Source organism: Phoca vitulina, unplaced genomic scaffold (assembly GCF_004348235.1).
Source record: "Phoca vitulina isolate PV1807 unplaced genomic scaffold, GSC_HSeal_1.0 scaffold15, whole genome shotgun sequence".
Lineage (NCBI taxonomy): Eukaryota > Metazoa > Chordata > Mammalia > Carnivora > Phocidae > Phoca > Phoca vitulina.
Genome location: NW_022589718.1, coordinates 1,057,649 through 1,201,827, shown reverse-complemented (window position 1 = coordinate 1,201,827; position 144,179 = coordinate 1,057,649). Strand labels below are relative to the sequence as shown.

The window sequence follows — 144,179 nt, the reverse complement described above, 5'->3', positions numbered from 1 at the left end:
TTCACTTTCCAGTTATTGCTGCATACACATTTCTGTATCTGTATCTGCATGAACGGTCCTTTGATTCTGGATATTTGCTTGGTTATAACAGCACTTCTTACACCTTTGAACTATATTCCTTTTGTGTGGCACCGGATTTCTTTATAAGCCTCAGTTACTACAGTTAAGATGTCATAAGCATATGAAGGAGAATAAGACAGAATTAATGACAAAAATGAGAAGGATGAAGTATCCAGATTTTACAATACAATAGTAATGGAAGAAAAAGAAGAAGAAATCCAGCTGTATCAAATTACTGACATTGATCAAACCACAGGCACCGTAACTGATAATGATTGCATGTGCTCCTAATGAGCAGCACAGCACATTTGCATATTTACATGCCGTAATCAGTTACTCACATTCCAGTTATTATTGCTGCAGGATGCATTATCCCGCAGTTTACTGGCTTGAGATCATTTCCATGTCCTGACAGACTCCGTGGGTCGGGGATTCAGAAACGACGCAGTGGGGATGGCTTGTCCTGTTCCAGCATGTTTGGGGCCCCACCTAGGAAGGCTGGAAGGCTGGGGCTGACAGCTAGGGGCTCAAGTCATCTGCATGCTCACTCACTCCCAGATGTGGCAGCCGGGCTGTGATGACAGGAGGACCAGGACTGCTAACTGGGCTGCATGGCTAACTGGATTGCACTGCTTCTCCCAGCAGCGTGGCGACCTCAGGGTAGTTTCACTTCTTACGTGGCAGTCTGGGCTCCCAGAGAAAGTGTTCCAGCAAAGTGGAAACCATATCACTTCACTGTGCTCTCTTAGGCGAAACACTCACAGACCCACTCAGATTCAAGGCGGCAAGGTAGGGGAGCAGAGACCAAATAACTTGGGGGTCATGACTTACTTGAGAAAAAATACTTAGGGAACACTCCCTAAATAGGTTAAATATTATCTATTTTTATAGGTTCTCTAAGTTTAAAAAAATTCCTTCTATTAAACCATCACCTGAAAACGGCACACCTAATAGACCACATTATTCTGCTTTCCTATGGAGTTGTTTTTTTAGACAGAGAACGCACATGTGCACGCAAGCAAGGGGAGAGGGGCAGAGGGAGAGGGAGAGGGAGAATCTTAAGTTGGCTCCACGCTCAGCGTGAAGCCCAGGGTGGGACTCGATCTCACGACCCTGAGATCATGACCTGAGCTGAAATCAAGAATTGGATGCTTAACCGACTGAGCCACTCAGGTGCCCCCACTGTGGAATTGTTCCTTTGCTTTAGTAGTACATTATTAGTTTTTTAATTTTATTTTATTATGTATGTTAGTCACCATATAATACATCATTAGTTTTTGATGTAGTGATCCACGATTCATTGTTTTCGTATAACACCCAGTGCTCCACGCAGTACGTGCCCTCCTTAATACCCATCACTGGGCTAACCCATCCCCCTCCCCCCCTCCGCTGTAAAACCCTCAGATTGCTTCTCAGAGTCCATAGTCTCTCGTGGTTCATCTCTCCCTCCGATTTCCCCCCCTTCATTTTTCCCTTCCTTCTCCTAATGTCCTCCATGCTATTTCTTATGTTCCAACAATAAGTGAAATCATATGATAATTGACTTTCTCTGCTTGACTTCTTTCACTTAGCATAATCTCCTCCAGTCCCATCCGTGTTGATGTAAAAGTTGGGTATTCATCCTTGCTGATGGCTGAGTAATATTCCATTGTATATATGGACCCCATCTTCTTTATCCATTCATCTGTTGAAGGGCATCTCAGCTCTTTCCACAGTTTGGCTATTGCGGACATTGCTGCTATGAACATTGGGGTGTGTATGGCCCTTCTTTTCACCACATCTGTGTCTTTGGGGTAAATACCCAGTAGTGCAATTCCTGGGTCATAGGGTAGCTCTATTTTTAATTTTTTGAGGCACCTCCACACTGTTTTCCAAAGTGGCTGTATCAACTTGCATTCCCACCAATAGTGTAAGAAGGTTCCCCTTTCTCCACAACCTCTCCAACATTTGTTGTTTCTTGCCTTGTCAATTTTTGCCCTTCTAACTGGTGTAAGGTGGTATCTCAATGTGGTTTTGATTTGAATTTCCCTGACGGCTGATGATGATGAACATTTTTTCATGTGTCTGTTAGCCATTTGTATGTCTTCTTCAGAGAAGTGTCTGTTCATGTCTCCTGCCCATTTTTTGACTTGATTATTTGTTTTTTGGGTGTTGAGTTTGAGAAGTTCTTTATAGATCTTGGATACCAGCCCTTTATCTGTAGTGTCATTTGCAAATATCTTCTCCCATTCTGTGGATTACCTCTTTGTTTTGTTGACTGTTTCCTTTGCTATGCAGAAGCTTTTTATCTTGATGAAGTCCCAAAAGTTCATTTTTGCTTTTGTTTCACTAGCCTTTGGAGATGTATCTTGAAAGAAGTTGCTGTGGCCGATGTCAAAGAGGTTACTGCCTATGTTCTTCTCTAGGATTTTGATGGATTCCTGTCTCACACTGAGGTCTTTCATCCATTTTGAGTTTATCTTTGTGTATGGTGTTAGAGAATAGTCGAGTCTCATTCTTCTGCATGTGGCTTTCCAATTTTCCCAGCACCATTTATTGAAGAGACTGTCTTTTTTCCATTGCATATTCTTTCCTGCATTGTCGAAGATTATTTGACCTTAGAGTTGAGTGTCCATATCTGGGCTCTCTATTCTGTTCCATTGGTCTATATGTCTGTTTTCGGGCCAGTACCATGCTGTCTTGGTGATCACTGCTTTGTAATATAGCTTGAAATCCAGCAATGTGATGCCCCCAGCTTTGTTTTTCTCTTTCAACATTTCCTTGGAGATTCGGGGTCTTTTCTGATTCCATACAAATTTTAGGATTGTTTGTTCCAGCACTTTGAAAAATGTCATTGGAATTTTGATCGGGATGGCATTGAAGGTATAGATTGCTCTGGGTAGCATAGACATTTTAACAATGTTTATTCTTCCGATCCATGAGCATGGAATGTTTTTCATCTTTTTGTGTCTTCTTCAATTTCTTGCATGAGTGTTCTGTAGTTCCTAGAGTATAGATCCTTTACCTCTTTGGTTAGGTTTATTTTGAGGTATCTTATGGTTTTTGATGCTATTGTAAATGGAATCATTTCTCTAATTTCTCTTTCTACAGTTGCATTGTTAGTGTATAAGAAAGCAACTGATCTCTGTGCATTGATTTTGTATCCTGCCACATTACTGAATTGCTGGATGAGTTCTAGTAATTTGGGGGTGGAGTCTTTTGGGTTTTCCACATAAAGTATCATGTCATCTGCAAAAAGAGAGAGTTTGACTTCTTCTTTGCCAGTTTGAATACCTTTTATTTCTTTTTGTTTTCTGATTGCTGTTGCTGTTGTTAGGACTTCTAGTACTATGTTGAACAATAGTGGTGAGAGTGGGCATCCTTGACGTGTTCCTGATCTTAAGGCAAAGGCTCTCAGCTTTTACCCACTGAGGATGATATTCGCTGTGGGTTTTTCATAGATGGGTTTTATGAACTTGAGGAGTTTTCCCTCTATCCTTACACTCTGAAAAGTTTTAATCAGGAAAGGATGCTGTATTTTGTCAAATGTTTTTTCTGCATCAATTGAGAGGACCATATGGTTCTTCTCTCTCCTCTTATTAATGTGTTCTATCACACTGATTGATTTGCAAATGTTGAACCACCCTTGCATCCCGGGGATAAATCCCACTTGGTCGTGGTGGATCCTTTTAATGTATTGTTGGATCCTATTAGCTAGGATTTTGTTCAGGATTTTGGAATCCATATTCATCAGGGATATCGGTCTGAAATTCTCCTTTTTGATGGGGTCTTTGCCTGGTTTGGGGATTAAGGTAATGATGGCCTCATAGAACGAGTCTGGAAGCTTTCCTTCTGTTTCTATTTTTTGAAACAGTTTCAGGAGAATAGATATTATTTCTTCTTTGAATGTTTGGTAGAATTCCCCAGAGAATCCATCAGGCCCTGGACTCTAGTTTTTGGGAGGTTTTCGATCACTGCTTCAATCTCGGTACTGGTTATTGGCCTATTCACGTTGTCAGTTTCTTCCTGTTCCAGTCTTGGGCATTTATAGGCTTTCAGGAAGGCATCCATTTCATCCAGGTTGCTCAGTATATCATTCTTAAAGCGTCTGTCCAACAAGAAGATCTAACAATTGTAAATATCTACGCCCCCAACATGGGAGCAGCCATCTACATAAGCCAACTGTTAACCAAAACAAAGAGTCATATTGATAACAATACATTAATTGTAGGAGACCTCAATACTCCACTCTCAGCAGTGGACAGATCATCTAAGCAGAAAATCAACAAAGAAACAAGAGCTTTGAATGACACACTGGACCAGATGGACCTCATAGATATATACAGAACATTCCACCCTAAAACAATAGAATACTCATTCTTCTCGAGCGCACATGGAACTTTCTCCAGAATAGACCACATACTGGGTCACAAATCAGGTCTCAACCGATACCAAAAGACTGAGATTATTCCCTGCATATTCTCAGACCATTAAGGCTTTAAAACTGGAACTCAATCACAAGAAAAAATTTGGCAGAAATTCAAACACTTGGAAGCACAGACCACTCTGCGCAAGAATGTTTGGGTCAACCAGGAAATCAAAGAAGAACTTAATTCATGGAAACCAATGAGAATGAAAACACATTGGTCCAAAACCTATGGGATACTGCAAAGGCAGTCCTAAGGGGGAAATACATAGCCATCCAAACCTCACTCAAAAAAATAGAAAAATCCCGAATTCAGCAGCTAACTCTACACCTTAAAGAACTAGAGAAAAAGCAACAAACGATGCCTAACTCACGCATTAGAAGATGAGTAATTAAGATATGAGCAGAGATCAATGAATTAGAAACCGGAAACACAGTAGATCAGATCAATGAAATTAGAAGCTGGTTCTTTGAAAGAATAAGATCGATAAACCACTGGCCAGATTTATCCAAGAGAAAGGAGAAAGGACCCAAATTAATAAAATTATGAATGAAAGGGGAGAGATCATGACTAACACCAAGGAAATAGAAACAATTATTAAAAATTATTATCAATAACTATATGCCAGTAAACTGAGCAATCTGGGTGAAATGGATGGCTTCCTGGAAACCCGTTATTAGTTTTATGGTGTTTTTAAAGTTGCTGTAGGAATTTCGTAGAGGCAATAGCTCTCCTAATCCTAGGATTATAATTGTGTTTCTTCTAGTTTTTTGTTATTTCGTGGGCACAGTGAATCATGTATTATTTAGTGCCTGTGTTGTATAGTTGGGGAAACTGAAGCTTTGAGAACTGACCTTATCCAAAGTCATAGAGAAAGTTAATGGTTGAATGGACTTAAAATTCAGGTCTGTCTCTCTCCTGGGCCAGATTATCTCTGTAGAACTTTCCCTGGCTTTGTTATCAAGTGTCACTTTATGACTTGCTACCTCACAGGGGTCTCACATGACCAAAATGTAGCTTGGTATTCTGAGCAGATCATTATATTAAAAAGGATGTTTCTCTTGGGTTGACATACCTCATAGTTCCCAATAGTCGGTATTAAAGTTATCTCTTGGTGTGCTTTTCACCCCAAAAGGAAAACTCTCTCATTATGTGTTGATTTTACTCTCTCATTATGTGTGACCATCCCTTGAAGACCAGGTTGAGGTGTGTGTCCATGTCTGAGCGTGTGTCTGTAGGGATGTGGAGGAAAGTGCAATTGAAGCTAATCTCAAGGGAGGGGGGGTTTCTTCAAAACATTATACCAGTTAGAATATACTTTTTTACCGTTTAAGATTCGGATTGTTATATTTTTGTTACAGCGGTTGTCCAAAAAGTATAAGAAAATCCACAAACAAATAGCCACACAAAACCCACAAATCTATGTTGGTGGCGAACAGGAAGTCCTCCTGAGCATGACTCACAAGGCCATCGTGATTTGGAACCTGCCTGATCCTTGAGCTTCCTCTCTTGCCGTGTTCTTCACCGGGCCCCTCTCTCAGCCTTACTGAACTTGAGGGCTTTTCTGAATGTACCATATCCTTCCCCCATCCTGCTGTACACTATTGTATATGCTGGTCAGGCTGCCCGCAGAGTCCTCGAGCAGCCCGTGCTGAGTCCGTCCCCTACACAGTCCTCCTCCTCCACACCGCTCAGATACTTGCCTCTCTAGGAGGCTGTCCCCGAGTCTCCCCAACAGAAGTAGCACCCTTAGCCCTAAACACAGTGCTACAGCTGCTCGTGTCTGTTTTTGTGCTCTCCAGGGCAGATCCATGTTTTATTATCTCTGTGTACTCTAGTCTATTATCAGTAATGGCAAGTGCTTTTTGAGGGATTGTTAAATGAATGAGTGACTGGATTAATGGGTTCACAGAAGCATATCCCATTATTTACTATCATCTTAGCTTTACTTACTGTCCTTGTGGCCCTGGAATGTTTGCAGGAAATGATACATTATGCAGATTTCATTTAAAATATTGCCGAGGTTTGGGCCAGAGCTCCAAACTTTGTATTATGAAGTAGATGTTCAAAGACCAAAAAAAAAAAAAAAAATGATTGGGGTTTAAAAGTGTGCTTTTCATGCTGGTTCTCCAGGTTGGTGTGGGGATCGATTCCTCTTCCTTTTTGTGACCATCCTAGAAGCATCAGGGATAGTGGATCCATCCTTGTTATAGGATGTGTTTAGTGAACCTTTGGTCATAGCTCTAGTCCCATCAGAAACTCCATTGACTGGGACCGTCATTATTTATTACAATAACTAATTCTTCATTTTTACTCTCTAACTTTTGTACTGGTTTGGGGTACACCAGTGGTTCCCAAAAGCTAGTCCTCAGACCCAATTTAACATGTCTGGTGTAGGGCCGAAGAGTCTGTCTTTTCTAAAGCTTACCAGTTTCTACTGGCATGGATGAATACAAGTCAATTAATGTCTGTTATGGTAGAAAATTGTGACCTATATTCTAGGTCTTCTGATTCTTTTCTTGCTCTTCAGCTTGGGGTGGTTTATATGTAGTTCAGAAGTTCCACAGAAATATACATATTTTCCCCCAGATGGCCAGTGATTTGCTCTTATAGCCTATTTGTAAAGCTAAGATGAATTTTTACCACTAATTAGATGAGTTAGTCAAATAAAATAAATGCTTATGTAAGATCCAACTAATGATTTTACTTGAAGCACAAAGCAGTTGTTGTTGATGCTTTGAACATACACTGTGATTCAATTTTGAGACTAAAAAGTAGGAACCCTGTGTCATTAAATATCTTATTTAAAGTGGCACAAAGTGAGCAGTGAAGCCAGAGTTAGGCCGTGAGTCTCTGGCCTAGATGTTGGCCAAGCACAGAAGCCGTCAACAAAGCCAGGAGACTGCGTGTGTCTGGCAGAGGGAAGGAGGCTGTTCTAATTATGTCAGTGTTGGGGGGGGGGGGTGTAGGTGTGATAGGGTGCAGGGTCTTGCTAACCAGTAAGGTGATGAGGGGATGGTATAGTCAGACAAAAGCTCATGATATCTGATAAAGGGCTATGGGATCAATGGTTTGAAAATTCCAGTTGAGACTATGCATTAGAAACGGAGTTCTCAAGCAACAGCTAAAAATAAAATCCTATTGCAATATTGCTCAAAATTTTCCTGACTTAAGTATTATATATGCTACTTTGCGTATTACCAGGCTTTTTACCAGAGTATTCAAGAATCCTCATATCTCTGGATCCATAATGATGAGTGACTGGATTCAGCTTCTAAACACGTCGAATGCCAGTGTAGCATAGCAAGAGGAAGGCCTGCCCCAGGGCCCGGACCTCTCTGACCAAGAGCAGGAATGCATTAAATGGCTAATGGAGCAAAGTAGGATGACATGATAATTATAGTAGTAATAACAGTTATTAGGGTTATTGCTATTGCTGACATCACTGAGTACTTCCCATGTACCAGGCATGTACTAATTTATTTAATCTTTACAACAGTCCTATGAAGAAGTAAATATTATTATTAATCCCATTTCTTAAAGATGAGGAAATTGGTGTCCGTGAATGAATTGATAATATATTAATCTTCAGAGATGAGTTTTAAGCCTGACTTTCCTGATATACTGTGGAAAGTTAACGATTAGCTTTCTGAAGTGATCTTTGTTGATGTTTTTCTGTCCTTGAAAGTCAATCTTGAAAAGAAAGGAAGAGCAGAGAAGAAAGAATTATAAACATCCTTTTGATGGTAAAGTTACCTTCGAAGAGATTTACCATGACATGCTCTGAAATGCAGTCATTATGCCCATCATCTGCGAGGATACCACTTGTAACCTTGAACATGTTCCTTATTTAACTGCTATGAGGGCCTCAATTCACCTGTCTGTAAAAGGAAATGGGTAACTAGCTCACCTCGTTGGAAGACTTTTTTAGGCCTAAGATGAAGTTTCTGAGTGTGCTTTGAGAAGGAGACACCTGCAGTGTGTCCTCTGTTTTGGCCGTACGTTGCTCAAGTCATTTCACACAGACAAGCTCAGCGGTTGGCCAGAGACAATAACAAGGTCACACATTCCCTGCCCTTTGACCTTTTAACTCCTGCTCATTGCTGCTACCTGGATCTGAAATGATCTTTCCACAGCATCCTGGATGTACCGTCCCATGGTGTGTTGAAAGGAAGTTCTGCAGCTGTTTGGAAATGGGCCCTGACAGTGGCCGCTTTGACTGTCCCCCCCCCACAATGTTTGTTCTGGAATCCCTGCAGAACTCCCCACTATCTTAGTGCCCCACTGCTGTGTCGAGCCCCTTAAACTCCCTTTACCCCAGGTAGGTGTCTAGACTGTCATTTTTTGCCACTGGTTTCTTAAAGTTATGGAAAGCGATGGATCTACCACGTCTTCATAAGAAGCCCACAGTCCTTGAAGAATAAGAGCTCAGGGCGAAAACGAGATCTGTGTAGTTGGGGGTCTCGAGCGGCACATTGTGTGGTCTGGCTGACACAAGGGCAGGGAGGGAGCGAAAGTGCACAGGCTGGTTTCCAGGGCAGTGTGGGCCTTGTCATCTCCTGTAAGAGCCCTGCTTCTTCATTAAACTTACACATCGTCAGAAATCCATTTTCCCCCAGGACTTGTATCCTTTGACCTGCCTTTCCTTAGGCTTTACTCCTCCTTCTCTAGCCTGGACCCCATAGTGTATTCCTTCAGCCACTTGCTTCCCAGCGCCCTGATTTCCTTGCCCTGCAGAGCCTGGCCCTAGATCAGTCACTCACTGTCTTTTCCCCTCCTTCGCCTGTTCTTCATGCTGCAGGAGAAAAGCCCCTGAAGTTCCATACATGCTGATATCAGTACAAATTTATGATCTCCAGCCCAGCTGCATTCTCTGGCCATCCTCCCAAGCCCTCAGCACCCCTCGCAAAGCCTGTATCCATCCTTAATCCTCTTGTCCTCAGCCTGACCTTCCTCCCACTTCACCGAGGAATTCACGATATTCGTTCTCGTGGGTTCCTTTGGCTCCTTGCCCCAATCCTGCACCACCTGCACCCTTGCTGTCCTACTTCTGCCCTGTTTGGGAGAATAGGTGATGCTGCTCTGTCCAAAACCGTGTCTTTTCTGGGTCATGGTTCCCCCCAACCTCTCACTTTGTCATTCCATCCGTGCATCCTCATTGCCTGGTTCTATTTGTTCCTTCCTCTCAACATATGAAAGCTTGTTTCTTTTTCCTATTTTTTTTAAAGATTTATTTATTTATTTATTTGAGAGAGCGAGGGAGAGCCCATGAGCAGGAGGGAGAGAATCTCAAGCAGACTCTGCGCTGAGCACGGAGCCTGACATGGGGCTCGATCTCATGACCTTGAGATCATGACCTGAGCTGAAACCAAGAGTTGGATGCTTAACCAACTGCACCACCCAGGTGCCCCTTTCCTATTTTTTAAAAAATATTTTTTTTATTTATTTGAGAGAAACAGAGATAATGAGAGAGAGCATGAGTGGAAAGGAGGGGGAGAAGCAGACTCCCCGCTGAGTAGGGAGCCCGATGCGGGGCTCGGTCCCAAGACCCCGGGGTTAATGACTGAGCCAAAGGCAGACGCTTAACCAACTGAGCCACCCAGGTGCCCCCCTGTTTTTTTTTTTAAGAAACACTGTCAACTCTAAGTTCCTCTGGCTGCTACTCTGTTGCATTCATTCCCTTCTAACCAAGCACCTTCCTTCCCACCCTCCTGCCCTACTCTGTGTGAGGGGTATGCATTAGGGTTGCAGAAACAGTTGTGGTTTCCATGGAGCTTACCTTCTAGTGGTGGGAACAGTATGGAATAGGCGGGTCAGTAGACACATTCACATAGTGTGCGGTGCAAACACTCAAACGGGTAATGGGAAAGCGGTGGCAGAGTGATGGGACCGGGGAGTTGGGGAGCAAGACCACAGAAGGCCTCTTTGAGGAGGTGGCTTTGGGCTGAGACTTGTGGCAAGAAGGATCCAGCCATGCCTGGCCCCGGGGGGGAAAGCATCCCAGGCAGACAGGAGAGAAAAGGCAACGGTCCTGAGGCAGCAGCCGTCACTTGACAACTTCAAAGAGATGAAAGGAAAATACTCAACTCCCTCAACTTGGTGCTGCCGCTTCAGCTCTCATCACCCTTCACGTCTGGCCTGCAGCCCTGACACTTCTCTGAAACCCTCATTGGTCAGGTCACCAGTGATCTCCTGCTTGCCCTCCAGGGGGCCAGTTTTGTCCTTGCACTTAACCCTGATGTAACAGCTGGCATGGCTGCTGTCCCTCGCTCACTGGCGGGCTCCTGCCTTCTGCGTCCTGCTCTCATTGCTCCTGGCCTCTCAGCCTCCTTTGCTGATCCACACACACGGCTCCTGCAGGGTTGGGACACCCCAGGCCAGCATCCTGGGCTCCCTCTTCTGTCCTTACAGACTTCCTGGCTGCTCTGACCCCCTGCACGCTGGGGACACCTACCTCTGTGTGTCAACGGGAGGCCTGTCTGCTGAGCTTCCGTCCTCCTCCTACAGCGCTGGAAATCAGCACATCCGGGGCTCCACTCACAACCCCTTTCTCACCTGTAACTGGAGTCACACCACGTTTCTCCCTCTCCCCCACACACTACGTTTGTCCCATTTCTTGAGTTCTTTCTGCTTCTCATCCTCCCACTGGCACTAGCACTGTTTAGGCCTTTGTCCTTTCTTGCTGAAGCATTTTGGTTCCCTCCTCATGGCAATCTGAGCTCAATGCCTGTGGTCCCTCCACGCTCCCGCTGCTGTAAGGGGTCTCCCGGCTCCTCTGTGAACAAACCCACCGTACTCCCCTGAGCTCCGGGCCAGCATGGCGTGCCCCACCTGACTCTCCAGCTTCGTCCCCCGTCTCTGTCCCATATGTAGCTTTTGCACCCCAGCTTCCCTGAAGTGCCTCAAGTTTTCGTTTTTTCAGTATCATAGCTTATGTTGCTGTCTCTCCCCAGAATGCCCTCTCTGATTTTGCAGTCTTGGCAAACACCCACTCAGTCTTCAGTTCTGGTGAAATATCTTCTAACAAACTGTTCATACCCGCCCTAGGTAGAAGACACCCTCCTTTCTGTTCCCTTCCAGCTTAGGCAGACTCTCTTAGGGGCTTATCATGCATTTATGCCTGTGTTGCTTACCTATCTACCTTTCTCTCTGAGAGCACAGTGATTTTATGTTCATTTTTATATTTCTAATATAAAACACAATCCGCAGTAAATAATAAGAAAAATCAGTGAGGATGAGAGTAACCATGTCACGTGAATATGAAGTGTGTCGGGCTGGCGGGTCCCTGGTGAGGATCCCCGCCCACTGCTGTGCTGGAATCACAACATGCCCTCACTTCCTGTTTATTGTGAAGTACCTGATAGCCTTCATGAAGTGATAGGTGGGTTGTAGTTTTGTGGGGGAGAAAATGCCTCTGAAAAGAAAGTCAGCTGTTAGTAGTAGTGATGAAGTAAGGACGAGCTCTAAGTATGGTGAGGTTCTTAGAAATTTCTGGTAGATTAAGGTGATGAAGTTGTCTGCATGGCTTCGTAACAAGAACAGATACACACAAAATGCAATAAATAGAAGTAGGAAAAGGCAATTCATGAATTGCTTCGGCAAGGACACCGGTCAGTGCAACCATTTCTTATCAAACAAAAGAAACACATTTGGTGAAGGTTGAAAACAGTGATAACCTTGCGTCAGGACACGTCTAGAAGCTGCTATGGGCTGATGCACCGTGATGAGTGGAAAGCAAGGTGTGTACAGACAGTTCCCTACCCTGGCAGTTGAGGAAAAGCCTGAAAGTGGTTACTTTTTATTGTTTTTTTATGGGGAGAATTGCTTACGTGTAGTACCTGAGCATTTGAAGATTCGTGGCAGTCTCAGGACCTCCTCTTTCCCAAATGTCAAATGTCTACCATTTTCCCTGAGAAAACAGAGCTGACAACAGATGGCACTGTAATAATGTCTCATTTATCTCACAGGGTCTGGGAATGAGATATTCCTTCTGAACAGGATTTTCTAACCGAAAACCACTAAAGCACCAAAATAGTTAAAAATTACTATTGGGAGTAAAATGTTTCTCAGGTGTTTCTCTTCTTGAGCAGAGTAAGGAGGCTATGCTCTTACAGTGACATCTTCAAAGGCGATTTACATGGGAGTGTTTTTATATTCAGTGTCTCAGACATTTAAAAAAAGCCAATCATGTTCTGTCTCTCCCCCTGCTGTCAGAAGGCCACTATGTACCTCTGCCAGCATCTCTGCCTGTTCTAGATTTCTCTTTTCCCATATAGTCTTTCTTTTGTGGTTAGAAATATTTTTTCATGAAAAAATTTACTACTTTGAATACATTGTAGACTATGAATTTAGGGGACTGTTATTTAATAACTGTTGCAATTGTGTGTCAGCATAAAAGAAAAGTTCTAAGGGTGGATGTGAAGATTATCTGTGGGTAAATGAGCCCAACTGGTTTTTACAACAGACTTTCTATTGTTTATTCTGACTTCTGTTTTTCATGCTTCTGCATCTTTGCCCTGCTCTGAGCTGTTCCTGTTGTGTATGAAAGTGACCTCTAGGGAGTAAACCCTTGCACAGGGTATGTTCCAGTCAGTCATTAAAGAGTCTGGTGAACACGGGCAGATTGCAACTGCCCTGTGACTTAGTGTGTTCACCTGTAAAATGACAAGGCTGTACTAGATGATCTCCAAAGTCCGTAGAGGCTGAAAGAATAGTTCAGCAAAGCAAAGTTTAAAATCTCGGCAGACCAGAGTGTCCGGAGGATTGAGTGGCCACTTTGGGTTGAGAACATCGTGGGGATCTTCCCAGAGGATGAGGTCAGCTTTAAAAAGGACAGACGGTAGACTGGTGGGGAAGCGTGTCTTGAGAAAGCTCAAGGCCTCTTCAGAGGAGACCAGTTATTGTGGTAAAATATACATAACATAAAATTTACCATTCTATTTTTTAAGTGTACAATTGAGTGACACTAAGCATATTCACACTGTTGTGTAACCATCACACTACCCATTTCTAGAACTTTTTCATCATGTCGGACCGAAACTCTGTGCCCATTAAATACTAACTCCCCATTCCCTGCTTCCCCAACTCCAGGTAACCACATCTGGGATCAGCAGTCCACTTTCTGTCTCTAGGAATTCGACTAGTCCAGACACCTCATATAAGTGCAACCATACAGTATTTGTCCTTTTGTGTCTGGCTTATTTCATGTGGCACATGTCTTTAAGTTTCATTCCTGTTGTGGCATGTGTCAGAATTTCCTTCCTTTCTAAGGCTGAGTAGTAGTCCATTTATGCATCTACCATGTCTCATCCATTCATCTTTTGATGTTGCCATCTCTTGGTATTGTAAACACTGCGGGTATGAACATGTACGTACAAGTATCTGTTCGAGACTCTGTTTTCATTTCTTTTGGGTACACACCCAGAAGTGGGTGGATCATGTGATAACTCTATGTTTAACTTTTTGAAGAACTGCCAAACTGTTTTCCATAGTGGCCGTACCATTTTACATTCCCACCAGCATTGCAGGAGGGTTCCAGTTTCTCCAAGGAGGAAGAGTAGTTGTATATGTGCATTATGAACTAGTTTGACTGGAGCCCATCTTTCTCATGAGGCAGTGGCAAGACCTACAATTAGGACAGTAGATTGAGGCCATAGTATGGAGGGTCTTGAAGGCCTGGCCATGGTATTAGTACTTTATTCTCTAGACTGTAAGAAGCTGGTGAGGGAAGAGCAGGATTAGAATGGTGCTGTAGGAAGGTGAAGGGCCAAAGGATATCCTTTGCAGGATGGATTGGGCCCTGGAAGTGGGACGTGGGTTGGCAGAGAATTGTAGTTATCCTGCTGAGAGACCTGAACTAAGCTCCGTGTGGGAAGGTAGGAAAGGCAGGGATGACAGCGGAGACACTTCTGGGATCAGCAGGCAGCATTGACCGCAACCTGTGGACACTCATATTGAGGGAGGGTAAGTAAGAGTGTGAGGGTAAGGAGTGGTACCTCCTTGGCATCCGGCATCTGTCATGACAACGTAGTCAGGTCCTACGTTGATGACAAGATGTAGAGAGGGGGCTTATGTCTGGTTAGTTCCTTGCCTGCTGAAGGAACAGACATTTGCAGCAGACCATGGAGCTATATCTTGGATGCCTGGGGGTGTCCCCACCTAGTGTGTCATTCTACATGCAGCCTGGCCCCCTTGAGTAGCATAAGATGAGCACTAGGATATTTGCTCAGGAAGCGGAAACACCAAACTCAAAGTAAACTTAGTGTCAATGGAAAGAGGGCAGTTAGGGTATCTAACCCAAAATCTAAGCTAGCTCCAAAGTTTTTATTTTGATCTTTAATTTACATAATGCCTAAAAATGATGCTATCCTACGCAAAGCCGGTTTGCTTTGCATTTGCTGGTGTGCATGCCAGCTCATTGGCTGAAAGGCCATTTCTGTCTCAGAATCCTTCTGCCTGCCCCCTTTCTCTCAGGCTCTTTGTGTTTCCACCACTGAAGATTTCCAGGAGGCACGGGGATCCACTGAGGTGTCGTCCTTTGTGTTCCAAGCAGACCGAGAGTGCCAGTGTGCAGGTGTGGGAGGGCGTGCCTGCGGGTGTGGTGGGTGGATGGCTGGGTCTGGGTTTTAGTGGACACAGGTTGCAAGAGAGTTTTAAATAACTTATTTGAAATGGACTTAAGAGATCTAAATCAGATTTGTAAGACATAATTAATTTAATTAGTTTGAGTATGGGGAAATATGCTAAAAAGTTGATGCAATAACTGTTTTGAGGCATGGGATGTGGAAGACAGTGAGAAAGCAGCTGAAACTGTGGTGTGCACGCTCGGCCTGGGTGCGCTGGCGTCCACAGGAAGCGGTGCCACGCCTGGGGGCCACGGCCACAGCTGCTCTCTGTCGGGAGGCAGCTCCTCTGACGTGCCTATGAGGATCACTGTCGTGAGAATTCTCACATTCCCGGGCTTCTCTCTAAGTAGATGCCCATCTCTTCAGATGGGTTCGTGTATCTCCCTACCTGTATTTTCAAATCTGTGGATTCAGATTTTTAAAAGTTAATGATTCTTATCCTGGTGCCGAGAAAGAAAATGACTCCGTTAAAAAGCCCTCTTCAACCCACGTACATTTTTATCTGCACATTAAGCTGTCAGCAGCCTTTCCCACGTGGACTGCTGTGTGGAGAAGGTGTGCTTGCTGACACCAGATACCAGGAGCTTGACGAGGCGCAGCCACCGACCCCTGGCGGGCCCCTCCCAGCTGTGCGGCCTCTGTTACCGAAAGCAACCCCTTTCTCACTCGCCCAGCCTTATTTTAACCCTGGAAGTTAGTGTTTTCCCCAGCTGCTGCGGACAGCGCTAGAGGTGGCGGAGGGCTTGTTTCCTCAGCGAGTACTGATTGCCCGAAAGAATGAACAGACTTTGAAGGGAACCACTTCACATTTTCAAAGAAGTCCTTTGAGCTTCCTAAGACATGAACCTTCTTCTTTCTTCCATGAATGGCCTCTGCAGGGACTCTAAATTCTGTTCCAGCGTAAGCTCAGCAAAACCTCTCTCGCTTCCGTGGCTCTGAGGGCCATTGAGCAGTATACCCTGTTACCCAAGGAATCGATGGAGGCATCAGAAGGGCACTCAGGCCTTGTCACTGTGTGCCCAGGTCCTTCAGTCACCCGTGCTGGCTGCCAGCGGATTGCGCAGCTTGATTCTCAAGGCAGGCCCTTGGGACAGCTGTGAGAAATGAGACTACCTGAAAATCTGCGGGACCAGACTCCTCTCTGGGGCTCCTGAAGGAGATCCAATCTTTGAAAAGGATCAAAGAGGCGGTAAAGCAGGCTGTGAGCATGAAAAGCCCCTGTACGGCAGAGAGTGGAGCAGAGACCTGGCCGTGTTTGTGAAGAAGACCTGTAGTGCTCACAAAAGCAGAGGGAGTGAGGAAGAAAAGGAGGGCGGTGTGTCAGAGGCCTGAGAACTGTAACTCCTGTGGGCAGGCACTTCCCTGGAGACGCACTTTTGAAGCTACTCCAAGACTGGGAGGTGCATGCCAGCTAAGGTGGGGATTGGGAGGAGGGATGAGAGCTGCAACAGAAAACATGGCAAGTCAGAGGTAAAAGATGAAGGAGCTTGTCTGGCAATTTGTTGGATTCTTACAGGAGTTTTTTTCTGACTGTAGAAAAAAACACCCACAATACCAGTGATGTCGGGAAGGCAGTGGAACCTAAGCATCGGGAATCGTTTGCTTGATAGAAAAATTCTGTCGGGTCAGGCTCATCTTGAGAGTTGACGGGTGGCGACTGTGGCATTTCAGTACCAGTGACGTGGGGTAGAGCACAGTTTGGGGGGCCTTAAGTAGATATCCCAGGTAGTCTGGCTCGGGAGCACTGAGCTGTGCTGCTTCTCAGAGGTAGGAGGGATGATATGGAATTAAATAAGATGTGTGCCTGCCACTGTGCTGGGTATTTTATGTGTTGTGCACTTTAACGCTTCCAGAAGCTTCCAGAGGGCCACTCTGAAGTGCTCCGAATAGATCGCTATGGTCAGTCCATCTGAAATGGTGTAATTTCTAAGAGATAATTTGAACATTCTTTTACAATTAAATAAATAGAATAACTATAGTATTTATCTAATCATATTGCGGAAAGAGTGGATAATAGCAGAAAAGAAAAAAAAAACACACAACCCCACTCCACATCACAGCCGATCTTATTTTGGCATGTTTCCTTACTGTCCTTTTTTGAATGCCTCTGTATAGTACAAATACAGTTTTGTATCCAACATTACGAATTTCTTTCTGTGTTTATAGGAAGTCTTCAAAACTATGATTTTTAAATTGATGGTATTTTGATTTCTTTGGGGATTTTAAATATGGGAGCATTTTGGGTATTCTAATACTTATTACATGTAGAGATTTAATCTTAATTTAATGTTTAAAAGGCATTTTGTGCTAGATCTCAGCTATAAAAAAATATACTCAGCAGCCAGCGTCAATTTTTAACACTCTCTTTGTGTCTCCGTTGACAGGGATCTACCGCACAGAAAAGGATAAAGGCACTCTGTATGAGCTCACGTTCAAAGGGGAGCAGAAGCACGAATTCAGACGACTCGTCTTGTTTCGACCGTTTGGCCCGATCATGAAAGTAAAACAAGAAAAGCTCAACATGGCCAACACGCTCATCAACATCATTGTGCCACTGGCGAAGCGGGTGGACAAGTTCCGGCAGTTCATGCAGAATTTCAGGTTTGTTTGTACATGTTTACCTTCCTCTGTGTGGCATGTGTTAAAATGCTGATATTATTTCCTGTCATCTCCCTCCTTTCTCCAGCCAAGTACAAAGGCCCCTTTCTCTTCTTGTTCAACTGTTCTCTTCATGTAAAGTTTATCATTTGCATTTGCCTTTCCCTAAAGCAATTAGAACACTGTCAGACAAGCAGATTTACCATCAGAAGGGGAAATTCTGAGGGGTGGCTTTTCATCAGGACCTGCAGAGATGGCCTAATGCCTGCTGTGTCCAGGTCTAGCTTGAGTTTAGGCTCAGGTTTGGGGACAGCACAGGCCACGCTGTCTCATCAACGGTGTTAGGCTTCTCTCAGACTCTCGAAGGCCAGGGCCACCATGGCCCATTGACTTGGCTGGAGAATGTGCACCCTGAGCTGCGGGAGGCCTTCGTTGGTTGTCCTGCTCCTGAAGTGGCTGGGATGGATTGAATCAGAATCCATTTTTTATTCTAACCTACATCTCCTCAGAGACTAAATTTAGAATTATACCAAGAAGTTTCCAAGCACTCGCTTTTATAGCTACTCAGGAAGACTAAGTAGCGTTTCGTTTTCAGATGCAGTCATGTAGTTTTTACATATGTGTCTTGAAGCTCTTTACTGTGCAGTGTTGGCTCTTGTAAGCTATCATGGCTAACATTCATATATTGGTTCACCTAAATTAGCTCACTTACCTAGCCAGCTTACTGTAAAGATAAAAGTTATATGTGTCTAATTATAAATCTTGGAAGATCAAATTTATTTTTATTTTTAAAAATTTTTAAAGATTTTATTTATTTGTTTATTTGAGAGAGGGAGTGAGCACAAGTGTGGGGGAGGGGCAACAGCAGAGAGAGAAGCAGACTCCCCGCTGAGCAAGGAGTCCAATGCGGGGCTCAATCCCAGAACCCTGGGATCATGACCTGAGCTGAAGGTGGACACTTAACTGACTGAGCCACCCAGGCTCCCCTCAAACTTATTTTTATTTTTATTTATTTATTTTTTTTAGAGAGAGTGAGTCGGGGGAGGGGCAGAGGGAGAGGGAGAGAGAATCTTAAGCAGGCTCCATGGAGCCCAACGTGGGGCTCCATCTCACGACCCTGAGATCTATTCAAGAGTCTGACGCTTAACCGAGTGAGCCACCCAGGTGCCCCTCAAACTTACTTCTAATCTTTTATCACTAAATTCACATTATAAAAAGCCAGTAATGCTCAGTATAAGGGTGTGGTTGATACTTCTCAAAATTCTAGATAATGAATGCAGTCTTTTTAAAATTTTTACATTTGAAGGCTAACCTTTATCTAAATAAATTTTAGGGTCAGAATCCAATAGTCTTAAAAGAGGCCTTTGGAGGTCACCTGGTCTAATCCTCCCTTAGTTCAGAATCCCTCCAGAGCATCCCTGACATTCGTTCTCTGCAACGTGTGTGTGTGTGTGTGTGTGTGTGTACCTGAGCATGCGTGTGTGTGTGTGTGTGTGTGTGTGTGTACATGAGCATGCGTGCCAGGTAACAAACTGCCTCCTTCACTAGGCAGGCTGCTCTGTTTTTGAGCAGCTCCAGATAGGAAGCTTGCTATTATTTGGACCTGCAGTCTGCCTCCCTGTGATTTCAACCCAGTGGGTCTAGTTCTACCCTCTGAGGAAATGACTGAACAAATCCATTTCCTCTTAGACATCAGAGCCTTTCACATCTTTAAAGACAGCTGTCACAATGCCCATTGTCTTTCTTTTCCAGGTTCAGCAGTTGTGCCTTCAGTTGTGACACCATGCAGAGGAGGGTGGGCTGATCTTGTCATCTGCTCCCAATCTGTAGAGACCCTGTGGGCACCGTCCCCTGAGCGTTGGCCGTGTCCCCTGGCTCCGGTAGTTAAGTGTCTATGGAGCTTTGGCTTCTGGCAGCCTTCCTTTGGTGTTTCTGTGTCCCCTGCCTTCTCTTTGGGATGTCAGAGGGCTGCTGGTTGATTCAGCAGGATTTCCCGAGGACTAAACCTGTGGTTGGCACTAGGCATGAAGTCAAATCATTGCTTCGGTTCTAGGACTCGTTTTCGGTAAATTTCTGTGGCCCGGAAGCTGCCTAGAGTGCACCGGATGAAGGGCCCTGAGATTTGCGTCAGGCCGGCGTGAAGGCCCGCCGCGGGGCGTGCTGGGCGCGGCGGCGTAGTGGTCACGCTAAAGCAGCGTCCGCTTGGTTCTCTGTGTAGGTCCCGGGCCCGGAGCCCCAGGATTCTCTTGGTTTTACAGGACCGGCTGTTGCCTTAGTGTCGTGAGGATTGCAAATATTTAACCATAGGACTAAAACTAGAAGGGAAATATTGTTGAAACAGGTAAAATGACCAGCTTGCCAGTCTCCAAAATTGAGATAGTGAAATGAAATGTAATTCTAGTTCCTGTTTTAAAAACAAATAAAATGCCCGCTGTGGCACAGAGGCAGGAGAGGAGGTGGGCGGGAAGGCTTACGACTTGGGTAGGATATTTGGAAGGCCTGTGTGTGCCAGACACGCGACCAGACGTCGGGGTAAGGAGGTGAGTTCCAGAGGTGGTGCCTACATTCCCGTGGCCTAGAAGCCACGCGAACGGAGCTCGGAGCTGCCGCAGAAACAGAGACAAGGGGCAGTGGGTGGCAAGAAAGGCTTCCCAGCACAGAGGAAGCCGAGTGGGGAGTTTGCTCTGTACTCTAGGGGTTTCTGAGTGTGTTGGGTCTCTGAAAACAATGAGATAAGAAAGGGTACTCAAACCTGAGAGTATTTAATTCTGTGTCAGAACTTAGTATAGGTGGCATTTCAAATCAGCCAGCAGAGAATGGATTGTTCAGTGTATGGCTTTAAGACAACTAATCAAACATAGCAGAAAATATTTAATTCTTACTGCGTACCAAAACTCTAGAGTAAACGCTGGTCAGTTAAATATTTAAATAGAATTAATACAAACATTAAAGTATTGGGAAAAAATATAAGGAGCTATTTATTAAATATTTGACGTTATCTTTATGAAATCCTTTTTGTCATAAGATTAGCAGATATTAACTCTTGCTGGAACTGAAGATGGCATTATGAGTGACTTTTGTTTTCTTCTTTTGAATTCTGTTTTGTAAATTTTTATGTAGTTACCATATGTTTTGTGTTTTTTTAAAAAATTCAACGAAAGATTTTTTTTGGCTGTTATAATTTAAACATGGATTTTTAGTTTGTAAAAGTGATATATAGCTATTATAAGATATTTAAATAATATAGAACACAAGGAATGAATTATTTAAAAATCCACCCCTCCCAAATTAACAATTTTTAACATTAATTGAACTCTATTGTAGGTACTTTTCTTTGAATATATGCAGATAGAAGAATAACTTGCTAGCTAGAAATAATTTAATACCTGAGATATACTATATATTCTGTTTTTAATTAAATAATTACTTTTTGCCTGACTCAATTTATAGAAGCGAATCCAAAGTATAAATTCAAAATCTGAAGTATAATCTGAAGAAATTGCTGATCTTTAATAAAATGTTTCTCCGCTGTAAGAGGTATTATTAGCTCTGAAGAGATCCCTCTAAAATTATCTTTTTTTTTAGAGAGAGAGAGAGAGTGGGGGAAAGGGCAGAGGAAGAGTGAGAGAGAGAATCTTAAGCAGGCTCCACGCCCTTCATGGAGCCCCATGCGGGTATTGAGCTCACGACCCTGAGATCATGAACTGAGCCTAAGCCAAGAGTTGGACGCTTAACCAACTGAGCCACCCAGGCGCTGCTGAGATCCCTCTAAAATTTAAAAAAGAAAAAAAAAAGATTTTGCACAACAGAAAAGATTGGAATCATTATGTATTTTTTGCTGCATATTCTCAATTTAGACTGGAATGACTGAAAAATCACCTAAAGAGGAGGAAATCAGCACAGTCATACTTCCTCCCTCTCCTACATCCCCTCTTCCAGTGCCCTGGCCGTCTTATTATTTTTACCTTATCAGGGGTTGCAGCCTTTGTGTTCTGTTTTGTAGCCACAGAGCCTGTGTGTAAGTGGATTTCGTGGACCCATCAGCAGCCCTCTGACAACAGTGGCTTCAGTCCTGAGGTCTTGGTTGGCTAGATTTCATGGGTGAGATTTTTTTTCAAGAAGTGTCCTATGTGCTAAGAGTGGAATGTCTACTTATGGTCATTTTAATTTAAGGATAACTTGGTTGGGCTTAAAATTCTTAGGACACAGTTTCTTTCTTCGGAAGTTTGTAGACATTCTTCTGGCATCTGATGATCCCACGGAGAAATGTTAGGACAACTTTATTTCGCTTCACCTGAGAAAGACTTACTTTTGCCTGAGTGCCTGAAGAATTCCTTCTTGAATCTTGAATCATAATAGCTTCATCAGGATATGTCTCATCGCAGTGTCTTGTTCTCGCTCAGATTTTCCTGTACTTAATCGAGTTTTCTTTTTTGTTTTGTGGATTCTTTCATGTCAGGAAAATTTTTCGGTGTTTTAATTTTGTATTAGCTTCTATTTCTTAATGCTAGTCTTTTAGCTGCTTTCACATGAGGCTTTCCTCGAGATGAGCAATTTGATTTTCAGATGCATCTATTCTGTCCTTTGCTATGCTTAATTTATTACTTTTGTGTGTTTGGGCTGCCACCTTATTTTCTCAGCACAGAATGTGCCTTTTAATCTGTTGTTTTTATCATTTCTTCTTTGAACTTTATTGAATTCACATTTTTTTTAAGAAAGTGAAATGTGTAAGATATTTTCTTCTGTTTGAATTGTATTTTCTTTCAGACTAGGTTTTTCATTTACTTTTTGAATGCTGTTGGCTTTCTTGTTTCTCTCTTTTTTTTCTTCCTTTAATTTTGATACTTTTCTTGAAACATAGTTGCTGTGAGGTGGCCCTTCATCTTCCTTCTGCCTGGCATACAGAGGGCCACACAGACTGTTTGCTCTGACCTTGTAGGGTGGGTTCTCCTTTGCTACCTCCCCGTCTTGATGGAGAACTATTTGTGTCCCACTCCTGGCTATATTCTGAGGGCAGGGTATTTATTGTTCTATTCACTTTATTTGTAGTCTCCAAGAACAGAGAAAACTCAATGGAGGCTTTGTGCGGCCTTTGTTGGAGGTTCCCTATTCCCGTGGCTCTTCTGTGCCCTGGAATGGATATGAGCTGTGCTGGGCTCACTCTGCCTAGTGGTGGGTGGGTCTTTGTCCTCAGGGGAGGATGACTTGGCTCTGAGAATGGGCCCTCAGGAAAGGGCTGAGGCCTGGAACATCAGCCCCATGAGTTTCCTTCTCATCTCCACCTGTTGTCTTCAGCAGCTCTCCCCACCACCCAAATCAAAAAGAGGAAGGAAGATAAGGTTTGGGCCTTCTGTTTAATGATTGGCGCTGTGTGTTTGTGTGTGTGTGTGTGTTGTGGAGGGTATATATAAGATGTTTCATCTGACTATCAGCTTTTCCCATCCCTTCTTTTTCTGCTCTTAAGAAGGATCTTGACTGTGATCATCTTTTTTTCCTTTGCTTCTGCCCACTCCACCTTTTTTGCAGGGGTTAGTTTACAAAGTGTAATGAAGAGAGTCCTAACGTCCTCCTCTACTTTCCATGTGAGGTGGAGAGACCATGTATTCCACTGTGGCTCTTCCTTCACGGAGATCCTGAATTGGGATTTGGGCCCCGTCTCTCCCCAGACCAGCTGTTGCCCTCGGCCACCTTCTCCCTGCCTGGGCTGCCTCCCCAGCTCTTCTGGAGGGAGTAGATGGAGCCAGGAGCCAGGAGCCACATGAGGGGAAAATCAAATCTTCTGTTTCTCCCACTGTCTTCTTGTCTTCCATGTGAAGATTTACATCCTGTTCATTGGTCATTTATTAGTAGTAAGACTTGCCATTTGCCACTATTTTTGGTATAGGGTTTGCAATGATCAGTGTGAGATTAATGTATTTAAAACATTATCTTTCCAGTGCATGTCTTTTAAAATGTAGACACCCTTTGTTCTGACACCATTTGAATGAGGAATCTTTTACAAGTTGCTTTATGTATCTGGCTTTAGTATCTTCTGTAAAATCAAAGTACTGGTCCAGAATGGCTCCCCTTGTAGCTCTGACACTGGTTATTACCGATAGATTTAGGGTTTTGTTTTGTTTTTCACTTCAGCATCAGTTTGCTAACTATTCACCTAGAAAAGAGCCAAATGACTAAGAATTATAACAAAGATGCCTTCTTGGACAGAAGAAATAGATGTAGAACCCAAAATTCCCCCAGAGAGAATGGCCCCTAGGGAGGACTGGGTCTGAGAAATCAGCATACTTGGGGTGAAAGCCAGGCATGGGGTACAATCTGCAAGGAACCAAAGACCAAGTTTTCATGTTCTAGAACCATGTCGGGGGTGGGCCCTTGGGACAAAAATGATTCCTGGGTACATGGAATATATGGACTAAGATATTTATTCTCATTTTATTCTCATTATTATTTGAGTCATGTCAACTAATCCTAAAAATTATTTGTGTTTACAAAAAATACCGATTTAATAAAACCATTTTTATAAAGGTCATTAACAAAGACTGATTAACAATGCGGAATGGAAGATGGGTGTGCCTGGAACCCGGAACCAAGGGAAACAGTTGCAGATTGTCAAAAATGCCAGCTCTGAGCTTTCTGTCAGACAAAGGGACAAGGGGGAAACTAAGGCTGGTTTACTTCCGCCCTCAGTAGTTAATGAAGAGAAGGCTGCTATTTGTTGGGGGCAAAAAGCTTTCTCCTAGTACTAGACCCTAACGGCCTTTATTGAAGCGGCAGTAAGCATTAAATGAGAGCTATTCCTGGGATTTACAAGACATTACAAAGCTAAAGCTTCAGTATTACTGTCTCTGTGAGTAGGAATACAGCTGGCAGGAGCACCATGGACCGCTCTGATCTGGCTACTGGGGGCCGCTTTGTGGCGCCATTGTTGTTCATGGAGATGAGATGGCTTTGTACTATGGCAGCCCGGTTCTCTGTTGCTGTCATTGTAGTCCTGGCCTGTGGAGGATCTTCACAGGCTCCGGGTGCTGTTTCCTCTCCCATGAATGCTCCACATGACTCCCTTGGGGTTTGGGGGACTACATCATTAAGGACCCCTTTACCTGTGGCCAGAAATAGAGGGAGTGTATCCAGGAGAACTTGCTTCACATCTAGCCCTGTTTTTATGTTTCCCTTTGCCCAACAGCGTATTAACTTAAACCTACCTCCTCCTGCTTTTCTTCTTTTTTTTAATCACCTGATTTGCCTTTGAAACTATTCTCATATTTGCTTCTTGGCTCTTTAGTTTCCCTTGGCTTCTGGGTTATAGGTCTCAAGCTCATCAGTTATGTCAAGGTATAGTTTGTGATAGCAGGAAGAAACTCATAATAACAAAGCTATGGATTGTCTTTGTATCCTTTCTCTGAGCCTCTCCCAGAAAAAAAAGGGATTTTTAAGCAAATGATTTTTTTATGATTTCTAAAAATCTTTCCCAGTTCATTTCAAGTTTGCTTGATTTTTATTTTGACTACTTCCAGCTGGTCTGAGAACCTTTTTTCACGTTGCTATGATTCTCCTCAGACTTTGGTGGTTAATTTTGTTTTAATGTTCTTTCTTTCCTTCTTCTGACTCTTCTCTCATCCCTCTCAAAGCATTTATGATATTTTCAGTATCAGGGACATCTTTTACTTAAAATTTCTTTAGTCATATTTTAATCCCTTTTCTGCCTAGAACTGTGAAGATGTTTCTGGAGATTTCTGGATCTTTAAAAAACAATGACTATAGACTCTCCAGACCAAAATGAGCCTTGAGGGTAGGGCTAACTAACCTGGTGTAATTTAGAGTATAATAGAAAGGCTTCAGGTCATCATCACATTGCGGATTGTTGTTGAGATAGGCCCCTGATCTTCTTGGTTTTTCAGAAGGAAAACTAATGTAGTTTCCATTACAGTATTATCCTTCCTCCCACTCATGCCCCTCTGCCTCTCCCACGGGCCCGTTCTCTATTCATGCACCGGTGTTGCACCTAGGAAAGTTTTAGGGTTCGTATGTTTGAGAAACACTAATTTACATCATTCACCTTATTTGGAGAAAAGTTTCTATTTTGGGACCTAATAGAAGTTGTTTCTTATTTCATTTGAGCCACAGAATATGTGAAAACATCTACCCAAGATCAGTTGGAAACGATTCCATTTGCTCTTCTGAAATGGGCAACCAGGAGAGTGGGTCCTGATTGCTTGGTTGAGAGTCAAAAATCAGGCTCATTTCTTTAACACTGATCAGACTACTCAAAAAATGGAATCCAGGAATTGTATATTAATTAACTTGGGGCGAGGGAAGGGGAGGGGACCCACCAAACCAAAAGAAGAATGTTATTTTTTTAAAGCCCAATTTCAGGAGGCCCCAGTCACTCTCTTCCCTCTTCAGGGTAGTACCTAGTCCTTTTTTCCAATGCCTTTTGGCTAAGCAGTTTCTTCCTGTTGGCAGTGCAGACCATAGGTAGCATTTGGAGACTCATGAGCTGTTACGTATTTATTACCTCATTTGCACGGGACATAATTAAAGGTAAATCAGATTTTCTTCTCATACCTGATATATTTGAGTAGAAAATTGACTTAGAAAAGAGTAGTGATATAATTTCCTTGCAGCTATGCCTCCTGAGCCAAGAAAACACTTTCTCTGCTCCTCTCTACCTGCGTGGAGCCTGTCAGGGCTCAGCTTAAATACTCCCTCTTCCTTGAGACCCCTTCTTCATCCCTCAAAAGAAAGTAATCACACCCTTCTCAGTCTCTTGGCTCACTACACCTCCAAACCGTTGCTGCAGATAGTCCATCCTGCCTTATGCTCTTTAGCTGTCCATTCCTTCCAATACACTATAAGGTCACTGAGGCAGGTAGGGTGACCAGTTGTACCAGTTTGCTTGGGACTGAGGCATTTGTCAGGACATGGAGAATCCCAGGCAAACCTGGGTGGTTGGTCCCCCTACAAGGCACCATAAAATGTTACATTTTAAAATCTTATTCCAATGAGAATAGAGCATTGCACCACAAAGTTACTCAGTAAATATTTTTGAATCCATGTTTCCATAGGCCATTTAGCCTGAATTATAAAAATAACTACCCCTAATTATATATAAACACAATTTTCCTTCTCTCTGTCACCTTCTGTGGTAAGAGGTCCAGCTTCTTGTGCCCTCCCAGTCTGTCTAGGAATCCTCAGGGATGTTTCGCATATGCTCAAATACAAGTTCAGCTTCCACTGACTGCTCAGGCATCAGCTGCGTGATGCCAACGCACTGCTTCTGACAACAGCCAAAGTTGTTGGCACTTGCTAATGCCACGGAGGCTGCTGGTGCAGCCACCACTGTGCCAACACTGCCACATTAATTCCCCAAAAGTCCTGGCTGGAGCTCCCGACACTCCCTCATAATCGTATTTTCTGTAAAGAGAGCCTTTCAGCATTTCCTGCAGCTCCATCTCTCTCTAGGGCTTACCCGTGAGTCCACAGGAACCAGCTGGAGAGCAGGACAAACCCTGGGGACGTACTCTGTTTTCACAGTCATGCACCCCTCTGATAACTCCAGTATTCTGCTGAACCTGATTCTTCCTTAAGATAGTGGTTCTGACCAGGGGGGCTATTTTGCACCCTCTACCCTGGCACATTCGGTAAAATCTGGAGACTTTTTTGGTTGTCACAACTGAGCTGGGGGTTGTGGGTGCTACTGATGTCCAGTAGGTAGAGGCCAGAGATGCTGCTAGACCTCCTGCTATGCACAGGACAGCTCTTTCCACAACAGGGAATTCTCTGGTCCAAAATGTCGATGGTGTGAAGTTGAGAAACCCTACTTTAGGATGCGTTTTCTCCCTAGGAGTACAGCACTTCCTCCAAATAGGCCTTGGGTTCCCCTGTCCCCTATTCCACCAGATTGCACAGTCATATCTGACTGGTCCCATCAGGAACGCAAGTGAACAGTCCTTCCCCATGGCCAGTTTACATTTGGAGTTTGGTTGAGGCTTCTTCCATCCTCCTCCTGGCCACACAAACCCATTCCACTTTGTGGCAGAGTCCTAGATAGGTAAGACCAAAGCTGTGAGATTTCAAAAGTACATCATTCGTCCTGCTCAGGTAACCTGAGGTATACAAATACCAGGCTGGTCCTTAGGAAAGCTGGATTGCGTGCCTGGCTGCCTCCATAGCTTGGGCAGGTCACTGGAACTCCTTTCCTTATCTCTGTACTGAGAGTGTAAATGATGGTCAAGTAGTTCTTTACACAGTGCAGTCGTTCAGATGAGTAACAGAACTCAAAGACCGTGATGTGCCTTCAGCCTCTTGAGAAATAAAAATACAGCTGTAAAAGTGACTGTGAAACATGTTTTCTGACTGAAAATATATCTTAATTAGTCCCTGTACTCTGTGGCACAATATCCTCAGGGAGAAGGAACTGTTGTTTTCCAGAAAAAAATGTCTTGAAAAGACAAGGTCTTTGTGGACTGCCTTTTGTTTTGTTGATGGTTTCCTTTGCTGTACAAAAGTTTTTTATTTTGGTGTAGTCCCAGTAGTTTTTTTTGTTTTTTTGTTTTTATTTATTTGTTTGACAGAGAGCACAAGTAGGCAGAGTGGTAGACAGAGGGAGAAGGAGAAGCAGACTCCCTGCTGAGCAGGGAGCCCGATGTGGGGCTCGATCCCAGGACTCTGGGATCATGACCTGAGCCGAAGGCAGACGCTTAACGACTGAGCCACCCAGGTGCCCCGGTGTAGTCCCAGTAGTTTAATTTTGCTTTTGTTTCCCTTGCCTCAGGAGACATATCTAGAAAAATGTTTCTACGGCCAGTGTCAAAGAAATTATCGCCTATGTTTTCTTCTAGGAGTTTTATGGTTTCAGGTCTCACATTTAGGTCTTTTCATCCATTTTGAGTTTATTTTCATATATGGTTTGAGAAAGTGGTCCAGTTTCATTCTTCTGCGTGTGGCTGTCCAGTTGTCCCAACACCATTTGTTGAAGAGACTGTCTTTTTTTCCATTGGATATTCTTTCCTACTTTGTTGAAGATTAGTCATGGGTTTATTTCTGGCCTGAATTATGTTTCATTGATCTATATGTCTGTTTTTGTGCCAGGACCGTATAGTTCTGATTACTACAGCTTTGTAGTATATCTTGAAATCTGGTATTGTTATACCTCCAGCTTTGTTCTTCTTTCTCGAGATTGCTTTGGCTATTTGTGGTTCCATACATATTTTAATATTATTTGTGCTAGTGCTGTGGAAAATGCTGCTGGTGTTTTGGTAGGGATTGCATTAAATATATAGATTGCTTTGGGTAGTATGGACATTTTAAGAATACCGGTTCTTCCAATCTATAAGCACAGAATAGCTCCATTTGTTTGTGTCATCTTCAGTTTATTTCATCAGTGTTTTATAGTCTTGGGAGTACAGTTCTTTCACCATCTTGATTAAGTTATTCCTAGGTATTTAATTATTTTTGACACAATTGTAAATGGGATTGTTAATTTCTCTTTCTGCTACTTCATAATATTAGTGTATAAAACACAACAGATTTCCGTATATTAACTTTGTATCCTGTGACTTTACTGAATTCATTTATTAGAAGATATTTGCCAAAGACATATTTGATAAGGGGTTAATATCCAAAATATGTAAGGAACTTATACAACTCAACACCAAAAATAATAATAATAATAATCTGACCAAAAAAATGGGCAGAGGATCTGAAGAGACATTTCTTCCAAAGAAGACATCCGGACGGCCAACAGACACATGAAAAGATGCTCAGCATCACTCATCATTAGGGAAATGCAAATCAAAAGCACAATGAGGTAATCACCTTACACCTGTCAGAATGGCTAGAATAAAAAACACAAGAAACAACAAGTACTGGTGAGGATGTGGAGAAAAGGAGTCCTCGTGCGTTGGTGGGAAAAGGAGACCTCGTGTGTTGGTGGGAATGCAAACTGGTGCAGCCACTGTGGAAACAGTATGGAGGTTCCTCCAAAAGTTAAAAATAGAATTAACTATATGACCCAGTAATTCCACTTCTGGGTATTTACCCAAAGAAAATGAAAGCAATAATTCGAAAAGATATATGCACCCTTATGTTTATTGCAGCATTATTTATGATAGCCAAATCATGGAAGCAACCAAATGTCCATCCATAGATGAGTGGATAAAGAAGATGTGGTATATATACAATGGAATATCACTCAGCCATTAAAAAAGAATGAGATCTTGCCATTTGCAACAACATGGATGGACCTGGAGATTATAATGCTGAGTAAAATAAGTCAGAGAAAGACAAATACCATATGATTTCACTCATATGTGAAAGAAACAAAACAAATGAACAAGTAAAGAAAAATGAGACAAGCAAAAGAACCCCAGTGGACTCTTAAATACAGAGAACAAACTGGTGGTTGCCAGAGGGGAGGTTGAGGGAGATAGGGGAAATAGGTGAAGGGGATTAAGAGTACACTTATCGGGGCACCTGGGTGGCTCAGTCGGTTAAGTGTCTGAGTTTGGCTCAGGTCATGATCCCAGAGTCCCAAGATTGAGCCGGAATCAGGCTCCCTGCTCAGCGGGGAGTCTGCTTCTCCCTCTGCCCCTAACCCCACTCGTGCTTGCGCTTTCTCTCTTTCTCTCACTGTCTGTCTCTCTCAAATAAATAAAATCTTTTTTAAAAAAGTACTCTTATGATGAACACTGAGTATTGTACAGAATTGTTGAATCACTATATATTGTGTACTTGAAATTAATACAACAGTGTATGTTAATTATATGTCAATTGAAAAATAAGAAAAAAAAGACAAGGTCTTCGTGAAGAAGAAACAATTTTGAGGCTTCTAGATTGAGATAGAAGAAAGACCATGTAGGATTGTGGAGCTCATATAATACAAAGCATCCATGTGAAATGAAGAGCTTTCCTGAAGGATACTTAGGAAGTTGAGGTGCCCTGAGATTCATTCCATGCACTTTGCTACAGCCCTACCATGGCTGTTACAGAGAGGTGCTCTCGGGGCACCTCAGTTAGCTTGAAGGATCCAGGCACAAATAATCACACCAAAACACAGACATCTCCATGTATGTAGTCACCCACATACACACTCTTCTCCCGCACACATTGTTCCAGGGGATGGAGTCTAGTAAGACTTGTTTGGAAAAATATAAAAATTACAAGATCGTTCCGACAGATTGATGATGGTGTTTCCATAGTTCTGCTCATTCCCTCATGGAGTGTTTGTTTATTGCGTCATAAGTAGTTTTAGTTATGATAGTAGATCGAGAACTTCTCAAGGGCAAGACTGTTGAGGTCCCGGGTAGAGCATCTGGCATATAGGATGTTGCTTGCGTGGTTTTTGTTTGTTGAAGGAAGGAAGGAAGAAATGAGTACGAGGAGTGGAGCTGTGGAGGAGCACCGCAGAACCCAGTCTGCTTTGCCTTTTTGGGAAGCCTCAGCTGGTGAATGAAGAGTGAAGGTCCAAGGGATCTCTGTTTTAGTCCTTGAAAGCAGAAAGTGCTTCAAATGGATTTTAAAATGCCATCAAAGATGTTACTAGAAAAACAAGAATGCTTTTTATCCAGGCTCAGCGGGTAACCCTCTCCTGATTCTGGGATACATTTTTTCCAGCTACACATGCAATTTTAAAGCACCATTTTTTGGGTGCTTGGCGCTGTGTGCACTTTTATCCTACCCTGGCAAAGGAAGTTAAAGCTTTGTCTGGCAGGTTTGCAAAAGAGCTCTTTTATGGACAGAGAATTTTGTTGTCAGTAGATTCCGTCTGCGGGGCCTGGGCCTGTGAGGGAGCTCTTGGTTTGAAGCACGTTGTCACATGCTGCGCTTCTTGTTCCTGGTCTCTTGTCTGTGTCTGAGAGCTCTGCCATCAGACTGGGTTTCAGAGGCAGCTCTTAACTTTCTTCCATGGGAAAGAAACAGATTCTTGGAACCAAGCCTGTGACCAGGATGAGCCTTGCATGCCTCTAGCCTCAGGTCAATATCATCTTCCCTGATAGTTCTTCCATCTGGAATTCTCTTCTTCCTCCTTCTTCCTCTCCCCTATCCATCCTTCAGGCCTTGACCAGTCCAGCTGATAGGATTTGCTGTGCTTTCTGAATTCTGTGTACTTGTTATCTGTGCCACAAGGTGTCATGATTTTATTTGAGCTCATTTTATTTCCCAAGTTTTTGAGCACAGGAACTGAATCTCCTACATTTTTGGATTTCTCCCAGCAACCCCAGCTAGGCAGTCACTCCTTTTTGATGGCATTATAAAAAGCATTGAATAAATTGGCCTCTGCAGTTAGAGCTCAGGGACTTCTGGAAAGCTGTGATGTGTTGTTTGGGAGGTTAAGGAAAGTAGCGAATAGAGAGACAAAAGGAGTAAAAAAGGAAGGACATGCAAAATGTCAAAATATCACAAAATATCATCCCACCAGTAGAACCTTTCATTAACTTGCTTCCAGAAAACTGTTTAAACTGTGCACACACACACATATGTATACACATACGTGTATGCATAAACACATATGTATATGCACATGTATTTACATACACACATATGTTCATATACACATAGCTATACAGAATTTATGCACATATTACACGTGTATGTGTGGCAAACCCTCAGCAGAGTATCTTACCAGATTAGCTTAGGTGTTAACCATTTAGAGCACAGGACATGGACAAATAAATCAGCTTTGGTGGAGAAAGTGGGTCTGGACCAGTCCAGAGCCGGAGGCCTGACCTGTAGAGGACTGTTGGGGCCTTAGAGTGTGAGGTGCCAGGCACCTGGGATAATCGGTCATGGAGAGGAGAAATGGGGAAGCAGTGAAGGTGATTGTGGGAAGGGTGAGATACCCTAACTGTGCTTCTGCCTTGTCATTCCCTTCGGGTGTTAAGAAGGGTTTTTGGAGCTCTACATGAAAGAAGGTCTTTTTGCCTTTGTTCATTCAGTCTTTAAGACTATTTGTGTTTGGCACACACAGGAAAAGTCAGAGACAAGGATTCTAGTCCCACCCTCTCTGGACTTCAGCTTTCTTATCCGTAAAATGGAATTTATGTCTTCTGTCCTTTATAGACTCTTTCTGGCAAAGAGGGGGATGGACCCAGTGCCCTTTCCATGACACTAGGTGGCCCCAGGGGCTAAGCCTGTGGTAGATTGGACCTGTGGCCTCGTGCATCTGAGTTTTCATTCACTACATCTGCTCGTTTACATTTCATTATTTTCTTGGGAAGATAAATACAAACACAGGTAATTGTGATGGCCAACCAGAAATGTCCTGGTGTCCCATCTCTGCTTTTTTTGGCAGTTCACTCAGTTTACTAAAAAAATCTTTTGCACTGGGGCTCCTGGGCAGCTCAGTTGGTTAAGTGTTCAGCTCAGGTCATGATCTCGGGGTCCTGGAATGGAGCCCTGCATCGGGCTCCCTGCAGGGCAGGGAGTCTGCTTCTCCCTCACCTTCTGCTCCTCCCTCCTGCTCAATGCTCTCTCTTTCTCTCTCTCTAAAAAAAAAAAAAGAAAGAAAAAGAAAACGTTTTGCTCTTTACAAAATAGGTATATGTTTGGACCTTGCCTGTTACAGTGAAAACGACCAGACACACATGTGTTTTGTTTTCTAGGGAGATGTGCATCCAACAGGATGGGAGAATTCATCTCACCGTTGTTTACTTTGGGAAGGAAGAAATGAATGAGGTCAAAGGAATACTTGAAAATACTTCCAAGTAAGTACGACGAGGAGACGTAATAAGGAGTCATAGTATCTGACCTCAGGAGTCTATATCTGAGGCTGGAACTTCTGCTTCGGTTTTATTTTCCTTAACACTCTGGGTCAACTGGGAGATGGACTGGTTGCTGGCTGTGCTAGGGGGAATTGTGCACCCTCTTCCCTGGGAGACCACCCCACCTGACACCAGTCCTCACTGCACAGGGTATGGCCTTGGCAGTTGAGATGAAGTGCCCTGAGCTGCAAGGATCGGGCGGGGGGGGGGGGGAGGTTGGCCACAGGCCTCTTTGGGCTTCTGCATGAGAGGGTGTAGTCAGCACTGCCGATTTGGGGACTTGGCGTCACGGAGTAGGAATTAGGGGCCGCACAGCTGCGCAGTGAGCTCCAGCTAAGTGATGTCCGTCCTGGGGTTTCCTCCACTTAGCAAATGGTCTTACCCTTTTGACTTTGATTCATTATGCATTTTGAAAGATTAGGGGGAAGCTAGAAGTGATGGCTAGGACAGGATCCTGGATGAAACCTATTCAGTTGGACAGAAATGATTTAACCGAAAACCTTAGACTGAGGGTTGTATGTGTATACTTCATTGATCAGTTGTATGGGGGAATAAATGAAAGCAGCGCAGATGGGTTTTCTTCCCTCCCCAAATAAATAAACAAGTATTAATTTAATAAATACCTGGGGCATCTTCTACTAGTGAGGAAGCCGGAATGGTGCCCCCACACCGTGCTCTGGTTTTCCAGGGAGGTTTGCAGGGCTTCGCTTGAGTAATCAGGTGGGTAGTTTCTCCTTAGTGAAGCTTGGAGGGGGGTCAGTAGTACTCAGTGGCAGAAATAGCCTCAAAAGGTCCATATGGTCTAAATATAAACAGGGCCCCCTGTTTTGAATTTCTGGTAAATGGTAATAGGATGACAGTCAAAGGATAAGATTACAAGATTGATTGCTCCTTTTGTACTTATGTTCACACTTTGTTACTAAGTTGGTATTAATGGGCACAAGATCAGAATGCTTATTACAATTACTCAAACGTTCTAAAGCAGTCCACTGATCTTATTTCTGTAAAAAAAGGAAAAGTTGTATTGAAATGCAGGCATCCTCATTTCTTTACATATTATTTATATCTGCTTTTGTGCTGCAGCAGAGTTGTGTAGTTGTGACAGAAACTGTATGACTGGGGCGCCTGGGTGGCTCAGTCGTTAAGCGTCTGCCTTCGGCTCAGGTCATGATCCCAGGGTCCTGGGATCAAGCCCCTCATCGGGCTCCCTGCTCCGTGGGACACCTGCTTCTCTCTCTCCCGCTCCCCCTGCTTGTGTTCCCTCTCTCGCTGTGTCTCTCTCTGTCAAATAAATAAAATCTTAAAAAAAAAAAAAAAAAGAAACTGTATGACTTGCAAAGCCCGAATTCTCTACCGTCTGGTCCTTTACAGAAAAGGTTTGCTGACCTCTGTTCTAAAGCAATACGGAATTCGGAGTTTAAAACTAGTAACAGCTTAAAAGCTAGGCCCCTGTCGAAGGGAGATCAAAGAGAATAGAATAATTGAATATCTTAAATGTAAGTGAAATAGAAACCTCTCAACTCCAATGCATTGCAATATCCTTTTCGTCTTTGCTTAGGAACGAGGCCTGGGAATTATTAGAGTTCATGTCCTCTGCCCGGTGGATAGGTTTCATCATCTCTGGAAGTATCCATTCATGGGCATGGATCTCTTTTTTAAGTTTCCCAGATGATTCTAACATGCAGCCAGGATTGAGAGTCATTGTCTGAGAAAGTGGTAGTCCACCCCAGGGGCTCAGGCATGAGAGGCCTCGATTACAGCCAGCTGCCCCATTCTGAGGTGTTTTTGAGTAGTTATCCAGGTGACTCTGAAGTGTAGTCAGGACTGAGAAATTTAGTCCTATTGGATCTGGCACCTTCTGAGCACTTTAAAGGACATTTGCTGATGGATACATATAACCAACTTGACATGAGTCTGATGGATAAGTGGAAGGCCAGTTTCAATGTTGTTATGAGAAATATCCATTTGACTGGAAGGCTTAAGGACTCTTACTATCAAGGCATTCTTCTCTGTATCAAATTACCTGGCGAGCTGAATTCTCAAGCAGAAGTTTGCTTGGTGAGCAAAGAATGAATAGAATCTGAACAAGAAAAGTAGAATCATTTCAGTGGTAAGAATGGTTTACTTAAAATTTTGGAAAATTTCCAGAGATCAATCTACCCATAACCAAGAACTTTGTGTCAGAGACTGAGCCGATCGATGCTTTAACGCAGTGCTACAGAAACTCTGGTGAAATGAATTGGAACCCCATTTTTCTGTGTCAACGCTCTCATTCTGCTAACTGGGGATATCTGCAGTGCTAAGGTCTCTGATGCCTTGGGGGTGTCCTCCGCCCTCCCTGGTGTTGCTCTGATCAGACCACCTCCTGTAGGAATGCCCCACCCTCTGCAGCCAAGCCTGGGCTGACTGAACACAGCAGCACTGCCGCTCCACCTTCCAGATCAGTCTTCCTAATCACCTACTGCCCTAGGCTCTTGCCTTGATGACTTCCTGTCCCCGACCACCCTGGGGGGCGTGGTTTGCCCCTTCGTCCTCCCTCCCATTATCATCTTCTACTTGGTGATCTCTTGTCCTCCTCCTTTCTACGTACTCAGACCGCCACCCTTTCGTCCCCACACCCCCACCTGACCTCCAGTCCTCTCTCTGAACTCAGACTGTACTCCCTGCTGGCATCCTTCTGCTTGGCACTCGGCATATGATTTGACTATATGACCAGCACTGCCGATTTCGGGATTTATAAGCCAATTTATAAGCTGCTTAGTAAGCAAGTAGTACCATATCACATGGCTCTTTTTATCTCCAACTTAGGGTCTTACTCAGAAAACGTCCAGTGTTTGTTCCTGAAGAGAAGGGCACCTGGGTGGTGCAGTCGGTTAAGCATCCAACTCTTGGTTTTGGCTCAGGTCATGATCTCAGGGTCCTGGGATTGAGCCCCACACTGGGCTCCATGCTCAGCGTGGAGTCTGCTTAAGATTCTCTTTCTCCGTCCCCTCTGGCCTTCCCACTCATGCTGTCTCTCTCTCTCTCTCTCTAAAATAAATAAAATCTTTAAAAAAAGAGGAGGATAATTCCACATACACAGTATATTTATGCTCCTAGTAATCCATATGAACACTTATATAATAAGCCCTATTTAAATGTCATTTTTATCATTCTTTTAAGGTGGTAAAACTTTTGTTCAAATGCATCTTATCTTTGACTAATAATAATAACTATTCTTATTTACATGAATTATCTTATTTATTATTCACAGCAACCTTATGAGATAGATGCTATTATTAGCCCCATTCATAGATGAAGGAACTGAGGCTTGGAGACTTTGTTGCTCAGGCTGCTGTCCCTAGCACAGGGGCAAGCCAAGATCTGAACCTCAGCTGTGAACTTGAGATACTCCAGGTCTTAACATGGCACATTTCCTCTTCAGTGTACTCCCTTCTGAAACTCATAATTGTCAGTTGAAAGTAATAAGATTTGAAATCAGCCTAAGTGATATTTATTTCATTTAGGGTACCAGCATTGTGATTAATCTGTTCGAAATGCAGCTAAATGTATATATGTTAAGAATAGCTTTTTAAAATCTAGTTTGGCTCATGTGGAGTGTTTTCCTCTCTCTGTCTCTAGATTTACGTTTACTCAGTTGAGCTTTACATTTCAGTTGATGGCTATAGATTAGTGTTTTGGAAACTACAATTTGTGATTCATTAGAGGGTTGTGTAATAGCTTTAGTGGGTTATGTCCAGTGTTTTTAAAAACATTGAAATAGAATAGGCTAGAAGATATCAGAGTGCATCACAAGTAGTAAGGGTAAATGCTGTTTTGTAAAACTTGAGTGTGTGTTTGTGTCTACTATGTCATGATGTATAATATATTCCTTTGTATGGGTGGCAGTCAAAATATTTAGAAACCACTGCCATGGATAAAAGTACAAATCAGTTCTTGGTATCTGATTCTTATTCTATAGTTTTCCATACTAAGTTGCAGTTAATCTCAGATTAAAGCCTCACTTGGTGATTCTCAAATATAAATGTGCTTGGGAATAACCTGGGGTGCTTTTTTTAAAAAATATATTTCTTTATTTGAGAGGGACAGAGCGAGAGAGAGCACAAGCGGGAAGGAGGGGGAGAAGCAGACTCCCCGCTGAGCAGGGAGCCTGATGTGGGACTTGATCCCAGGACCCTGGGATCATGACCTGAGCCGAAGGCAGATGCTTAACCGACTGAGCCACCCAGGCACCCCCTGGGGTGCTTTTTAAAATGCAGATTCCTGGGATTCAGGTCTAGAAATTCTGAGTCAGTAGGCCTGAGATGTAGAAGCTTGGTAACCAACACTTAGAATGAGTCCCGCATGTGATGGTGATGTGGGTGGTCCATAGCCCACAGTGAGAAATGCTGACCTAAGTAGACATTTGCTTGGAGCTATGTATTAGGAAATTTTTAAAAATTGTAACAGGTAGGCAGATTGGCATGAGTTAACATTTACTATATTGCAACTTCATCTTTGTCCAATCATAAGGACACAAAGGCATCTTTCAGAGGTATTACCTCTGAGCTCAAAGTACTAGAGATGAGACACTACCCTGTCATTGCAAGTATGTGACCTAAGAGAGGGGTTTTTCTGTATGTCTTATTGGGGACCTGCCTTTGTTGGTTTTTGTGTCATCATTTCATGCCTCTTTGAAAGGATTTTTTTTTTTTAAGATTTTATTTATTTATTTGAGAGAGACAGAGAGAGAGAGAGCACAAGCAGGGGGAGGGGCAGAGGGAAAGAGAGAAGCAGACTCACCACGGGGCTCAACCCCAGGACCCTGGGATCATGACCTGAGCCAAAGGCAGATGCTTAACCAACTGAGCCACCCAGGTGCCCCTGAAAGGATTTGCTTGACATGTACCCTCAGGAAGATTTTATCAGGACATCCCAGAAGAAAATTGGGGAGGAAGGTTTTATTCTGGTTTGTTTTATTTCAATTTATTTCTTAAATTAGAACAAAATTGTTGCTTTGTTTTACTTTTTTTCTTAAGCAATTTTTAGATACTGTCTCTTCGCTAAAATCAAAAAAGCAACACAGCAAATCCCTCCCAAGAAGGTAAGAAATCTTGGACCCTGGGAGGCACCTCACAGATTAAGGCAGCATCTCAGGCCTGTGGCCATCCCACCTGGCATTTGCAGGAGGGGCTAAATATGATTCTGCTTGATGGAGATTCCACTCTTTGTGGAGATGTGCCTGTATTCAGTATTCTAAATTGTTCTTTGGGGAATTTGAACATAACATATAGATTATAGTATTGTAATAATGTTAAACTTCCAGAGTGTGATTATTATATTATTATAATGTTACATAGGAGAGTGCCCTGGTTCTTGGGAGATACTTCTCTTTAAGGGTAAAGCTGACATGATGTGTGCAACTAACTCTCAAAGGGTTCCAAGCAAGCAGGCAGCCAGGCAGGCAGAACGTTAACACTTGGTAAATCTAAGTGAAAGATATGTGGAAACTTATACTATTCTTACATTTCTGAAGGTTTGACATTTTTCCAGATAAAGATATTGGGGGGCGCCTGGGTGGCTCAGTTGGTTAAGCGACTGCCTTCGGCTCAGGTCATGATTCTGGAGTCCCGGGATCGAGTCCCACATCAGGCTCCCTGCTGAGCAGGGAGTCTGCTTCTCCCTCTGACCCTCCTCCCTCTCATGCTCTCTGTCTCTCATTAAAAAAAAAAAAAAAAGATATTGGGAAAATATATTATGAAAAAAATTAAATGATATTATTTATATAATGGAATATAATTCAACAGTTAAAGGTAATGTCAGCAAAAATGGTAAAATAAAGACCTCTGCAAATACTCTTAATAAAGCAATGAGAAAACGGCTAAAAATGGTTAGAATCAACTTTTTAAGAACTCTGGAAATAAAGCTGGCAATAACCTAGAAAATGTTTATCCAAGAAAAATGACTGAATTTTTGTGCAGCTTTAACCTGGCTTATTCCCACCTTCTCCTTAGCTCTTCAGTAGCCTTGAAATCCAGTAGCCCACAAGCACAGCAAGAACCACAGCCTGGCAGCCACCAGGGGCCACCGTGGGCCAGGAGCTCCTTTAAAATATTCCCAGAAAAATGTCATGATTTGATCTGTCTGGGGTTTTCTGGAAGACTCCACTCAGAAGGTTGTCTTTATTTAACTGACTCAGAGCTCTCCCAGTGGAAAAAGCCTTTCCTCCAAAAAACAATTATAGGAAGTCTGTAACTTTGTGGCCGCCTGAGGTGGTAGATAAGAGTTCGGGCAAACAACAAACTAACTAAAATGCTTAAAAGGTGAGGCTGAGGAGTGAGATCTCCACTGGGTTTTTGAAAAGTTCGAATACATTCCTGGGGATCTAGAAGACCATGCTCACATCTGGGGCTATGCTCATTACTTAGGAAAGACGTGAGCAGGCCCTAACTTTTCACCTCTGGCTGACCTTGAGGCTTTGTGCAGGAAGCAAGTAAAAGCTAAGGTAAGCAGTCAACTGCCTGGTTGAGTGTTGATGGCAGGCCCCAACGTGTACACAAAACCCCTTGGGAAAGATTTGGAGACTTATTGGTTCTAGACACTTAAATCTCTGTCTAATCGTTAGCTTACCACTAAGTTGTCATACTCAACACAGAATATAGATTTTACAGAATTAGTTCAAGAAAGTCACTAAACAAACAACAACAACAAAGAGCACCAATAATAAACCCTGGGGGTGGGGGGTGAGGTTGATTCTCATTTCCAGGATTGCCACATTATATTAATTAAAATGTTAAGTTTTAAACAAAAAGTTATGAGATATGCAAAGAAACAGAAAGTATGGCTCATGCACAGGAAAAAAAAATCAATCATTAGAAATTGTCCCTGACAGGGGCGCCTGGGCAGCTGAATTGGTTAAGTCATGATCCTGAGTCACAGGATCGAGCCCTGCATTGAGCTTTCTGCTCAGTGGGAAGTCTGCTTCTCCCTCTCTCTCTGCTCCTCCCCCCCACTCGTGCTCTCTCTCTCTCTAGCTCACTCTCAAATAAGTAAATAAAATCTTTAAAAAATATTGTCCCTGAGGAAGCCCAGGTAGTGGACTTACTAGACGAAGACTTTAAATCAGCTGTATTAAATGTGTTTGAAGATTAAAAGAAACCATGGGTTTTTTTGTTTGGGTTTTTTAAAGATTTTATTTATTTATTTGACAGAGACACAGCGAGAGAGGGAACACAAGCAGGGGGAGTGGGAGAGGGAGAAGCAGGCTTCCTGCCGAGGAGGGAGCCCGATGCGGGGCTCAATCCCAGGATCCTGGGATCATGACCTGAGCTGAAGGCAGATGCCCAATTACTGAGCCACCCAGGCGCCCCTAAAAGAAACCATGTTTAAAGAACTAATGAAAAGTATGAGAACCAAGTCTTGCCAAATAGAACCATGTCTTACCAAATAGAAACAGAAGTTATAAGAAAAGAACCAAATAGAAATTCTGGGGTTGAAAAGTACAGTAACTAAAATGAAAAATTCACTAGGGTGTGCTGAACATCTGGTTTGAACAGGCAGAGGAAAAAATCTGTGAACTTTAAGGTAGGTCAATTGATGTGATGAGGTGTAAGAAACAAAAATAAAGAAAAATGAAGAAAATGAACAAACCTCAGAGACTTGTAGGATACCATCAAGCGTGCCAATGTAGACATAGTGGGAGTTCTAGAGGAGAGGAGAGAAAGAAAGGGGCAGAAAAAATTATTTGAAGAAATAATGGCCCCAAACTTCCCAAATTTGATGAAAAACCTGAATCTAAAAAGCTCAACAAACTCCAAACAGGAAAATTCAAAGAAATCCACAGTAAACATATGATAATCAAATAGTTGAAAGACAAAGACAGAGAAAGAATCTTGTGAGTGGTAAGAGCAAAGCACTCATTGGGTCCAAGGGATTCTTAATAAGTTCGGTAGCTGATTTCTCATCAGAAACAATGGAGGCCAGAAAGTGGGATGGCTTATTCAAAGTGCTGGAAGAAGAACACTAAACCAAGAATTCTATATTCAGCAAAACCATCCATCAGAAATGAAGGGGAAATTAAGACATCCCCAGATAAACAAGAACTGAGAGATGTCATAACTAGCATGCCTGCCCCACAAGAATTATGAAAAGAAGTCCATAAGGCTGAAATGAAAGGACACTAGACAAACTCAAATTCTTGTGAAGAAACCAACAGCTGAAGTAAAAGTAACCATTTCCCTATTTATAGGGAAATATAAAATACAGTATAAATGTATTTTTTGTTTATAACTCTCTTTTTCTCTTATCTGAAAAAATAACTGCATAAAACAAGGTTCATAAATCTGTATTGGTAGACACAGTGCATAAAGATATCATTTTAATATGATAACAACACAAAGGAGGGGAGAGGGAATGGAGGACCAAATTTTGTACGCTGTCGAAATTATTTCTTCAAAAAGAACTAGAAAATCTGACTAGACCTATAACAAGTAAATGGATTGAAATAGTAATCAGAAAACTTCCCCTAAAGAAAAGGCCAGGCTCAAATGGCTTCCCTGCTGATTTCTACCAGTCATTAAAGACGAATTAATACCAATGCTTCACAAACTTTCAAAATTTAGAAGAGGAGGGAATACTTCCCAACTCATTCTGTGAGGGCAGTATTATCCTGATACCTTAACCAGGTAAAGACTAAGAAAAGAAAACTACAGACCAATATCCCTTATAAATACAGATGCAGAGATCCTCAACAAAATACTAGCAAACTGTATCCAGCAACATATAAAAAGGATTTTACACCATGACTAAGTGAAACTTATCCTAGGAGTGCAGGGTTGACAACATACAAGAATCAATCAATGTAATACACAAAACTGCATGACCATCTCTATACACACAGAAAAAACATTTGAAAAAAATGGGGATTTACTTTATTCTGGATATTTCAGATAAGTGGAATCATATAATATGTGACCTTTTGTGTCTGGCTTCTTAACTTACAGTGATGATTTCAAGGTTCATCCACACTGTAGCATGTAACAGTAATTCACTACTTTTTATTTTATTGTTTTTGATGCTACTGTAAATGGGATTACTTTCTTAATTTCTCTTTCATTGTATATAGAAACACAACTGATTTTATATGTTATTTTGTATTCTGAAACTTTTACTGAATTTATTAGTTCTAACAGATTTTTGGTGAAGTCTTTAGGGTTTTCTATATATAAGATCATGCTATCCACAGACAGAGGTAATTTTACTTCTTTCTTTCTGATTTTGTCATATATGGCCTTAATTATGTTGAGGTACATTCCTTCTATACCTGATTTGTTAAGGGTTTTTATCATGAAAGGATGTTGAATTTTGTCAAATGTTTTTTCTGTATCTTTTGAAATGATCATATGGTTTTCATCCTTCATTCTGTTAATGTGGTGTATCATGTTTATTAATTTGTAGGTGTTGAACCATCCTTGCATCCCAGGGATGAATCCCACTTGCTCATGGTGTATGCTCCTTTTAATGTATTGAATTTGGTTTGCCAATATTTTGTTGAGGATTTTTGCATCTCTGTTCATCAAGGAGATTGGCCTGTAATTTTCTTTTCTTGTAGTGTCCTTATGTGGCCTCAGTATCAGAGTAATGCTGGTCTTGTAAAATGAGTTTAGAACTATTCCTTCCTCTTCAATAGTTTGGAAGAGTTTGAGAAGGATTGGTATTAACTCATCTTTAGATGTTTGGTAGAATTTACTCATGAAGCCATCTGGTCCTGAAGCTTTTTATTTGTGGGAGATGTTTGATTATGGATTCAATGTCCTTGCTCATTATTGGTCTGTTCAGATTTTCTATTACTTTATGATTCAGTCTTGGGAAGTTGTATGTTTCTAGGAATTTATCCATTTCTTCTAAGTTATCTAATTTGTTGGCATATAATTGTTCACAGTAATCTCATGAGATTTTGTATTTCTGTTTTATTAGTTGTAATGTCTCCTCTTTTGTTTAGGATTTTATTAATTTGAGTAACATCTCTTAAATCTCTCTTAGGTAGTCTAGCTAAAGTTTTGTCCATTTTGTTTATTGTTTCAAAAGAAACTTGCTGAAACAGAGTTGTATAAGCTGGCTTGTATAAGCTCAGAATCTAGAAAATTCTAAATTATTTAAGGTACCTACTATGAAAAGCTGCTTGAGAATATGTTTAATTTTAAATTCTTGACCATATTCAAGTGTTTTCAGTAAGTAGAACTCATAAGCAATTTCAATATTTAGAGCTGTTAGATTTAAAATTTTAAATTATAATGTGGGTTTTTATGTAAATTTTTAAAGTATTTTTTTAAATGAAGGGTTATTGTGGGAAGTGCCACATTAAGGGAATTTCCTTGTAATGGTGGAAAGAAGTCTGTATGAGAATAAATCACAGTAGACAACAAGATCTTTTATCATTTTCAATCCGGCAATTCTGGGAAATGCAAGTCAATTAGAGAAATTAAATCTCCAGTAGAAACAGTAGCTTTCTGAGGTCATTATAATGTCTAGCACAATAACTGTTTATAACTTGGAGGAGTCCCTGTGCACCAGCCTTACTATATATAAGAGGGAATTGAATGAGAAACTTGAGAGTTTCATCAGTCAATAATACAATTCAAGAAGAAAAGAAGAAGAATAGTGAGCAATCATGGGGCCTTTTGGAACTACATATTCTGGAGTCATAGTAGGAAATTGCATAGTATCAAATGTAGGGCCCTCATTCTGCCATGAAAAAGGCCTGTTTTCCTTACCAGGCCATTACTTTAGGCGTGCCACTAAATGTTACATTTCTTGGTATGGATAAATTAAATATTTCAAACCAAATTGTATCTCCTTTTTCTCAGCTCTCATTTTTTCTGTTATTTCATATTTGTCATCTTTCTAAAAGCATGGGTTTATGCCTGTCCTTAGGAGTCTGTTGGTTGGAGACTCTTGCTGATGATATATGGGGGGTTCCCCAGTACCCACCTGAGGGAAGAAGGAGGAATCCTGGGCAGTGCCCCCCAACAGTGAAGGTCTGAGATACACCTCAGCTTTTCCTGTGGATTTACCCCTCGATTCATCCGATGCTTATTGATCGATCATCCACTTCCCTGTGTGTGCCGTCCACTGCAAAGTGCCAGATCATCTCTGCAGATTAAGAAAAGGGGGGGCAATCCCTGCCCACCCAGGATTTACAGCTTGCGAGGTCATCCAGTACAAGTCTGTACAGGCAAAGGCACAAGAATGCACCGGGCACGGGAGGACAGAGGGAGGACTGGGCAAAGTGCTTAGGAGCCCAAAGAGGCCACTTCAGTTTGTAGCAAGACCTAAGAGGTGGTGGCACTTGACTAGGGCTGTGAAGCCTGGATTGGATGGAGAAAGTACATTCCAGGAGGGGCCCTGGTGCAGAGGCAGGAGGCACATGGCACACCAGCCATGATCATCTTCTGGATGGTCACTGTGGGGTGGGGGGCCATGCGCAGAGGACAAAACAGGGTCTTTGCCTGTGCACCTCTGTGGCCTGCATTTTTGGGTTACAGCCTCATGGCTGTGTTGGGCGCATTCCCAAACCGACCACCAGACCCCTTGGGGTGAATCAGAGTTTTGTGTTGCAGTGTGTCCTTGCTTTTGCATGGCCTCACTGCCCCTTCATCCTCTGTTTTATACATGGTGGAGCAGCACTGCTCCGGCCTAGTGAGTGAGTCCCCCTGCCCAAGCAGTGAGCGGCATTTCTGAGTGAAGACAGGGGACGTGTTGAGGGAGGGGCCAGGCGATCCTGCAGAAGCCAGTTTCTCGTCATCCTGTTGTGGGCTATGCTCCAGAGCTGATGCTGATGAGTTTGAGATGAGAGGAAGGTATCCACTGTCGGGCCCAGATGTTTGACAGTGTATTAATCTCTCTGTTCTGGAAAAGAGAGAAAGTAAAGTTGTTCCAATTCTTTTTCTGGTGTTTCCAGCTCAGCCCCCTTTCTTAGTAGAAAATACTTGTTAATTATTTGAGGCCCTTCCTGACAGCAGAGAGGAGAGCATGGGGCTCCTCCAGATACTGGTCAGTTATAAAAAGTGCTTGGGTTGAGTGATCGGGAGGGAACACAGTACTATTATCCTTCTGCGGATAGACTCACAGCTGAGCGCGGTGACCTGGCAGCCAAGCCGGGAACCACAGATGGATGGCGAAGTTAGCCCTGGGCCTTCTCCAACACCCATGACTGGCTAATGGTGCCTCCCAGGCCAGCCACTGCCCTGTCCCCACCCTGCCTCTGTGCGCCCTCACGTCCAGCTCCCTGCATCAGCCATCACATGTGTATGCTGGGAGGCCGGCAGGAAGCACGCGTGTCTCCCACTGGCCAGCATTGGTCATGGTGGATGAGCTGGGCGTGGCGGGGTTCTCTGCAGGGGTTGGGGAGATGGGGAAGCAGAGGCTACTGGTGCCACGTGCGTGTGGGCCCCCGTCGGGCAGCGGGGCTGCTGCACAGACGGGACAGAGCTGAGTGCTACAGCCTGCAGCTTTCTCACGGCCTGTGGGCGCGCTGAGAGCGGCTTGGCAGTTTCAGATTGGGGAGCGCCACGGGTAGAATGTGAACCGTCTCATCCTTGTAGAGGGCGTAACCGAAGAGAAAGGAAACGGATTGCCTTTTACATTAGGGTCAAATGCAGGGTCCCTTGGCATCCACTTTCCTGAATTCTCTTCCTCTAGAGGCAACACATTGAAGCCTAGAAATGGATGTTTTAAGACTTGTTTAAAAAGTTCTTCCAAATTAAGATCATCTCAAACACTAGGCACGGTGTTCTCCTCACCCCTTTTCCTGGTGGTTCTGAGTGACAGACAAGCCCAGACCCCCATCTTCCTCTCTCCCCGTGCCCTTTGCTGCAGCAGAGCAGTTCAGGCCAGGGTTTGGGGAATTTAGGGACAGAACAAACTAGATTAACTTACATATTGGGTAAGGGTACACATCAAATTACCACTCTCCCCTCTAAGTTTATAATACTCAACTGTCTCAGTGGTCAACCACCTACAGTCTTGTCATATCTTTAATGCTTGTTTCCTCAGTTTCTAGGGCTGCTTTGTGTTCTTAAGTATTCAACATGGCTTAACTTTTGTAAACATTTGATATATATACACAAAGGACCATACGTAGGCTGTTCCAGGAGGAAAACTGGACAGTTCCTTTAACATAGCATATCCAGGAACTGCATTCCTCTTCCTTTGGTGAAAGTTGCTTGCTGTTGGTAGATCTCCAATGGTAGATCCTGGAAAACCTCTTGGAGGAGGCACCTGAATTATGAGTCAGTTACAGCCTAAAGAAGGAAGGCCTTCCTGCTCTGCCAACTAGCTAACCTATATCCCTGCATTCTGGGGGGGGGTCCCAAGAGTATGGGCCTTGAGACAAATTAAGAAAGAGACCCAGTACTGGCTGTTAGAGAAAGATGAGCCCCAGGATGTGGGTAAGTCCTGTGAGACCTGGCAGGAGGCTCCCTTAGATGAAGAGGGAAAAATCCAGGTGCCTCTCAAGGGTGAAACCTTCCTGAAAACTGCCCAAACAGGTCAGGCAGAAGTGCGGTGAGCTTGACCTGCCGGGGCGGGGCTGTGGAAGCCTCCAGGAGATGTGAACACGACTGCGGGGGCCGCTCTCCACCTGCACGTGCATCTGTGCATGAGGGAGGTAGCCCTGTCCTCACCAGGGGCCAGGCCAAGTGCTGAGGAGGCTCTGAAACATGACTTCAGTGCTCCTCACAGAAAATACGACCTGCGGCTACCTCCCCAGAGAGTGCGAGAGCAGGAGGATCCCACCACATGCAGAACCGTGCTGAACTGGATGCAGCATCCCAGAAAAACAGAATTTGAGAATGGCAAGGGCCCATTGGGCTCCACCAGATTTGCAATGAGGAACCAGAGACAAGAGAAGCAAAATGAGTTTCCCTAAATAGATGAGGGACAGTGCTGGGATGAAAGCCATTCGTCTACTGACACGCTTTTCCACACACGTCTGTTGAGCACCGAGTGGGGGCGGGCGTGGCTCTAGGCCCCGGATCCAGGTTTGCTGCCGCAGACATCAGGGTTCTTCTAGTCACCAGGCCTCCTGCCTTGATCGAAATCTGAAAGGCTTGTCTGGCACTGGACTCAGACAAGCTTGGGCCCACAGATTCCCAGGATAAAAAACCCAGCTCAGGCACAGGTTTGAAAGAAGATGTTACGTCAAGGAAGGGGGAGCAGAACTAGTTCTGCTCGGCTGGTTAAATGACCGGGTACAGGCACAACCTCGCGTTTGAAAAGTTTCTGACTCTGTTTTTGTGTTGACCTTCACCCAAGAGACTTACTCGGAATATTGACTTTGAAATGGAAATGGGTTTTTATACTTGTTTTGAATACATCAAGATTAGAGAGGCCTTAGGAATGGGGAGTGGGTGAGGGGAGAGCCCAGGCTGTGGGAGGAGAGGAACCATTATGAAAAGATGGGTGGCGTGAGTGGGAAGAGGGGGATTTGCCAAAGGCTAGGCCCCCCGCTGCACAGGCAGGGTTAGGAGCTGAAATAGGACTCGGAGTCGTTCTCTAGTTCTGTCTGGCCGAAGACAACGCCTGTCCCTCTAGGTACAACATGAATTCCTGGAACTTCTGCTCAAGACATGCCCCATTTCAGAAGTTTCTGCTGTCCCTGGGAAAGAAGAGCCAAATGAAGAAACGTGTTGCTTGGCTTTACCACCACAGGCCTGGGCATCCTTGCCTGGGCTGAGGACAGCGAGAGCTGATGCTTACAGACCGCTTTATGCTCTTGGCAGCGTTGATCTAACTACTAACTCTGGGAGGTAGTTAAGGAAGGTGTTTTTATTCCCATTTTGCAGATGAGGCAACTGCGCTTCCGGGAGAGTAATGGGCTGGCCTAGATCACAGAGTTAATCTATAGGAGAGCCAGGTCTGGCATAGCCTTCGTGATCTGAGTCCAAGTCTGTCATTTTCCTACCGTGCTCTCTTGCTTTACTTGAAGGTGGGGAAGGAGTCCAGGTTTCAATCTGTTTTGGGATAGACATACATCAAGACTGTCGTGCCTGGTCTCCAGTCGCATACAGATGAGAAGACACTAGGCGGGGCCATTCCAGTGTGATTTTATTTCTTTGGCCCAGTGGTTTCATTCAGGTGGCTTGGAAGGCACGGAGCTTGTCCTGGGTTCTGTTCACCTAGTCTCCACTGGTTCAAGTTTCTCTATCACAGAGAATATCCATTAGCTATAACAGTACAGTTTTCACTGTGGGGAAATTGCTAGAGAAAGAAGAAATAAGTTGATGTTAAAACTTCACTGAGTGTTCTTGGTACCTTTAATATCAGTTCGTTTCCAGTGAGTCTGGGTCATTCTGTATCTTCTTGGTAGTTTCAGTGCCCTCATGGTTACAAAAACTATGGGCCCTGGTCTTGTGTTTTCCAAGGGATTCTGTCTGCCTGGGTGCATGAGCACATGAGTGACTGTATCCAGTCTTCCCTTTTAGAGCTGCCAACTTCAGGAACTTTACCTTCATCCAACTGAATGGAGAGTTTTCTCGGGGAAAAGGACTTGATGTTGGAGCCCGCTTCTGGAAAGGAAGCAACGTCCTTCTCTTTTTCTGTGATGTCGATATCTACTTCACCTCTGAATTCCTCAATACGTGCAGGCTGAACACACAGCCAGGTAAGGGTCTCTGGAGTTGGCTCTTCCCTTTCTCTCCCCCATGGTGGTGGTCAGCTCTGTCACAGTTACACTCATTCCTTCACAGTTTCCCTCTGATGTCCTGCTTCTGCGCTGGCCTGATTTTACTCCCATGACAAAAAAAAAAAGGAAAATCATCTGGTTTGATTTCTCCTTTGATGTCAGTGTGGGCCAGTCAGCCACCATAATTCTGGGGCTCTTCGTCCTACGTTCCAGTCTGTAACCCCTTTCCCATTTTCAGCTGGGACGTCAGCCCTAGTGAACATCCATGGGAGAAAGTGTGGGAGGACAGGGGCTGGTAAGCTGTCTGAAACTAAAGGGAAAGGAGTGGCTGTGGGCGTGTACTAAGGGAGGAAGGGCTCGGAGCAGAAAGAACCCACAACAGGAAAGTGATTTTCATAGAGTTTGACTCGAACCAAGGCTGATATTCAGCTGATAACTACTGTTAAAATACAGAAGCTCTTCCATGTAAGCTGGTAAAGAGCAAGTACCCTGGGGTCTCTAAATCCACTCCTGCTGCCTGAAGTCACCCTGGCCCCTCTAGCCATCCTTTGGACTCCCACAAGGCGCATGGTGGGCATCAGAACTCTCTCTCACGCCCGCCAGAGCCACCCACCGACTGTCAGTATTTTGAATACCACTTCTGTGCTAGGAGGTCAGAGATTAATTAGAGAGTCTGTCCATGTGGTCTGGGTGCACAGAACTTCTAAGATCTGTTTTAGGGCTGAGTGATAAGGAAAACTGGATGCAAATACCTGGGCTATTTCCGAGGGCTGAATATAAGTGAACCAGCCTAATAGTTTTGTCTGTTGCTTTAAGTGAGGGTTTGTTTCCTGGTTTGCAGGGAAGAAGGTATTTTATCCGGTCCTTTTCAGTCAGTACAATCCCGGCATAATATACGGCCATCACGAGGCGGTGCCTCCCTTAGAACAGCAGCTGGTGAGTAATCGCGCCGCAGGTGCCTTCGCGTGGCTCTGTTTCATGTCTTTCATTACCAGGGGCACCTGACCATGAGTAAAGGTGAGTGGAAATCTCTGGATTGATTCCCATAGTAATTTTTAAGTTTGGCAGACGTTCTGGCCCTTGCTCCCAGTGCCTTGTCCATTAAAAGTGCTTGCAATATTTAAAAGTGGAAAATAAATAGAACAGTACCTTACAGAAAGGTAATTTCACACCTTCATAGTTTTCTTATATGGTTTTTGGAAACTAGGATTATTGCATTGTGGATGCAGCACATTTTCTCTTTGTTATTACAAAGGCTCCCAGGTAAGGTGACAGATGGCAAACAGAAGCCAGAAAGGGGTGGCTCACCCCAGCTCACACGGTGAGTGAGTCAGTGGGGGACCAGATCCAGTGCCCGTCCCATCACGCCGCCATTCCCACATATCACAGTCCCTCTGGGACATGGTCACCAGCAAGGTGGCTCTTAAAGGAACGTTGGAGGGGCTCCTCTGCTAAGATCGTGGGTTCACAGGTCATGGAGAGTGGAACCACACAGCCACCAAAGATCTCCGTACGCTGAGTGGTTTTGGTGGTGGTGGCGGCGGCGGCAATGAGCCCATTTAACAGAGAAGCAGTGCGGGCAACAGGAGGATGAGGTAAAGCCAGGAGAGGGTCTCTGTAATGCGTGTAGGCTTGCCCTTCGGAGATGAAATTCCCCATTATTGTTGTCACCCCCAACTTGGACTCTGACCTTTTCCTGCAAAGAGATCAGCTGGGTGTGTCTAAAGCTGCGTTCTAGCTCAGGCTGAATATCAGGAGACAGCTGACCTGGGGCTGTCTGTGCTTCATTGCCTTGAGAGTCTCTGTCTTGAGGCAACGCCGTGTCTCTTCCCACTGAGTACGTCTTAGGGTGGAGAAGGGAAAGCTGCTGTGTGAACATGAAGATGGGAAGGAACCAACTCTCTCTCTCTTGCTTCTGTGCAATGGGAGAGTAAATTGATTTTCATTGAAAACATGTGTTCTTTGAAATTTGTTTGGAGGACTGATTCTGTCTTTAAGCTTCCAGAAGTAGCAAAACCTGTTCTTTCTGGCCCCATCCTCCAGTAAACCTCTGGCAGCTGATACAGTGATCTTTTCCAGAAGGTTTCAGCTTGGGCTCCGTGAGGTTGGATGAGGTTTACTCCTCCCCCATCCCCGCATGGTTTCCCTTGGGGCCCATGCCACACGATATGGTAATAATATAGTTCTGTCTTCCCCCAGTGAAATTCCAACACCACAGATGCACTGAATATCTGTTTATGTAACTGTATGTTTCTGTGTGCTGTATGTGTCAACACGGTAAGAGTTTTTCATTCTCCAAGAATCAGTTTTTACCTACTTTAGGGTGATACCGCTTCTGTTGAGACACAAACCTTCTTGTTTCCTTTCCATGAGTTCTAAGCTTCCACTAGGGTTTGAGGGGGAAATGGGATACAGGATTTATTTTCTTTCAACCAATCAGAATATAAATTCCTTTGGTTTTAAATAAAGTACTTCTTTACATTTGACATCAAATGTGATTAATGTTTCAACTACAAACTCATAAAGATCTTATTTGCTTGCAAGGAATTCTTTTTATTCCACACTTTAAAAGTTTTATCCTTTTATTACCATTCCTGCAGAGAAGCAGGTGCAAAGGGAAACTAGAAGTTTCCCTAAACCAGTTTCTCAGATCCCCAGAATTAATGGTCAAGCAGAAGCAGAACTTAGATCGCTGTGTCCATAGCTAGAGCCTCAGAATTCTCCTGCAACTGGGGACATTTACTTCCAAATATACCTTAGAGCTTTTCTAGAGCATGTCAGTCTGCTATGTTAGGGTTCAGTATTCGTGATGATTCAGTCCAGAGAAAGACAGCAGTTGTCTCTGAGACACAGGAGGTTCTCCATCCACAAAAGGAAAGTGTTGATTATGTTTGTTATTGGATGAGCCATTTCTGGAGCCCTTGCTGCCTGCAGAGAACTCGACTGGACATTCTAGAGGAGTCAGAGGAACTGAAAGAGTTTCATATGCTTGGGAGTGATTGGGGAGGAGGTCACTTTACTCTCTTGTTTTTGTAGACTTGCCCAGGATCACACAACCAGCTGGTAGGAGAACTCAGGCCCAAAGCAGGATTTCCTTACCCTAGGGCAGTGGAAGCAGATTGGCTTAGGATCTAGATGAGGGCTGAAATATAAAGGAAATGATCTGACAAAATTCCAAAGGAGAACATCAAGCTACAGAAATTAGTTTAATGGAGACAGAATGTGTAGGTGCTGAGAAGGTATAAAATAAAAAGAGATGGTTAGGGATGGTAAGTTAGGAGAAACTTCCTAGCAAGGGTTCATTTTGGCTCTGTCCTGAAAGATCTGAGATCTGTAGATATTCTTGAGAGCCACCCCTGGCTCAAGGTGGAGGGAGAACACAGGTCCAGAAGGGAGCTATGACAAAAAGTACTCACAGATGCAGACACAAGACAAGTGTTCCAGCAGCCCTGCGAATGTGACCTCATTAGTCCCGTGCGGGTCATTGCTTGTCAGGCTGTGGCCACTGCTGTTTGATAACACTTTGTCTTCAGACTAAAGCCGGAAGCCACATTCCTGATGTGTGTGTGTTTGTGTGTGTGTGTGCGTGTGCGCGCGGACTACTCGTTTCTTTACTTTTGAGTACAGTCCATTAATAATTAGAAGTATGTGAAATCATGGGATTTTATGCTAACATTCAGTTTCTTGACTTGTAAACCTGAGATAAACCTTGCTGACGCTTTAATCTAGAAACAGCTCAGAGAGAAAGGAATGACTCTGATTTAAATAATTATTAACTTTAGATATTCCACTTTCCTAGTTCAAGCCTTGTTCATGCTGGGGCCACTCCTGCCTCCTCCGTCTATAGACCCTTTCCCTCCCCTATCATCCGGTCTTTCCTTCACCCTCTGCCAGAGATACATTTCCAAAACACAGATTAATCCCATTTTAAATCATCTTTCTGGCCTAAAGCCAGTGGTGTGCTAGTAAATGTGAAACAACCCACTCTCTGAGGAAGGAGGGGTAGAAAAAGCCCGGATTCATCGTGTTTGCCATTTTCCATGCCGTCAGTACCCCCACCGTGGCCTGGGGAGGCCCCAGAGTGACGTCACTGGATGCACAATCCTGGTGAGCTGGGTGGGACGGGCTCCGGCACAGCACCGCAGCCTTGATGCCTTGTTGGGGTTTATCTGCTCCCCACGCTGACTCTGACACTGGTGACTGAGGAAATGGCTGCAAACACCAGCACCTGGCGCGTGGTCCCCACTCGACAGACACCCCAGTCTGCCGCTCTGCCAGGCGAGCATACCTGCCCCGCCTCTCCGTGTGCTGACCTTCCCCCTCGGGGCCCTCTCCTCGCCGGGAGATGCCCTTGCTGCCTGACACCTCAGTCCGCCCTGCATCCCACCCATCATTTAAATCCAGCAACTCTGTGCTACTCTGTCCAGTGTGTAAATGGTGTACTGACTCCCGTCCTCACCCTCTCTGATTCTATACCCTGCCTGTCTCCCCCCTTCCAAGAAGTATTTTACGACTAATCTGCATTTCAGTTTAAATGTCTAAAGCTTGCTGACTGGGCACAGTCCATCCTTTTAGTCTGTTTCTATATATTCGGGAAGCAGGCACTCACTGAGTACCAAGAGCAGTATTAACAGATGCCATCCGCAGCTTACCGGAAGCCAGCATGGTGCCCGCTTTATTTCGTGGAATAGCCAGTAAGGTGAAGAGGCATTATTATGCTCGTTTCACAGATGAAAACTTGAAGCTCAGAGGCATAAGTCACTGCTCAGATTGCTAAGTGAGTGAGAGGGTTGGGAACTCGAGGCCTGCCCTGTGTGATGGGGTCGGGGCTGAGGATGCTGAGTGGCAACGACAGGTTCTTTGGCCTCAGAGTGCTTCAAAAGACACTTTATTCTTTTTAAGCAGATACCAATAAAAGAAGACTTGTGGGAAAATGTGGGTTAGTACAAAGCTTGCAGGAGGTGGCCTTTGAGTCCATTCTTAGACCAATTCTGTGAAAGCTTGTATTTCTCAAGAAATGGAAATGGTCCCAGCAATCCTAGTGTTGGTCTGGGCTCAGCCACAAGTGGCTGAGTTAGCTTGGCCAAGTCCTTCTGCCTCCACACTCTAAGGCACGTGCATGCCCCACACAGCCTCCCTCCGGGCCTCGATAATAAGGGATGTACTGTGCGGGGGCAGGGGGCACCCAACGCAGCCACCAAAGCCCTTGAAGCTCAGGGTGTCTGCCGCTCCCAGGCGGGACTGGCTCCGTAATTGGTGCGGCCCAGTGCACGATGAAAGTGCAGGGCGCTGGCTCAGGAATTTTTAAGAATTCCAAGAGCATTAAAGCAGGCAGGACTCCCTCTGAGCGTGGGGCCTGTGGGCTGCACGGGGTATGTACCACTGGCATTTCTCATGAATGTGAGCCTGGACAAACACAACCTCAGTGCTTGGGAGGCTCTCTTTGAATTAGAGGAAATACTCTCCCTGAGTATTTGTTATTTATTTTATTTCAGGGCCCAGATTGCTTCGCGGGCACTTGTCCAAGTCCGCACCATTAAACCAACAGGCGCTGACTGCCTCCCAGCTCCCCGTGCAGCTGCAGGGCGCCGCCTTCCCACATCTCTGGGGAGAGACGCTGATTTGTGCTTTGTGCTCTGGTCCCGATAGAAAAGAATCACCCTGTCACATGAATCGCCCGTAGAGCTGCGGGTCTGGAAACTTCCTGTGGGAGAGCGGGCTTGACAACTCCCCTTTGTGGTGTGTTCATGCCCTGCAGTGCTCTGCCGAGATCTAAGGTGGGGAGAGAGAGGGGGCTGCAGAGAGTTGAGAGGAGGCCAGCCCTCGAGAGACATTTTTTTAAGTGAGGATAGCACTTGAAAACAGATCGGAGAAATTCAGGACAGAAGATGTTTTTCTTTTAACATACAATCTTTATCTGAAGGTTTCTTCCTCCTCTGTTGTAGTAAACATCATTGGTGTATATCTTTTCAAAGCTTGAACAGAGCAGTGGAGCTTCTCATGCCTGGAGCGGAGGCTCTAAGCAAGAGAGCCCTCTGCTCAGAGCCCAGGAAGGTGAAAACGTTTTTGTCTGTGCGTCCAAAGCCACACGATGCTGAGTTTTCCCACTGGAATTCCTAGGCCTTCGCTGAGCCGCTCAAGAATTCCCTGCTTGAACCATGTCTGTTTCCAGTGGCATGGAGCCCTCTTTGCCCTAGGAGTGCTCCTCATTCTCTCATTAGAGAAGCATTTATTGAGCACCTGCTGTGTGCTGGACAGTGATCTGGGGGCTGTGAATGATCCCAAGGCCCTGGGCTTACGTTCACCACTGGTGGTAGGTAAAGACAGAAAAGAGAGGAACAAATGCATCAACAGGATAATTTCAGAGAGCTCTTAAGTGTTACAGAGAAAATAAACCAGGTGACAGGTTAGAGAGTGACGTGGTGACGGGGGTGGAGGTGTGTGCTGACGCTGGCTGGGAGGGTCAGTATGACTGCTTTAGGCAAGTGGCATTGGAGCAGAGCCCAGTGGTGAGCAGGGAAAAGGTGACCCAGGTCAGGGATCTGCAAGTGTCCAGCCTGAGAGACCTGTGAGCCTGGTATGTTCGAGGGGCAGAATAGAAGGAGATTCTGCATGGGGGGATGAGATGGATGAGGCAGGCAGGGGTCGGGTCACATAGGACCTTTGCAGGCTAGAGGTTTTCTCTGGGTTTTATTCTAATTGCATTAGCGAGAATTGTAATTAAAGCCCCTGCAGGGTTTTAAATTGGAACGTGCTGTGATCTGATGTGCGCTCGAGAGCGCTCACTCCCAGTGAGGCTGCCGGTCGAGGGCACGGTGCCAGTGACTCGGCCCAGCTGAGGGTGGTAGAGCCCGTCAGAAATGAACCCCCTCTCACCCTGATGTTCTATGCCATGGGTAGGGTATGATCAAACCCGTTTCCACCAAGGGCTCAATCTCAAGGAGCATTTCAGATAGTGGCTTTTTCTGGCTTGCCAACTTGAAAGCCGACATTAATAAGTGTTTATAGAATGCATTCCCCAGGGCGCCTGGGTGGCTCAGTGGTTAAGCGGCTGCCTTCAGCTCAGGTCATGATCCCAGGGTCCTGGGATCCAGTCCCACATCGGGCTCCCTGCTCAGCAGAGAGCCTGCCTTCTCCCTCTGCTTCTGCCTGCCTCTCTGCCTACTTGTGCTCTCTCTCTATCTCTGTCAAATAAATAAATAAAATCTTAAAAAAAAAGAAAAAAAGAATGCGTTCCCCAGCTCATAAATCAGTTTGTGTCTGTCCCACTGTCCCCAGGTGAGGGTCACTCTACCTTGTTCAGCCTTGTCGGGCACTGCATCCACAGCCCAGGTCTGGGGTGACCACCTCTTGCAATCCTTCTTGTCTTTCCTCCCCAGTGCTGGCCCATTGTGCTTCCTGTTTGGAGCATTTTTGTTTAGATTCCATATAGACCTCAGCCAAATGCTTGACGTTTGGTTACTGGCCCTTCTCTTTGACTCCATTTTTATCCAGAAGCTTAGAGGACTTGTCTGTTTGTGTCCTGGCCAGCAGAAAGATACTAAGCCAGGAGCTGCAACAGAAACCATGTACCTGGTATGAAACAAACTGTTCTTTTTAAAAAATGACTCAGAGATTTTCCCAAACTTTCCTTTCCTGCAAAATCTTTCCAGTTGATACTAATGAAATTGCCTTGTCACTTGGGAAATATTGTATAACAGGCTTTTGTTCCGAAGAAGAATTGGAGCACATCTGCTGGGACCACACTAACTGACAAAACCTCTCTAGGTCCTTATTCTCCCTCAGCAGCCCTGACGTGCGCGTGTTCACTCGGTGCAGGCCCTGTCTATGTGGAGGTTGTAGTGAAGTTAAGATGGTTTCATGGATTACAGAGCAAAAGAATTTTTAAGTTCACAGTCCTTCCATGAGCCATATATGAAATATAACCGAGGCTGTGATGGAGATAACTTGGAACTTCGGGGAGGTGGGAGAGCAGTAAGGTTAGATGTTTGGATGGTAGAGCTGGAAGAGACCTTAGTGGAGATTTAGCTCAACCTCCTCTATTTTATTTTATTTTATTTATTTATTTTTAAAAGATTTTATTTATTTATTTGAAAGAGAGAGAAATAACGAGAGAGAGCAAGAGCGGGGGGAAGGGCAGAGGAAGAAGCAGGCTCCCCGCTGAGCAGGGAGCCCGATGTGGGACTCGATCCCAGGACCCCGGGATCATGACCCGAGCCAAAGGCAGATGCTTAACCGACAGAGCCACCCAGGTGCCCCTTATTTTTTTTTATTTGGGGGGGAAGGGCAGAAGGAGAGAGAGAATCTTAAGCAGACTCCATGCCCAGCGTGAAGCCCCATGTGGGACTTAATCCCAGGACCCCAAGATCATGACCTGAGGTGAAATCAGGAGTCGGATGCTTAACCGACTGAGCCACCCAGGCACCCCTCAGCCTCCTCACTTATAGGAAAGGAAGTAGAGGCTCAAAGAAGAGTGAAGGACCTGCCTGAGGCAGAAAAGCCAACGAGTGGTCAAGCTGGGAGGAGACCCTGGTGCATTCCCCCCTGCTGCACACGGTCTCTGATGAGCAGCAAAGGGAGCCAGACTTCGCAGGCAGAAAATGCAGAAATCCCAGTGGAGGGGGACCTGCTTCGGCCTCCCTTTCCCTTCCCCGGGAGGTGACTTTCTCCACTAAACACCTCTGTTAACCTCAAGAATGAGGAAGAACTGTTAAGGTCTCAAAACAATCCCCAAAATTACCTCAGCCAAAAAATTAAACAAATGTTTTAGAAAGTCTTGCTGCTTTAGCAAATGCATTGGAAATTTACTTGCAGAGTGAGAGACTGAGCAGGACCAGGTCTCGCTTTTGGAAGACAGTCGCTGCTTAGACGGCCTCTCGGCAGCCCTGCAGCCTGGCACCACCGCAGATGCTTTTGGGCACAGTTCGGTTTTAAAATAGCTTGAAGGTGAATGGACAGAGTCTTTCTTCAGAACCTGGACTCTTGGTGCCCTTTACCTCGGCCAGTGAGAGTTAGCAGAGCTGAAGTAACACACTGCCTTCTCGGGTTTTCTTTTTATTCCCCGAGGGAGTCCTGTGTGTGCCCTGTGCCAGAGCAGCTGAATTCCGAGTTGTTCTCTCTCCCTTTTCTCCACTTCCTGAGCCCTCTGCTGGCTCCCCGCCCGGCTGTGTGAGGGGCCAAGGCCTCGGATTCTCTCTGGTGCTGGTGTCGGGCCAGACACGTAGGTGGCTTTTCCATGGCGCTGCTCAAAAACTTGCTCTCCTGGTTTGTTTTTGAGTGTGTGTGTGTGTGTGTGTGTGTGTGTTTTCATGCCTACACCCTAGAAACATTCCAACCAGACGTGCCAAAACTCACAAGGCCCATTTTGGAACTGGTGCGTTCAGTGTATTCCTACCCGGCGGAGAGGACTCAAATCCAGCTGCGTTTCCCACACGGTCGTGCTGGCTCCTTATCAGTGGGGGGCCGGGCTCCCCATGTAGCAGTGCTTACATGCATGTGGGAATACGCTCTACTTCTATCCAAATGACAGTGCTTTCCCTGCAGGTCATAAAGAAGGAGACTGGATTTTGGAGAGACTTTGGATTTGGGATGACCTGTCAGTACCGGTCGGACTTCATCAATATAGGTAAGTGGAGGGACTGGGTGCCAGCCTGAACCTCTCCTTCCGCCCGGAGGCCCCGAGCAGCCCAGGGTCCCAGGAGTCGGCAAAGGTGGTGCTGTTTCCTAAGAAGAGGCCGTTCCTCTTGTCAGGGACTTGGGGGCTGGACCAGGACAAGGCTTGGGGGTGCGTGACACACAAGCCCTTCTAATCCCCACCAGACCCTCTGGGTCACCCCAGTTGCGGCACACAATCTGAGGGAAAAGGCAGTTGTTGCAGAAAGGCAGCTTCGAAGCAAGTCTCCACCCCCCCCCCCCCCCCCACCGTGTCTCCTTCTGACCTAGTTCTGGCTCTGGTCCCTCTCCTGCAGAACATTCTGGGCCTCCACAGTAGCGGGATCCACTGAAGAAAAATAAGGACAACATGGGGAATTTTGGAAAATCACATACTGGAAAAGATTCAGATTTCTCTCTGCTGAACCTTTGAAAATTCCAGATACTACTTCAAGCTCCGACTGAGTGTATAGTTCACTGTCAGTACACACACACACACACACACACACACACACACACACACACGTTCCCAGAGCACTGAGAGGAAAGGCCCTTAGGTTGCTGTTGAAAAGACCAAGGGCAAAGGGACCACACAGCAAGTGAGGGATGTAGGAAGAGAACAGAGCATTTCCTTTCCCCCTTGGAAATACCACCCCTCTTCCCACAGTAGTACCTACTCATGTGCCTCGAAACAGAACAAAATTACGGATTATACTTGACTAGGATCTGAATGAACAAGGCAGAAACTTTGATCTTGGGTTCAGGGGCTCAGAGTGGATCCTGGCTTGGAGTCAGGGAAGCCCTGCCCTCACAGAGCATGGAGACTTGCATCCCCCCCTAATCTTTCTTTCTAAAGCAGGTTTCCATTTCGAGAAACTGTGTTTCCTTGCTCTATGTACAGGGAAAGATTATTTTGTGATGGTGTATGTTTATCAAATTTGAATTTATAATAAATTGGATTTTCCTAAGGATGGGGCAGGGCTGCAGTTGAAACATGGGGGGATGGTAGGCTGGCAAGGGTGCTCTTCCTCCGTGAGCCATTGATGTGACCTCAGAATCTCTGGGTCACATCTGGACCCTGGTCATTCTTTGCCATCTTGTATTTATTTGTAGGCATCTTACTTTTGCTCCGTCTATTTACTAAGTTGTAATGATACCGATGATAATAAATCAGTTACAGCTAAGCAAGCGCTGCCCCTTAGATGACTATCTCATTTGGTTATAACATCTAGTTCACTTCAGGATAAAGGAACCACAACTCGAGAGGTGACGTGGCCGAACCAAGACTCAAATTCCAGACCCCCGACTCGATATTGTACACCTGCCCACCATGGGGTGGGGGTGGGAGGCACAGATCACTTGCATACAGAGCCCAGCCGTGGCCAGGCTGCCATTTTCCCTGTGCGTGAGCCCCCCCTTCCTGGCCCAGTGACGGCCTTGATCAGAGCAGTGCAGTGTGGGGGCTCCGTGGGGGCTCTGGTGGAAGGTGTTGAGGATGACTTCTTGTAGGAGTTAAATAAAGCTCCTAGGTGAGAAAGGAACAATGACAAAAAGGGGCAAGTCTTCTCTGGTTCTGTTCGGCTCACGGTGGGCTTTAGGTCAAGAAAAGACGTGGGGCATCTCAGTTTACAAGGTGAGCCTTGAGGGGCCCATTACTCACTTTGAAGGAGTCCACCGTGGAGCACGGTGAGACCAGTCCCTTAAACATGACTCACGTCACCGGCCTGGGGCAGCCACACAACCTTCGGGACGATTTCAGTCCATGAAAGGCAGAGTGTTTTGTGGGACGTAATTTTGTTCACGCTGGGATCCTGTTGCTCTGTCAGGCAGCAAGCCCCTGCTTCCCTCGGCTTGAATGACAGGAGGCCACGTTCGAACAGATTCAAGAGTTTTCATCCTGGGGGCTCAGGCTGCTTGTTCGCTTTGCTGCTAGCTCTTGAAGGCAGGCGGGTGCTGGGAAGGCATGCTCCTTGCGGTCTTGGGATCTCCAGGAGTTGGTGCCGGCTGCCCCTGCCGCGGCGTCCTCTGTTCAGGATTCCTGACTTCTCTTTCCCGGATGGACACGCGCCTCGTTCGGAGGGGCAGTGAAGCGTCTCCCCTGGATGTTGCTTCTCTGCGTGCGAAGTGCTGTGCTGGTGCAGGTGCAGAAAGCCAGTCTAGACTGGGAGGGGGCTGCGCGGCTTGGTTCAGCACTGTGTTCTCTCCCGACAGGTGGCTTTGATTTGGACATCCGAGGCTGGGGCGGAGAGGACGTGCACCTCTATCGCAAGTATCTGCACAGCAACCTCATCGTGGTGCGGACGCCTGTGCGGGGGCTCTTCCACCTCTGGCACGAGAAGCACTGTGTGGACGAGCTGACCCCCGAGCAGTACAAGATGTGCATGCAGTCGAAGGCCATGAATGAGGCGTCCCACGGGCAGCTGGGGATGCTGGTCTTCAGGCACGAGATAGAGGCTCACCTTCGCAAACAGAAACAGAAGACAAGCAGCAAAAAAACATGAACTCCCGGGGCTAGATCTGGGGAGACCTTTTATTTTTTCCCTTTTGTGATTACCGAACACGTGGCTGTGACGAGGAAAAGATTTCCCTAAAGGGCAAAAAAAGAATTCAACTGATTAGTAAAAGAGAGGAGCGGGGAGAGCCTCTGATTTCTCTCTGCCTATTTGGCTGGACACAACAGGAATTAAAATCTCCCACTTTGCCTGCAAAAGTAGCCCAAATGCATCCCGAGCGGTGTCTGACAAAGGCAGAATGATTGTGAGGTTATAAGCCCGATGGTGTGGAGGTTTTCATTGTGTTTACAGCAAAGTGAGAGCTGTTATCTTTTGTGCTTATTGAAATAGTCACGAAATAAGACCAGTTTTATAAAAAGTTCTTTGGGATGAGAGGCAAGCCCATGTCTCCCCATAGGAATGATTACATGGTAGGGCTCTAGAGCCTGGGAGTGCTCGTGAGATTTGGAGATACACTCACGGCGATCCTTGTGAGTATATTTAAGCAAAACCAAATGGACTCAAAAAGAAAAAAAAAAAGAACTATTGTATCATTTCCATCCAAGATTAACCAAAATAATCTGCTCATCTTTTTTATTATAGTTTTAACCATCCCCATTTCTTAATTTTATTTAAAAATGCACTTTTTTTTTTGCTTATGAGTTATATTCTGCTTATTTAATTACCAATTTGCAAGCCTTACTAAGAGAGCACAAGTTAGCATACGTTTTTTATATCTTTTAAGAAGATACTTGCAGGTGTATTATGAGAACTTTTTGTTCAGATCGAGCCCTATATCCAAGGACACGCCAAATGCTGATCCCGTCAGACACTGAATGTCAGACCTTTGGTCATGTGGAAGGCATGGTGTGGGGCTACTGATACATCGAGACATAGAGATACTTTATCGGAAGAGTATTTCCCAAGAGGAGCAACTGAACACTGGAGGGAAAGAAAGATATACTTTTTACCTTAACAGAAAAGGAAACTCATTCAGACTGGTAATATCTTGATTTATTCAAAAGTCAGAAAACATATTTTCTCCTCAGGAGAACTGGGGACCACTTTCTTACCTGTTTAAATAAACCAAAGTATACTGTGTGAACCAAACTATTTTTTTTCAAAGTAGGGTGCTCTTCCTGGCTGCTGGCTTTTATGAAAAGAAATGCAGAAAAATGTATTTTGTGAACGATCACTCCATCTGCCAGAGTCAAGTGGGATGGAAGATTTTGCTACACGTTCACCCACCCCAATCTAGGGGAAAGTAACTTTAACTATTTTTTAAATGAAACAGTTCTACTTAGTCGCCAAAATGCTTCTGAAAATCGCATTTTATTACAGTTTCCAACTATTTAAAAAAAAATACAGTTAACATTGAGTGGTTTCTACATTCATGTGAAAATTATTTATTTATTAGCCAGCACCAGATGCATGAGCTAATTATCTGTGATTCCTTGCCTTCTGTTTGCCCACAGTCAGCTCATTGTTTAAAAGCCTCAAGAACATTTAAGCTGTTGGTGTGTAAAAAAAAAAAAAAAAATGCATTGTATTGATTGGTACTGGTAGTTCATAAAATTTAATTAAAACACAGGACATGAATGGAAGGTGGCATTGGACAGCTAATAAAATATGATTTGTGGATATGATTTCTTCTTGGAGCAAGAATGCCATGTCTTTAGTTTTAGGAAAACATTTTTTATGTGTAGAGACCGGGGTTTCTGCTACAGACATTTTGGGCTAGATCGGTCTTTGTTGCGTGTGGTGGGGGGGGGCGGGGGGCTGTCCTGTGCATTGTAGGATATTTAGCAGCACCTCTGGCCTTCACCCACTGGATCCCAGGAGCATCTCTCACCTGGGTTGACAACCAAAATGTCTCCAGTCATTGCCAAATGTCCCCTGGAGGGAGGGCACGAAAGCACCGTCCTGTTGAGGACCATTGATCTAGACGGAGAGAACCACAAGGGAAAACCTGGCTGTTAAGACATTTCACTTATCCTTTTCAGTTAGAAGAAACTGAGAAATGATTTCTAAGGTCCGTTTCTAACTGGGTTTCGTATTTCCACATGCAGTGGTGATACGAGAGACTCGGAGCACACGTGGCCTCCCCTGCAGCAGTTCTGACGGCTTGTGGGACTTGGCCACATACTCCGGGTCGGAGGACGCACTCCCAACGAGGCCGGCAGCAGGGGGCAGGTGCTGTGAGCATGCAGTTCGGCAGGTCTAGGCGTCCTGCAGACCGTGGGGTCCCGGCTGCACTCTGTGGGCCAACCAGCATATCCCAGGCGCCTGAGGCAGTGACAAAGACTTGAGTTTCAGCAGTTGGTTAAGAATTGCTGAGAGTAGCTGAAGAGGAAAGGAAACAGCGTTAAGATTAAACTATTCCTCTCTTTTTAGAGTTTAGGTAAAGCAGTTTTATCAAGAAGGAAGAGCCCTCTTCAAGCACATGTAAGAGGGGATTTGTCTTTGCTTGGGCTGCTGGACCCAAAACCCCTAGACTGGGTGGCTTCAACAGCAAGGGGATGATTCAGGTCGGGAAGGCTGAGGATTCCAGGATCAATCCAATGTCTGGTGAGGACCCATCTCACCATATCCTCACAGGGTGGAGACCAGGCAGAGGGGTAGCTCTCTTCCTGTCTCAAGGGGACACTAATCCCGTCATGGAGGCTCCCCACCTCGTGACCTAATTACCTCCCAAAGACCTCACTTCCAAATACCATCACATGAGGGCTTCAACATCTGAATTTTGTGGGGGCACAAACATTCAGTCCTTATCAGGACCTGTCCTATCCTATATACAGACGAAGGGTTGGTGAAGACCCCACTGAAATGTGACAATGAGGGGCTTGGAATTTAACCTCAGCAGAGGAAAGCAGCAATGAACTCTGGCTTGAAGGACCCAGGCACATGACGTCTTCTAAAGGAAGGATACTGCCAAGGAAGCACTGAGTCCTGGGCTTGTCTGAGGTCCCTTCCGGCTCTGCATCCCCCCTCTGTTCTTACGGCATGTAAGTCACCTGGTAACTAGCCCAGCCATCCCCTTGGAGCCGTGGTCTCTGATACAGACCTGGGTCTTCTCTGAGTCGTGGTGAGCTGATGCAGGCTGGGAGAGCTGCTTGTTTGCACCTTTCCCCCTCCTCACTCAGTACTGGCAGGACAGTAGCTTGAAGTTGACCAAGATAGGAGGATTTACACCGTGGGAACGGGCAGTTGGCCGAAGCTACCTACCAGGACTCCCCCTGCCCGCCCGCTCCACCACCACGCCCCGTCCCAGCTGGTGGTTAACTGCTGACCAGCACACCAGTGCCTCCAAGTGACGCACCTGTTCTCCCTGTCATCCACTTTATAGCACCTCTTTTGTGTCATCGGTGTGGCCAGCTGGCTTCCCTCCACACATCAATGATGAGAGAATCAGGCCTAGGACTTTGCAACAGGTAAACGGAACTTCACACAGCCCTACTTTGAAGATTTTGTCCGACTCAAGTAGGCATCGTACACAATTCTGAAAAGTAAGCAAACAGCTTCCCAGAACCTAATCTTAATACATTCTGTTTCAGGGAAAACTAATGTCATCTACTTGTACCTAATTTTATCAGCGGTCAGTGCGGGGCGGTAGTTAATAGCAAGGCTTTCCCAGCCAGAGTGCCTGGGCTCAAATTCCAGCTCTTTGACTGGCAGCCTGTGTGATCTTAAGCCAGGCACTCGGCCTCTCTGTATCCCCGTCTCCTCATTCAGGGCCATGATCCCTATCCAGCTGAATTCCTGAGACCAGACGAAATCCAGGTCTCCTACTCCTCCGCCATCAGAAGCTTGTTTTTTCCATTCAGGGCCATGAATGCAGTCACATCTACCACGTCCTGGAGATGGAGTTTTGGAATGGTGGTGAGAACCTCAGAGCCGACAGCCAAGCCGTCTTTGGTGCAAAAAAGGTGCTTTTATTAAAGCACGGGGACAGGACCCGTGGGCAGAAAGAGCCGCGGCCCCAGGATTTGTGAGGAGCAACTGGTTATATACTTTGGGGTTGGGGGGGTAAAGATTAGGGAAATTCCAATAAAACCTAATGACGTACTTATGTTGGCTAACTGAATTTAAATTAAGTAAAATTTAAAAAAAACAAAGGCTCACAGGCTGCCAGAGGCCTTGCTTGTCAAGCTAAGGTTGCTTTTCCCTCTAGCAAGGCATTAACTTCGAGACGGCTGGGAGTTTGCAGAGGAATGTTACGCTCTGCCAGCCTCAGGTATTTGTCAGTGGGCCGCAGGTTATAAGGACATTTCATTCTATTTGTTTCCCGCAACATTAGGACCCGTCGGGCTTGCAGCGGGTATCACAGACAGCTATCGCTACGCAACACCAGGTCCGCGTTCCCAGCCGCCGACGCTCCGCAGCACAGCCAGCACCTGTGGGGCCGGCATGGGGTGCACGTTAGAGGTCGTGGACCCACCACATGGGCACCGTCGTCCTCTACTTCTGTCATTCTGAAAACAAGTTCAGTCCATCTGAAGAAGGGTAACTAGGAATGTAACATATAACGGATCATTTCGTCCTTAAGTTCCACGCTCGGTAATCTGGTGTCGATGACCCCCTAGGCGGCTGAGGAGCGTCCGAGGTCTCCCAGGTCAGGTGCAGAGCCGGGCGCCGTCTGTACAGACGCCACCGAGCTAAAGCAGGTAATCCCCTCCCAGGTGCGGAAACCGTAAGGAGCTCGCTCAGAGGCCCGGGTCGGAAAGTGGCTGGCTTCAGGCTCACCCGTTACCACCCTGTCCTACCGCCAGCCCCAGAGGGCTTGAAGGTCAGGGGGAGGGGGTAGAGAAGGGAGCTTTGGCCTCCAGCGAGTCCAGAGTCTGTTCTCTTGTGCCTCAATTTCCCACCGTTGCTCTGCTCTTCAGCCCACCCGAGAATCCCTTGCCGGTGAAAAAAAACCCTGTGATCCGGGAACACAGAAGGCACAGAGCTGCCTCCCTCTAGCGGCTCTGTAATCCCCTGCGGCTGGGGGCTCTGAAGCCCTGGAAGCCGCCTTCCGGGACCTCTGTGTGGCCTCTGTATGCCCAAGGCCTTGGACTTAAAGGCTGCCTTGAATGGGACGGGAGAGCAGGTGGGAATACTCGCCTTTTGAAAAAGATTTGACGTTGTTTCTGAGAATTGCTGATCAGAGATAATGCCCCTGGGCGGTCCGTGAGCCGGTGGGTGTATTTTACTCCCAACACCCATCAAATAACTGGCAGCTTTGTGTGATCCATATTCTGATTAGCTTTATATTTGAAATTCAAAGCTGTTTCTCCTGGCAGAACTCAGTGCTTGTGCTGCGACAGCCAAAAACCATGGGGACCATGCCAGCGGGTGGGGGCGCGGAGGTTGGGTGGCGGTTTTTTCCAACACACAGAAAATGTTCTCTTGATCCTTTGCACGTGCCCCGGGCCTGAGTCTGCCTCCACGGCTCTTCCAGGGGAGTCTGTCTCCAAGGAGAGAAGCCGTCTCTGCCTGTCATCCAGTTACCCCGAGGCTCAGGGAGGGCCAGGCCACCCTCGGCGACCTCTGCCCAAGACCCACCAAGTGTCCTTTGGTGGCTGACTGCGCAGCCAGCCTGCCCACTCCAGGCGGCACCCAGGCGGGGCACTTACTCCTCATCCACCTGAGGGTCAGGGCTTCAGCTCGCTACTCCCTCCTCGTCAGCTGTTAACACCCCCTGCCCCCCCGTTTCTAACCCCACCCCAATCTGCTCCCAGAGCACCCCCCCACCAACCCCAGTGTTGAAAGAACTGCAACTATTAAATTTTTTTTTAGGAGGTCATCCTCACCTGGCCTGCTACGATGTGAAACCTCATTTGAAACAGTTAAGAAAAATAAATTAAAAAAAATGGAAAACAAACAGCAAAACCCTCAAGTTACATTCAAAGAAAGGCAGAAGGGAGAATGTATTTAACTACTTGTTCTTTTTTCCAGTCATGAGCCTCAGAGAGCCGTGTAAAAGTCACCCGTACAGTGTGTGGGGCTGTGAGCAGCAGCAGAGTGGTGTGTCCAGAGTCCACCACCCGGAGCACCGGCAAGAGAGAGGGTGAAGCAAGCGCATGCGGTTTGGTTGTGGAGGCGCGGTGTGGTGGAGGGTTACCGGGACCTGGACTCAGCTGGAAGGAAGACTTCGTGAAGGAACATCCTTTCAGCTAAAGGAAAACAAAAGTTGATTTAGACTGACCAGGGTGGCAGGGGCTTCCCCCCAATCCCCGGCAGTCTGGGTTACCACTGGTTCTGCCTGACCTATTTGGGAGACAAAGCAGAGATAATCCCAGAGGGATCTGGGGTTGTGGTAAATCTTCTGGTCAAAAAGGCAGGCAAATTCTTGGGGATTTGTGATCAGGAATTCCCGAACAACTGAATCAATTTGTCGATGACCAATTTTGGGTAAAGGCTGGCCCCTGCTAACTTCGGGGTTGTCAAAATTCAACATTAAGAGCATGCCCTCGGGGCACCTGGGTGGCTCAGTCGTTAAGCATCTGCCTTCAGCTCAGGTCATGATCTCAGGGTCCTGGGATCGAGCCCCGCATCGGGCTCCCTGCTCAGCCAGGAGCCTGCTTCTCCCTCTCCCACTCACTCCTGCTTGTGTTTCCTCTCTAGCTGTCTTTCTCTGTCAAATAAATAAAATCTTTTTTTAAAAAAAAAAAGAGGGGCACCTGGGTGGCTCAGTCGTTAGGCGTCTGCCTTCGGCTCAGGTCATGATCCCAGGGTCCTGGGATTGAGCCCCGCATCGGGCTCCCTGCTCTGCGGGAGGCCTGCTTCTCCCTCTCCCACTCCCCCTGCTTGTGTTCCCTCTCTCGCTGTGTCTCTCTCTGTCAAATAAATAAATAAAACCTTTAAAAAAAAAAGAGCATGCCCTCTATCTGCCATTTCTAATCCAGACTAAGATAGCCATCTCTCTGCAAGCCATTTCAATTGGCTAATTTATTGTGTGATTCCCTATTATATCCCTCACTCTAAAAGCTTCCCTTTCCCCCTGAAAATTCATCCCAGAAAGCAAATGGGCCATTGGTATACACAGCCCATGGGTTATATAAGCTGAGTTCATAACAGAGGAGCATGGAGTGCATAAATCCCGGCTTTGTTGGACCCGAGAGACTTTACATACTTCTTCTTTTCTAAGCCTCAGAATCCAGTGGGTGACTTGAGTCACTCCTGTTTGAGAGCTGAAGCTCAGACAGGCTTACTATTGTTTTTCTTTTAAAATTCCACACAGCTAGGGGGCACCTGAGTGGCTCGGTTAAACGTCTGCCTTTGGCTCAGGTCACGATCCCAGGGTCTTGGGATTGAGCCCCGCCTCGGGAAACCCTGTTCAGTGGGGTGTCTTCTTCTCCCTCTCCCTCTGACTGGTGCTCTCTCTCTCTCTCTCAAATGAATAAATAAATAATCTTAAAAAAGAAAAAAAAAGCCCACACTGCTGGTTAGTGATGTAGCCAGGATCCAAACCCAAACCTGCTAGACTTTCTACTGCACTGAGCTCACTCATGACCAATGTGTTTTTACCACACAGTAGAAAGAGCACTTTTGCCCTGTAAGGCTCCTGAGCATTTTCAACCGGGACAGCAGTAGGAAGCGTGAGGATCCGGCAGAGGCCAGAAGGAAGCATAGCAAGTACACAGGAAATAGAATGCCCGCGTCCACAGTGGACGCAGTGAGAGCAGAATTCACGCTGTGTGTCTGTGTGCGAGTCTGTGATGCGGAAAGGAAGGAGATGAGAAGCTCTCGGAAATACAGCAGGAAAGCAGGGAGAGAGGAAAACGATGAGATTACAAAAATGGAAAGCAGAGGGGAGACCTGGAAGTAAGATTTGTGGCCACTCCTGAGGAAGGGAAAGTGCAAGTCGAACGGATGTCTTCTTTAAAAGATGTAACTGTAGAAACTTGCCTTCTGAAAGAAAGACCAATGGGATGCAGTCTGAACATATTTACCATGTTCTCGGCAAGAAGGGAAGCCCAGAGGCCCCGTGGAGACACAGCCACACCCCCCCTGTAACATCTTTGTGTCTCCTGTGTGTCAAATGGCAGGCGTCCCGAGGATTCTGCTGTGAGGCCCGTCACACGTGCTGAACTCCAGGCCTCTGCGGGAAGTGGCCACTGCAGAACTTTTGGCCATGAATTCTTTCCTTTTTTTAATCTAAAAGCATATTTTGTGCCACATGAGCACATGCCATTAGTTTATACTTAAAAGGACGGTTCATTCCAAAGTGTAGCTAAGATAGGCAATTTTGATAGAAATGCCCCTAAGATATTTTAAGTGACCTGTCCATGCCCCATTTTTACTTTTTCTCCTTTTTCTTGATCCTTTTTCTTCTTAACTCTCCCTGTGTTTTTCCTTTTCTTGGCAGAAGTTTTGGGCCCACTAATACTTCTTGGCGTTGCTTAGCTCTGCTGGTGACACTGAGGAACAAAGTAACTTCTGTGTGCATCCTCCAAAAGAGGGGTAGAGTAGGAGACCAGAACCAGGGTCCTTATGGGTGACCTGATTGGGGGTTAATGATTGTGAGGGTCTGGCAGGAGGGGGGTGGCAGCCAGAGAGTCTGGGATGACTGTAAGAGGAGATTCTAGAATCTTATTGAGGGAGTTGAGAAAGAAAAGAATCAACGTGGGCAGTGAGAGGCATTTGTGCACAGTCCCAAAGAGGAAGGCAGATTGGAGTGCTTGGGGCTGGAACCTGGACAGTAACAGGAGAGGAACACCTTAGACCAAGAAACCGTAGGCAGCCCAGGGGGCTGGGCTTGTTGAGGCAACCTACAAGGGTTTGGATGTCCTCGCCTTAGGCCATAACTAGGGTCAGACATAGGGGGACTGCATCTAATAGCTGAGCTACGATGAGAATTCAGGCTTCCTCAGCCCCATTTGTTTTTTTTTTTTTTTAAATCTTTATTTATTTATTTGACAGACAAAGAGAGACAGCAAGAGATGGAATACAAGCAGGGGGAGTGGGAGAGGGAGAAGCAAGCTCGTTGCTCAGCAGGGAGCCCGATGCGGGGCTCGATCCCAGGACCCTGGGATCAGGACCTGAGCCGAAGGCAGACGCTTAATGACTGAGCCACCCAGGTGCCCCAACCCCACTTGGTTTTAATCACTTTCTGAATTCTGTACCATTCTCCCTCCCTAAGAATTTCAAGTAGCACTGCTGGCCATCATATCATCAAACAATGGACAGTTTATTCCTCTGAATATTAATAACCAACAGGATAAAACGTACAGAACTCAGATCTGCTCCCCCTTGTACTATTAGGTTAATTCAGTCAGGTCATTTCCCGTTTACTAAGTCATCCCACAGTAGGATGTTACTTAGTGTCATTATATCTGGATATGACTGTACTTATTTCCTCCAAAATAATTTTAGACAGAGGGTGATGCTGGAATCATATGTCTTCATAACGATTAGTGACTACAGGGTACTTTTCTATTCATTACAGAACCATAAGATTTCAGAACTGGATGAAATTAATAAAAATCAGCTAGTAAAAGCACCTTCTTTTAATTAAAATAGAACTACCATATGACCCAGCAATTCTACTTCTGGGTATTTATCCAAAGAAAACAGAAATACCAATTTGAAAAGATACATGCACGCCTAGGTTCGCTGCAGCATTATTTACAGTAGCCAAGATAATGGAAGCAACCTCGGTGTCCATCAACAGATGAATGGATAAAAAGAGGTGGTATATATATATATATATATATATATATATATATATATATATACACAATGGAATATTACTCGGCCATAAAAAAGAATGAGATCTTGCCATTTGCAACACGGATGGACCTTGATGGTGTTATGCAAAGTGAAATAAGTCAGAGAGAGACAAATACCCTATGGTTTCACTTATATGTGCAATCTAAACAACAAACAAACCAAGCCAAACTCATAGATACAGAGAACAGATTGGTGGTTGCCATAGGGAAGGAGGGTTGGGGTGGTGGGCAAAGTGGGTGAAGGGGGTCAAGAGGTACAGACTTGCAGTTATAAAATAAATAAGTCATGGGGATGTACAGCATGGTGACTGTAGTGGATAATGCTAGAGTGCATATTTAAAAGTTGCTCTTAGCAACTTAGTAGATCTTAAAAGTTATCAGAAGAAAAAAAATTTCATAACTTTTTAAGGTGATGGATGACAGACTTATAGTGGTGATCATTTCACAGTCAAACATTTCACATGTCAAATCGTTATGTTGTACACCTGAAACTAATTTAATGTTAAATGTCAAGTACACCTCAACTAAAAAAATACCTTTTTTTATTAGAAGTGAAAATTGAAGTTCAGAGAGCTAATGGTGGGAAGATATGGGTCCTGTGTGGTCTTTGCAATTCTAAAATGTCATGGCTGTTGAATCACAGTTAGAAATGACAGCTAAAGACAGGTCCTCTTGGACAAATGTCTCATTGACAGTTGTCGTTCAGACTATAGAAACACGTGGGACATTTCAGGTAACACTTCACAGTGATCTGTGTTTAAAAACTTTCTCATGAGAGCACACACATGCACCCATACACACTCACACATACACACACGTACCCCACCCTCTTCTCTGGTTACATTTTATAGGGTCTGTGAGTGTGTTACACAACCAACAACCTCATGAATAAACTGCCACAATGTCTGCTCCTTTGAAAAACTGCTGAGGCAGGGATAGGCCTGGAGTACAAGCCAGCCTCCATCTTCCCAGAGGACGACTCTCTGGCCCAGAGCACCCGTGGTCACTGCCCAGAGGCATCCCCCTCGCTGGGCCGGCCCGAGAGTTGCTGGCGGGGGCGGGGGGAGGGGTGCGGATGCAGTGGGCATAAGATTCCTGCCTGAGCAAACCTGCATCCCAGAATGGAACAGAGCCGGCGGGGAGCTCCCTCTCCTCTCCCCTCTTCCTTCCTTCTCAGGAGCACAGGCCACGTAGCCACAAATGGGACACAACACCCATCAGGTTCTGTCATGACACGAACTTCTGTGTGAGTTTGCGAGGGCGGCTGTAACAGATGACCACAAACTCAGTGGCTTAAGACAACAGAAATTTATTCTCTTACAGATCTGGAGATCTGTAAGCTTCGCTCACTCCCCTACCATCCGAGTATTTCCTGACACGGTAAGCCTCTCCTCCTTAGTTTTAACTCCTCATTCAATTTACATTCCCAAGTTTTGTTTTTCTATGTCTCTTCCTTACATCCTGGTTCCAACATGCATAATAAATGAAGTGTGTTTGCAGCGTTGGTTCAACCACCAGTGAAGCCTTTTCCGCCAGTTCCCCAAAGCCAACATGGAACTTAAACACAAACACAATCCTGAGACATTGTGAAATGATGCAAAGAGGGAGTGTAGAGGTCATAAAATAGTTGACAGGAGCTACTGGTTTTTGAAGTACGCCTTAATTCCTAAAAGGTTTCAATTTCTTCTGTGTTCATTTTATATACATCATTACGGTTGTATCCTTCATGTAGTTGCTGGAATTGGGGATCATCTCCCTTTACTTTTGGAGTGAATAGGATGCAGAGGTAATTTTCTCTGTTAAGAGAACGCCAGCATTTGTGCAGAAGAGAGGTTTCCACGGGGCTCCAAGGACACTCGCCCGTTGATCAGTGTTGGCTCTGCTGCGGGCTAACTTTGGCTTCTCACATAAAGGTCTATTTCAGCAGCGTTTACCCAGAGGAAAGCCCAGCTGGAAGGGGCAGGATGACACGATGGAGGCTGTCACTCAAAGAGCTCCAGGTAGTCGGGCGGCTCGTCCTGCTGACCGCAGGGGTAGAGAAGGAGCTCTTTCCCCAGGGAAGTTATGGGTTCCTCCTGTGAATCAGAAGGCAGAGATCAGGCTGGGCTGTGGGTGGGCAGGTTGTTAAGACAGTAGAAATAAGAACGTCATGCCCTTCCCTGCCTCCTCAGAGTACATAACTTCTTGTTTGCCCTTGATTTACGTGAAGCTTTATTGGTTTATGGCAATCTTAAAAGAGATTTTCTCATCTGCAAATTGCCATATATTCTTTTTCCCTCCCGGGCTTGAGTTCTCACTAAGAGTGGTCTCAGATGCGATCAGTGTGTGCACAGACTTTGAGCATCTCCTCCATTCTCTGCCCCAGCGCCTTCTCCCTGAGTATCTGAGGAGGAACTAGGTTCACTGATAAAGGAAATGCAATTAAGAATCCTGATTATCCGGAAGAATTATCAAAGACTAATCCCCCCGTTACTCATCTCAATCCTTCTTCTTGTAACTGCCTTTCATTGCTAAAGCTGCTGCAGGACAACCATTCACAGAGCAGATTCAGCCTGGACACCAGTTCACCTTGTGATAGTCCACCAGCGCTGCCAGGGTGGTGTGCCGCAGCCGGTCCACGCCCAGGAAGCTGTAGGAGTCCGTAGAGGCATCTATGAGGAAATGCTTACAGCCATCCTCAGACAGATAGGACAGGGCATAGCCTTTGATCCTTTCACTGACACGGATCAGAAAACTGCCCGGCACGCATGTGCTCAGAAGTTCATTTGCTCTCTTTAATGTCAGAATCCCTGCAGGAAAGAAAAGCAGGTATTTCAGCCAAATCATTTCCAGAACTGTCTTCAGTTATATAGCTGCGTGGATAAAGTTTAGTAAAAAGTAAGAGCAACTTCCAGTCCATTTTGGACTTCTTCAGAATGCAGTACGGTATCACTCATCTGGCATTCGGTCACCGGGCAAGCGGGGTAGGTGACAACAGCCAATGGATAATATAAATGAGAGCGTCAGTGTTTAACCTTCAGAATACGTTTCCACCTGTGCACCCAGTTATAACACCACAGGTGTTAGGTGGCTTCTGAGTCTGGTAGGACCCTTTACAGGCGTCCTGGAAGCGTTCGATCTGGGAGGGGACTGGAAGGTGTCCTCCTCGGTTTATTGATGAGGACTCTGTGTCCTGGAGCATGTTCCTACATGGTCTTAAACAGTGGTTCTCCACCAGGACAATGTCTGGAAATCTCTGAGAGACATTTCTGGTTGTCAGGGGCAGAGGATCCTATGGGTATCCAGTGCATAGGGGCCAGGGATGCTGCTAAACAGCCTACAGTGCGTAGGATAGCTTCGACTACAAAGAATCATCCAGCCCCAATATCAGTAGTGCTGAGCTGAGGAGCCTGGTCTAGGAGTCAGCGAGTTAGTAACAGAACCAGGAGGGACCCAGGTTTATTAAGTCTTTCTACTGTAGTTACTCCTAAATGATGCTTCAGTGGCATTTAAAGGAATAAAAGTATATACACATATGTATATGTGGATATACATATGCTCATATATTTGTATTTTTCTATATGTTTGTCTTCACATATATTCAAAATAAAGCTTCATTTATATGAAGTTTTATATGTATATATACTTTAGAGGCCTCATGAATTCATACTAATTCAGACCAGCCTTTTCCCCAACTAGTCCAAACTCATGAAGTTTGACTCATATTCCCAATTTCCCTTCTTATTCCTATTGTAGTTCATCAGATGAATCAGTGATGTTGTGAGACATATGGAGAGTGCACAAACACATCTTGGAGAGATGGTGAAGTCATTCACCTAATCAGCGGGCTCGGATTTGGGAGGAGGAGCGGCATTCTCCCAGTGACCCCTTTCACCTCGGCAGATAGAAGGTCTTACTTCTGTTCCACGGTTAGCTCCATAGTGATACTCTGTATCTTACTATTAGGGAACCTCCCAAAAAAACCCTCCTGGTGAAAAGGCAATGGATGGATTATTATAGCCCGTTAGTCTTGTTATTAGTAAAGTTAATTGAGAATTGAACCCTAATTATCCAGAGTATGACATCAAATGAAAGCATCGCTGCTTTCTGGGGCGCCTGGGTGGTGCAGTCGGTTGAGCGTCTCATTCTTGATTTCAGCTCAGGTCGTGATCTCAGGGTCATGAGATCGAGCCCCACATTGGACTCTGTGCTTAGTGTGGAATCTGCTTAAGATTCTCTCTCCCTCTCCCTCTGCCCCTACCCCCTGCTCTCACACCTGTGCTCTCTCTCAAATAAATAAATCTTTTTTTTAAAAGCATCTCTATTTTCTTTTTTGTAAGTAGACCTTTAATAAGGGGGGGATTAAAAAATCACCCGTTCCCTCCTAGCCAAGACCAACCAACTAGCCCTCTGTCTTCTCTTCTCCCATGTACCTTTCAGGAGGCCCCAGAGCCTGCACTTCAGAGTCACAGTGCTCAACCCCTGTGAGGCTCAACCCCAGTGAAACATCAGGATAAGAACTGGGGGTGTTGCAAAGGCTTGGCAGATCCCCCCACTCACAGATAGGAAATATCCCTGAAACGGAAGAGTCATGGCCTCTCTTCTAGGGCCTCCAGCTCTACAGCATCGAGGCCCAGCAAGGTTACTGATGCCTGCGCATTATCTCCATCACCTCCGGTTACCTTTCTGCCCTTTCCTTGATGAGACCCGAGCCAATGGAAACTGCAGGCACCACTGACAGTGAGCGAGGCTCTTGGGTCAGCTGCAGCACTGTCCACTTCAGGTGCTCAAATGATGCCCCTGTAAGCTCCAACAGATACGGACTGCTGCTTCTGTTGGTCTAGTCTACCTTTTTAAACACACCTGATCCTACTGATAAATTACAGATGACAACCATAATCTGAAACAAGGCAACAGGTAACCAGCCTACCCAGGGACTAAACATGACTGAAGTTTCAAGACTCTGTATTTGATTGTCTATGAAACCAGGGATATTTTTCACTGACACTGAAACTACCCTTCAGAGGTGAGTGAAGGAGAAGCAGCATTCTGGAAAAAAGATTTCTCTCTCCTTCCAGACTTACCAACAACCTAACTCTGAAACTCCAAGTTACTTCAACAGATGGGGTAGATGTTATAATTTATAACATCAGCATGTTATCCAGATGGATTTAGGTTCCTAAAATGAAAGCTATTCTGGAAAATTATAACTGAACCTGGGTTAAGTTAGGTTAAATTCCTTCTAAAATCAGGTCAGATAGTAGCTGTAAACCAAACTTCCCGAAAGCCTCTCAAACTGTAATTATTACCCATTACACACAGATCTTGGCACTGTGTAATCTTCAGAGACACCAGAACCCAATAAAATGATTTTGTGGCAAATCATAACGGAGACTCGAACACAATGGTTCTGAAGGCAGGTTCAGAAGTGAAGTGCTGTGGAGACCACGCTTTGTTCTTTTTGCTTTACAACAGGATTATCATTCCTGAAGAGCACACTCTTTTGGCTCATCTGATGATACTTGTCCATGTACAATTTGTCACGATTCCATCAAAGGAAGAGAGGCCTGGCTATGATTGCTGCCAAGCAGTGAGCTCTGTCTGCCTGCAAAGAGAGTCCTTGACTGCAAAGGCCAAATCCAGTATCTGGTATTAATCGCTGTGAGCTTGGGCAATCTCCTTACCCTGGTGCATGACTCTAAGAATTCTGAAGCAGTGGCCTTCATCCAGCTCCCTAAGGGCAGTGACGCCTCCAGGCAACCTCCCTCTGACCAGCTCTCTTCACACATACTCTAAGCCTATGTGAGTTCACAACAGGATTTCTGTGCTAGTGATGAGGGGTAAATAAAAAGCTTTCTTTTACTTCATCCATTTTTGAAATGAGCCAGATCCTCCCCCAGCCCCGCTCTATTTTAAGCTGAATCCGGGCAGGAGTGCCAGAACTACTACAGTCCAGAAGGAAGCAGATGTCACTGCACGAGGTCTTACTGGACTGCTTCTGGCTCTTGAAGAGCCTGGGGCAGAGCTGGCTACAACCCCTGAGAGCCTGACCACCCAGTCTGGAGGTTCACAACAGCAGGAGTTGAGAGGGAGCAGAGAGAAATGTCCCACTCCTTTCTCTGCACGAGGCCAGGGCACGCTCCAGGACAGTGCTATCCAACAGAATTTTCTGTGGCAATGGAAATGCCTGGGCTGGCCATGTGGAGGCCATTAGCCACATGTGGCTATTGAGGACCTGAAATGTAGCTAGTGTTACTGAGGGACTCAACCTTTAGTTTTATTTAATTTTAATTAATTTTGGTGTAAAGAGCCACATATGTGGAGTGGCTACCATATTGGCCAACAACACAGCTTTAAACTCCACTGGAGTGAAAGGAGAGCTCCATGACAGGCCCAGAAGGACTATTTTGTTGCACAAAAGACCCTAAGACACTTGAAATAACTCAGAAACCCTAGCATGGCCCTCACTGGAAATCCAAGTGGCAGCAACAACCCTACAGAAGGAGGGCAGGTCAGTGGGATGCCCTCCACAGCTTCCTTCTGGAAAATGCCTATTCATTCTCCAAGATGCAACTCAATAGCATGAAGCTTTCTGAGCAGTAAGTCAAGGTTCCTCTGCACCTGCTGAGCACCTGTTCCCACCTCCCCCTGAGACGTCTCCCCTAGCTCCCCCTCCATCCTGGCATGTACCATCCACAGCTCCATCGGAGTACTCACAGCACATTCTACTGTCTCTCCCTGCCCCACGTCCTTGTGATCTCGTAGAGAGCACACCACATCTTACTTATTTTCACACTCTCGGCACCTGCCACTTACAAGATGCCCAGAAAAGGTCTGACGAGTAATTCTGTCTTATAATCAGTCCAGAAACTTTCTTCTCTGGGACACTTCTGTGCAGCCATTGCCTCTAGTCCGAGCATTGTTATGTATAGGGACAAGGGATGCACCACTAACTTTGTTTATATGTGTACATCTGTATGGCCTATGTCCAGAATCTGGAAAATATGTGTTTAAAAACCAAATGAAAGGTAACCAAATAATAGTAGCATATGGAGTTCTTAATGTTTGCCTGGCACTCCTCAAACAGTGCCTTACTTCATTTAATCCTCAGAGCAGCCTGACAAGCAGGTACCATTCCTACTCTCAAATCTCAGATGAGCAAAACCTGCATCAGAGAGAGTTCATAATGTGCTTCAGGTCACTTAGGCAGGCCAGGAAAAGCACTGGTCTTGAACCTAGGCAGTCTGACCCCAGAGTCCAGGCTCTCACCAGGTCAACCAGAATACTACCCCTGTGCTAGCATTTTGCATTGCTCAGCGTGCCTCCATTTGCTATTTCATTTAATTCCCAAACAACTCAACATAAACAGAACTGGTATTATTACCATCACCATACAGATGGGAAAACTGAAGAATAGGTATATGCCCAAGGTTATAGGATTAGTTAGTGATGGTTTCAGGTCTCTTGTCTCTCACTCAAATATTTTGTTTTTTAACCCCCATTGGGCTCATGAAATTTTCCTGAAATTGGCTGAAAATAAACCATGAATATTTATTTCACAAAGAGGTGTTCATTTCCAACCTGGGCAACACAGAGCAGGGAGGTGAGGGGGGGTGGGTCGGGGGGAGAATCCCGAAGCAGAGTCCCAGTTCAGCATGGAGCCTGATGCAGGGCTTGATCCCAGGACCCCGATATCATGACCTGAGCCAAAATCAAGAGTTGGACGCTCAACTGACTGAGCCACCCAGGCACCCCTGACCCAGGCAACATAAAGAAGATGCATTTGTCAGTGATGACTTAAGTACAGTCATCTGGATGTAGAATTGATGCATCAGTGACCTCTGCCACCTCCCCTAAGCTCAGGATTCCTGTTGCCGGGGACTGAAAAGCCCCAGAGTACAGCAGGCTTCAGCATTCCCCGTGACCACACCTCGGGTCTGCTGAGAGCTGCCTGGGGGCTGCCCTTCCAGAGCTCTGCCAAGAAGCTCTCATTCCTTCTTTTGTCATCTGTCCTATATTCTCTGCTTCTTGGGCTGCCCAGAATACCCTGCAGGGAGGAAACAGCACTAAGATAACTTTCATGAAGGAACTCATCTCCGCTGTTAAGGTGACCTCAAAGTCCCACACTACAAAGTGCCTAGATAAGGGGTGAATAAAAGAAAAAACTGAGTTTTAGAAGAACTTCTTTCCAAGTAGCAACCCTGCCAAATGCAAAGTGTACGGAGGTCTTAAACTTGGACAAGGGCTCTATATTTTCCCACTTTAGCTCCCTTCTACTTTATGCTTTCTTTAACCCTGTCAGTATTTAAAGGAAGTATTTTCAGAGGGGCTCTGAGACCCTCGCTAGATCCTCTATCTAGAGGGAGATACACTGTGGTGTCAAGCCCTCAGGTCTCAGGCCCCTTGGGATGAGGAAAAATAGAGCTCTCAAAATATTATTCATAATGTTTCCTTAATAATTCAAGAATTAAAATTACATCATGTGCTCTTTCTTCACTACCGTAATGGCTAACACTTATTAATTAGGGCTTCCTGTGTGTCACACTCAGCTCTAAGTACTTCACATATATTAACTCATGAATCTTTCGAACGATTCTGTGAGGCAGGTAATATCGTCTGCGGTATACAGATGAGCGACAGAAGTTCAGAAGTCATGTGACTTGCCTAAGGCTGCACAGCTGGTTGGTGGGGGCTGGGATTTGGCCCCAGAGATGTGCTCTTGACAGCCACACTCTACTGCCCCCTTTCCCAGCATAAAGAAGGAGTGTCCAAATTTTATAATCAGACCATGTGATGACAAAGAAAACTCTGGCAACAAAAGCACAGATTAAAAGTACTTCTCTAAATACCAGAATCCCCCTTTCCATAAAAGATCTGAAGTCAGACCCCCAAAGCAGGTGACTCTCTTTTGCCCCTCACCCACCCAGTCCCCCCTTCCCTTGCCTGCGAGGTCCTTCTGGGTGTCTCCAGGAACACAGTGTAAAGTACAAGACTGGAGCCCTGGGCATCGGTAATGGCAAGCGTGGGGCTCCCGGGCACACGCAGGCCATGACACGCAGTGACTGGCAGCATTAGGGGGAAGACTCAAGGGCATCATTTAAAAAACTCAAGTAAGCAAGGCCTTTGGGGTTAATGGACTATTCCCAACATTAATGGAAATACATACTAACATTTTTGCAGCCAGTTTGCAATGCTGGGTAGTATGAGAAAAGTCAGGGTCTTCCCAAAAAACCCCACAATAATGCAGGGTATGTGCTGCAGAAAAGCTAGCCCTTTTCAAGACTGAATGAATGTACATAGCTTTACCCTCTTTATGTTTCCTCTTCAGTTACTTTGGGAATATGATCCAATACTAGGCAGTCAGATAGAACTACGGAGAATAATTCCAAGGGCTCTGATGGTTAATGTAGGTGAAGGCTTCACGCTAAACTGCAGGTGAAGTCCCAGGGCTCCGAGCTAAAGCTGTGCCGGCCCCTCTCCAGGGTGGGCCAGTGACTGCTGGGGATGCACTTGCAGGTGTCCTTCCCTGCCGCCCACGGACATGGCAGATTCTTGCTGCTGGCCACAGCCTACCCCCCTCCACGAAGTGTATGAATCATGTATGTGAACGAGGCAGGATGTGCTTCGGAAAGACAGAAGCTTGAAAGTCTCTGTGTGGTAGGGGGGCAGAAATCTGATGGCCCCACAATGAAGAACTCACTACTCCTCATCAAAATAGTTGAAGGACAGACAGACGATCACTTATGAGTGCCAGTTCCCAGGTTCATTAAGGTTTTAGCCTGAAGGAAATCTTGGGCGGGCCCTGTGAGGCTCTGTCTGTGTGATCCCTCCCATTGTGCGCACTCAGCCTCAGGGACTGTGCCGCGGGGGCTGTGGGCGGGCACATGCCCGAGGAGTGGGACATGGGACACAGGGCTGCACCGGGATGCTGGGCTCGAGGGAACTGAAGTCCCGGAGAGCAGCTGCCTCCACAGAAATGGATTGGACTTGCTCTCCACGCAGAAGGAAACTTTGGAGGCATGTGTCAAAAATGGAAGCAATCAAAATAGCTGCAGTGTGAACTGAACTGAAATCCCACAGATGTGAAAGGGATTTGCTTTTTAAGTAGCTTAAAATATAAAATATTGGGACTAAAGCATTGAGAAGCAGGTTCAATTATAAACCATGACAACAAATGACATCCACAAGAAACAGATCAGGATGGAAACATTTCACCAGCAGGCTAATTATATCCATATTTGAATAAGGAAGTGTGCATTACATTTCAGAGGCATAATGATCCGCTATTGATGCGTAAAGCAAATATGCGAATTCTCTAACAACAGAAGCAATTAGAAAATTCCTAAATCAGAAATTTGTTTATATACTTATTGCTAGCTTTCCCCCAGCTTCCTACCCCCAGTCCCTGCTGAATTCTAAGCTCCTGAGCACTGTCGCATATTAGCGGGAGATGGGATATGCTAACGGAGAGAAGGAATAAATGAGTCTGTGCGTTTCTGAACAGACTTTCAAACTTCAGGTTTATTTATCTGTTGGCCCTCTGCTTGAAGAAGTATAAAAAAGCATGTTAGTGAGTATAGTTAATTATATATCTACACACTTTGGATACTCATAATCAGGAACCAGAATAAGTAAAATGACTTTGCAGGATGCTAAATTTAGCCAGGAGGGCTCTCCAACACTAATTCTCCAACTTTACCAACATTCTAGACCATAATGTGCATCTTAAAGATGGCTATAATGTGGTGACCAGATGCAAGAAGAAAATGAATAAGAACAAGGACTGTAGGGGCGCCTGGGTGGCTCAGTCATTAAGCGTCTGCCTTCGGCTCAGGTCATGGTCCCAGGGCCCTGGGATCAAGCCCCGCATCGGGCTCCCTGCTCAGCAGGAAGCCTGCTTCTCCCTCTCCCACTCCCCCTGCTTGTGTTCCCTCTCTCTCTCTGTAAAAATATAAATAAAATCTTAAAACAAAACAAAAAACAAGGACTGTATTTCAGGGTCCAGACAGATAGGATGACAGGAGGGAAAGAGATAAGAAAACAATCCTTCCTAAGGAAACAAAACCAAACAGACTTACAGTATTCAGAAGATTTTAAATCTAGAAAATAGAAGATATTATTTTAGCAAGGCTAGGACTCATTCCCATCTTGCTGAACCTTCCCTCCCAACCCCACGCTCAACCTCAACTGGCAATGTTCTGCTCAACTTTTCCAAACAACTTTATTCCCTGTTTTGGCAGTTGTCCTTTTGTCCTTCCAAATTCCTGTTGCCTTCTGGGGTGACCTCCTGGGTTCTGGAATTTTTAAGGACAGGCCCTAAAGAAATACTTGTCAAAATAGCATAGGAGGACACTTTAGCAGTAATTAAGATCTATTTTATTGAAGTGCCGCTTATTCCTCGTATATGATGCTGCCACGGCAATATTTTGTGGCAAGATTAGGATTATAATGAAGAGAAAGACAGAGAGAACAGGAATGGTGAATTTACTCTTAAGCTGTTCAGTTCTGGGTAGCCATAATAACAGAAACACTATGTGCCAGGCACTGTTCTATGTATGTTACACATATTAGATGATATACTTAAAAAAAAAACAACAAAAACTACTCTACAGTGTAGATATTATTAACCCCCTTTTAAAGAGGAGAAGAACATAACTCAAACCTAGGTGATCTGGTCTTGGAGTCTTGTGCCAAGCCTACACTATATAGTTGACCCTCAAACAACACAGGTTTGAACTGCATGGGTCCACTTATATGTGGATTTTTTCAATAAATGTAGTACTGTAAATGCATTTTCTCTTTCTTAGATTTTCTTAATTTTTCTTCTCTCTACTTTATTATAAGATTACAGTACATAATACATATACAAAATATGTGTTAACTAACTGTTTATGTTATCAGTAAGTCTTCTGGCCAACAGCAGGCAGTTCGTAGTTAAGTTTCTGGGAAGTCCAAATTTATTTGTGGATTTTGAACTGTGCAATGGGTTGGCACCCCAACCCCCACCTTGTTCAATGGTCAACTGCACTATCTTTCCATGCTAAGAGCTAAGAAAACTCTGTGCTTCTTGGACTTCACATTTTTAAAAAATCAGCTTGAGATATAATTTATATACAATAAAATTCACCAATTTTAAGTGTGCAAATGATCATTTTTGACAAATGTATACAGTTAGGTAACCACTACCGCAAAATAAATAGATTCCATTTCTATTACTCCAAACCCTTGTGGCCTTGGGGCATTGTATTAAAGATTTGACTGCTACATATCTGCTTCTTGAAATTCTACCTGGGAGTGAGCAAAATAGTGTCTGGACAAAAATGTGCTTTTTTCTTATTCTCATAGGTGGGGATGGGGCAAAACTTATGCTGAATGAAGGTTCCTTGACACTTTCACTTCACCACTGTGAGATTTAGTGAACTCACTCATGTATTGGAGAAACAAATCTCTGTGGTTATTACTGTTCACTGATTTAAATTTCCAACTTATATAAAAAGCATGACATGGGTGTTCCCACTTGTATTAGTGCTCACATATGCTGTGACTTTGAAGTTAAGTAGATCTGGCTCTGAATATTGCCACTAATGGTAGAAACCTGAAAAGAACATCTTAGTTTCTAGGTTCTTACCTCTATAAAGTGGGAATAAAAGTTACTTCCTTTAAAGTGCCCAATGTAACGCTTGGCACATATTAGACCCTCAAAAAATTACAGCTCCAACAGAATATAATATGTATATTATAATATACTGCACCATAGGTAAAACAAATGAGCCAGTCTACATTTAGAAACAAAGAAAAATCTAGACAATGTAATGTTGGGAGAAAACTCAAGTTGCAGAAAAATGTCTATAACATGATATCATGTAAATGTGAAACACAATATTGCATGTTTTATATATATCTTTATATATTTTATAAAAATGCACACACATACACATACATAGTGAGAGTATAAAAATATGGATGAAAAGGACAACTTCAAAAGAGTGGTTCACCCCTGGGAGAGAAGTAATTAGATGTCAATAAGGGAGTAAAAGAGAGGGCCTTAATTCTTTCAGGCTTTATTTCTTAATAAGAAAAACAGGTATGAGGTAAATATGGCTTTAACATTCATTGTGTCCTCAAAAGTAGATACAACATTTGTTACATCATTGGTGTTACTTATAGTTTCCTTTGTACTGTTTGTTCAAAACATTTCCTAATCAAAAAAAATTATTTTTTAAATGAGGGAAGGGAGAAAAATCCTCCATAATGTGGGTAGGCCTCATCCAATCAGCTGAAGGCCTTAAAAGAACAAAGACTAACCTTCCCTGAGCAAGAAGGGATTCTGCCAGTGTTCAGCCTTTGGACTTGAGCTGCCAGTCTTCCCTGAGTCTCCAGCCTGCTAGTCTGCCCAGCAGATCTGGGGCTCATCAAGCCTCCAGTCATGTGAGCCAGCTCCTTAAGACGTTGGCCATGGAAGGATCTTCAGGAAGAACTGCAAAGGCCCTAGGAAAGGGGCGAGTGTGGTGTGTCAGGGACAGAAGGGCAACGTGTGGGGGAAGGCAGTGATCAAGGCAGGGTTCTGTGAGGAACGTGGTTTGAGATGGATCTGGAGCAATAATCGGATCAAGCTGGACCAAAAAGTCCAGTGAAAGTTGAGACCCCATGGCCTCTGTGAGAAAAGCTTGCTGAGAGAGGAGCAGAAGTGGGGAGACTGTTTTTCTAGATGTGCTTGAGATCATCAAAAGATGCTCACAAAGTAGAGTTCAGTACTGCATTTCTGGATCTCTCTTGCGCTTGGGATTTTCCAAGCTCTTACATCTAGGAGATCAGAGGCAATACCCTACTTTACTGCCCATTGAACTGGCACCCATGGCCAGATATTTGCCTCATCATGACCCCAAGTGGGAAAGGAAACCTGAGACAAAGATGTGGGGTCTCTGCTCTTCTTTGCCATCGCACTGAGTGTTAGTGCTTCCTGGGGTCTTGTCCTTGGTCTTCTCTTAAGCATCTTCTCAGGGCACTCCTGGAAAATGTCATCCTCTCCCATGCTTTTCATTGTGTGCTGCTGACTCTAATCCATTATCTCTAGCACTGATCTGTTAATCCAATTATCAAATGGATATTTTCACATGACTGCCCCAAAGACATTTCAAACTCATCATAACCAAAATAAATTCATTGTCGCCCTTCTTTTTTAATCCCCGTAATCTCTGGATCCTCCTGTATTCTTTCTCCCAACTGATAGCATGCCACCTTCCACCCAGCTCCACAAGCCAGAGATCCAGTGGTCTTCATTTCCCTTGTCCTCTCCTACCCACTTCCATCCTGTCTAAAGCTAATGAAAAGGGTGAAAGTGTGAACTTCTGTGGGGAAAAATTAGCTGACCAAAACAGTAATATAAGAAAGGCAACTTATGGAGTGTATAAGAGAAGGAAGATGGCAAACCAGTACAGAAGAGCTACCATCCCATTATTTCAAACAGGGCTCGTGATCAATAAACAATTATAGGGGCGCCTGAGTGGCTCAGTCATTAAGCGTCTGCCTTCGGCTCAGGTCATGATCCTGGGATCGAGCCCCGCATCGGGCTCCCTGCTCAGCGGGAAGCCTGCTTCTCCCTCTCCCACTCCCCCTGCTTGTGTTCCCTCTCTCGCTGTGTCTCTCTCTGTCAAATAAATAAATAAAATCTTAAAAAAAAATAAACAATTATATTTCAAAAATATAAGATATGTTCCTTCTTCTCTTTATCATAGAAACATGTGAAACTCTGTCTTCTTACAAGAGAAGAAAATGACTTACATTGAGTACATGGCTGTGTATTATTTCATTATACTGTATCATTTATTTTGCTTATGACTATGATAAATATTTATATAAGTGAAAATAAATGAATAACAATAGCAACTAATAAATTATTATATGTAAAACTCAAGAACTTATTTTTTTAACCAAGGTTCCAACTGGATTTTTAGTCCAACTTTATCTTCCTAGCTTTTAGCAACTGTTTCAAATGAAATTGCCTGTTAAAGTACCAGGATTTTTAAACATTAACCAACACTTTCAATTTCTTATTTCCTGTTATTAAAATGAACTACCACCCTTGTAATCAGGGATGACAAGATCTTCTGCCCAATGACACAGAAACTATAAAGTACTGATTTTGTCAGTGCTTATCTTAAAAAGGAAAAAAAAAAGGCAACATGAAACACTCACCTTTTGACACTGATGTCACTCTTTCTTCCAACGTCTTCTGAACAGAATGGAAAGGAAGTAGGCTTGTGACCTAGTCCTAAGAGGATAGAGGAGCTCCTCAGGGAATGGACAGTTACTAAAGCCTGAATCACCAAAGAACACGTATTTTCAAGGAAAGCTAGACAGTTCTGTAATGATCTGACTGTGAAAGCAGCCCTTTAGCAGAGGGCCTACTACAAATGCTTTTTTTCTTTTTAGAAGTTTGCCATGTTAGTTGTTTGGGACCCTACTTTTGTGGAAATATTTGTGTGTCACATGATACTAATTAAAAGAGAGAAGCCTTCTGGGCGCCTGGGTGGCTCAGTTGGTTAAGCATCTGCCTTCGGCTCCAGTCATGATCCCAGGGTCCTGGGATGGAGCCCCGCATCAAGCCTTGATTTGGGCTCCCTGCTCAGCAGGGAGTCTGCTTCTTCCTCTGCCCCCACCATGCTCGCTCGCTCTCTCATATAAATAATTAAAATCTCTTAAAAAATAAGAAAAAATAGAGAAGCCTTCAACATGATTCAAAACAAGATACCCTTTAGGACACGTGTGCTCTGTGAAAGAACCTTATTTTTGTTTCAAAGTACTTTTGTTATACATAGAGCCAATTAATCCAATTCAACCACAGACCCTAAGGAAGCCAATTGAGGCAAGAAACCACTTCTTTTCCTGAAGTCCAAGAAACTGAGAGGGCAGTGAAATGTGTGCTGGCTAGACAGAGGGCTTGAATTAATCAAGTTTCTAGGGTCAAATTAAGAAATGGTTTATTAGGGGGGCGCCTGGGTGGCTCAGTTGGTTAAGCGACTGCCTTCGGCTCAGGTCATGATCCTGGAGTCCCTGGATCGAGTCCCACATCGGGCTCCCCGCTCAGCAAGGAGCCTGCTTCTCCCTCTGACCCTCTCCCCTCTCATGTGCTCTCTCTCTCTCATTCTCTCTGTCTCAAATAAATAAATAAAATCTTTAAAAAAAAAAAAAAAAAAGAAATGGTTTATTAGGTAATATCTGCTCAGGTTCTAACAAACTCACCTGACAGCTTCAACTGCTTAATGGAACCACAGATCAAAGTAACAGAATTTTCAGGTTAAAGATCATAAAATTCAACTCCTTCACTTAATAGGTGAGGAAAATGAGGCTCATACAACTTGTTACAGAGAAAGACGATTTGCTCAGTCACTCAACTGCTAATGGAGAGCTGACCCTTTGACGGCTAAACCAGTGCCCTGCCCACCACACCCAAGGGCGTATCTGACTCTCCCAGCTGTGAACGGTGGATGGCAGGCATTGCCATTTGCAGGAGATCACAATCAAGTGCCCTAGTGTGGGTGAACAGGAGGCACCGCTTTCCCCACCCAGCCAGTGGTGTTTTATTTGTGGTGATAAATTACCCCACAGTACATGCTGAGACCACAACTGCTCACTGTTTTCTAAATCCGTCATGAGCTTGCAACTCACTGAGAAACCTTTGAAAAACTGCTTTGTGAAAATAATTTCAAAGACTCTTCCTGGGCAGCACAAATAAAAGGAAGCCTTTATGCTTTCTGCCCTCCTGGTGGATTAACAGACGAACACAGCTTCACCTGTCGTCAGGTGAGGTTCCGTCGAGGCGCCTGTGTACTCACCGTGGAACCAGGGAGCTATGCTGTCTGAGGTCCTCTGGTAGCCCGCTCGCAGGGGGAGCTGCTCCTCTTTAAACCACCGAATGATGTCCTCCTGGGCAGAGCTGGAGGCCGTCCTGGTCACTCCCTGGTTTCTGTGATTTAGAAAACAGGTCAACTTAGATTTAACTAATTTGAAAACAATGCCATCAAAAATCATATATATCCTGTATATAAAAATCATGTATAAAGGGAGACAGGATTATATATATTTGAAGATCTAATTACATGGGTTGAGCTCATGGGAAGTCGGACCCCTAATTACTGCCATTATACAACTAACTCCTCAAGTGCTAGTCAACAAAATAGGAAGAAACATAAATCTGTCACTTGTCTTTCCAGTCCTATAGGGTTAGTCATGGGTATGAGCTACTGCTGTGTTAATCTATTAATAATAATAGATTTTAATTCATTTTTATATGAATAAAAGCTCCATTAACTTCCAATTAAAATTTGAGAAAATAAGCATTAAAAAGTGAAATACACCCCCAGCACTAGTTTCCTTGGGAGCATGTTCTTGCAAACAAAAGAAATGCAATAAAATAAATTTCTTTCCTAACATTTTCAGTATTAAACTTTCCCTTCCTTCTGTTTCCAACCTCCCTGACTTGCTTTCTTCTCTCCCACACTTTGAAGAGGTTTGGTTCTGCTAAAGACAGTCTCAGAAAAATAAAGTCAAAGAAAGAAGAGTGTTTGAAAATTGGTAAGAAAAAGATACAAGCGGTGGAATCATTTTGAAATAAATTCAGTTGCAGAACTAAAGTTCTGGGATGTAAGTCAATTTCCATTACAAAAAGTAACACTGCAATGTAATAAACATATTTCCAAGTCTCATAGAACAGCCCACTAATTTTGAGCAGAATTCAGGGTAAAAACAATGACGAGTTTGGATGAACGACTGGGATGCCTGTCATGTAAATTAACTTATGGCTCTTTCTGCATTTTATGGTAACACATGGCCCCGCGAGTTACATGTGACATATGTCAGATGTACACATACGTGTGTACATATTCATATACATACATACATAGCATTTTGGAGAAGATAGCCTATAATATTTGACTTCTTTGGGAATCAGATCCTGCACACACATGAGATTACATGAGTGCTCTTATTAGCTTTCAAATTAGGTTCTTTTTCTTTGGGAAATCTTTGGAGTTTAAAGAAAAACTCTAAGGACAGCCAATCTCTGTCTTTTCTTGGGCTGGCTCCTAGCTGACCTTGGTCACATACTGTTGTCCCAGCCCAAAAACCATCCAGTCTGGATGCCTCACAAGAAGCATTTCATGCAAGTGTATTAAGTTGGAAAAACTGAGCTCAATTAGCACAGCTCGAAACAAGAATTGCCCTTATTAAAGGCCACCTTCACTGCTGTCAATCACATACACTGTGCACTAAAAATAGTGTGGGCCAGGGCATATTACAAGTCATAGTCACACCCTTGGAAGAGCCTGGAGAACAGGGGCAGGTACACAAACAGCCCTGCTGGGGATCTGGGGCCAATGCACACACCAGCTCGGGCACTGAAGAGGACCCTGGGCAGGAGCTCACACCGTTGTGACCTGGTCACAAAACTGCGAGGATACCTGTTTCTGATTACTTTTCTTAGGTTTTTGTCCCTAAGAAAAAAACCATTCCCCAAACTGTCACTTTGTAGAACATGATCTTTTAGTTCTGGTCTCCACATCCCAAAATGGAACCTTTCAGTTGAGTAAGTAGAAATAATTATAGTAAAGGAAAAGGTCCACCTTCCTGTTTCCTCTGAGGTCATAATCCCCATTAGGAAAAGCCTTGAAGATCACTACTGACTCCAAGCAAAGAGAGATTTGTTTGCTTTTTATTTCTCCATACTTGTAACAGAGAAATTTCTCCATACTTGTAACAATTTTCAAACTTGGTTTTCATTTCAGAAGGCAAGGCTTTAGATAGTTGTTTCATTCAATCACTATTTGATTCTTTTGGTATATTTTAAATAAGGTCTTTCTATATATTAGAATATGAAGAAATCATAACATCCAGGAGAAAATAATTTTATAATCAGTTAACTAACATAAGGGAAAGGGGGTTTCTGCTATGATATCATTGTATTTTTCTTCAGGGATTCTACAAAACAAACTGTTCTACCTAATTTCCTATAGCCTAGGAGGCAAAGGCACCACCATGACCAAAAAAGTATTCATTCAAAGAAGGAACAGTTCCAAATTCTCAACATATGAACTTGGCTCTGTAACCCAGAATGAGGATTACCATCAAATCTTTAATCCTGAGCAATGAAAATATAACTCTATGATGCCATGAAAGTCAGAAAGCCTTTAGGTTCCTACTTTGATATTGTTTCCTACTAAGAGCGATAGTGAGCCCTGATGAAACCCCCATTGTTTCTGCTTCTCCCCTCACTGGCTCGCCTACTGCCACTAGGTGGGGGTGCGCTGGTGGCACAGGAAGGGACTGAACTCGATGTGCATCCTCTCTAAGTTATTGGGCATCTTAATTATAAGAAACTATGGATATTTTATAGATAAGAAGAGGATGAATCCAGACGAGGTGTCTGGGAAGACAGGCTTAGAGGTGAGGCTGAATTTAATTACACAGGCAGCCAGCTGGTCTTCCACTCCCCATGGCCCATAATGCAATTTGTCTTTAATCAGCCAGTTTCAACTGCTATGCTTAAAGCCATCTGTGTGGCTTCTTACCTAAGAGGCTTTCGAGGGTATCCCGCCAGGTTTAGGAAATGAGGCTTGGGTGGAAGGGGGGGTCTTTTTGGTTTCTGTGGAACACCTGGGGCGCTTTGTGGTCCCTCACTGCTTCTTCCTTTTTCAACCGCTAGGGATAACCTCTTGTAGTCTTCCCGCGCTTGTTTAGCCAAAGAGCGTCTCTTCTCATCAGCTGCTTTGGATTTTCGCACTAGAAAAACAAGGGGGTTTGAGAAAGGCCCTGGTCAGCCCACAGAGATGGTGAGAAGAATCAGCTGGTGAAGAGAGCAGTCTCTCAGGAGATTCTGTCATCGGCTGATAATAACGAACAATCACTATCAACACCTAGGACTCACATAATTCGGGCCTGCACATTCACAATTGCCCAGCATTCCCTGCAGAATTCCTGTCTTTCTAAGGGGTTTTAGGACTTCCTAAGGGGGAGAAGGAGGAGGAGGAGGAAGGGAGGAGACAGAAATGGAGAACCACATGTTTGAGAATTCCCTGCATTTGGGTAAGACTAAGTGATGAGACGCAGCCTGAGTGTGAATTCCAACTGGCTGGGAGCCTTTGAATAGGAAGAGGTGATATCACATCCCTCAGCTCAGCACATCACTAGCAAAGATCAGGCTGTCAGGAACTGCTCGGCGCAGTGGCTCGTGGCTGTGCACAGGGTGAGAGATCGGAGAGGCTCGCCACAGGTCACACTCAGAGCCCCCAAAGAGCTGAACCAAATGTGAATTGGCCTACCAGACCAAAAAAATAAAATGATTCTCACCACAATCAGAGAATGTGCTGGTACACATAAAAAGCACCCCAAAGCCACCTTTTAATGTTGCTTTGTAAAATAGAGGGTTTATTGTTTTGTTTTGTTTCTGTTTTAGCAACACAGTAGTAAAGGGCTCTAATGCAGGATGCTAAGACTAATCTTCATTGAGTGTGTTTGCACTTCAGGTGCTCTTGGTCAAGCCCTGTTATGTTGGACTTCAAAGAGATGCCAAAAATATTCCATTACACTAGAATTTCACTGCATGGAAGTGATTGGATCTTGCAAATATATTCATTTCACAAAACTGTCATGTTAATGGTGTTCATTGTAATGGAACTGAAGACAGGATTCTCCACATCCTGCAAACATTGTCACTCCCATTCTCCTGTTCTCTCTCTCAAGTGGCCTCAAGGGATGACCTGGCTGGTAAACCTCTGAGTCAGCTGGAAACCCTTGTGTCTCAAAGCTGCATTTTTCCCTAGCATCCCTGAGCATGCTCTGCTCTGCTTTAGCCTGCACTGACCTCTTCCTGAGGGGTTTTATCTCTGGCAGTGCTAACTCAAAAAGGAGTCAGGGTTAGGTCATAGGTATGGGAGGGATGCTGATATATCCAACCTGTTATTCCTGGGTTCTTCTATTACAAAGTTAAGGTGAGTTCACTGTTGAAAATTTAGAAAAGTACAGAATAACAAGAATTCAAATAAATCTCAAATCCCATCCCTCCAAAAAAAGTTGTTAACATGTTAATAACCTTCCAGTTCTTTTACTATCCTAAAAGAGGGATATTTTTCATACTATTTTATAATATTTTTTTCTTCTTCAAGTGAAAAAAAGATACAAACATATCCCAAGGTCATTAAACCCTCTTCCAAAACATGTTTTTTCAGAGCTATATACCATTCCATCAAATAGCTATATCACAACTGTGATGGTACAAAGATGAATGGAGAACCTTTCTACTATTCAAGAAGTGACTCGTAAGCCTTTGTGTAACAATTTAGCAATAATTCTCTCAACAACCATTTCAAGTGCTTCTTAGATGGATCATTTGTTAAGAGAAGGAATTGGCCTGGAGGGTCTAAGGTGTTATGGAGGCCTCTGGGTACTCACGAGATGCCTGCCACTCTGAATCTTCTTTCCAGCTTTTATAAATCTGCTTGGTTTTCTCCTGATCTATTTGTTTTAGTTCTTCATCTTGCGTTTTCTTCACGGATTCTTTCTTCTGTTTAAAAACAAAAACAAAAACAAAAACAAAAACAGAAACAAACACTAGTGAGTACCTCTGGCAGTTTTCTGAGAGAAGGAAGAAGAAGAGGGGAGAGGAGGAGGTGGGGAGTCAGGGACACTGAGGGGCTGGTTTCTATGTAACTCCCTCTGGCCCCCTGGCTAGGCAATTTGGGGTTGGTGATACCTGAAGCTGACTTTATCAGGACCTAGCTGTGTGACCACATGGCCCATTACCAAACCTCTCTTAGGCTGTCTTCGCCTAAATAGAATTAGAAAATTGAAAATATTTCATAGGGTTATCGTGAGGGTTAAATAATATTTAAAAAGTGTCTCGCATAGTCTGTAACACATAGTAAGACTCAATAAATATTCATTTTCCTCAAACACAGCACTTAGCTGTTTTAAAGTGAATTCCCTCAAGCAGTGTGTAAACACCGCTTCATGGCAGCAGCATAAACATTGCAGCACCTGACAGGCTCCATGACGATAACGGTACGTTTCTAGAGCAGTCTCAGCCGTGTCTCCATGTGCCCTCAAACCAGTGTGTCTAAAATGTGGTGCTAGGGCCGCCTGGCGGCTCAGTCCGTCAAGGGTCTGCCTTCGGCTCAGGTCATGGTCTCAGGGCCCTGGCATCGAGCCCCACACTGGGCTCCCTGCTCCCTTATCCCTCTCCCTTTGCCCCTCCCCCCACTCCTGCTCTCTCTCTCTCTCTCTCTCTCTCTCTCTCAAATAAATAAAATCTTAAAAAAAATTATTTAAAAATGTGGAACGTACACATGATTTTAGGTGACCCAAAAAGGAATATTTTTTGTTTAAAAAAAACTTTTTTTACAAAGCATCCTCTTCAAGAAATATAAGAAACACGAGTCTTCCTTAAAAAGGAAATTTGTTTTTAAAATTGTAAAATATACATAACATAAAAATTATCATTTTAACCTTTTTAAAAATTGTGGAAGAATACACATAACATAAAAACCATGTTAGCCATTTTGAAGTGAACAGCTCTGTGGCATTAAGTACACTTGAAGGGAATTAGTTTTTAACTAAAGAAAAATTAACACACCAAATCACTTAGGTCTAAAAAGTACTTTTTTGGGTATTGCCTTCTGAGTGCTTATTAGAAAGCTGAATTTAGCACTTGGTGAACTAAATAAAAGCCTCGGTCACCTAAATAATGAAGCAAGTTGAGAGGGTCAGAAAAGACTGACCATGCTTCACTCTGCATCTCAGAATTGACAGGTCTTTTTTTTTCTTTTGTGTTTTCCTACAGAAAGATAAAGACAGGGGTGCCTGGGTGGCTCAGATGGTTAAGCATCTGCCTTTGGCTCAGGTCGTGATCCCAGGGTTCTGGGATCGAGCCCCGCATCAGGCTCCCTGCTCAGTGGGCTCCCTGCTCAGTGGGAAGCCTGCTTCTCCCTCTCCTTCTCCCTCTGTTGTTCCCCCCCCCTTGTGCTCTCTCGTTCTCTCTGTCAAATAAATAAATAAAATCTTAAAAAAAAAAGAAAGATAAAGACATTCTTTCTGTTAAATTATTTCACCCAACTGAAATATAAACATTGATGTTGTGAAACTTGTTTTCAATCATTGTGGGAAGACATAAATCACAGTTAATGTAGGAGGTGATCATTCATACACTGTCTTTCATTTCAGGTGTAACTAAACTTTTGTGTATTTATAATTTTCATTTTTTTTCTTACTTTCTTTCCTGCCTAGAGCTAAGGCCCCTTGGTTTCCTAATATTATAAAAACCAAAAAACAAGCTTTTGGTGTTTTAAATGACTGTTAAAATTTGCTATCACCTTACTGAAGCCATTTATAAACCTGAAATACATAAAAAGGACTGCTAGCAATTTCTAAGCTTAAACAGAAAAAAACTTAAAAGTTGAGCTTTGTTCATCTTCCACATGCATATTTTAAAATGATTTAAAATGATTAGAAAAGAGCCATAACATTAAACCATGATAGCATGGATATTGCTGCTTACGAAAAGCAAGACGTTTACAAAGTGAATCTACTTCAGGAGAAATATTCAGTCACTAATAATGCAGGTGGTACGTGGTTGATGACAATCAAATGTTGGGGAGTGCTATAGCTAGTAAATCATACTCCTTTTTAACCAGCAGTGTTATTATGTATGGGGCACAGAGGGAAAGGAGACACATTAATGAGTTTCACAGAGTAATGGATGAGATGAGCCCTGATCACTCTATTTATTCAGAGCAGCTAGAAACCTTAAGGACTTGTCCTGCCTTTCTCTAAGAATTCCTCCAGAAAATTTACTTTTAGCAAAATCTTTACAGGTTGGTCTTTACTTCCTCTACTTAGGAAACCACACCATTATTTCGTGTTTAGAAGTGTTTGCAAGAAGCATATAGGTCCAGGATGGGGATGGTGAGCCCAAGCGTGTGAAAGTCAGGTAGAGGCTGAGGGGTGAAGGGGCAGCAGGGCTGAGGCTGGACACTGGTCCAAACACCCACAGGCTGAGGTTTAGACATGGGGATGGGCAGTTTGATGTCAAAACATCTCCCACAGAAAGACTCTCATCCCAGCCTGCTAATGGAAATACTTCCCACCGGTTTCCTCATTAGACCCTCTCCATTGCCTCCAAAGTCAGAAAGCTCTGTTTTATTATTTTTGTTCTACAGAGAAGCTGGCTAAGTGATCTATCTGCTTGTTCATTCTGTTGAGTTCCCATATAATTTCTTAAGTTAGAGAAGGAATGCATTCGCCCATGGCTCTGGGTGTTCTCATGCGAGGGTGTGAAGACTGTGAAAATCTGACTGTCTCACATCTAAAAATGCTTGAGAACCATTGAGTCTATCCCCCTTATTTTGGAGACAAGAATGCTCAGGCTCTCTCTTTTCCATCTAGACTCACTCTCTAGATGATCTCATCTTTCATCATGGCTTGACATAACACCAAGATACCAGATTCCTTATAAAAGTATACACGATTTCTCAGCCCTAATCTCCCTTCTCATTCACTGACCTCTCTCCCGTTCCTTGACCATGTCAAGCGAGCTCTTGCCTTCGTGCCTTCATACTCGGTACTGCCTCTGCCTGGGGCATAATTTCCCCGCCATCCACATGGCTCCCTCCCTCATTACTTCAGGTCTCTGCTCCGGTAGTGCCTTCTCAGGGTAGCCTTCTCTGACCACGTCTATAAAAAGCCAATCCCCACCTTCCCAGCATTCCTCAGCTCCCTTATCCTGCATTATTTCTCTCCACAGAACTTATGACCATCTGACCTCATAGATGTGCTTGTTGTCTGTCTCCCTCGTCCAGAATATAAGCTTCCTGAGGGCAAGGATTCTATCTGTTTTGTTCATGATGCTTCCAATGCCTGTGAAAGGGCCTAGCACCTAGGAGAAACTCAACAGATGTTGGCTGAATAAATACACAGATCCTTTGTTTTTCTATCATTTAAAACGAAACAATGTAATCCGGGCAGTGTTACTGAAATTCTCCTTTAGATGCTCTATTGTTGCTGTTTTAGAAAGGTACATGTTATATCAGCAGGATGCACACTGGGACTACACTGCAGAAATTCATCATGGTTTCTCCAAGTCTCCATGCGAGCTGTCCCAGTTCACGCATGTCCCTGCAGATTGCACTGTCCACTGGAACACGGGCCTCTGCCACGGCCCCATCTCAGGCCTGTGGTCACTCAGAACCTTCTCCTTACAGCTCCGTATCTTGCACTACTTTTTCAAACTTTCTGCAGGTCAAATCCTACTATGGTTTCCAGCTGCCCATCTATGCTCCATTTATTGTGAGGAATGTACGATGTGATACAATCTAGCATGATGGAGGAAGCAGGCTCTGCCTGTCGGGGAATCACACCTGGATGGATGTGTGAGAGATCTGAGTGCCCGAAGGTGCTCCTAGCACAGTGGGCATGGATGGCACAAGAGGCTGCTCATCGAACAGGGTCAAGGTCACAGAAACAAGGAACACAAAAGGAACTTAATCTGCATTCACGATTTCTGCCAAGATAAATGCTTCATTTACTGCTCTCTGAAATCAGTCTTCCCTCAGTGTTCGCTGCAGCCCACGATGTTGTCTCTGTGTTAGATCTTCCATGAGGAGTTTAGCAGATATGTCTTGGCATCTGTTCTTTCCATGATACTCAAGACTTTTCCAACTCCAGATAAACAGGTATGAATAGCTATGTTCACAAGCTTTTAAAGACAGATTTCACATTCTGCTGCTTTCATTTCTGCATGAGACTAATACACCAATTTGTGAAACATTAGTGGAAATGGCTATGCATTTAGCCCCCTGAAGACAGAATGTAAGTCTTTACCTGGTGAAATCCATATGTCTTCATACGATTGATAGAATCTGCCAACATTTGTTGAATATTTCTTGAGGAACTGGAGAGTGACTAAAAATTAAAGGAAACATGTTTTTATACCATTTAAAGCTACAATGCAATTTCAGTAGATAACCTGTTCGTGCTTCTCTCATTTCAATGTCCCCTAACGTGCCCCTGCCCCGCTGGTGGATGCACCCAAGTTTCCCACCGCCACCTGAGTTCCTGAGCCAATAATGACTGAGGCAGCAGGTATGCAAAGCCTCAGCGCCTTCCCACTCAGTAGGGCTTAGAAATGAATTATTGCTCAAGATCCTGGAGCTGGTGGTTTGCTCATGACAAGTGGGTTTCTGTATTTTATTCCCAGCTGGCCCTAGGTTCCCTGAATGACTTCTAGACATCACCATTATTCCTTAATTTAAATTCTCTTCTTCTCTTCATCCCTGCTCTACCTCATCCCCTGTTTTAGCTCAGACCAGAGAAACTCAATCTCTGCCATTTAACTGCATATGCCTTGCTCCCTATCTAGGTAGGACCAGAGGAATGACTGGAATATCAGTTCGTTTTGTGGGAGCCCTGCCCACTTTCCCTGCCTGATTGCACTCCCTCCCCTCTTCTCCCACCACTATTACCCAGACCACTGTCTGGGTTTCTGCTGCTCCAGACAGATTCCCAGGAGGCAACTCCTGCCAGTGGGGTTCCCAGATCCATTGCCTGGATTCCCTGGTGTCACTCTTGCCTGCCACATGCCAACTGCTCAGGCATTGTGACTGATCTGGCATATCACACTGAGGGCCTCTTTAGACCAGGTCAGTTACCTGGCCCCTGTCACCCTGTCCCTGGCCCGAGCGCAGAGTCTGGGCCAAGTCCCAGCATGAAAAGCCACATGCCCCATACAGCTTAATAGAGCCACCTGCAGCCCAGGATTTATGTGCCTTGTGCCTGAGGATTCACTCCTGAATTTTGGTATCAATCAGAAATTGTCAGTAAATTTTCAGAAAAATGTTGGTACCAAGATTCAGTGTGGAGCACAGAGGATACTTTAGGGTCATTACTATGCCATGTGATAAACCAGTGTGGCTACCTCAATTTTACCCCCTTTTTCACAGTAGCTATACTATATTTCCCAGCTGCCCTAGCAGCTAGGTGTGCCCGTGGGAATATGTTATCTCCACTATAATGCAGGTGATAACTGGTATTTGCCACTTCTCTTCTAGCCCTTAAAACCTCCTTAACACATGCCTCTAGACCACTTCCCTTTCCTTTGGGCTGAAATGGTGATCACAGTTATGCTACTGCTAAAGACAGGAGAGCCATCAAAAGCCCGGTCCCTAACTGACTGTATGGACCTGGGCCCTCCTGAACCAGAACCCATCCTGGATGTTATAAGACAGAAAAATGAACTTCTGTTGTGTTTTGACCATTGCGGTTTTGGTCTATTTGTTACAAAAGTTTCGTCTATCTTAGTTGATAAAACTGGCCATGGCAATCGCTTGTGGCACCCTTCAAGCCCTCTGTTGGGCATTTTGACTATTATGGGGACTGCTATTAGTCATGGAAGGTCCATTATGACCAGGCACTGTGCTAGTGACTTAATAAGTATTATTTTTATTTCTCACAACATCTCTGATGGATGGGCAACACAATGCCCAATTATCAGAGGAAGAGGCTGAATGGCAGAGGAGTTGTGTATCTGGCTGGCATCACACAGCTGACTTGTTCCAGAGTTTATACTTTTTCCACTATGTCAACATTGTAACGATAGGAAATGAGTTGTAGGTCAAAAGTTTCTTTATGCTTATTACTTGGCAAAAAAAATGAATCCTACAGGTTTCACAACTACTACCTACCATATTCTGTCTTGTTTTTTAATATTATAAAAGGATACATAACTGCTTTGCATCCAAAATAGTACAGTCACCAGTTCTTATTTATGAACAGGTTAGAACTGTTCCAACAGGTTTTGTGTATGTCTGTTCAAAAACCCAGTGTAATTTTGAAGGGCTTGGACTTGCAGCCTCTGAATAAATGTCCACCATAAGGAATGTGAGCTTTAAAAACAGGCTCACTCTCCCTTTCTTCAATGATATAAGATCTGTGGGGCATCATTTTGCAAAAAGGATCAGTTTCTTCTATGTTGAAAATTAGGAGGCAGGTAACCACCCTCTCTTGCCTCCTTAAGCACCGTAGATAAGGTTCCAGCTACAGTAGCTCTACAACCGCCTCTCCACTGGTTTGTCACAGGACCTGGACCCATGCGGCTGGCAGAGCTTTGGACCAAGGATTTGTCAGTGGTATGTCCACCACACTCAGCCTTTAAGCTCTCGAACAAACTCTCAGTTGTTTCCCGAATTAGCATCGGGCTAACAGGTAGCTGACATGTCTCTTCTAACATATATTCTACTTTGTCAAACATTGTTCCCCCTATCACTTGCCAATTACTGTCATGGGTATAATACTTTAAGCATACTGTATGAGTTATTCTTTGTTCCTTAGAATTATTTGTTCAACTGAATGATTCATCTTATATACACATACATTGTTTTCTCAACACTTGCTTTTTTTTTATCTTAATTTTTTTTCCATCATTTATCTATCACCAAGGGCAGACTACCCCAAGATGGACCACTTTGGCATGCAGATTATTTTTGAGTTAAAAGCAATCAAAACACAGCATATTCAGGAAAAGCTCTTTACCTCCCCACCTCAACTGCCTAAAAGAATTTAGATAAAGGACCTGCTCCAGGAAGAGAACTATCACTATAGATAACTACATTATACAATGAACTAGGTATGGCAGAGAGGGAAGAACAAGCAAAGCCTGTTTGATCAAAGTCCTCTATGTCCCATTCTTTTTGAGTGGCCCAGCAAACATTTGTTCACCAAACACTTACTCCTTTTCATCTTCCTGTGAATTGCATTCCTCCCCTTTAAGTCCCAGACCCTTAGCCTCTTTCTCCTTAGTTCAGGATGATATATATATACTTCATTTTGCTTGACTGTCTTTGGAATTTCCATGTCTGTGTGGGTTTCCCATACATATGAAATTAAATTTGATTTTCTCCTGTTAATCTGTCTCATGTCAATTTGATTCTTACTCTGGCCGGAAGGACCTAATGGGCAGAGGAAATTCTTCCTCCCTGACACCAGCATTTCAACATTCTCACTGCTTTTGCACTTATCAGAAATGATGAGGTTATTCATATTCTTAAGATAATTCAAAACTAAGCACAGGCACACACATGAACCAGACAATGAAATGGATGTGATGCTGGGGACTGATGGGACGTGTGTGACCATCAGCACCATCTGCTGGAGCCAGTCAGAGTTGCCTGTCTTTCTTTGTCAGAAGGTTTCGGTTCTGTCTTCAGTATACCAAAGCTCAAAGTTGGTTCTTGAGTAGAAGAGTCTGAGCATAAATAATTTCGATTAGTTTAACAACCATCCAGTTAACAACTACATGATACTTCTACTGAAGTACTTCTATATGTTTAAAATATATTGTAAACTCCAAAACTATTCACATATACTAAGAACCACATTTATAAAAATTCTAATTTTCAAGGTGAATCAAGATTTGCCATTATTCCAAAGTGCTAAAATAATGTGGAGAACTAATCAAGACTTGTGTAGAGCAGGTTCATTCGGATACACTTACACGTTCTATAAATCCATGGAATACAAGTTCAAGTTCAATGTAATAGACTAACAATGGTATATCCAAAAGAGATTTCCTTTATTGAAAAACAAAACCAGATTACAAAGACTCAAAAGTGATGATTAATGACACCAATACCAGCTGGAGACAATCTTAGGAATACTGTTGCCACTTTGAGCATTCTCAGAGTGAAGATAAAGAGGCTTCTTAGAGAGGGTACCACCCGTCTGAAGCTTCCGTATGATGTTGTGCTCCAAGGAATATACTCTTTAGTTATTCCTATTTGTAACACAAGGAAGAGAGGAAAACTACCACCTACCTGCATAATTTTTGCTTTCAAAGCACTTTCAAGTCCAATATATCATTTGACCTTCATTACCAACCCCACAAGGGTGTCAAAGCAGGTACTGTCCCTTTACCAAAGAGCAAAGCTGACCTGTTAATAGGTAGGAAAGCAGAGACTGAAACCCATGTCCTTTCCATGTCTACAGCTTGCTCTTTCCATGGGGTGTCTCAGAGAGAACAGATGTTCGTCCTCATGCATACAAGCCTCTGCAGCCACCTCCCATTTGCTACATTAAAGATGTGTCTGCAGCTGCTGAAACTCTAGGGGCAGAGTTAAAGCAATCTTACCTGCTTCATATTTCCCTTATTTAAAAATAAAAACTGCCGTCAAATATTTATGCAAAAGCTCCACAAAATAAAGTGAAAACTTGAATGTCAGTGACATCAGAAGCTAGTGGACTTCCTGCAGATACCGAGTCAGAATGGTCCCCTCTAGTCAGCACAGGCCCAATTAGATCTGGGAGTGGAGCCCATCTGTATTGACCAAAGGGTGGTATGAATGTTTATATATATTTTAATTACCATTAAGCTTAAAAGCATGGCAATTCAAATCTATATAAGCAACTGGATTATCAAAAGATGCTGTAGCATCAGTATTACATGGTTACAAATTACATTTTCCCCCAGAGACTACGTGTCCTATGAGGATTATTCTAGTTCTACTCACTTTTAAAATGTGATTTGAAAAATAGTTCGTTCTGGCTTTTAATTTATATTCACTCTGTTTAAAAGTAGGATTATGCAATTTATTAATTCCAAATAAACCAGAAAGCTCCAAAAAACAGAAAATTTTTTAAGAGCTGAAATGTATTTTTTATTTGCCTGAAATTCATACACATACGCCGCACTGTATTTCAAAACCAATTATATGGTTCTCATGCCCCACTGTGTGTTTAGCTAGCACAATCATAGGTATTGTGACAGAAATAGAAGAAATACTTTTTTTATACTGCAAATGTTTGGAGGTAGCTTACAAAAACATATACAATAAAAATGACAAAGATAAAAATAGGTAAACTGCATGATCGGGGAAAACAGATAGGATATGAAGAGGAGGGAATAATTAGAAGAAATAAAAGACACTGTCCTTGCTCTCAAGGAGATTACAGTCTGGGGAGAAAACTCAACCTGAAAATTGTATGAAATATGAGAAGACAGTGCGTCATTATAATAACTCTGAGGTAAGATTATAAATACATATTGAGCTCAGAGGAGAGGGAGGCCACGGAAGGCAGGAGTAAGGTTTAGATAAAAAGGTGATAGGACCTGGACAATGAAGAATGGAGAGATTTTTGAATAGGTTATCAGGGAAAGCAAAGGACATACAGGGGACCAGACCTTATGCAAAATGGCTCAGCAGCAACCATCAGGCAGGCATGTTTGTGGGGAGATGGAAAATCCATGACTAATACAGAAAACGTGTAGTCTGTAGTTCGCTCATGGCCAAATGCTGGCAAGTCATGAAAGGCAAGCAGAAGTATTTACCTTGATGCTGCTAGAGGTTTCCTAATACAGAAGTGATGTGGGAAAAAGATGTGCCCAGCAATTGTCTATAAGATTAGGATTATGGCGATAAGCAGGGGGGTCAGGGAGCCGGGGAGAACATGAGGAGATAGGGAGCTATACCTTGAACGGGGAGGGCAGAGGGAATGAAGAGGAAAGTAAAGTCAGGAGAGACATAAACAGAAAATTTTTAGCATTCATTTTTTATGGTAAAGATGAAAATGATGAATTAACAGGCTAAAACCAAGAGTTTACTTTTGAGAACAAACTACTACGTTAAGTATTTAGCCATCTTGTTCTTACACCTCTTAAATCCATGGTACTCCTCAATGGACTGCAGGTTAGAATAATAACCTCCATGAAGGCAAAAGACCGTATCTGCTTAATTTACTGGTATCTGGGGCCTCAGCAAACAGAACAGTGACTGGCACTTAGTAAAGGCCTCAATAAGTATTTGGTGCATGAATGAACTCACCATAAATTCCAAAACACTTTCTCAATCATTAAAAAATATTCAGTCTAGTTTTAATATTAATCAAGAGAGACAATTAAAATTCTCTGAAAATCGATGGCCTGTAACTCACCTAGTTTGCTAACCAGGTTACTGGAATAATCAGATCATCCTATTTCCAGCCATTTTAAATAAAACTTCCCAACGATGACTATAATATTAAGCATTTGAGCATACTGGGATTTAGCTTTTTCTTTCTAAAATAATAAGAGAGGCAGAATAAAGAAACTGCCTTGATAAAGTTACAAAGGAGAATAATATAGAGTGGAGATATCTTCCAAAGGCCAACTAGACTAACAAGATGGAAAACAGGACAATCAATTTTACTAGTGAAAATATGGTACATGGTCCCCATGGAATGATTTTTTTGAAACATGAATTAGGACAACGGATACCCTAGGGAGTCTTTTCCCTACTTTGCTAATATTGTTCCTAGTAAAATCTGTGCACAGGGACTACTGGATAGACTGACTTAAAAGTACAGCAGACTCTAATATGCTGTGTAGTTTTTAATCTTTAAATAACACATCATCGGGGTTTATTTTGCACATATTAGAGCATCGAACTATCATACTGGATGAACATCTGTCCACTTCCATTGCACCTTCCTCCTACAACCCTCAAAGCAATGTGCAAACAGCAGAACTGGGCAGGGATGTGCTCAGAAAATGCAATAATGCAGAACTGGTAAGGGCTGTTAGGGCAAAGCATTTCAGATATGAAAGAGTTCCAAAGGCCACCCTCACCATCTCACCAGGGACACACCTGATATATGTTCCCTGAAAAACGAAAAGAAGACAAGCAAGGGAAATAAAGTAATTATTAAATATAAAGTATAAGGATAAAGTAATAAAGGATTGTTAAGAGAATAGAGTCTTAAAAGCACGATGGCTATGGGAAGTCTTGACACAACAGAATATAGGAACCTAACTATAAATAATAGAAAATAATATTTATATCACACATAATACCATACAAAATGCTTCAATAAAAATTGCTTCATTTGGATTGTTCTCACATCCAATCCAGTGATGCGTAGCTCTAATAACCGCCATTGTTTAGGTAGGAAATAGAGCCCCAGACATATTAAATGAGTAAGTGGTCAGCAGGACCTCATGTCTCTAGACATGTCTCCAGGATTCATAATTTCTTCTTGGCACACTACTTCTAGTGAGTTGGATAAGCAAATTACTATAAATATCATGCAAAATAAAGTTGTGGTACCAACTTCATAATGTGCAATTCTCAAGACTAGAAATAGTTTTCTCTTTTGTCATTTACTTTATATTAAGCATTTTATACAACATACTGCTGTTAAAAACACAGCAGCTTAAATGGTTTCTAAGGCCCTAGGATTTTGTAATTCTATCTTATATAAAATTTTATTCTACAGACTACCATGAAATTCTATTACAGTTACATGGAAACTACTTGGATAATTGTGTAACTTTCCGATTATGGCTCTACTTTTGAATTAATAAAATGAACACAACAAATCCTTCATCTGTTTTTGCCTAGTATACCCAACACTTTCTCTCTCACAAAAACAATACTGAAATGCTTCCTGCAGGTATACCAGAAGGGAATATACATCAAGACAAACAGTTACTGGTTTGGGATTCTCCCTCTTTTTTCTTCACATCTGTTGAAAAGAAAGCTACAGGCCCAAAACGGTGTCATTTAGGTTGAGGCTCCAAGTCAGTAAACCAAGACTTAATACCTAACCTAACTGCAGTTTCAACCCCCCAGAAATGTGACCTTTCAGCAGCCAACATGGGAATTTCCTGGCCAGCACTAGGAATTTTACTGATAGACCCCTTCCGTTCCCTTAGGAGGGCGACCTTGCCTAAAACAATGGAATCTTTGCTAATAATTTCCTTTTCTCCACTCCCTCTCTACTCTTCCTTTTCTGAGCCCTTTGGAGCGCCCCTCTACTTGCTAGACAGCCATGCTGCCCAATTCATGAACCAATTAATAAGCCAGTTAGATCTTTAAAATTTGCTCAATTTAATTTTTGTTATTTAACACATCCAATTCAATCCTCAAAATTCTAGCCTGCATTTCAGGAATACATTTTCCCATTCTGTTTACATTGGGGTTCCTTATTATAAATGTGAACCCAACTCCCTTCAGGGCTTGACGATATAGCCGTGCGCAGGTAAGAGCGAGGCAATGCCACTGTGGTTCCACCACGCCCAGGCTCAGGCCATCTACTCCAGGTGGGGTGCAGACTTCTCCATCCTGCCTACTCACCAAGCTTTAGTACTCAGCTCCAAGGAACCGTGATCTAAGACTACTTTACTAATACACTAATTTACACTCTTTACAAAAAGCACAAGCCACATATAACCCAAAACTTTGGTTGCTCTACAAGTAGCACTTGGAGAAGAATAGGGAAAAAAACCAATTCTTTTCACTTCTTTCAAAGAAGTGGCCCTGATCTGAGTATCTTGCTTCTGAATCTCTCCTTTATAAAGGCAAACAACCCAAATCTGGTTTTAGACAACTGCTGGTTTCTGAGTAGAGAGCAAGCTTAACTTTTTGGTTTGGAAGGGATGTATGGAAGAAGGAAAACCCAAGCGGAAGTCCTTCATTATGTCTGGAAATAGTTTTACAGAGTGCTCCTTCACCGCTGTCTACTGATGGGAACACAAAGCTACCACCATGGTGTCAATGTCAAGGTTACAGTGAAAATGTAGAGTTTAGTAGCATGTTTTTGTTATCATCCTGTTATAGTAAAATGACAGATTTAAAAACATACCAAAGCCTTGAGACAGTGTGTGCAAAGCAGGGGTACAGATGCAAGAGGTGTCATCTCTAACTCTCGTTCTTTAAAGATATGAAGAGGAGGACTCTCATTCAAAATGTTTAATCTATGAGCCTCAAGGTTTTTTGGGGTTATTTTGGTTTTTTTTAGGAATGCTTTGAATCCCGGATGTTTGTGTTCTAATTTTTTTAATCTTCTGTTTTGCAGTATGGTCCACTCTGAAGGCCATTTGTACAAAAATAACAAGTAGTTCTCTGGAGATAAAATCTACACGTGAGCAGATCTAGTTTTATTCAAGGTCCCTTTGGGGGCAAGGGCAGTCAGTCTACTGATTAATGAGTTCCCAGCCTACAAATTACATATAAACAGAGAAACACAAAGGGACTTACCTTTGAATTAGCATACTCTGCCAGTCTCCCAACCACACTGAGAACTGTTCTGTCCTCCCCCAAATTCTCTGACACCAGGGTGGGGAAAACACCGACAGCATCCAGAGGACTGTCCGCATCCAGGGTCCCTAAGATCTCCACTTAGCTGCAGGAGATACCCAAACTTACCCAAACTCCCCAGGAGGGGGTGCCTCACACAGTGCATCATCTGGCATTTTCTCTGGCTCCTGTTAACTCCCCCTCACACTTGCCTTTGCCTGGGAATGGCGTCTGCTTCCCAACCTGCATGTCTCAGAACCTGGCTGGGTGAGAGCTAAATCCTGATATTTACCATCACCTCCGGTTCAGTGACAGGCACCCAGGAACTCTAAGTGTTTAACCGTGATCCACTGAGAACCACAACACTCTCACTAAATATTAAGCAGAGCATTATTTCTGAGTTTTCCAAGCACTATCACCACTGTCAAAAATAAGGACAGGACAGGTATCTTGTAGAGGGCAATAGCTTTTCAGAATAAGAACTTTACACTCAGCTCTAATCCAGGCATTACTTTTAGCCTCCTCCTCAGATTGCACAAACCATAGAGCCTCCCGGGCCTCCAGCTCTTCATCTGAAAAGTGAAAAGCACCAAGGCTGGGCTCATGATAAAAATAGCATCTTATAACTGAAGAACTTCAGGGAATAATTCTTGCTGCTTCCATTAGATGATCCTGGGCAAGCACCCTCATGTTTATAAATTTTCTCAGCTTCCTTTGTAAAGAAACAGTGTTGCTAATTTAATCCCTATTTTATAGGGATCCTTTTTACAGTATCCTTACAGGATACTGCCCAGAGTCACAGAGCTGTCTGGGAGGACTGAAGCCTCGCTTCCCAGACAAGAGGTTTTGCCCTGGGTCAGTGGTACAGTTTCACAGTATCTGGTACTTAATTGGGCAGTCTTACCTTTGGCTATCTATTTGTTAAAATGAAAATTTTAAAGCAACATAAGTATATTCTTTAAAAATTTTTTCATAAAGATTATCTTGAGTGTGAAGAAAACTGTTCTGAGACTGGACCCCAAGTTTTCTAAACCCTGAAGTGGGGATCCAACAACTCTTCTCAAAACCCCCAGTTTGCTTCTCAGGGTTCTAAGGGTGAAACAGAAATTCTTCAGCCTTAGACTTGGGACAAATTTTTCATTATTCTACAAGAGATCTCCTTGGATGAATTCATCTGCTAATGAAGATACAAAATAAATCATTATTATATTGGTATAAAATAATCCAAAGGTAAACCTATAGATTGGGCTGTTTAGTGTTCTGGTTCTGTTAGAAATTAGTTGGACAGTTAGGTAGTCAGGGCCAGGGTCCCCAACAAGAAGATCTGGAGTCAGGACAGCTAACAGCACTAACATCCTGTTTTATAGCTTAGGCAGGACTGCATTAGCTTTCTGCTTTGCAGCCTTTGCAGAATTGACTTTTGTAAAACATCCTAAAGTAAAAGAATTAACCACAAAGCATTTGTCACCATCATGGGCAAGGGGCAGTTAAAACATAAGCCTCCAGATGTCAGCAAAAAAGACCATCCACACGTGGACATTAACCTAAATAGGTAGACAGATATGTGACCAAAGCCCTGATTGGCAGGACTCAGCACACTCTGCTTGCTGAAGATAGTTCCGCAAAAGAGCTCATAAAAATCCCTAAACTTAGAGCGGCGCCTGGGTGGCTCAGTCAGTTGGGCGTCTGCCTTCGGCTCAGGTCATGATCCCAGGGTCCTGGGATTGAGCCCTGCATCGGGCTCCCTGCTCAGTGGGGAGCCTGCCTCTCCCTCTGCATGCTCCTGCTCTGCCTACTTGTGCTTTCTCTATCTCTGTCAAAAAAAAAAAAAAAATCCCTAAACTTGGAAACTCCAAGGGCAACCCTCTGGGTCCCCTCCCTCTCTGGGAGCTTTATACTACTGCTCAATAAACTTTGCTTTACTACCCACCACTCTTTGGTCTACCTCTTCATTCTTGAAAGAGGCCAAAGTGACCAAAAACCACAGGCACTAAAGGCAAAAAATCCTGCAACAGTTCCACGGAAGGAAGGGTACATCTCTCTACATTTTTTATATGTGAGAAGATTAGCTCTTTCCCAGGTGGGCCAGAAGATACAGTTTTGAGTCTGGGATGGAAGGCTGTGGAGAAAAGCTCAGACTAGGATTGCCAATTGACTGGGAAAGACAATGCATACTTCTATTTCCAGAAATGAGATTGGGTTCACCTCAGCCTTGTACTACTGGCCTTGAACCTCACATCTTTGCCTAAATTCTGGTTGAATATGAAAGTCCAGACCTCAGGGTGAGGCTTATCCATTGAAACTCTATAGAAACTCTCCTTTACAGCTGTACTGATATGAAAAATATTTGACTTCAGGTCATGCCTATGGGCGTTGTTTTAAGGTCGTGAATGTTTGGAGCCGGAAAAATGTATGAGGAATCATCTCAGCAAACATCCCATCTCAAGAGCTAACTGATGGCCAACAATCTGAGTAAGTGTGAAAAGGATTCTTTCCAAAGCTTGCAGATAAGAACCTGCCTCAGCCAAAACCTTGATTTCTGCCTTGTAAGACCCTAAACAGAGGACCTAGCCAAGCCTTGTCAGAATTCTGACCAAAGGAGCTGTCAGATACCAAACAGGTATTATTTGAAGCCCTTTGGTTTACAGTAATTTGCTGTGGCAACAACAGAAAACATACATGAGACAAGCCTGGCTCCTGTCCCATCATGTGGCCTCTCAGCACCTCAAATGCACCCTCCAGGTCCCAGCCAAAGTACCTTCTCCAGTCAGGCTGCTCTCCTCCCTGTATCCCCACACATGATGCTTTCCTTTTTCTCACCACAGACAGTCTGCATTTCCCTTAGGCCTTCCCCCATCCCTGCCTTCCACAAACCAGTGGAGCCCTGGCCACTTTCCAGCTAGAACTTGATTATGTCCTGCCTTACTTAGCACTTAGTGCTTCTAATCTTTCTTCTAACCCCTGAAGGACGAAGACCTTGTCCTGTGCCTCCTTTGCAGCTCCATAACACCTATCATTACATGTATTGGGACCCTGATAAATACTTACTCAGAGAAGCACTGATTCAATCCATCCGGCCAAACCGTGCAAGATCTTCACCCATGCAGCCTGCATGCAGGACACACTCACAGAGAGGAGGCAAGGCTTCAAGTACTTCTAGCTGAAACAAACCCTTGGATTTTTACTGGGGTTTGCAGTTTTTCAAACATTCCCAAATATATTATCTCATGTAATTTCTACAAAAAAACCATGAGATAAACAAGGCAGGTATTTTTTAATTCCCAGTTTTTATAGTTGAGAACACAGAGGCTCCAAAAAGTTCAGAGATTTGCCTAGCTAGCAAATCTGCCTCGTGATAAACCCTGCCACACTGTGATGCTGTCACAATGTGGAGCAGAGATGCTGCTCTGAAGATCTGGGAAAGAGCTGGGAGAGAAACAGCACGGCGGAGCCCTGAGCTCTGGGAAGCACCACTGCCGTGAAGTCAGACTGTTGCAAGGTTTCCAGGCAGTTTGATGTAACTGGTTTAACCATGTCTGTTTCTCCACTGCTTCCCCAGGCTTCCTCTTCCTCTTTCTCCATGTTTTCTTACAGGAAAAGTTCTTCTGTTTAATTTTAAAGCTAACAACGTCTGGGTCTAAAGCATTCCTGCTCTAGGGAAAAAAAACCCCAAACTCTAATTCCAACAGTATGATCATTAAGATACAGATGTGAATACCTTCCCTGGGGCACGATGAGATGGCCAGAGCGCTGGCCCTACGTTAGAGGAGCTGGTTTACGGCCCCGGCTCCACCTCTACTCAGGCTTTGCAGAAACCACTGCCCTTGATTCGTCCACTCAGAGAGCAAGAGCCTGTTTCACACCTATGTTTGTTGTGTGCATGAAGTGAAATGGCAAATCTAAGTCTTTTGACAACTATACAGGGCTATACACATTTTAAATGTCAAATTCCTCACCTCAACCACTATCACCCCAATTACTAGCACTAAGGCAAATCTGCCTGCTCCACCAATAAATATCCCAGGCTCCTGGCTGTGCTCTCAGGATGTACTGTTTTCTTCCGGTGATGCTGGCTGTGGCATTCATTTAGGCTGATTTCACCTTATTCAAAATACTACTGGTAAACAGGGAGGACAATGAAGGAGTAAGTGTTGAATTTACCCGAAGTCCTACACAGACCCAGAGGGGTCCCTGACTATGTTTGCCTTGACCCTTTCATAAGATAATCAGAGCAGAGCTAAAAAACACTGGCTGACACAAATGCAGAAATACCGTTTACTCTGATGCCTCAGTACAAATACAAGGGGTCACTATTAACCAGAAGAACTGCTTCCCATAACTAACTGACTCTACAGAAGAGCTTCTACAGTGCTGAATGCACATCAATATCTGGGCTGAATTTAACTTTCCCCTACTCTCCATAGCCCTTTGGAGAGTTTAGATCAGATGAGTAAGGGGTGCTTTCAGATTCAGGTCTGGAGTTCTCTGGTGATGATCTGTCATATGGAAATTTATTACGAAGCTAACAAGGCCATTTTACTTTAGTAAATCTGTAGTTGGTTTTCCGTGAATATTTTTCATAATTCTGGAAGACTGAGTGCTCTTTAAACCTGTCCATGGTTATTCAGATAAGCTTCATGATCACTAACTTCAATAAAAACTGCCTTACAATTTTTCTTTTTATAATAAATTTTAGGCCATGTGTAGACAATGAAAGTTTAAAGACATGACAATATCTTTCTAGATATTATAGTTAAAATAAATTATGGATGAAATGTGGACCTCTTTACTGTGCAAGCCTGAGTTGCATTTTGGAAACATATTGGATGACTCCCAAAGCTCTAGTCTTGGTTTCTCACCAGAGTTCTTGTCTAAAGGTACAGATCTGGGGAATACAATGAATTCTGTTTAAACACACCAGGGTTGTGATGAGAATGAAAGTAGATAAACAAAAAGGAGAGCTTTCTAACTGATTTTTGGGCAAACCACTTATCTCTTTGAGCATTAGTCTCCATCTGTACAAAAGAAATACCTGCATTGTCTATTTCACAGGAGTATTATGAAATGAAATGACCATATGAGAGAAAGTTTTGCAAACTGTCAAATTGTATACACTTTATTATTATGTATAAAATCAACTTATATCTATTGCTACCACCTCAAGTGGCATGCAGAATCCTTGATATCTCTAAACTAGACTCTCTTCCTTTAAAACTAGCTTCTCCTCCAGATGTTCCTGTTTATGCTGATAGCACCTCCATTATCAAAGGCATCTAAGCTTAGAAACTTGGGGTGTGCTAGAAAGCTTGCCCCTCCACCCACTCTGATCCATGAATAATCAGTTCAAATTTAAAAATTTCAAAAGATAAATCTGACCAGGTCAAACTCTTGCTCAAAAATTTTTGACAATAACCAATTGTTCTTGAACAAAGGGGCCAAAACAAAGTTGTCCCCAAGACCCTGTCCTGTCTGGCCTTGCCCACCCTCTCACTCAATCGTATGCTCTCCTCTGTCCCTTCCACACTCCAGCCACACAGCCTTCTTTGGGCTCTCCAAAGCCCCCTGTTCTTCTAGCTACACAAACCTTTGTCCATGTTGTCCCTTTGCTGGAACCGCCAGCCCTGGTCATCCTCTGTGATCATCTCCAGCCCCATGTCCTCTGCAAAGCCACCTGTGCTTCCTGCCAGTGCTCAAGTTCTAGTGTAATGGGGGTGCACAGAAACATATCCTTTTCTTGAGGTCACTTATTATCTTTTGAAATGACGGGTTATATGAAGTCTCTCTTTGCTTTCTCAACTATAAAGTTCATTTAGCAGTTCATTCCTTCAACTTATTCTAAAGTTCAGCAGTGATTCTGTTTTTACTCCTACACTATAATCTCAATGCGTAGCACATAATGGGTACTTTTTAAATGAATGAGTAAATCAGTCAATGTTGAGATCTTCTCCTTTGTGTGTGTGTATTACGTATATATGTGTGTGTATAAAATATAATCCCTATAATATTTATGATATAGTAAAACAATAATAGCCATGGTACTTAACTTCATTTTAATCTTTTGTTCTTTTGAAAAAAAATTTTGAAAATTTTTGAAAAAAAATTTTTCTAGGAAAGTACTGTAATTCAAGCACAAAGATTAGCATGCATACTCAATGCTTTGGAAAGAGGTTTTTGGCTCTTGCTATTGTTGTTCTTCATTTTAGGGGTGCTAGAAAAGGAGTCTGCTGTTTGGAGGGAGTTTGGTATTAAATGTGGAATACAAAGCAGCCCTGGGAGAGCTTGCATGCTTCACTGAACATGTGAGGAAAGGACGCAGGTCTGACCTTGGGATATAAACCAAATTTTAGAATTTTGTACCCCTAAATATTTTGAGCCTCATATTTGCAGCCCTTTATAAAGCTTCTTCACATTCCTCATATTAATAAGACAATCAAATGCAATAGTTAAGGAATGACCTAGGGGTCCTCCAGACCTCTGTTTGAATCCTGGTTCAGTCTTTTGTCAACTGTAAGATCTGGGGCAGACTGAATAACCATAGCTAACCTCAGTTTTCTTACCCGTAAAACGGACAAATACAGAAACAATCCCTAGGTCATAAAGTCATTGTGAGAATGAAGTGAGACATTCAGCAGTGTGCTTTGCCACATCATAAGCCCGTGAAGTAGGCAGGACAGATAACCGTAGCCCCGTTAGGTCAAGAGCACACACAACTAGTGTCACAAAGCTGGGGGCCTGAACAGAAGTCAAACAGTTGCAAATCCCCTGTTAATTCTCAGTTTAATTAAATTCCTGGCAGAAGAAGGTACTTCATAATATAGTTTTATTATTCTTCCAAACTATAATCTAAGCAGCAAATGATGTCTGAGCTCTTTAAGCCAACTGAAACACGAGAGAATTCATACCAATTCTGATTATAAAATTCTACGGTGTTGAGGAAATAATGGTCCCCACAGTCACAGGCACAATCTATGAAGCCAAAGAGGCACTGAGGTGTAGTCCTCAACAAAACAGGGAAGACGCCATAGAACATAGTCTACACCACAAAGACGCCAGCGCTCTAGGGCTGGGGTCAGTCGGCTGCAGCCTGCGTGCCAAAGCGGGCCCTGTCCTGGTAAGTGAGGCTTTGCTGCACCAGAGCCACACCTGTTCATTTGCGTACAGTTGTGACGGAGAGTGTGGTCCACAAAGCCTCAAGTCTTTGCCAACTGGCCCTTCACACAAAAAAGTTGCCGACCTCTGTTACAGAAGACATATAACAGGGAAAAATAAACCCTGAAAAAATCTTCAAATGCAAACTTTATTCCTAGAGTTCTTTCTTCACACCTTCAGTCCCATGAAAAAAACCCTTTTTTGTGAAGTAGCAGGTGAGCCAAATTTCCCAAAATGAAATGAACATCAGGGCCTTCAAGTTGGGAGGGGCTTTTCCCAGAAAAGTTTGTGATCCTGATGTTTGACTACATTCATCTCAGTGGTCCCACTATCTTTAACTCCCCTGGTTATGAAATTCTGCATTTTATACATATGAAAGACTCACTGCAATTTTCTCTTCTTCAAGGAGTGGTGCTGGTCTAGAGCCTTTCCCCAATTCTTCCTCTTCTGCTGCTTTCTTATAGATATTCTGAGTCTCCTGGGTATCTGGTGCTTGCAGATCATAATACTGTGATTTCGTTTTCAAGCTATTGGCGAATTCTTTGGACTGAGTTTTTCTGAAGAGAAACAAATGTGGAATTATCAAAAACATTCTCCAACATGGATAGCTTTTCCAAAGCAGATGTCTACATTCAAATTATGTGAAAAACAGTAACAAATACCATTTACTGAGTGCTTATAATACACTAAGCCCTTTGCTAGTATTTAAAGCCATTAACTTAGGGGCACCCGGGTGACTCAGTTGGTTAAGCATCTGACTCTTGATTTCGACTCTGGTTGTGAGATTGAGCCCAGCATTGGGCTCCGTGCTCAGTGTGGAGACTGCTTATCCCTCTCCCTCCACCCCCCGGCCCCCCACTTTTGTGTGTGTGTGTGTGCACGCGCACGTGCTGTCTCTCTCAAATAAATAAATAAAATCTTAAAAAAGAAAAGACATTAACTTAATCCTCATAACAACCCTATAAGGAAGGGCTTGTTATCCTTGCTTAATTGCAAGAGGCTCAAAATAATTATATTATCTATCCAAGGCCACATTGTGGCACAGCCAGGATTTGAACCCAGGTCTGCCCAACTCCTGTTCAGAAGCTGAACTGCTAGATCACACTGCCTTTATGATGAGCAGCATACAATTCCTTTATCTCTGTATGCCCATTTTTTGTTTTAGTTACAGGAGTTGGTGGGCAGCATCAGCAGCCCTTGGGACATGAACCAAGGTCCATATGTCTGCTTCTATCTCATCAGCTCAGACCGGGCTGTCAATACTCAAGGGATAACAGTCTTCACAGAAGTCACCCTGGGCCCCCAGCAGAGGGGATCCATCATCTGCCTCACTGCTACCAGCCAAGTTACCTTCCTATATCTCCAGCTGACTGTGTCACTTCCTTATTCAAACACCTCTACTGTCCACAGAACAAGGTCCAAAGTCCTAAATCTGGCTTTCAAGGCACTTCAGAGCATGGCCCCGTCTCCTGCTACTTGCCCACGTATACCCCAAACATTCAGAAGAAGTCATTGTCACCCAAAGAACCAGACATATTCAAAACTAGGGGTCTTGATTATGCCCTCTGCCTGCAGTTTCCTTCCTGACATTCTGCAGCTGGAAAACTCTACTTATCTTTCAAGGTTCAATTCAGATTTTCACCTCCTTTGTGGATCGGAATAATGGGCTGTTTATAACTTAGTTGTAGCACGTATCACAGCCTGTATTGGCTGAAGTTAGTTGTGTACCTGCCTGTTTCTCCTCCTACTGGAAGCTTCTTGTTCATCTTTGAATTCCCACCACCTAGCATAGTGTAAGCACCTAGAGGGCCTGCTTACTCAGCTGCCCACCTCTAAACAATCTTGTTTGAAGACCTGAAGCTTGAACAGCCGCTACATTTCTCACTTATATTCCTGATGCTCAGCTGTGTCAGCTTTGGTGCTCTGGCATGATTCTAGTGAAGCCAGTGATCATGGGGGAAACCACATCCAGATCAAAACTTGGATGACAAGCCAGGAAGTGAAACAGCTGATCTGATTGCATTGTGGGAAGGAAGGGAACCACCAAAAGTGTAAAGAAACTTGCCAGAGAGATCTATAGTGACTTTTGTGACTCTCAGATCCCACCCCACTCTCCCTCCAGATACTCTGAAAAAGAGGCATCTTTGCATCATTTTATAATCTGGCCAGCCTCTCACGGGTTTGTAGATCTCATACCTGAGCTCTTCCGCTTCCCGCTCTGCTTTCAGCTGGGCCCTCTCAGCAATAATTTCATTACAGATCACATCGTAAGGTTTGTCTAGATGGTGTTCGCCCATCACCCAGACCCAGACTTCCTTATCGGCTCCCAGTTTCCAATGAACAGATTTGCCGTTCTCTGCAAGCAAAACAAAATTTGGATTGGACAAATATCTTTAGTCATGGGTTATTATGTTTGCCATCATTAAAGTATTTAGGGTCTTTAGGAAAAAAAATGTTAGATGAGACAAAGCACTTCCAATCTCCTCAGGAAAAAGCAGCAGTCCCAGGGAGCAATGGAGGTGGTAGCAGTGGGGGGTGGCCGCAGCAGTGTTTGTTTTAAAATATGAATATGGGGCTCCTGGGTGGCTCAGTTGGTTGAGTAGAGTCTGCCTTCAGCTTGGGTCATGATCCCAGGGTCGTGGGATTGAGCCCTGTGTGGGGCTCCCTGCTCAGTGGGGAGTCTGCTTCTCCCTCTCCCTTTGCTCCTTCCCCCGATCATGCACTCTCACTTTCTCCCCCATGCTTTCTCTCTCTCAAATAAATAAAATCTTTAAAAATATATATTTTTGAATGTGTCCATTTTGTAAGTAAAGAAGGCAAGATGGGGAGAAAGCATGCAGTTTGTGGTAGCATCAGCTATCAGAATCTCTAAGGTCTGAGAATCTTCTGGAACCCCAGAAGTACACAGCTGCTCCAGGGTTTGGTACTTCCATTTTAGAATTAGACTGGCTTTAGTTTAAATCCTAGCCCTGCCACTTACTAGCTGTGTGACTTGGACAGATTATTTAATCTCTCTGAGCCTCAATTTCCTCATCTGCAAAATGGGAATACAACCATCTACAATGCAGGACTGCCATGGGGAGCAGGCTACGCCAGCTATTTCCCCCAGTGCCTGCCACATAATAGGAGTTCATGAGAGGTTAAGTGCTACTGTCGCCCTATTGTTTACTTCTTGGGCTGCTCGGAGATTCACACCAGCTTGTGAGAAGATAATACTACTGGTAGTGTGATACTTGGTGAAGCTACTTAAATGACCCTTGTTTACAATTGGTCGCAGGGGTTGTATTACATTCTAGTTCCTGGACTTCTGAGATGCAGCCACACAGGTCATGCTCCCTGAACCCCAGGGGAATGTGGAACACACCCAGGAGAGGCCAAGAGGTCCAGTCCCTAAATCTAAAAGCCCCCAGGCAGCCCCACTGAGGGCCATTATGGTCCATGTTGTGGTCAAGATCCCTGGGCCTTACAGACCCTAAACTGGCCAGTGGTGTTGAGTGTGGGTAGGAGGGCACCTGACGGAACACAGGTGTTTAGAGTTTAGAAATCCACACTGGGATTGTGTCCCGTCTTTGTACGTTAAGTAGAAGGTTTCCAATTAAAGCATCTTCTGTCCAGTGAATTGTTGACCTACTTCCTACTGTTGCCTCAGGATACATTAAAAAAGCAGGCTGCTCAAACTCAGATGTGTTCTTTATTTTGGCACTTTCCACCCTCCTCAGGGCAATGAAGACTTTCTACAATGTAATAAAATTCTAAATAGGATACTGGGGCAGGGGGGAGGGGAGAAAGAATCTTCACTCTAAGAGGAGGCAAATGTATCAAAGGCAGCTGACCTCACACTGTTTTCCCAAGTGGAGAAACAGTGAAAGCGGCCCCAGGTATGAAGGGAAGATCAATCCCAAGTGTGCCCCCATGGGGATGGGCCCTGGTCAGCTCTGGCTCTGTCTGAGGAGATGCCAAATGGTCCATTAACTTTAGAAAGCTGTCATACCTCATAAAACTCCCTTTATTACACTCTCTCAGGGCATCTAATAATATTTTTTACTATGTCCATCTCTCAACCTTCACCTAAGTAACTCTCTACCAATATTTTTGACAGCAGGAGAAAGATGCCCTGAGAGGAGAGTGGCAGAGGGCGAGGGGAGCAGAGAGGGAGGACCCAGGGATTCCCACAGCTTTGCTCAGTATGGCAGGACACATTCTCCAGGGAGCGCCCCAGGCTGTAGCCTGGAGGCATCACTCTTAGGGGAAGAAGGTGCTGCCCTTAAGGGTGAGGTGGGGGAGAAATCCCAGAATTGCCTGTGAACGGAGGGTGCTTAGAAATTATAAGTAGAGAAGACTGCCAAAGGAGAGGGCTAGAGCCTTGACATTTTAGAAGCAAGGGAGTGGTAAGACTATGGTGAAGGTAAGGAAATTATGGTTTGGAGGCAAGAAACAAGAGAACTGTCAGATTTAGCCAGATGCCAAAAGAAGGGCTCTTGACAGAATGGCACTGACAATAATCTCTGTGTTGAGTGCTCCTCACCTTTGGGGGCTCTTCAATGTTGTGTGAGAGCACAGAGATTGGAGGGTCTTCAAGGGCTTCCCCACGACTCCCTAAAACCTTAGTGGAGGCTGCTGGAGAAGTTATTCTAGTAAAATGAGTGTTAGCTCCAATACCCTCAGTTTTCCACCAAGATGGGGGAAGACCACTCAGGCCTCTGTGTAGTTCCTGCCACAAAAACTTGCTGAGTTTCTAACTCTGAGCACTATGCGGATGAGCTAAATGCTGCAGGCGATACAGGGATAAAACAGACGTGGCCATTTTCCTGCGTAGAGTCTGCGAGAGAAAGAGCAAGGCATTACGTTACTTATTTTAATGAATTTTATTGCATATCTACTATGTACCAGGCACTGAGGTAGATGTGCGTAAGTGCTTATGAATAAGACAGACCAGCCCCTGCCCTCCAGGAACTAATATTCTAGTTGGAGACAGAAACTGAACACTTAATTATAAAAGTAATACAACTTGGGGAAGAGGGTGTGAAAGGGTGCTATGGACATGCTTAAGAAGAAGAACTGATCAGTCTGAAGGACCAGGGGAACATACATTATAACCACAATAGATTTTAAATCCAGTGAGGATTCACGGAATGGAGAAATTGCTTTGGAAGCACACAGAAGAAAAAAGAAGTTCTTTGTATTGAGTTTTGGAGGATGGACATGGAATTTAGACAGAGAGTAGGGTGTAAGTTTGGTGACCTACACAAAGACGGTGTGCTCAAAGATCGGAGAAGGAAATCAGTGAAGGGCTATAGGGAATCAGGGTCTCGGTGAGAGCTGAAAAGAGCTTTAGATGTCACCTGGCCACGGATGGGCTGAGGATCATGCAGGGGGCAGAGAGCCACAGGCACAAGTCCCAGACCCCTGGCTAAATGATTTAAACTTAGGCCCTGCACTGCATAAAGCCAGAAAGTGGTGTTAAAATCCCAGTGTTTCTACCAACTCTTTATGTGACCATGTACATGATACCTTATCTCTCTGAGCCTGAGCTCCCTCTCTGATAAAACAGAGGTAGTAAGTGAGACCTCACAGGCCTTTCACATGATAAATGCTCAAAAATATCAGTTCCATGTTCTTGATTAAATGACCAATGAAGAGTCCATGACTGTCTCTGTGCATATGGTGCCAGGGTCAGAGAGGTGATTTAGGAAGTACCATGCCACATCAGCATGTGCAGTGGATCAGAGAAGGAGGAGGGAGCTGTCTAGTGGCTGAGTGGGGACAGAATGGAGGAGAGATGAGGGGAGAAAGACCAGGAGGGAGGTACCCGGGGCCCGAATGAGGGAAAGGTCAGTAAGATTCAGGTGGCTGAAAAGGAAGGACTCAAAGATGATGCCAACATTTTGAGACTTACTGAGAGGATGGCGGGGTAATAAGCAAAAACAGTGACATCAAGAAAATAAATTTGTTGGAACTGTTTTGGAAATGAAGAATAAATTATTTTTAATTTTACTAACAATCTACATGGAGAGCTTCAGTAGGTATCTGAACTATAGCACTGGAGTTCAGAAATGCTGTGGAGACTGACAGTGTGAATTTGGGAATTACTTTATAGCTGTCATCATTGAAGCCACTGGTGTAGAAGAATTGCAAAGAGAATGAAGCCTAGTGAGAACCCTGGAAAAGCACGTGCTCTATTCGGTAGGCAAAAGGGAAGAAAAAGAACATCCTGATTAAAAAAAAAGCAAAAAAAAAAAAAAAAAGGATTTCTGATTCCTAAACACAAGATAATATAGGAGCCTGGGGAGAATGCACTGCCATGGGGTCAAGAGAGATGGTGCTCCATGCCCTGGAGACATAGAAAGGGGGATGAAGACCCCTGAGGAGGGTCTCAGAAGTCTCTGACCTCAGAGAGTATTTTTAAGGAGACAGGCGGGGGACAGGCTACAAAAGCAGGACAGAAAGGATGGTAAAAGGTGGAGGTTGTAAGTAAGTATGTGCTCTGGGGAAGTTTATTAGCAAGGAAGTAAAAGAAAATTCAGTTACTTGTTCAACAAATATTTACTGAGCATCTGCTATGTTCCGGGCACTATATTACAGGCCTATGAGACATAAAGGGCAGCTTAGGAGTATGGATGGTTGAAAGATTTCTTTAAATAGAAGAAACAGGGACAAGTTTTACACTTGGGATTTTGGGAGCGGAGAGCAGAAGGATGCCAGGGACCAGAGCAGGGGAATGATGGCAGGAGGAGTATGCAGAGAATAGGTAAGGAAGAAAATGTTGACAAGAAGAGGAGAAAAAGCTCCTGTCTGCTAAGAGCTGAAAACTGATAGACCTACACCCACATTTCTGTCCCCAGTGTACTTCCTCAAGGTAAAGGTATACACTTAAGAGATCCTACTGGGGCAGGTACTGCATCTTATAATTTAATGCTATCCACAGATTCTGGATTTTCTGTCTACTTCACCTTGAAATTATATGCAGTCTTTAATCAGAGGACAGTAAGAGAGGGACCTTTTCATAGCACTTCCATTTAATTATAAGGTTTCCAGTCCTTGAATCATGTTTGTATGCTACAGTGTTCTTCATGTTTGCTAGCTTAGGGATTCTTGAGAACTTCTAAAACCAACTTTTCTAGAACAGTGGATCAGTCCTGCTTCGTACCACACCACAAAGAACTGCTGCACAGAGACTCTCATCCCCACCTCATTCACCATATACAATCTCTAACGAGGCAATGTTGTGAAATATCACATAAAAAATGGGGCAACACACGTCCTTGGCATGGGAATGGCCAGGCTTATTCCAGCCTTAGTGTGTGACACTGCTCACATCATCATTGTGTCTGACTTCTCCCCACATGGTGGGCCCACCAGGGGTGCAGCAGGAGAGACTGGAAGTATCAGTGTGGATCATCTCGGGTGCAGGTTAATGCAACTCCCAGGGCTCTCCCCAAACTAAGACTGTGATTCAGACAGTCAACAACTGGTCTCTACTCCAACTAGATCCAGTTCAGAAGGACAACCATAGTAACAGGCGAGGATAAGAGATGGAGAGAGAATTATATACCATGTCCCTACAAAGAGAAGACCAAAAACTGAGTGATGCCAGAGCATCAACACCAGGGGCCTCCTAAAAAATTTACGTATTAAACACAATGGGAGTATCATCAGGGCTGACAGCAGCACCTACCAGTGCCCAGTTGTTAAAATATGATATACTTCCCTAAACTCCCAACCTCTCAAGTATCTCCTGCCACTCTGTCCTCTCCTCTAGGGACCCCCACCCCCACATCCAGAAACAAAAAGGTGAATGCCAGGCTGGTGGGCACCTTTAGGACTCAAGTACTATAGCCATGTCCCTTCTAACTGATGCCCATGCCATGTCTACCGTTAAATATTTAGAGTACCACCCAAGGCTATTACTAACCCCATCTTACAATGAGGAAGTTGAGGTTCAGGGAGGGTATTTAACTTGCCCAAGATCACAGAGCTAGTGAAATTAGAACCAGAATTCAAAACCAGTCTGTGAGACTGCAAGACCTGTGTTTAAGGCAGCCTCATCATGCACTGTCCAAACTGAAACACTTCTGAGAGCAAAAGGGAAACCCACCAAAAGGGAGGCCAGGACAATGAATGTAGGGCTTTGATGAGCAAGCTCGAGCATGGGGTCACCATCACGTTCCCCACCAGCCCTGAAGAGCAAGACAGGCCAAGAGAGGGTGAAACCCAGCCCCACGTGCTTGCAGAGTCCCATAGAGACTTGCTGAAATTACTTACGACTGTTGCTTTCCCCACTGTTTGCTAGATTTGTTAACCAGGGTTCATAATCTTATAGTTGCTAATATCAAAGTCCATCTTAAAATTTTAAATAATTATTACGTTTATTTTAGAGACAAAAGGACAGAAAGGAAATTGGAGAACCTGCACGGTGCTTGGGCTATAGCCCAGGAAAGCAGGTGGTGCTGTAGACAAGTGAGAACTCGAGTCAGGAGAGGAGACCAGCTTCATCCAGGGACTCAGGAGGGTGAACGGGAAGAGGAGATCAGTAATTACCCACAGACGGGTGCTCACCGTGGAAGAAGATAAGCCCAGCTAAACTACTAAGCCCCGAGTTAGGGAGACAGGAGACGGGGCCAGAACCAGTGATTCAGAACAGACTTGGAGTAGATCTGGACCCGGATTCAAATCCTGGCTCTACCAGTGACCATACAAATGACTTTCTGTTTGTCTCCTTATTTGTAAGAAGAAAGGTGACAACATGTACCGTCCCAGATTCTTGTGAGGTTTACATGAAATAGCATAAATATAATGCTTACGTCTGGCACATCCTAACAGACCAGCACCTTTGGAAGGTAAAAGCTCTAGGCAAAGGAACAGATGAAGTAAAATCTACAGGGTTCAGTGACTAGCAGTGTGGCTCCCAGGTTTCTGGCTGCAGTGATAAGGGAAAAAGCAGTGCCACTGATTATAACAGAGAATGAGAGGCAGGGTCAGGCCTGGGGGTGGTGAGGAGGACTGAGGTGCCACTGATGAGCTTACGGGTCATCTGACTGGGGGTACTCATTAGGGAATGGCCACTGAGGCCAAAGCAGGTGAGAGGCCAGGCTTGGCAGTAGGGGTTTAAGCATCGCTGGCATATAGGTGGTATTTAGCCCTAAAAGGTAGAAGCGGGGGCCTCCGGGGTGGCTCAGGCGGTGGGTCCTCTGACTCTTGATTTTGGCTCAGGTCGTGATCTCAGGGTCGTGGTCGTAGGATTGTGTCCGGCTCCAAACTGAGCACAGAGCTTGCTTGGGATTCTCTCTTACCCTCTCCCTCTGCCCACTGCAAACCCCCAACCCCCCGCAGCCTGCCACCACTCATGCTCTCTCTCTCTAAAAAAAAGGTAGAAGTGGTGCCCCAGGGAGAAAATACAGAGACCTTAACCTAAACCTAGACCTTAACCACAGAGAAGTTGTGAACCTGAGAGTCTGTGAACAAGATTTAGGGAGCCTGTGAACATTGTAAAACTATACACAAAATGTTGTCTGTGTGCATTTCCCTGATCCAAGCTCTCACTAAATTATCAAAGGAGTCTATGAGCCTGTCAACCCCACCTCCAGGTTACAAGCCAGGAGTGCAGAGCGAGGCACCCTGGGGGAATATGGACATTCAGGAGTCAGGTAGAGATAAAAAAGAGACCATTATGGAGAAAGCAAGAGACCCAGGACATCAAGAAAGAGATTCAGAGAGGCAACTCCAGAATCCAATGAGGCTGAGGAGTCAACTAGATCAGAACTGAATCCATCAGTGGAGGTCACTGCAGGGACTTCAAGCATGAAGGGAGGGGAGGAAGGGCCACTGCAGGTTTCTGGTCATTTCATGAAAAAGGGAAGGCTCTGCATAAGGGAACTTGTTCACCTGGTAGCAACAAGAATGCAGCAAATGAAGTTTCACAAATCCAAGTCCATTTCAAGGGTACACACAGCCCCTCCTGCACCACACACAGCAACCAGATCCCAGCCTACTGCTTAGCTTTCTGTCTGCTTGGAGGCCCAATGAAACAAGTGCTGGGCAATCCTCTACTTAGTGAAGGCCTCTACTGTTTGTGTTACCAGAAAGAAATCACACAGAACAAAGGCAGGGCCCTGACGCAAGCATACGTCTTAGATGTGTGCAAGGCACCTGCAGACAAAAATAATGTCTTAAGCTCCAGGTAAGCTGGACATGTAGCATGTTCGTTAACAGCACCTGCTTTGGGAGAGTCAGACTCAGGGTCTATTGCAGCTCTATCACTTACTAGCTGTTGCCCTGGGCAAGCCAGTTAATGTCCCAGTCTCACTTTCCTCCATCTGTAAAATGTGAACAGTAATTCAGCTTCAGCTTGGCTGTGATTATTTAATGAGATAATACATTTAAGCACTGAGCTCAGGTCTGATACACCATCAGCTCAGTGGTGCTATTTTTATAGTCTAGAGCAGCACTGTCCAAATGTGAGCTACATCTGTAATTATACATTTTCTAGTAGCCCCATTACGAGAGCAAAAGAAAGAGGTGAAATTAATGTTAATAAATTTTATTTTGCCCATGTTATCCAAAAGATTATCATGTCAATATATAATGAATATAAAATTATTAATGTGGTATTGTACATTATTCTTCCTATCAAGTCTTTGAAATCTGGTAATTTACACTTTGAACACACTCAATCCAGACCATTCTCATTTCATGTGCTCAACAGCCACACGTGGCTAGGGGCTACCATCCTGCACACAGAGCTCTAGACCTCCAATTACATGTCCCCCAGCAGGCAGACAAGGTACATAATTCTCTCCCTCTCTAAAAATCACATTTTCCCATGACATTTTGAAATGATTTTCTGATCTATTACTAAGTTAAATCCATATTTCTAATTGCTTTTCAGCCCTTTCTACTTTAGCCATAAGACTGCTAAAATGTTCCTGGTATACACAATATCCTAACATTTTAGTGATGCTCTGAAAACTCACCACAGCGGACTTTATAGAGAAGGAAATGACCAGATGACAATGAAAGAACTGCCAAGTAATGAGCTAAAATGGTGTGAAGGAATGAGGGGGAGGGACGGCATAAGATATATTTAATGAGCCAAGAAAAGGACAATCTCCAAAGCTGCAGTCTGGCTAAGAACTGCTAAGAAAAAGCAGCACTAAAGTCAGTGGGGTACAAGCTGGGTGGGTGGGTGGGTGGGGGGTGCTGGGAGCACAGGCCCAAAAAGAGCAGAAGCACACAGTAGGCCCGCAGCACAGATACACCCCTGGGGAGCACCAGGTGTAACACTGCCTTGTACTATCTTGGCTTTCTCGTCAAAGGCAGAAGAAGATGAAAGATGGAGAAGTGCTATTAGAGGAAGTTGGGAAAGAATCTCAAAGCTTTTCTTTTTCTGTAGTCACAAGAGAGAATTAACTTAGTGTAAAATGTATTTTTCCAAGTGTTAAATTTAAGGGAGTAATAAACTTTTGGCATGAAATACTGATAGAACGTTCACTGCATATATTAACATACTTTTTAAATGATCATTTAATAAAATAATATAGATTTTCTAAGAGTAGATTCAAACTCTGCAAAAAAAGAATTTAAGCAAAGAAATGAAATTACTGTCTTAAGTAGTCACAAGGAGACCACTTCAGCACACGTGAGAACCCCAAAATCTTACAAAGTGTCTGGGCCACTGACATTAGGGGCAAGAACCCTTCAGCTCTCACTAGTCCCAAAGTTACACAACACATCAGTGTGCTCTCTTCACAGTGAATAATGGTGCCCAGAGAGGTCCAGCTCTATCTGATAAATCTGGCTCAAGAATGTAGGGAGATGTATAAGCCAGTTAAGAAAGATAAAAGGGCCATGCTTCAGTTTGGACATGTTACTTACTGAAGGAAAAATTCTATTTCGGGTCGTATAGAGTACTGTGAAATCCAAAAAATCTGGGTACCTACTGGTGGTGTGACTGTGCATATAATACTTAACTTCGCTGATTCTAAGTTTCTCCACCTCTAAAACAGACAATACCACTTTGCAGAAGTTTTGTGAAGATGAGACATACTGTATATAAAAGTGCTTTGCACAGTGTCTGATAAAACACGTTTTTAACAAATAGCTGTTATTGATAATAGTAATAAATGAGATATTCATATTTATTCCATATCATTATAAAGGCTTAATTGGAAAGGTTTTAAATAAAGGCAGTATAAGGTAAAGGTCACTAAACTGACTTCCTTTTTGAGTCTGTATATACCAGCATGCAAGTGAGATTCATTTTCTCCATCTCTGAAACCCTGAGTGGTTTTATCACATTTTATTTTTCCTGGCTTAATGAAAAATGAGGAGAAATTGGTCTTGAATGCCTCTGTGGGTGACCTTGAAAACTGTTTTTTTTAAACAACTTATGTATTCATCCATGACAGAATTTGTGCTGGGGGAGGGCGAAGAGCAGAGGTGGTTAATGTATGCTTTTCTACGTCTGCGTGTGTATATGCTTTAAATCTTGATGTACAAGAATTTCTCCCTCATGGTCTCAAAAGGATCTCTCAAGCAACCAGGGATTCCTTGGGTCAGGAAGAAGTACAGCTGAAAAATTAACTCACATTAAAAAAATGTGTAGTATGGAGGCGCCTGGCTGGCTCAGTCGGTAGAGCATGCGACTCTTGATGTCGGGGTCATGAGTTTGAGCCCCACGTTGGGCACAGAGATTACTTAAAAAAAATGTGTAGTATGACTTCCCCCCCACCCACAGCAGTATTTGCATTTTAAGAGGGAGTTTCCCTAAAAAAAGATAACGCAAAGAAAAATCTCTTAAAGTCTAAGAAATGTAAACATAATTGCTATAAAAATGCTGATACAATGCCTTCTTTTGCTGGTAGTAGGATACAGACCCCAGTGACAATAAGTGGGAGAGAAGCCCTTCCTTAGGACCCCTCAAATCAAACTGTACAGGTGACTTTTTACTTCAGCTTAAGGTCAGTCTGGTTTCAAGTAAGAGATCTGCTTAACGGCTACACAAGTTCATGGTAAATGCTGTGCATGTGTGGGTATGTGCACGTAAGTATAAACTTCCTGATAAATTGAACTATTAGAATCTCAACAACATTTAGGGTCCATCTACCAAACTGGAACTTGCACCTGACTTGCTTCTGACTAGTGCGAACTATTAAAGCAAGCTGGGAGCCACGGTACTAACACATTCACAGAAGAGACACAGGTAAGTTTACCTTTCTTTGGCCTGGACGTCGCTGGCAAGCACTCTTTTTTTTCCATTGCTGCTTCTCTTTCTTTCCATCGGCGGATCTGTTCCTCCCTCATCTTGAAGAACAGGATCTGTTTCTGTTCTTCGCTAAGCTCTGCCAGCAGATCGGGATCTATGTACATCTCTGATAGTATCTGTTTCAGCATCTTTGCAGGCCTGGAGTCTTTTACACCTGTGACAAAAGTTCTTGAAAATGGCTTCCAGGTGTGCCTCGTTGGCACGTGGACGTACCCACAGACCTTCCCAGAGATTCGCAGCAATCCTAGTGACTGGGACGATAATTCAGCGAACTGGCTCTTGGTTCCTGGCAGCAAAGATACAGTCCAAAATGCTGTTCGTGAACCTGCAAAGGGCAACAGGCAAAAAGCTGGCAGCGTTAAAATGTAGACGCCAGGCAGGGGCAGGCTCATGAATTAAGCTTGGAGGAAATACAGTATCACTTTTCATTTCAGGTGAAAGAAGAAGAAAAGCTGAGGCACACTTTGTTAAGAGTTTGTGTAACCCCTATCCCGTAATTTCCAGATACTTTATCAACAAAACAAAACAAACCCTAACTTTTTACAGGTCAATCTCAGGGAAACAAAAAAAATTAACAGAAGTTTGGCCTTCTCCCAACTAAGCAAACGTATTATTACCTCAGAGCCTAACCACCAACTGTATGGCTGAGAAAAGAATAAAAGAAAAAAGAGGCAGAGGAAGAAATTAAACAGTTCTCTCCAAACAACTTATTTCAAGAGAAAATACTGTTTTTGAGATTTCACAGAATTACCGACCCCAAACCAAACTAAAATGGGGTCATCCTCAAGGAAGGAAAAAGAAGAAATAGAGGGGCGCCTGGGTGGCTCAGTCGTTAAGCGTCTGCCTTTGGCTCAGGTCATGATCCCAGGGTCCTGGGATCGAGCCCCGCATCGGGCTCCCTGCTCTGCAGGAAGCCTGCTTCTCCCTCTCCCACTCCCCCTGCTTGTGTTCCCTCTCTCGCTGTGTCTCTCTGTCAAATAAATAAATATCTTAAAAAAAAAAAGTGTATTACAAAAAAAAAGAAGAAGAAATAGAAATTAGACCACAATGCAGTTTTCCCATTTCCCCTTTAGTGCTACTTCTAAGAAGGACAAGGCAATTTCCAGACGACCTACCAGAACCATAATAGTGTAGGTACAGGAGAAAACATTTGTGTACACTCTGGAAGGTCACCAGGTTTTAAATGTACCTGTTCATATATCTAGTTTAATAAAATCTAAATTTACAGACCAGAAAAACTGGGGGAATAAAGAGGTAACGAGGTTTGTTACAAAGGATCCCTGCTATACAAAAGAGTTTCTTAGAGGGCTCCTTTAACAAGAAGCCACAGACTCACGCACTGACAAGTGGGTTCACAGTGGTTGGGAGAGAGGGACAATTCCACTGGGGTTTCCCTCATTTACGCATTTCTGTTTGGTTGATTTTTTTTAAGACTTTTAATTTTTTTTTTCAATATAACAGGATACACAAAAAAGCTTACTTCCTGTGACTTTTCAGGATCACCTATGTTTAAGAAGTTGACTAGTAATTTGGTGCGCACAATGCTCAAATAATCTCACCATCTAGCCATGCCTCTCAAATACCTTGTTTCGCCAAACTAAGTGCAAACACTCAAACTTCAGACTATCACTTAGTCATACCTTGGCTGCTCTTAGTTCCTTAACCTTGTCATTTCCACGGGCCAGACTGTAAAGCTCCCTGGGAGTCCCCTGCAGCTTCCCCTCTTCTTCTTCTTCCCTGCAAAGCTGTTTCTTCATTTAGACAAGCATGTTCAACAGTCAGGATACCCCAGAATGTTTGCATACACAGCACATAGTCAAATTCTCTATCCATTGTGTAGCTGGGACCTTTATTGAGGCTACAACTATTCTTGCTAACTGCATCCTATAATCTCCTGCAGCATTCAAACTACTGGAACTCAAATGGAACACAATATTAAGAGAAAATTTTTAGGGGTGGCTCTGTTGGTTAAGTGTTGGACTCTTAATTTCTGCTCAGGTCATGATCTCAGGGTCATGAGATCGAGCCCCAAGTGGGGCTCCACACTGAGGATGGATCCTGCTTAAGATTCTCTCTCTCCCTCTCCTGTTACCCCTCCCCATCTAAAAAAATTAAAAGAAAAAAAAAAGAGAAAAGTTTTAAAAACAATTAAAAGCAGTGTTTGACTCTCAGTCAGTCATGTCCCTCCCAGGCTCCCTTCCTACCTTTGTATTTTGCTTTGAAAGATGACCCTCAAAGTCTATACCAGCCAAAGAATTGACGTCCTGTAATGCTTTTTTGACTCTTGGGTCCCAACAACCTTCTTGAGGGGCAGGGCCAACTAAATCTCCACTAAAGGAGAGTTTGCCAGAGGCTGAGCTCTGTCTTCACAGGAACCACAGGAAGGATTTGTTTCCTCAGCACACTTGACTCCAGTGTTCTGAGTGGTAAAAAAACCAAAGTGAATGACTCCCTGATGTTCCAGTAAATGTCCTTATGTTGGCACATTCCCTGACTCCAATGATTGGCTTTCACAGAAATAAAACATGGTAGAAAAGGAGGAACCCAGTGAAGCCTAAGGTTTTGTGTTCTGTTCCCCATTTTGAGTGGGGTGAATCTTAGCAACAGTGATGGTGTGGCCTAAAAACCAAAACCCTGAAAGTGCCAAATTCACATTGTTCCTTTTCTCCACCCCAAAGTACTCCTGACAATAAGAGCTTACACACGCTGTGCCAGGACTACCTTAAGCACCTTGTGTGTTTTAACTCATTTTCACAATTACCCTTGGGATTCAGCCCCTCCCTATCCCTGTTTCACAGATGAAGAAGATGGAAAGTGGCAGAGCTGGGCAGTTGGCTCTAAGTCGGCTCTACTGACTCCACTAGTATAGTAGAGCTTCTTTGTAAGCCCAGAATCAGCACATCCCAGGACATGGTACCATATGCGAAATTTCAGAATGAAGACCAGCAAATTTTTGCAGCAACATAAATGCTGACTTGAAGGTGCATGACATAATGCCTCTAAGGGGCAGAAGCCTCATCTAGGTACTGTAGATAAGCTGAGGGGAGACCAGATATCGAAAAAACCTCCCCCCACCCCTCCCAGGAAGGGCAGCAGGGAACTGTCATGGTGGCCCAGGCGTGGATGTTGTTTGCCTGCTTTATTCACCGGGTACTTAGTGTTCTCAGTTTCCTCTCTCACAGCCGCTAGGAGCAGCATAAATGGTCCAGCCTCTCACAGATGTGAAGAGTTCCATGGTACCTCTGTGATGAGATACTCAAGCTCTTTCACAGTTTTAATTTGGGTTTGTTTTGCCTTTTCTAGCAAACATGGATTTTTAGCATTAAAGTTAACTACTAGATCTTGGAGGAAAGACACTGGCTTCCCTGTGTCCTCAGAGAATACCTGGGGGCTCAGCGGGCAACTACCTTGAGGTCAGGCAGCTGAATAATATGCATGCTATTCTAAGGCTGTTGATTCCCAGCTGGTCTAAACTAACTCCTTCCTCCCTTACGCTCGAAGATGGAAAACTCAAACAGCACAGGGTGCTCACAGAACACCCAGCAAGGACCCCAACGTGGGCTTCTCAAGAGCCGTATGACTCCCATCCAAGAGCGGTATGACTTTCAGCTGTCATTTCACTACTCTGTTTTCTCATCTGTGAAATGAAGGCCTACCTATACATCTTTGTAATTTGAAGACTATGTCATAGAGTCTACGTGAAGTTGCACAGACAAGTGGAGCCAGGGTAGAGGAAATAGGAAGAAGGAAACTAACCAGGGTTTTTCCCACTTTCACTCCCTCACAGGACAACCACTGACATTGATTCAAACTTAGAATGACTATCCCTATCTTAACAAACTGAGTGCAGCAAACTTCCAGTTATTCAAGATCCAAAAAAAAGAAAAGCTAACTCGGTTTTCTTCTTGTATAGCACCTTACTTAAAAAAAGAGAAATGACAAGCGACAAGTCCACATCTGCTATTTATTTCTAAAGGGTGATAGGATCAGTTGTTTTCCAGGATACCACAGATTTGGCCTGATTCTCACATCTTCCATAGCCCTGCTCAACAAAATAAAAGTTGTGCTTTTAATGACTCTGAGACCTTAGGGGGGGGAAAGCCTGAGGTAAAGCCTAAATCATAGCAATAATGTATATGGACAGTAAGACCTTAATATTAAGAATATAGTTTGGGGGCGCCTGGGTGGCTCAGTCAGTTAAGCAGCCCACTCTTGGCTTGGCTCAGGATCTCAAGGTGGTGGGATCCAGCCCTTACCTCTGGTTCCACACTGACCATGGAGTCTACTTGTCCCTCTCCCTCTGCTCCTCCCCCCCCACTCGCTCTCTCTCTCCCAAATAAGTAAATAAATAAATAATAAAAATCTTAAAAAAAAGAATATAGTTTGAATTCTACTTCTTTTAAAATGGCCAACTATTTTCATACTTTCAGTTATCTTATTCAACTTTACCTAATAAAGTTTATCTGCAAAAGGGCTATTTTTGAGGATAAAATGAATTTACCAGAGGTGACAGCAATTTGATAAGTTTTGTACATATATACCATTCTTCAGAAATTTGAAGTTACTGTACATACGGATTTATCTAGAAAATTCCACTCATGTACCAAATCTATGCCCACATATGCCTTTCATTTATTTATTCACTTTTAAAAGCTCCAAGTTGTTTCTGGTAAGCAGGCAATCAAAAGCCTTTTAGAGGGGTGCCTGGCTGGCTCAGTCGGTAGAGCACCCAACTCTCGATCTCCTTGTCCTGAGTTCGAGCCGGCCTCGGGGTAGAGTTTACTTCAAAAAAACAAAACACCTTTTAGGAGCTGAGGAGCCTAAGTTTAGAGAGAGGTGCATTGCTTCTTCTCTGTGACCCCTGCGAAGGGAATGACAACTCAGAAAACCGACAAACTAGCATCTCCACGCCCACCCCTTCAGGCGCCCGCGTGAACCCCGAGGGCAGGAGCGGGCAGGGGTGCCCACCTGGCTGAAGAAGACCGTCGCCGGGTTGCCTGGGGCCACCGTCTGGGTCTACCTTCCAGCGGGCGGGCGGCGACGCGCGGCCCTGAAGCCGAACGCCCCCCCCCCCCCCCCCCGCGGCGCCCGAACCCCACAGGGCAGCCCCGCGTGCCGGCGCGCTGGGAAACCGGTTCCCGGGCCTCTCCCAGAAGGTCTGGGGCGAGGGAGGTCCGCACGGCCCTACCGCCCGTGCGTGGGAGCGCTCGTCCGCGGGTGCAGGCGCTGCGGGGGCACAGGCGGGGGCGCCCGTCGCGGGCCGGCGGGAGGGTGGGCGTGCGGGAGCCCCGGAGGCCGGGACAGACGCGAGACCCGCGGGGCGCCGGGGCTGTTCTGCTAGAGTCCAGAAGTTCTAGGCTAGCCCGACCCTCCCACGCGGCCACCTCCGGCCCGCCCCGGGCTCAGTGACGTGCGCACGCACACCCCTCAGGCACACGGGGGCCCGCCCGGCGCCCCAGAATCGCCCCCAGACCTCCCGAGTGCGCTGCGGCCTAACCCCACCTCGGGACTCCCCGTTACCGCGGCCACACGCCCCGGCCTCTCATCCGCCGGCGGCTCCAGACACCGAACACCGATACCGGACACCGGACACCGGCCGCCCGCCCGCCCGGGCCGCGGTGGAGGGGGCCCTCGGGAGGGGCGCGGGCCGGCCTGAGCCCAGGCGTCGCCGCGGGCCTCCCCCAATGCCCCTCACCCCCGCGCCTTCCGCGCTCCCCCTCGAGCCCCCCCTGACAACACACCCAGTCTTGTCGCCCTCCCCTTTCTCGCCCTCCCTCGCCCACCCCAGGCACCTACCGGTGCAGGGCCCTGCGCTCGCCTCGGAGGCTGACGAAGCAACACCACGTCCACTTGGGCCGCCAGAAGCTGTCGGGGAAGGAAGGGAGGGCAAGGCAGAGGTGCCGGCGAGCCGCACAGGCTGGCTGGACAAACACTCCGGCTGAAAGGTTGGCAAACAGTGTCCCTCAGCCCCGGCCCGCCCGCGCCGCCCCACCCGCGGCCCACATGCCGGAGTGACTGACTGGGCGCTCACGGCCCCACCCGGGCACCTGGAGACGCTCCAGGGCCAGACGTCTGCGAGGCCGCGCGGCCTCCTGCATCCCGGCCCCGCCGTCTGACCGCACACTGCCCCGAGCTGCCGGGGGTCTGGGGCGGCAAGGCCACCGCCCTCCACCTGCAGTCTGTGAAGGCCTGTCGCGCCATCTCGGGACCTGCGGAACTTATTAAAATATCAGCGGGCCCGGCCCCCTCTCCACTTCAGAGCTCAAGGTTTCCTGCAAGGTGGAGCCTGCGGAGGAGGCAGAGAGGCCCTTCTCAGTTACACTGACTGAGTCCCAGCAGGCCAAGTCAGCTCACCTCTCGGGTCTCTGGAGTTTACTTTTTTTTTCTTTTTGTTGACAGTAAGTAATTTATCAGACACTCAGACACTTGTCAGTACTGGTGTGGCTTTGTAGGACAGGATCAAGGAGGCAAAAGGCTGGAAAGATGGAGACTGAAAACAACAGAGAAGGAAAAATGAAAAGGGAAGAAGGTAAAGGAATCTTGTGAATTGCAGCAAGAACAGGTTGGGGTGGTGCATGAAGGGAGGAGCTGACTGAGTACGGGAAAGTTCGGCGGAAGCAGAGTAGAAACATTGGAGGGCATTTTCCGTTGTGGAGGAACATTCAGAATGTGTGCAGAAAAACAGCCTGCTTTGGGCAACCCCCAGATTGCACATGTTGGGGAGAAATGTAATAAACAGTGAGCATTGTGGGAGTGAGAGCACAATGAGAGTGAGTCCTCTCCACAGTCTACTTGATAAATTCAGGGGTCTGATTTGCTTCCTTAAAAAATGAAACGTTCTTGTTCCTAACCTCTCCAGACTGCAGAAGATACTCAAAGTTAGAAAGAGCCTTGGGGGCAGAGATGAGTCCTTGAGACCTAGCTATTTAGGAACCATTCTAGGGATCCTATCAGGGGAGAATTTCTGGTTTAGGTTTGGTTCCCACTGCTTATTAAATGAATGGCCTGTGGGTGCATTTAGCTGGATTGTCATTTGCCCCTGGGTAGCTGCTGTGGCCAGCTGAAAATGAATCCTAACACTGCATGGATTGAGCAGTTGAAGAACTATAAAGGGTGGTTCATCAGCCAGTAAAATTTCCATATGACACTGGTCACAGCCAGTTACCTTCCCCCACTCAAATTCTGTTCATGTCCTGATAAGTCCTTCTTTATAGCAGTGCTCCCATTTTGCTACTAACCTCTCTGTACTTCAGTTTTCCCTTCTGGGTAATAACAATGAAGTTGTTGTGAGGATTAAATGAGATAATACATGTAAAGTGCTTAGAATAGTTCCTGGATGTGGTGAGTGTTCAAACACATTAGCTTATATTATTTCACATCACATACTGTAATTTCAAGTTACAACTTCACGCTCAGACCTTGGATTTTGCTTTCTGTGGTACCTAGACTCCAAGTTAGCCTCAGTGATCCATCCCCACCTCCTCGTATGTCACTTCTGAGATTAGGTTATGGAAGACCTGTAAACGCATGCCAGGCTGGGCCTCCAGCGCAGGTCTTTGAGGCACTACTGTGGGACCACCAGCCTCAACCTTGCAGCGCATGTTGCCTGGGTGACTGCTAAATGTTCTCCAGGCAGGCACTGGGCAGAGCTGCTGACCCTGTGAGCGAAATGGGAGATGCTGAAGCAGGCAAGATCTTTATTCAAAAATGTGCTCAGTGCCACACAGTGGAAAAAAGTGGAAAACACAAGACTGGTCCAAATCTCTGGGGCCTCTTTGGGTGAAAAACAGGACAAACACCAGGATTTTCTTATTCTGATGCTAACAAAAACAAAGGTGTTGTCTGGGGAGAGGAAACTGATGGAATATTTGGAAAACCCAAAGAAATATATCCCTGGCCTTTGCTGGTCTTAAAAAGAAGAGTGAGAGAGGGATGCCTGGGTGGCTCAGTCGGTTAAGCAACTGCCTTTGGCTCAGGTCATGATCCCAGGGTCCTGGGATTGAGTCCCATATCGGGCTCCTTGCTTGGCAAGGATCCTGCTTTTCCCTCTGCCTGCAGCTCCCTCTGCTTGTGCTCTGTCTCTCTCTCTCTCTCTCAAATAAATAAATAAATAAATAAATAAATAAAATAAAAAAAGAAGAGAGAGATCTTATTCAGTATTCGAAATGGGCAACATCTTCATGAAATGCTCTTGCAACTTAAAAAATACTAGTTTTTAGGCCAGAATTTTCTAATTTCAAATATTGCATGTTTAAAGAAGTCGTATTTGATCTTTCTTGATCAGCCTGTAGTAAGTTTAACATTTAAAAATAAAGGTTGAAATTTAAAAAAATAATAATTAAAAAAAGATCTTGTAGCTTGTATTGGTGTGTGTGTGTGTGTGTGTGTGTGTGTGTGTGTGTGTGTGTGTGTGTCTTTCTCGGATATTTCATTCTGAAGGAAACCAACTGCTATGTCATGAGCAAACCTTTGGGGAGGAACTGAGGACTCTGTGCCAACAGCCACAGAATGAATTTAGAAGTGAATCCACCAGCCCTAGTCAAGCCTTTGGATGACTGCTGCATTGACTTATGGCTTCAGTGCAAATTCATGCAACCACCTAATTAAGCCACTCTCCAATTCTTGACCTACAACATTGAGGTAGTAAATGTGTGTAAATGTGTATTAAGCTACTAAGTTTGAGGAAATTTGTTACATGGCAATGGATAACTGATATACCTCCTCACTGGTCTTGTTTCTAAGCCGGTTTTAGATGGCTTTTGTGTGCAGAAAATTTCATGTACTGGATAACTAATTTAATGCAGATCCAGGACCTCACCCCAGACCTGGGGAATATAATGTCTGTGAGGCCCAGGAAGTAAGCACTCCAAGTAATTAGATCAAAGATGGAGTTACATACATTTCATGCTTTCAGAAATTCTGCTCCAGGCTCTCCAGGTCAAACATTTCTGAATGCAGTTGCCAAATTAATCTTTTTTAAACATTAACTCTAATCTTTCATATTTGGTTGCTAAAATTCTTTGATGCTCACTCCTTGTCTCAAGTAAGACTAAACCTCCTGCAACTTTCAAGGACCAGGACAATCTAGCATCAATCTTCCTCAGCTTTATCATCTTCCTAATACAAACCCTGCATTCAGATAATCTGGCATTTTCCAGGCTCTTAAACCTACACAGGCTCTGCAGCTTCACATTGTGGCCTTTGTCTAAAATGTCTTGCCCCAGGGGCACCAGGGTGGCTCAGTTGGTTAAGCATCCAACTCTTGATTTCAGCTTGGGTCTTGATCTCATGGTCATGAATTCGAGCCATGCATTGGGTTCCATGCTGGGTGTGGAGCCTACTTTAATTAATTAATTAGTTAATTAATTAGCTAATTAATTAAAACATCTTGCCCTATAACTTGGCTTATAAAAATCCTACCTATTCTTCAAGCATCAATCTTTAGGAATCCTTTCCTGTCTACCCTCTCCTCAGCCAGAAGCAACCCCTGCCTCCTCTATGTTTATAGCACTTGTATCACAAGTTAGCATTTAACACATCCAAGAACCAGGTAATGAACCCTCCCTAAGTGCTGGGCCTTGTGGTGACACTGGGGGTGGCAGAGAGCAGACAGCCGGGGCTCCTGCTGCCATCCTTGGCATACATAGCTGCATGTATGTTTTATGCCTCTTTGAAATCATAAACGTCTTGATCGCAAGGAGTAATCCTATGCAGTTTGAATCTTACCCAACACCCAGGCACACAACAGGTATTCAGTGCGTGTTAGTTGAATGGATGTTGACCGCCCAAATGAATGCCGACTGCACACAAATACTATAATCATTCATTCAGTGTGGAGCCTGGTATCTCTTCTTTTTTCTCTCCCTTTTCCCTCCCATCCTTCTTGTCCTGTGCCTCTTTCCTGTATTTGTAAGTATCTCCCTTCCCCTCCTCTTATTTCTGTAGTTCTTTACTTTGTCCCCCTTATCCTCTAGCACCTTCCTTTTTGTTTCCTCTCTCCCATTTCCCAGTATTTTCTCTTTTAGTTGGCATAATCTGCAGCAGAAAATATATTTTTCCCTTAATTTCTTTTTTTTTTAAAGCTTTTATTTATTTGACAGAGAGAGTACACAAGCAGGGGGAGCGGCTGGCGGAGGCAGAGGGAGAAGCAGGCTTCCCACTGAGCAGGACTTCCCAATGCAGGACTCCATCCCAGGATCCTGGGATCATGACCGGAGCCAAAGGCAGACACTTAACCGACTGAGCCACCCAGGCGCCCCTCCCTTAATTTCAAAAGTAGACAATTAAAATGTTTCAGATTATTCCAAAAAACATCAAGCGGCTCTGTTATTTACTCATGAGACCCTCAATATTTTTATCCTCCCTTTGGGCCAGTCCTCTCAATAGAAAACATTTCCCCCATTCTGTGACCTAGGATGCACTATGGGGAGGACTGCTACCTTCATGTGCTGGCAACACTCCTGATAGATAGGAGGTCTGGACAACCAGACCTTGGCAGGACACAGGTGCTGAGCACCTACTGCTGGCTGGTCAGACAGGCACCATGCGTGCCCCCAGCACATGGTTCAGGAGTGCCCCAATGCCCATCCAGGACCAGTGTTCCAAGAGAAAAACTAAATATCTATTTACTATATGCTAGTTTTTAAAAATTTGTCACTTATTTGTAGTAATGGATACCATGAAACAAATAGCCTACATGTTAATAGACATTAATTGACGTTCCATTTAGAATGTTGTTCAAGAACCCTGCTACCCAGGTGTGGTACTGTACCACTGGAGGGATGCCAAGCAGAGACTACAAAGTGTAAGGCACCCTTTGGAGATGTGCAACACAGAATTCCTGTTGCTGCCAGAAAGACGTTTCACTTTCCATAAGTAAAGGTCAATTTATGTTCCACAGAAATGGAAGTTACCCTCAGATATTTTCTTTGTAAAAATAAAATAGGATAAATACCAATAATATTTTTCCTGTCATATTTTGTCATCAACATCAGAAACCTCAACCACACTTTTTAAAAGGTTTTTATTTATTTATTTGACAGATAGAGAGAGGGAGAGAAAGCACAAGCAGTGGGGAGTGGCAGGCAGAGGGAGAGGAAGAAGCCCACTCCCTGCTGAGCAAGGAGCCCGATACAGGGCTCAATCCCAGAACCCTGGGATCATGACCTGAGCCAAAGGCAGACGCCCAGTCTACTGAGCCACCCAGGTGCCCCCCAACCACATTTTTAATTCTTAGAGAAGTTATACATTTGTCCCACAGTGAATGTGAAGTAGATGTGAAAGAAAAAGACTAAAACATTTCAACTTTACTAAAAATTAATCAGATCTCAAAATGAATCTCTGTTAAGTCATCAATCATAAAAAAATATATTGAAGATGTACTATGATTTCAGTTTTCTGCTAGCAGGTTTAATTTTGAACTATTTTCATTTCTTTATGACTCTATGTGGGCTTTTATTTTTTAATTCTCATAAATATCAAGATAAATTATTGGTCTTTACATTCATCTTTGAAATATTCTGATTTTAGTGTCTTTCCCTGAATTACCTTTATGAACATATTTCCTGAAAATCCATGCTCTGAGTTACTGTTAAGACATTCTGTGTTTCTTATATTTCTGTAATGCAGTGGTAAGCAGCCTGTGGCCCAGAGGAACCGCTGATCTGAGGCTTGTGGATGGAATTGGACAACTTCTACCCCAAGTAATATGGGACATCTGTGAACAGCTGTGTTAACCAGTGCTGTTTTTTTGTTTTTGTTTTGTTTTGTTTTGTTTTTTACAGATCGAAGCTCTGAGAAAGGAGCAGAAACAAGATTTTGCTAGTATTGTAGCATTCCCTGGACCTGCCCAGGTAGCTCTGAGTAAGTCTCCTAATACTAACAAACCAAAGTCTCATCTCTTCCTTGGACCAGATTCAGAATCAGGTTTTGATTTCCTAACATCTCTCTTCTTGCAATCTTTGCAAAAAGCATACAAATTCATTCCAGTTTTACAAGGGTTCACTGCCAGTGAGCATAGAAGTAGTCTCAAGCACATATGAAAATAACCTAGGGAGATTTACTATTTGTCCCTCTGCCTGCTCTCCCAAGGGGTTCTTATTTGATTGGAATGGGATGGCACACAGACATCAACATTTTTTTCAAAGCCTCCCAGGAGACCCTAATGTGTGGCCAAGCTTGAGAACCACTAAAATATATGGAAACAAAATTAATTGGTTATGGATTTTGAAGGAGTAGGAATGGCAATCCCTAGACTTTCCTAAAACAAACATGAAGGTAGATATTCATCTGTCAGGTTTGGGTCCTAAAGTTAAATGCCCCGACCTTGTCTGGAAATGGATGGTCCACCAAACCCAGCTTGTTATTTAAATGCAATGCAACAAGTGACAGTGTCTGGCTCCTTGTGGCTGCCTCAAAATATCTAATTTTCACTTCTTTCCTTCCTTTCACTGCTTCCTGGTTATGAAACCCAGATGTTCCCTCTGGCCATCTAGTTGAGGAAAGCACTTCCCTCTCTAGACCAAAGACTTCCCACTCACACCAGGGCTCCAGGTGTTCTCAGTCACTTCCTTATCTTTCCTGGAGGTAGCTCGAGTTCTGCCCCATAGCAAGTCTTGCCCTCTCCACCAAACCATTTCCCTCCATTATACTGTTTGCCTGAAGACTTTTCTCCAACTGGAAATTGGAGTTCATTCTACACCTTGGGTAAGGTGACACACTTTGCCTTTTCCTAAGGGTATGTTAGGTAAGAGCCAGCTTATGGCCACAGTGGTGAGTGTCATTGTTAAGTTCATGACAGAAAGTTGGTTTTTATTGGCATGTTAGTATTTTAATGACAAAGAAATTTGTACAGCATCTAGTATAGTAGAAAGTTATGGCCAATAAATGACAGATCATACTATACAAATAGAGAAATGTGAAAGGGGGCAGACTTTCCCTTGTGGAGTATATACCCATATAGAATGTATATAATCACATTTGCCAACCCTCATTGGAATTAAACACTACATCTTTATAAGTTCTCATTAAAAGATGTAAATCATACAATGTTTAGGATGAGAAGGAATCTAGATATTATCTGGACCCCATTCTGCAGCTGAAAGAAATAAGGCAAAAACAAGGTTAACAATCACAGAGCTATCTAATCAGTGGCATATCCAAAATTTAAAAAAAAATTTCTGACACATAATCTTTACAGGGTTATTATACCATGTTAAATTAACTAGCTCATTTGCCTTACTAAATTCAGGAAAGCGTGAAGGGAACCACTACCTGTGTTTCTCTCCTAACATAAAGCACCTTTGTGCCTTGATGAAAAGGTGTACAGGAACTGCCCTCAAGGCTGTACTAGCTCGGGGCCAGCTATTGGTGTACAGGACCCCACTCTAGTCTCTACTCACAGCCCTGGGCTCACAGTCCAAGACCTGCAGATACCACATTAAACTTTCAAGCCCCCTCTGGAGGAAACAAAGCTAAGGCTGAGGCCCTCTGAAGTATAATAAGTAGGTATTGATGAAACAACAAATCAATTCAGATTGTTAGGTTCTGACCAAAGGAGGAAGCATAAGAAAAAATGAGAAGGAATAAAAGAATCAATACCAAAAGAATAAAGAGAATGTAGGTGAATTTAAAAAATGAATACATAACTTAGTTGATTTCTTAAGTGAGCCTTCCTTTGGTGCTTTCCTGTGGAGCCTCAACTCCACACTCCTTTCCTGTAGGGGAGTGGTTCACACAACAGAGGAAGGGAGAGTGCATCTGGCATCCAGACATGATTTTGAAGAGTCTTTAATGGAGGAAGAAGAATTTCTGGCCAGTACTGGACATGAAAGCATGATGTGTGTGTGTATGTGTATGTGTGTGTGTGTTTATTTGGCATTTATTGAGTGCTTTTCATGGCCCGATTATTTTTTAATTGAAGTAAAATTGACATGTAACATTATATTAGTTTCAGGTGCACAACATAATGATTCAATATATGTATACATTATAAAGTGATCATCACAATAAGTCTAGTTACCACCCATCCTCATATAAAGTTACAAAAACTTTTTTTCTTGATAAAAACTGTCAAGATTACTCTTAACAACCTTCAAATATGTGATACAATATTATTGACTAGTCATTACACTGTACATTCCATCTCCATGACTTTGTTTTATAACTGGAAGTTTGTACCCCTTGGTCTCCTTCACCCATTTTACCTACCCCCCAACTCCTCTCCCCTCTGGCAACCACCAATCTATTCTCTGTATTTATGAGTTTTGTTTTGTTTTAATAGATTCCACATATAAGTGAAATCATATGCTATTTATCTATCTCTGTCTGACTTATTTTGCTTCGCATAATACCCTCAAAGTCCATCCATGTTGCAAATGGCAAGATTTTATTCTTCTTTGTGGCTGAGTAGTATTCCACTGTAGATGGATAGATAGATGATGATGATAGATAGATACATAGATAGATAGATAAACAGACGAGGCACAATTTCTTTATCCATTCATCCACTGACAGGCACTTACATTGTTTTCATATCTTGGCTATTGTAAATAATGCTGCAATGAATATCAGGGTGCAGATATCTTTTTGAGCTAGTGTTTTTCATTTTCCTTAGATAAATACCCAGAATTGGAATTGCTGGATCATATGGTAGTTGATTTTTAATTTTTTGAGGGAGTTTTATATTGTTTTCCATAGTGATTTCACCAATTCACATTCCCACTGAGGGTACACAAGGGTTCCCTTTTTGCCATGTCCTCAATACTTATTATTTTTTGTCTTTTTGATAATAGCTATTCTGACAGATGGGAGATAATCATGGTTTTAATTTTAATTTTGCTGATGATTAGTGAAGTTGAGCATTTCTTCATGTGCCTGTTGGCCATTTGTATGTCTTCTTTGGAAAAATGTCTATTCAGATCCTCTGCCCATTTTTTAGTTGAATTGTTTATGTTGTTGTTGTTGTTGTTGAGTTGTATAAGTTCTTAATATATTTTGGATTTTCACCCTTTATCAGATATATGATTTACAAGTATCTTCTCCCATTCAGTAGATTGCCCTTTAATTTTGTTGATAGTTTCTTTCACTGTGCAGAAGCTTTTTAATTTGATGTAGTCCCATTTGTTTATTTTTGCTTTTGTTTCCATTATCTTTGGAGTCAGATAAAAAAAAAAATTGCGAAGAGTGATGTCAAAGAGCTTACAATTTGTTTTCTTCTGGGAGTTTTATGGTTTCTGGTCTTTCATTCAGATTTTTAATCTGTATTGAGTTAATTTTTGTGTATGGTATAAGAAAGTGGTCAATTCTTTTGCACATGGCTGTCCAGTTTTCTGAACACCATTTATTGAAGAGACTCTCCTTTCCCCCATTGTATATTTTTGCCTCCTTTGTCATAAATTAATCGACCATATTCATATGGGCTCTCTATTTCATTCATCTGTGTGTCTGTTTTTATGCCAATACCATATTGTTTTGATTATTATAGCTTTGTAATATAGTTTGAAATCCAGAAGTGTGATGCCTCCTGCTTTGTTCTTCTTTCTCAAGATACCTTGGCTATTCAGGATCTTTTGTGGTTCCACACAAATTTTAGGATTGTTTGTTCTATTTCTGTGAAAGATGACATTGGAATTTTATTGGAAATTGCATTGAATCTGTAGATTGTTTTGCATAATGTGGATATTTTAACAATATTGATTTTTAAACATTATTGGTCCTTCCAATTCATGAGCATGGAATATCTATTTATTTGTGTCTTCGTCAGTTTCTTCCATCAGTGTCTTACATTTTTCAGTGTATAGGTCTTTTTGACTTCCTTGGTTAAATTTATTTCTAGGTATTTTATTCTTATGATACAATTGTAAATGGGATTGTTTTCTTAATTTCTCTTTCTGAGGGATGCCTGGGTTGCTCAGTCTGTTAGGTGACTGTCTTTGGCTCAGGTCATGATCCCGGAGTCCTGGGATCGAGTTCTGCTTTGGGTTCCTTGCTCAGTGGGGACCCTGCTTCTCCCTCTGCCTGCCACTCCCCCTGCTTATGCTCTCTTTCTCTCTCTCTCTCTGACAAATAAATAAATAAAATCTAACAAAAAATTTCTCTTTCTGATAGTTCATTGTTAGTGTATAAAAACACAACAGATTTTCATATAAGCATACTTCACAGATATTACAGGTTCAGTTCCAGACCACCACAATAAAGTAAATATCACAGTAATGCAATCCAAATAATTCTTTTTGTTTTCCAGTGCATATATAAAGTTCTGTTTACACTATACTGTACTCTATTAAGTTTGCAATAACATCATGCCTAAAAAAGCAATGTACACATCTTAATTAAAAATACTTTATTGACAAAATATGCTATCACTTGAACTTTCAGTGAATTGAAATCTGTTTGATGATAGAGGGTGTTGCCCTGATGTTGATGGCTGCTGGATGATCAGGGTGATCACTTGCTGAAGGTTGGGGTGGCTATGACAATTTAAAATAAGACAACAATGTAGTTTGCCACATTGATTGATTCTTCCTTTCACTTGAACATTTAGAGGCCATTGTAGGGTTATTAATAGGCCTAATTTCAGTATTATTGTGCCTCTGGAAATAGAGGCACAAGGAGAGAGAGAGAGGCAGAAGAACAGCCAGTTGATGAAGCAGTCAAAACACACATTTATTGATTCAGTTTGCGGTTCTATATGGGTGTGGTTCATAGTGTCCCTAAATAATTACAGTAGTAACATCAAATATCACTGATCACAGATCACCATAACAAATATGATAAAAACGATAGAGTTTGGAATATTGTAAGAATTACCAAAATGTGACAGAGACAAGAAGTGAGCAAATGCTGTTAAAAAATTGTGCCAATAGACTTGCTTGATGTAGGCTTGCCACAAAACTTAAATTTGTACAAAACACAATGTCTGTGAAGTACAATAAAACAAGGTATGCCTGTACACTGATTTTATACCTTGTGAATTTACTGAATTTGTTTATTAGTTCTAGCAGTTTTTTGGTGGAATCTTTAGGGTTTTCTCTATGTAAAACCATATCCTCAAATAGTGATGGTTTTACTTCTTCCTTCCCAATTTGGATAACTTTTATTTCTTTTTCCCACCTAATTGCTCTGGCTAGGACTTCCAATACTATGTTGAATAAAATTGGCTAGTGTGGGCATCCTTGTCTTATTCCTGGTCTTAAGAAAAGCTTTCAGCTTTTTGCTATTTGAATATGATGGTGACTGAAAGCTTCCCATATATGGCCTTTATTATGTTGAGGTATATTCTGTCTATACCCACTTTGCTGAGAGTTTTTATGAGTGTATGTTGAATTTTGTCAAATGCATCTATTGAGATGATTATATGATTTTCAATCTTCATTTCATTAATGTGGTATATCACGTTGATGGATATATAATGGTCTATTTTAAGTTGATAGCAAGTAAAATTTGCATGCATTCTGAAACTTTGCTCTTTTTTTCTGGGGTTTTATCTTGTTTTTTTCATTTGGAATATATTCCTCTGTCTCCTTGTTTTGCTGACTATCTGTGTTTGTTTCTATGTATTAAGTGAAACAGCTACCTCTTTTAGTCTTGAAGGAGTAGCCCTGTGTAGGAGATGAACCTTATCTTTAACCTTGCCCTAGCTCTTGATTATCTCTCAAACCGTCTCTCTGATTGTTCAGACCTGCTGAGTCCAGCAGCAACCACAGGAGCAACAGGGAGGGGCAGGGCACTAGCCCACCG

General features: G+C 43.9%; 2 protein-coding genes and 1 pseudogene across 5 annotated transcripts in view; 2 read left to right on the top strand and 1 right to left on the bottom strand.

The window, feature by feature from the left end:
• CSGALNACT1 (chondroitin sulfate N-acetylgalactosaminyltransferase 1) overlaps nt 1–62,897 on the top strand; it is a 329,193-nt gene extending 266,296 nt beyond the window's left edge. For all 4 annotated transcript variants that reach the window (XM_032413279.1, XM_032413278.1, XM_032413281.1 and 1 more), the window contains 6 exons: nt 17,476–17,692; nt 33,289–33,390; nt 48,909–49,087; nt 49,950–50,044; nt 58,652–58,733; nt 60,971–62,897. In XM_032413279.1, coding sequence (XP_032269170.1) covers nt 17,476–17,692; nt 33,289–33,390; nt 48,909–49,087; nt 49,950–50,044; nt 58,652–58,733; nt 60,971–61,260 — 965 coding nt within the window. In that variant the 3' untranslated portion in view covers nt 61,261–62,897. The remainder of the gene's footprint in view (nt 1–17,475; nt 17,693–33,288; nt 33,391–48,908; nt 49,088–49,949; nt 50,045–58,651; nt 58,734–60,970) is intronic.
• Nucleotides 62,898–72,074: 9,177 nt separating this feature from the next.
• On the bottom strand, nt 72,075–132,634 carry SH2D4A (SH2 domain containing 4A). The gene is made up of 10 exons (XM_032413797.1): nt 132,237–132,634; nt 126,388–126,765; nt 115,376–115,535; nt 113,565–113,736; nt 96,810–96,890; nt 92,388–92,499; nt 90,509–90,719; nt 87,779–87,909; nt 73,533–73,753; nt 72,075–73,039 (listed from the first exon to the last, which is right to left on the bottom strand). The coding sequence occupies exons 2-10, from the start codon at nt 126,566–126,568 to the stop codon at nt 72,947–72,949; spliced, it is 1,362 nt and encodes a 453-aa protein (XP_032269688.1). The 5' UTR covers nt 126,569–126,765; nt 132,237–132,634; the 3' UTR covers nt 72,075–72,946.
• Nucleotides 132,635–134,109: 1,475 nt separating this feature from the next.
• Nucleotides 134,110–134,624, top strand: LOC116637693 (annotated as a pseudogene).
• The last annotated feature ends 9,555 nt before the right edge of the window (nt 134,625–144,179 follow it).

What these genes read in the sequence shown, in the direction of transcription:
- SH2D4A (XM_032413797.1), bottom strand. Translation starts at nt 126,568, where the DNA reads ATGCTGAAACAGATACTATCAGAGATGTACATAGATCCCGATCTGCTG. An exon ending in AGACATATGGATTTCACCAG is followed by an intron (nt 92,500 to 96,809) that starts GTAAAGACTTAC and finishes GTTTTTAAACAG; the next exon opens with AAGAAAGAATCCGTGAAGAA. An exon ending in CGCTGGTGGACTATCACAAG is followed by an intron (nt 73,040 to 73,532) that starts GTGAACTGGTGT and finishes TCTGATTCACAG; the next exon opens with GAGGAACCCATAACTTCCCT.